Source organism: Platichthys flesus, chromosome 3 (assembly GCF_949316205.1).
Source record: "Platichthys flesus chromosome 3, fPlaFle2.1, whole genome shotgun sequence".
In the NCBI taxonomy this organism is placed as follows: domain Eukaryota; kingdom Metazoa; phylum Chordata; class Actinopteri; order Pleuronectiformes; family Pleuronectidae; genus Platichthys; species Platichthys flesus.
Window position 1 is genome coordinate 19,392,931 of NC_084947.1, and position 107,355 is coordinate 19,500,285.

At 40.8% G+C, this 107,355-nt stretch overlaps 1 protein-coding gene across 1 annotated transcript; it reads left to right on the forward strand.

The window, feature by feature from the left end:
- The first annotated feature begins 636 nt into the window (after positions 1–636).
- si:dkeyp-14d3.1 (transmembrane protein 132C) lies at positions 637–102,181 on the forward strand. Its single transcript, XM_062381144.1, has 9 exons — positions 637–685; positions 1,440–2,328; positions 42,060–42,206; positions 68,068–68,254; positions 84,053–84,196; positions 90,319–90,527; positions 94,819–95,092; positions 98,661–98,852; positions 100,167–102,181. Exons 1-9 carry the CDS (start codon positions 637–639, stop codon positions 101,334–101,336), a joined length of 3,261 nt encoding a protein of 1,086 aa, XP_062237128.1. The 3' UTR covers positions 101,337–102,181.
- The last annotated feature ends 5,174 nt before the right edge of the window (positions 102,182–107,355 follow it).

A 107,355-nucleotide genomic window follows, 5' to 3' on the forward strand; every position in this document is an offset into this window, starting at 1 on the left:
TATGATGAGCGGCCATACCTGTTGGAAAGTAAAACTGGTAATTTGCAGTATGAGGCCTGTTCAGACTAGCACCATGCATTGTTGAATATGGGTGTTTGTGCCATGATCAAAACAATTTGAATTGTAATTTACATCGCTTATTTTCTAGTAAAGAAATATTTTCCTCCCAAAACTCATTATATTTTCTTAAAAGAAACAAATGTTCTCAATTGTTAAGTGTTTCATAAACATCAGCAGACATAAAGGCACTCTACCTAACTGAAATAAAATTTGGCAAGGTAATTTTCAATGGGGAGTTGTTTAGTTGAAAGAATAGGATCTCTTTATGGATCTCACTAGGCATCCAATTCTAACTTTTAATTATTTTAGATTGTTGCTGCGGACACAGTTTAGTCATAAGTGAAAAGTTACTCAAGTTTGTCGAAAGTTGGATTCACAACAGGCCATTTTCATTGCATCTCAGTGGATATCAGTAATTTGATTAATGGCAGACTTTGTGACTTCACTACATCTTCAATACTCAAATACTTCTTCTTTAGCTGATATTCTGCTGACATGGGGAATAGTAAATAAATTCTTATAAACTTATTACAAACTAATAAAAGTTATTGATCAATTTCGATGGTAATTTTCCCGATGGGGCCCAGGGATATTTTGCTTAAAGTGTTGTTGAACAGGATGGGAAGTAACTTGAGTATAAGTGAATAGATGAACAGTTTTTATGTTTTGTTACTGCCATAATTATTCAAATTTGTTTTGGAAATTTGAGCCATAATGCATAGAGAGTAAAGCATTTATAATACAGCTACAGCTGCTGTTTATATATATAAAAAGATTTTTGGCAATGTTTCCTAAAATGTTGTGATCAAACCTTAATGACAAAAAGTGTAATTGAGAATTGACATTCTGGTGGTTTAACTGTAAACTTTAAACCATAAATAACTTTACATAAAAAAGAGAACTTGAATACAACCAAATGAAGAGGACAGCAAGAAAATTCACTACTTTAACTTATGCCGCACACCAAAAACCAAAAACTCTCAATTCACAATTATGCTTTACTTCAAAAAATGTATATATATTGATAAATTGTTTAGGTGTTGTAGCACTAATACAATCACTACTATGTGAGATCTCCATAGATTTTCAATGAGAGCACATATAGATATGCACTTTCACTGTTGTCCCAACCAACAGTGATGTCCATTGTCAACAACGGGTACAATAGAACAAGTCAAAGAACATATATGGCATGAAACACACTGTTATTTTTAGGTGGAACACAGTCCTATCAATATAGCAATGGTTAATCTTTAGTTTTTTGATGCTTCAAATGTCTGTCACTAACTAGCTGCCAGTTTTAACAACTGCTTCTCAAACCAACAACTTTACTCTGCTGAGCTTGTTCTGACACACCTCTTCTCCTGTGTCTCTTGCAGCAGCAGACTGTCGCGTCTTAGAGGGACTGCAGAGATATTCCTCCATCCCAACGTACCTGCCTGTCAACTACCAGCTGCTCAACGCTGACTTGGCCTTCTTCCTGAAGGAGGCCAATCAGGATTTCATGCGGAACTCTAGCCTGATGTCGCGGACTGAGCCTTTCTTCATCTACCAGGCTCGAAGTTTGCCCTCCCTGAATGCGAGCTATGGTCCTCTGTCTGTGGAGCAGCCCGTCCCTTTAGAGCTCCTTCAGAGCCCGGGGACTTTTCCCGCCTCCTCTTTCTTCACCTTCAACTGGAAGGTGCAGACTTTCCTCATGGATACCAGGATTCACCTGGCCAAGCCCAAAGTCCAGGTTCTGTTCTATATCGCAGGGCGGGATTGGGACGACTACAGTGCCATTGACAAGTTACCCTGCGTGCACATGTTTGCTTTCCACGAGACCCAGGAGGTGCACGGCACTTGCCAGCTGAAAGGGGAGATGGGGCTGTGTGTGGCTGAGCTAGAGCCACTGGCCAGCTGGTTCAGCCCTCCAAGTGTAGTGCCTGGACGCCAGAGGAACGTCGAAGTAAAAGAGGGCACTCCAGTGGAGCTCTACTACACGCTGCAGTCCACTGAGGCGGGAGAGTGCCACTCGGAGGAGTCCAGGAAGGACAGCTTCATCCGCTCCAGCCAGGAAGGGCTTTACGGCTCCTTCACGTCCACGCCTCTCAGGAGGATCGGCGGTGTGAAGCTCTACCAGAACCCCGCTCCTCCTCCTCTTGCCGAACAAAGGCTGGATAATAACTTCATGGTCATGGTTCCAGCTACACCCATGAGACAGAGGGAAACGGTCTCTGCTTTTATCAAGGTGTCGGCCTACTCTCCTGTGACAATCTTTACTCTCAGGTAAGAGTGCATTTGTTTTTCTTCTCCATAGAAGTGTCTGACTGCAAACTTTTTCTGTTAGTCTCATACTGTAGAATTATGCAGCAAGTCTCTATTTGCTTCTGCATGTTATTTTTTTCTTTATTTTTTTTCTCGAGGCTGAAATACTAAACTCTACTGTTCACTTAACGTGAACAGTATTTGCTGTACGTCTGCACCAAGTGCATTCCATCAAATCATTATTGATCTAGTGAGGTCCCCTGACAGCATAAATATGAATACAGGCTAATAAAAACACCACGGCAAGTATTGTTTTTATATTGGAAAATGGATTATTGTCATGATCACTTACATTCAGATAATTTAATAAGACCACAAGTGGTGAATCAAGTAACACAATTAAACACTTAATTACTCCTCATTCAGCTGCTCTTTGTCGTGCATGAGAATCTTCAAATTAATCTTTTCGTATCAAATAACTGTTCATCGACGTTCTAATCTTCAACCAAACCTCTAAAGCTACGAAGATCTTGACAGACAGTTGGGTAGCCCAGTCCGAGCTCTGGGCCCAAGTCAATCGCCTGCTTTGCGACGCCCCGGTAAGCAACCGTTTCCTCCTAGTGCAATAAAGAACGATCAGGGTTGTAGTGTGATTCAGTGAAGCTGTTGATAGGTTCTAATTACAGTGAACAGATGAGACAAAATGATTTAGATACATATCATGCAATTCAATGAGGGCATCATTAATTAAAATGGATGTCCATTAGTGTAATGACTGGAGCAGATCTTAATCACACAGTCTTAAAACATTTATAAACCTTCAGCTTGGCTGCAACAAGCGGTCCAGTCAGTTTGTCAACATGAAAACAAGCAATATGCTGACTGGAAGCGTTTCTGCTAAGGCTAGGCCAGAAGAACAGAAGCAATTTTAAAATAAACATATATTAATAAATACATATTAAGCCATTCAATGCTTATTTTGTTTTTCTAGCTATTTACTAATGAAGATACTTTTCGAAGGCTAACAAAAAGAAATATACACAGTGTGCGCTTTAGGCTTAAAATGAGAGTTTAGGTGTTTACAATAGCTGTGAAGTTTTAACAAACCAAACCAATTCTCTGTACGCGTCTCCCTCCCATGCTACATTTAATTACCAACTAGTTGTCCTGAGGTGATAAAGCACTACAAACTTTTTCTTTTCCCCTAAGTTGAGGAACTCTGAATGATTCCTTTCATCAGTCAAATGAACAGGCCGGGCTGTGCCACACAGCGCCTGTGGTGTTTTTATTGGCAGCGTATAGTGCATGGCAGGCGCAGGTTGGCCATCTGAGAGCCACAGATATGGAAAAGGCCTCTGTGTGGTCCTAGGTGATAAGGCTGTCCTTGTGCGCACATTTGTTAGGACGCTTAATCACCAGAGCGGGAAAAAAGACTTTGATCTCTATATTCACAACATCATTATCATCTGTGTACTACACACTTCTGTGTCAGCCATTGTTAGCTGTGCAGGGCGAGTGCAGGAAGAGCTTATGATCCTGTGCAATCTGTCAAACAGGCCTCCTGATACTTTTCAGTTTTACATGTTTATTAGATCCTGAGTTTTCTATTTTTCATGCAAAAAAGTCATCCTTCATATCCAATTTCTGCATGTTATGCCTCACTATGCATTAGAATGTGTAATCAACATCTACAGGCAACACAAGTCCTCAGTTATCTCCATATGCATGCAAAATTGTACATTTAAAAGATTATTGAAATGGCCACTGAGCCCATCAGTAAGCCTTTCCTTCTCTCTGGTTAATTTTTCACCTTTGTCTTGTCCATTATGCTGAAAGGCTCATACTGGGATAGTTGTAATGCAATTAAAGCCATTGTTACACATATTTAATAGCTGATCATACAGTGGACCCCCAGCATGGAGCGTATGTGCCTTTGCTGGAGTATTTCTGTCTTGACGTGCTACTTTTAATTTGATCGGCTCTGATTTGACCTGCTCTGTGTTAATAGGCTGTGTCACTCAGACACAGAAATGATTTGCTTATTTTTTCTGCAGTTTACTTTCCTCAGATTAAGAGGGATTTTCTGTGTGGAGCGTTTGATAAGCCGTGTGGAAACATGGTTTGGATGTGAATTATATGAGAAAATACTGTAACTACTGGTATAACTGTCTAAATGATTGTGTTTATTTTATTAACTTATACATAATAATAAATAATATATATTTTAGTATATTATTTTAAATGCATTATTTGTCTGAACTTCATTAAACCTTTGCCAAGATGAGGAACCTTTGTTAAGAATACAGTATGCTGGTGTAAGGTATTGTAGAATAGCATTGTGCAGAACAGCTCTCACCAGATATCTTATTCTAATATGATGATGTAGACCAGCTCTTATTTTAGCCTGCTGCAATCTTTCTAAACATTCACATTATCCTGTTACCTTATGTTGTCATTTCCTGCTGAATGAAAGTCCATTCGAGGAAGTTGGACAGTCTAATCAATGATTGTTGACATGTTTGTGAAAGTTGTGCAGCCATATGAGGCTTAGTTTATACCAGCATATGATAATAGCTTGCTTGTTCCCCATTGTAGAGAGAAAGAAGAGATATAATAAGGGATATAAAACATAACGACATGTTTTAAACCTGTTTAAATACATCCTCCTAAGGTTTGTTCTCCACAGCATCCTGTAGTGAGATAATGAGATTCTCAGCTCCATATATTTATATCATATCTTCAAAGTCTACACATTACTAACACCTGTTTTCATTATACTCTAAAATAACAACCGATGATGCAGTAGTAATAAAGAAAAATGTCTTTAAGTGGTTTAACAACCTGTGACTATTAATCCAAAGTGTTTGCCAGATCTTTAAGGAAGGATGTAATAATGATATTGACAAATATTAAAAATTGGAATTGGAATTTTATGAGCAACTGAATTGTGAAATGTAACCACTAGTGAGTATTTAATGTGGAAATGTAAATACCACTAAGTATGGCAGTGAAATATTTTATTAGCCTGTTTAATTTAGGTTACATTACCCTCTCAGTTTATAATTATAATGTTAGTGTCCCCATTTTATTGTGCGTGCGCTTGTGTTTGTGTGTGTGTGTGTGTGTGTGTGTATACATGTAATTATATCTTTGTGAGGACCAGTTAATTAGACTGCACAAAGTGAGGACATTTTGTCTGCTCCTTGCATTCCGACACACGGCCACTGGGGTGATTAAGGGTTGGGCTCGGTTTTTGGGTTCAATGTAGGGTTAGGTCAGGGGACGATACATTCAACACATGTTTATGAGTAAAAAAAGATGGATGGATGCTACTGGTGTTAGAATTAGGTTAAGGTTAGGTATGGTAAGATTGATTGGGTTTGGTGCCATTTTTTTTTATTTAATTGGGTGAAAAACAAAGTTGGTTAAAAGGGGATTATTTAAAGGTGCAGTGAGTAGAATTTAGTTACATCTAGATGTGAAGTGTCATGTTGCAGTAGAACACCCCTCAGCTCACCCTCCCCTTCCAAACATGAAAGAGAACTTGTGGTAACCTTCAGTTGTAATAAAACTCCAGTCTGGGCTACTGTAAAAAAAACATAGCGGTCCGTAGAGAGGACCTACTCCTGATGTAAATATAAAGTATTTAAATATAAAGGGCCCATTCTAAGATAAAGAAAACAACAATTTGTACAATTTAGATGAAACACACTCGTGAAAACATCACTAGGATTATATACAGACTGGACCTTTTAAGAAAAACTTGAAGTTTAACTACTAACTAACTACGAACTAACTAACCAAAAAACTACTACTAAAAGTACTAAGAAGAAGAAGTGTGTTGATATGTTTGTGTATGTGGCACAGAAGGTGAGGGAAAGATCATGGTTTTGTTTTACAAGAAAAAAAATGATTTAAAGCATACAGATAGATATGTATCTACCATTTAAATGAAACTGCACTTTTCTTTAACCTCAATTTGCTTTCATTAGCCTATACCTAATCACATGGGGGACTGAGGATTGTGAACCCAGCTGTCCTGTGTCAACGTCTTACATTTCCTCTTCCGAACAGTGCCATTGAACATAGCAGGCAGCATTTACATTCCCATCCACATGTATTTGTCAAAAGAAATTAGCGGCTGAAATTTGTAGTATTGTAGAAAGATGACAACTGAAAGATAAGTTTGACCTCAGCTGGTGAAGCCCTGTTTAACAAAGAAACTGTTATTGACGTGAGTGCTCGTCTATTAGCAAATTGTCAGAACTCTAAAGCTAATGTATTGCTATGCCATTACTATCAATGAACTTGATTACATTAAGATATTTCATGACACTTTCATCCTGCAGGCATGTCACTACCATGCAGGTGATATAAATCTAATGGCGACTGACTAAATATTTCATCTATAAATAATCATCCTAATATTATTTTTAGAATGTCGTGTCGGTGTCAAAGGACATCATGAGTGTATAAATGTTATGAACAAAGCTGGATTAGTCCAGATTAATTTATTGATTGCTGCGTATTCCTTTGCTGCATTCCTGCTTGGTGTGTCCCTGCTCTGTTGTGCTGGATGTGAAACAGTAGCTATCACATAATAGCCTGAGCTGTTTCATCACCAAGAAGAGGTCCTCCCTGTAATGTCTTCAAAGAATAAAGACATTTCTGCACAGGAGCACATTCTGCACAGTTGCAGGAGGGGGGGGGGGGGGCTGTCGAGAGAAGGAAGAGACACTGAAAAGGCACTTACGACTTTAAAACCATTACATTTAATATGCAAGTAAAGTATAAGCTGTAGTCATTATCATAATGTGTTTTCTGGTATCACTGCACGAGCATTCTAGATTTTTATATGTCATTGATAATTCATTATTATCCCTCCGTATTAGATGGTTCATATGCAAATCAAATGCAATGAAGGAAATGATTTAAAGCATGTTTTCCCCATGCGATTCCCAGTGGAAGTAAAACCCCAGAGCACAAATGGAAATTGCTCTATTTTCGATGTAGTTTTTTTTTTTGGTACAGTGCTGCCGTAAGAGTCTCTGTACAGGCAGGATCATTACATGGGCATTGTCCTCCCTGAATGTACTAAATAATCGTTTCAACAATAGATTAGTGATAGCAGACATTATCCATGGTGTGGTGCAGCTCTCACTTCTTTCTAAATTTACATGACTTTGCTGATAAAAAGTTCACTACCGGTTGTTGTGCAGTAACAGTAGAGCAGAAGTGACAGATTGGAGACCTGTTAGGGATTGTATGAAAATCGTTTGTAACCATTATAAAAGCAGGTCTCTCTGTGGTGTTATTAGAAGAGCACTTCTGTATTATTGTCAGACTCTCAATACACAGTAGCAAAACATGATCTAAATCAATACAGCAAGCAGCATTTTTCTCTATGTTTTTCTTTCTTTGTCAATATCTACCAACTATATTACCCACAGTACAAATCAACTTCTGACAGTCAGAAACTTGGGTGTGTTATGCTACTAGTGGCAAATGTAACCTGGAGCAGTAGAGGGGTCTGGATCAACATTTTTTTTACACCATCAGATTTTTTTCATTTTGTAACTTGTAGTCTTCAGACTTAACTGACAATGACTCATGTTACATCACTTGAGGCAGATTATCAGATTTCACAGAGCTCCCTCGAGAGCAACGAAAGCCTAATTTTATGCAATAGTTCTCTCTTTGACCTGTAAACAGACTGGTGTGTAAAATTTGCTCCCCTTCAACAATTTCTTTTAAACCTCCTGTTAACAGAGGGCACTTTTACATCTAACCTGGTTTGGTCTTGACCTTCAAGCTTTTCAGTTTGATACGAAGCACAACAACAGGTGTGAATGTGGTCCTAGAACCTAGTTTCGTAACAACAGATACAAATTTAGACCGATCTTGGACTGGATCAAACTGAACCATGTTTTTTTGGATAGTTAAGACTTTCTGACCAATGGACAGCAACAAACAATAAAGGAATATAAAGTTGAAGCGGTTGGCAGGATTTCTCTCAGTCTAATAATATAATGTAATAATCATTCCACGTTTGAACGATTATTACATTATATTGTTATCATTGTATAGGAGGATGTTTATGTGGTGTATTCAAAAATAATGTTGAGTACTGCACCTGAAGTTGGTGATGCAAATAGTAAGATGAAACAGAATTAACTAAATCATCTAGTTCATTAACTTTCTCCGTTACTGTTACCTGCTGATTTGGCAACATGTCGATTGTCAGATGCACGTCTGTACAAACCAATCAATATCAAGTGTAGATACAGACCTCGTAGGTGATGGTGACAGGACATAAATATGTCATGCATTGTTCTTTTAAACAACAAAGACTTGAACCTTGGTTTGGACCCTGGACTTTCAGATGTGAAAACGTACTAAAAGTGAAAATGGCAACATCTATCCCACAAATATATATATAAATAATAGATCAAAACATTGTTATTTTTGCAACATAATTAACAAAAAGATGCAAAGTTTAAATAATAAGACCCTTCTCTAAATCCTACCATATATACAGCTGAGCAAAACATTTCACACTGCTGCCATTATCATTAATTATATAACATAATGCCAAACTTATAGAAAATATTCAAAAATATGTAAAATATACACTATAAATTAACTAATGAATAGATAAATTAGACCTCACTTTAGTTCTGCTTTCTGTTATGATGCAGAATACGGTGTAGTAAAGTGTGCACCATTGCTAGTAAAGATTCTATGAACTAATAATTCTAAAGTTCTAAGTATGTCTTTAATCCAATCTGACTCATCTTACTATTGAAGCTAAATAAAACAACGACTCTGTGTGAAAAAAAAGAGGCAGATCTCATCTCCTTCAAAAATGTCAGACTATCCCCACCCATACAAAAAGAAAATTCAGAATAGAAACTTTTCATGCACACTTTAGTATATCAATATGAGATTAAGAATTAAATGTTATGTTTTTTGTGCAGTCAACACTTTGTTAAATTGGTATAAAGAGCTTGGACTGGGCCATGACTTAAAGCTCCTACAAGCTTTTCTGTGTTTGATCTCGCTCCTCTTGTCCTTTGCTTTGGCTTTAACAGCAGCTGAAATGACAAAGATTGGAACAAAATTGGTTGCAATGACACAAAATTCTGTGTTGTCATCAGTGTGGAGATAATAACTATTATTGCTTTCGTACCTTCAACTATTGGTTTCTTGTGTGTGAGTTTGTGTGGAAGCTGGGCTGGTGTGTGTATGTGTGTCTTTGTGTGTGTGTGCGTGTGTGTGTGTGTGCATGTGTGAGTGTGTCTGTGTGTGCGTGTGTGTGTGTGTGTGTGTTAGATGCTGAAGTGTGGCAGATGCAGGAGTTTTATGTGTTCTCTTAAATGTCTTTGTGTTACTTGGCCAGTCAGATAAACATTGCTGGTCCTGTGCGTGGAGTTTGTTCATTAAAGAGAACGTTCCACCAAACATTTGTTTGCTAACAGATTTTAATAAAAGTGTCAGCCCTGTGTATGCATTTGTGTGTCTTGAGTGTGTAAACAGAAGTGCATGTGTGCTGACACGTCTGAGCATCGTGCTATGCTCTCACTGTGAATACCAAAAGTACCATATGAGCAGGAGGCAGTGTTCACTGAATAAATTATCTACCATTACGCTTCATTATGTGTGCTGATGGACAACAGGGACTAATGTATCCAAGAGGCAATGACCTAAAATATCAGTGGAGAGGAATTCAAAATAGAGTCATTCTCTGCAAAAAGGTTATAACTCCTTCACAGTCTAAGTCTAAGAAAATGACATTTTTCCAGAGGGCCTATTTGAACTGCAACTAACAATTATTTTCATTACCGAATTAGGGCTGTGCAATAAAATAACACAAATAATTATAGTATTTTTCACTTGCAAAGTAAGAGCTTTGAATGTTCTTCCTTTTATTTATAAACAGGTTTCGCCATAGTGAGATTTTGAAATGATTTTTAAAACACAGTGGAGAAATAATGATTTATTTACATTCTTCCTGATAGTTATGGATATCGACTAATGAATACAAACAATGTTTTTGTCTCTATCGCTGAGCCTTATATTGAACATTTAGTCGATTTAGTTTACTTCAGGTACTTTTAATTTTTAAAAATGTAATACACTTTATTAAATTGCCCTTCCCCGCATTTACCATTTCGTAAATTCCTAGAGGAACAGGCTGATTCAAGCATCCCTCAACAAACCTACTCAATTTACTCAATAAAAACAAAAACAGTTTTGTATTATAATCAATACTCCTCGCTCGAGTGATTCAGTTGTTCACACATGCATACGTGACAATTCAGTCTGACATATAATTAAATGCAGCAAATGGCAAGTTCTGTCATCTGTAGGGATATTAGCTCCGCCGTCACTTTGTGTAAAGACTCACATGTACATAGACTCAGACCTACATGCTGGCACAGTTCTAAGTAATGTTGGCTGTGAACCTTACTTTCAACGCTAAGTTTGTAGCTGCAGACCAATAATGGCTTGAGACTTAAGTCCCAGTAAGACCAATAATTCATAGAAACAAGTGATTAACTGCTCTGCTTGAGAAATGGACCGGCCATAAATGTTATGCTGGCTTAAGCCAAGTGCGAGACCCCTCCTTGTCTTCGCGTAAGACCACAACATACAGATCAACTCAGTGCTAACACACTTATTTCTGAGTCATTATGGTACAATCTCATTTGAAAGCCATCATCTCCGGCTGTGAACCAGCAGAACCACTGGAATGTAAATATGAGATTATTGGCAGCCTTTGAAGCCGTTTTCTTAAAGCAGCTTCTCTCATTTGAAAGAAGGAAGAAAGAAGCACTCTAGATATAGCTGATCGAGACTAAACGTGTGCGAGACTGGCTTCAGGCCTTCATTAAATAAATCTTGTCAGTTGCCTTCTAGTCATTATAAATCATTTCTTTGTAGTTTCAGATTTAGTCTGTGACCGGTTTCATTGTGATGTAGCAACCTGCAGCCGATTGCTTGTGCATCTCTAAATCAAACAGTTACCCTTCCTGTAAAAGAGGCTATCAGTGTTAGCACAAGTGTGTGTGTGGAGTCCTTGTGGTTTCAATGATGCCCCTTCTTGAGAAGGAAAAATAAATCAATAATGAAAACCAGTAAACAGCACTTGTACAATTTGAAGAGCTATGTTGTTTTTATGTTGTAAAGAGTCTCACATTTTCATTTGGGCAGCAAGGCGTCAAAACATCAACTTGTGTTGAGCTTGCAGATTCAGAGTCGTCCCACCGTGTGTTCCATTTGTGTTAGCTCGTAGTTTATGTGTGTGTGTGTGTGTCGCTGAGGCCCTGTTAACAAACATTGCTGCCAAATCCTGGGTACACAGGGAGGTGGCAGTGCTGTAATAGAGCCAAGCAGAGCAGTGCACAGCTTCTCTATAGCCCTGTCGCTCCACACTGCTCCATGGGGGGGTCTTATCATCTGCCTCGAGTCTCTCTAGTTGTGCTCTCAGGGGAAATACAGTATTTTACACACAGGTATATCATTCATATAATCATTTATAAGACAACGACACAGGTAATGATATACTGTTGATCTACGCTTTACATAGAAGGCAGTTTTTTCTTCGAATTCTACAAGCAGAGTGAATGGCATTGTAATCGCTGTCTCAGTTTTGCGTGCATGATGGGATGTTTTTAGCAGACAACAATTCACGTGATCTTGTGTCGATGAGCATGAAATTTGTTAAGCAGGAGAGAAAAATTAATTTACAGACAAGAAAACAGAAAACAGTCGAAACGTTACTTTAGTTATTTCCCTAGAATAAAAATGTATTCTTTACCTTATTCTTTTTTCTGTTAATTTTTATATTTTTGCACTATTTATTGTATGTTGTTATCCTTTGTGAGTATTGTATAATAAAAATAGCCAAAAGTCAGCAGTAGGCATTACTAATGAATTACTAATGAATTAGAGCTGCTAGAGTCTTTTCTCGAGAATGTTTTAAATATTTAGTTATTTTGTCGATATGCTGTGAAACGACGTTAAGCGACGTTGTGTCCCTCACTCTGAGGTTTCCACTTGTTTCTCACTGTAGGATTAAGGGCAGAGGATGTGACGCCCTGTTAAGATCTAGGAGGTAAATTGGGATTTGTTAGTTCTTACAGTATGATTTATTGATTGATAGAAGTCCTGTGTGGGCTGAGTTTTAATGTTGTTGTGTTTCAAAATAGTATTGCCTCAGCTTTTATGTAATATATTCTGACCACCGTCTGTTATTCATTTTATGAAAATAATTGCTTAATTCAAGCAAACACAAATCTATTCCATGGTCAATAAATAAATGAACACATCTGCTAATATCTGCATAAGAATAATGTTATTAATGTATATATGCTCATGCTCACAATTCAAATCATAGACTCCACTTTGAACAAGAAAAGTGAACTATCCCTTGATTTCAGTAGCTGCTCCCAAGGTTTTCTTCGCTGCCAGTCATTCAGAATTGATTACAGACATTTTATCTTTTAGATTGATCGTCTGATTTGATTTGTAACCAGCCTGACCCTCTGTAACACATACGTTTAGCGCGCTAATTAAATGTTGGTGAATATTAACTTAACCGAACCTGACAGTCAAAATATCGGACTGGAAGGTTAATAGAGGCCATGCTCTCACCACTGCTGAATATATCGACAGGAACAGAGCCACACAGATCAAGATCTATCTCCTGCACTCTACATTATACATGCAGCAGTAATTATTTCTTTGTAGGATGACTGAATTAAATTACAGAAATTCATTCTCTGTTATTCAGCGCTAATTAATGAGTCAGCTTATTCAGTCCCCAGTCTTTTACTTACATTTTTCTTTTGCCCCTCACACTTTTATTCCCTTCTAAGCAAAAACACGATCAAAGCGTGTCTCTTAAAATTAATTACAGTCTCTAAGCTAGACCCTGTTATCTTGTAGCTTCATGTTTAATTTAGGGTCAGTATTTTGTGGATTCTTCCAGGCTTATAACAACAGTTGTCTATTATAAAGTTCTGATTTTAAATGTTGGTATAGAGAGGTCTTTTCAAATGAATTGCCAATTATTATCATAGATGATCATTTTAATAAAGAATAATAGTTCAGATTTTGCTTAATGCACGCATGCATTAAAGGACACAATCAGTGGAAAAGCAGATGTATGGCACAGAGACTAATTTGATTTTTTTTCTCTTTTTTTCCAATGTACTAAAACAACCATCCATCACCCTCATGTTGACTCTAGAAATACAGCATGACACACAGACTACACTAAACCTCCACTCTCTGGCTCAGTTTGATTATGTCGTCCATTAGACCTTGAATAGTCAGAAAGTACAGAGGTTTGATTTACTGCTGTTTCTTGGAGGGAACACAAAGGACTAAATTGAATGGTTTCGTTATTCGTTTTCATGGACTTTAATGTCCCTTTAAAACTCTGCAATTGGCACCGTAACTGATCGTACTATATCTTCCTCGATAGTTCTAGCCACTTGTTCGCTCACAGCAGCAGCTAATTATCTCGGTTTAGTTTCCCTTGCTGTTATGAGATGGATAAAAAAAAAAAAAAAAAAGTGTAGTTAGAAATGTGGAGACTTTACTACCATTCACATAAGGAGAGGCACAAACAAAAATACTATTTACCACATAAAACAAGAATCAAATTTTTTAAATGATTAGCAAGTCAATCTGGACGACATGAGAACATATATTTGTATCCAAATGCTTTTAACAATATTTTCTTTAGCCGGTTATTTAGATCCTTTTTCTTTATCAGGGAGTTGTTACCTTTGAAGCCAGGCTAGCTGCTTCTACTTGTTTCAACTCTATACAACATATACAAAGGGAGGACAAAAATGAAGTCTTGGCTGCAGTAAAGGTCATAAACCTAGTCCCTTTTGTGTTTATGAATGGGACATGGCCCAAACTAAAAAGTCAAAGAACATGTCATACACATTTTTCTCAAAGAGGCTTTCTCTATAGTTTGGTAGTTCCTATTACACTGATGTCTGTTGGACTTGTCATTTTTGGCATAAGTTGAGTTTTAATGAGTAATTTCATATTATAAAGAAGAGATGAAATATCATGACTGACAGCTGAGACTGGTTCCCTCGATCACTAATGCAGTGATCTGGTTCCAAATGCTCAATATTACAGTGTTTCTATCATGGATACTTTGGCTTAATATTTGGATAGTGGGGGAAGTGGAAATGTTTCGTCCATCTTTTTACATGGTCTGTGGTTTTAGTCCTTAGCTGCATACTTACTGTAAAGACATGAGAATGATATCGATCTTCTCCTGAACGTTCAACATGACAACGAGCAGGTGCAGTTCGTGTTGTTTAAGGACAGCCCCATGGCACTTAACTAATCATTTGTCAATAAGAATTTAACTGGTGAGGAACAGCTGCTTGTAAATGTTGTCCCTTTTAATAATCAAAGCAATAAATGTTGCACATTTGATTATTATCCCTCTGTTCGTGCACAATATGAAGTACATTTTACATTGTGTTGTCCTCTAGTCCAATCAGCCGAAACATAGCTGATGGCCCCCTGGCTTTGAAATGGAAGTCAGACACAGATCACGCACTCAACTGTGCAACTGACAATCCAAAGTTTCCAAAACTATACATCATGATCATACTTTAAGTCGCATGCTCAACACCAGACAGCCCTAAAGAGACAAACATTTCCAATTGCAGCTTGTACTTTACCTTTTCACGGCTCTTGTGCTATTTAAAATAGGGATTTGGCCTTTCAGGAGGAACAGTGTTGTGCGGTGTGTGAGAAGCCCAAGGACACATGCTCTGCTGGGACTAACGTAATCAGTGCCCTATTTCTCACCTGATTTTAAATTCAAAGAAAGAACTGGAAGTCCAGCCAAAAGGCAGAGAGGGACGCTTTACATTTGTTTTGCCTGACTTCCCTCACCGTGTTGATTATTCTATTACTGTGACAGTGCAGCCAGCATATTGCACTGTTTTGTTCACCATTTCGTTTTGTTGAACAATTTTCATGACTCATCTAGTTTTATCTCGCTCACACAGGAGCGGTGTGGAGTTCAGAGCTGCTGTGCCCTCGTTACTCTCTCGCTGTCCTCAGGTTGGATTTCTTTGGCCTACAAGTTGCCTTACCAATCTCAACACTTAACTCAGAAGCTCTGTCGTGATTCTGATGTCCTCTGAGCGAGACCCTGCTGGAGACCCCTTCAAATGTAGGATTTACCAGGTTCATCCCCAGCTTGTGTGTCAATTAGTGTGTAGGTGTCTGACAGTAAAACATGTACCTATAGCAACAGAGCTACAGCCGCCTGTGATCACACTCTGCAAGCGCAGTCCTGCTCCCCACCCACATCAAATCAATAGTGTCATGCAGAGCGCCATTATACCTCCATACAGTAGGCAGGTCCTCTCCCTCTCCCTGACCGACCATGCTGATACGTAGTGGTGGTAACAAGCATATACCTTGAATATATGACATTCATGTCCTAATATTTTCTACAGCATAGATGTACAGTATAGATATACAGTATATAAGCAGTCAATCCCTCAATCATGACCAGTGTTCTAAAGTGTTTAAACTGTCTGGTCCATTACAGCTCAACATTTAGGCCAGAGACATCAACTATTCCAATTTGAAAGTAGGACGGAGCAACAGAACAATATCAATTATGATCACATCATCATTTTTATGAATAGCAATATTACAAGGGTTCAGTATATTGACATTTGCATTTTAAAATGTTTTACAGAGTTTTAAAAAAATCAATTGTTTGTCTCTCTGGGAGGAAATAATACTGTTACTTTTATCCTATTAACTATAGATATTGACGGAGGTAATATTATTTTATCTTGATATAATTTTGGCTAAATAAGCTTTACTCGCTACTCATGCTTTCAAAAATCACCAGTAATGGAGGAATGTTTAGAAAAACCTTATGAAAAAGAAGTTATAAGACAAAGGGCTGGTCGATATGGCCAAAACCTTTATTAAGATGAAAATGTTCATCTCAGTCGATATTGATAAAAATCTGAGTTAGATGAATTATGCGTAATACATCCTCTCTATGCTTACACATCGCATTCGAATTATATTGATATAAGCGTTTACATTGCTGTTGTTATATTGGGATGATTATTTATATTGTTTTTATGTAGCCCTACTCCGAATCAAATATTACTATACAAGTAAAAGTTCTGCATTGAATGATACTATGGTAGTTTATAATAAGTATGTATTATTATCAGTACTATAAGTATGTGACATACAAAAAAGCCCCCTGGGTTTTGTATGTTAATCATTGTTACATTATTTTCACTAATTATCAGCATTATCATTAATGTTTGTGCATATGTTATTGTTTTAGTAATATGAGGTGGATAATGTTAGGCTGTTAAGCTTATCCTAACGTTTTTAAGGAAGGTTTATACACTAAAGTATGTTTCTGTCTCTCAACATAATAACAGTGGACTAAAAGGTGTGAGAGTGCGATGACTGTTGTGGTTCAGTAATACTTTGTGTTTACACTAGACAATGCCCTCCATGTCTCTGCTCTATCACAACATAATTTGAAGGATATCCCTGTTTGCCCTCGATCTTTTTAAAGCACAATCAGATTACAGCTGAGAAATAAGCTAAAGGAGACAGTGTCTTTGAGATGTCGGTGATTCTATTTATTTTTGTAATACATCTGTATCGGCTTTCCCTCGTATTAATATTAGCAGTTCTGTATAATCTGTATAAACGGTATAATGCGATGAGTTCTTGGCACTGAACTTTCCATGACCCAACAGGAGGCACTCAACCACCGATGTGTCGATAGTGTGGCAATGTATGTGGAGAGCTGCTCCTTGACCCTCAAACCAGATCAGCGATGGATTATTCAATATAATACGAGCAGATCAAAAGTCTTAGGTTTAGGCTGGGTAGTGATTTCAATTATTTGTTAACAGAATAATCGTTACACAGAGCTATAGGCATGGACTGGGGGGGTAAGAAAAAGCATTACGTGTCCACACACATTTGAAATGCTATTTCTGTAGTCGCAAAGAAAGAGGATGAGTCATTCTGCTAGTATAAGCACTGTTAAAAAAAAAAAAAATATGCCACCTGTATTCATGACATCAGCTACTAGGGGTTCTTCCTATCCATTGATTTATCCTATGACTCCTATCCTATTGTTGTTGGAACCACATGTTTATTATTGTGACACAAACGCTCAAGGTCTGAAGTGCCTGAGTAGGAGCATTTCAAGGGTATGTGTGGTCCCCAGGTAAATCGGAGAAACCAATCAATCAAACCAAAGTATTCCAACCTTGAAATAATTCTTTTATTTTTAAAAATAATAAACATAGTGCAGACTTTGCAGACACATGAATATAAAACATTGAGACGTTCTAGTCCTCAACCAAACCTTAAAAAATGACAAAGCTTTTGGCAGAAAGACAGAGGCACAGGGCCTCGTAAGAATGTTTCCATTGATTAGTGTCACCGGAGTCTCGTGTATATAGAAGATCATGGAATTCAAGGGGGTTAAGACAAAATAGTCATTGCTTTGGACGAGGCGCCCCATCAGCTAGCTGTCTTCCTGCTTTGCCTAGCCTGTCGCAATGCCCCTGCCTATATGATAGTTTAGGCTGAAGGATTAACTAGAATTAATTAGGTAATTCTTCTTCTTCATAATTATTAGTGAGTTTCAAAGTGTATGTTAAATTGTTACTATTGTGGAAAAGTCATCATTGACCATATTATTCTTTAAACAGAATTTGTTTTTGCAGGTGCATGATACCATCTGAACATCATGTACTGTAGTTGACTATTCTGAGGAGAAAGAAACTGACCTTTGTTAATAGTAACATCATTTTGCTTACATGTTCACAATGACTATGCTATATGCTTTTGTTTGCAGGTATATTATTAATTTGCAATATGTGTAAGTGCTCAGCACTTTAGTTTAGCATATTAGCATGTTAATTGCGAATAAAAAAACAGCATTAGATTTGAGCAAATTAGGTTTTGGGACGTGATGATGAAACGTCATTGGATTACCAGACACTCATCCTTAGAAGAACATGAATGTGTGCTCCACATTTCGTGGCAGCCCATCCAATATTCACTGGGTCCAAAGTTTTGGTTTGGACGATAGCAGTGGACCTTCTGGCGGATGAACAGAGCGACACTGACATCCCTGGAGCAAAATGATTCCACCTGCCCCATTATCAATGGAGGCAGAAAATGATTTCATCAACAAATGTACATTGTTCTTAATTTTTTCATTTAGGATTTACACATATGTATACATCTAGATTTAATTGATTGTACTCTCTCTCTCTCTCTCTCTCTCTCTCTCTCTCTGTCTGTTGGACTGTGTGTGTGTCAAATGTACAGTCATTTTACTCGTCTCTGTGTCTCTACGTTATGCTGCATTTTCCTTTTCGCACATTGTGAAAACGTCTATTTGGCTCTCAAACACAGCACTCTGGAAATCTCCATGCTGAAGCAACATGACGTGGCATGACAGGGCTGCTGCTGATAGAGCAAGCACAGTTGCACGACAAAGAAAGTCTATCGCCCTTTTCTTTTCTAACGAAACATAATGATGGAGTATAAGGCCACCAAAAAATCTGAGAGTACGATAATAAATCCTTAATTTTACAAATATAAGTGAATACTACTATATTAATTTAATAAAATCGTGATATCACCACAATAAAGTTGTCTCTGTCGAAATGAAGACTCTTGTGGAGGAGGACATGTTTGGTAGTGGTCGACTGTAAGATTATCGTTGGTTACATCTGTTCGATGTTCAAAGAGGTTTAGTTTTTCAAGAAAGGATGAAATTGGTATCACAGAATTATTCTCAAAAGCTCAGATTTAATTTCCATATGGCTGTAATACTCTTTCATAGTTTCAAATATGACAGAGTAAAGGGCCTAAAGATTTCATATATCTAGGCAAAAAATACTTAAAAGTGAAATAATAATTTTAAGCAGATTTCCACATTTTCTCAATCTGTTTGTATGAAGCTTTAACAAAGGGGGTGTATGGTACTATGTGAGTGTGTGTGCGAGTCTGAGTGTAAGATATATCCATTTCTCTTTTGTTAAGTACACTATTTTAATGACGTCTCCACATTCAGCCTGTCCCCGGAGGGAAATGGAGCAGAGCACCGCATTATCAAAATGCAAACTCCCTTCTTTACATTTCATTCTCTTGTTCCTGTACTAATCTTTGGAGGAAACTGTTATTAACCTGAGGAGACCCTGTTCTCGTAAAAGCAATATGGAGACAGAACGTGAAATGACTTAAAGATGAGATTTAATGCCAGGAAGTTGCAGTGGGGTAATGTAATGTCTGGCGTCCATCCGGGCTTCTTCTTTTTTCAATGGCCAATTTAATGGAGATATGGAAGCTCACTTTGATTGAAAAATATCTTGATAATGCTTTTATGTGCCCAGACTATAATTGGAATAACAATAACATCCTCGCACTCACCCTGACACCTCAGCATTTGACCACTCTAAATGCAAGGTGACATTTTACATGCACTTCCAGATGTTATTCATCCTTTGGCATTTCCAAAGGTCCAAACCTTTACTTGTTCATTTGGTGCCTTCGATGTCAATGTCTCAGTGTCCAACATGGGTTTTTCGGTGGCAGATGTCAGAGGTCTGAGCCTCGTTAGAGCTGCAGAAGGTGCTGATCAGCACCTATCATCAATTCTTAGCATGGCCTCTGTGATCTTTTCTGCCTGCCACCCCCTCCTCTATCCCCCTGAACTGATCAATGCACCTAGGGTTTACCCAAAAGGCGGCGGAATTACAGTTCCAGCGGTTCTGTGGTGAGACGCGCTGGCGCACAACAAGGACTGTTTGACAAGCCCATTGGCACCAAAGCAAAAGAAGTAAAACAGCTGACCCCCAAGTTTCTCACTGTCAGATAAAAAATTCAGAATTGCTCTTTTGCTCCGAACGTAAGCAGAGCAGGCTTCTTCTCTGCAGGATGTATCCACCGTAGACAGACACTGAGAACATGACAGCTCCTCCTGTAGCATTAGGCTACTATCTGACAGTGGGGAAGGCGAAGTGGAGCAAAGCGCTTCATCTGATGGGCTAAAGACTGAGAGAGATGAACCATGGTGGCCTTTCTCTCTGCTGTGATAGGAGACGGTCGGTCGGTCCAGCAGCGGGTAGGTTAGGGATTCATCATTGACCAGAAAATTCCAGCGAGTATGTGCGATCGGGGTGGCTGGCCCAGCGCTGGGCTAAATGGAAGACTAATGAGTAGTGGGAGCGAGCCTGACGGGCTCTGAGGAGCCCTGTTCTCTCTCCCTCCTCATGTCATCCATCACATTTCCAGCTGATACTGGGAGATAGCTGTCCCGCACTGGTGGGAGGATAAGGGGGGGGGCAGTAATAAAGGGATGGAGGAGAGGGCACCAGCTGGCTGAGGACAGGGACAGGGACGTGGCTTCTGTATGCCTTTAAGAGCAGTCAGTGTTCAGCAGCCGTTCTCAGCCACAGATTGAAGCAGAGCGGAGCGTGTCTGTCGGGGTCAGGATGATACCACGGGCTGCGCTCACACTAAAACTCTTAGGCAACATTCAAACAACACGTCCTGAGCTAATCAGTATTTTTCTTTGTTTCTTAATGATGTGCTCATGTCATTTTGCAACATGAAAACTGATGAAGGAGAATAAAATGACTGACGGACAAAGCCAAGAGTGAGGGTGGCATCATGATTAGCACTGAGGCTAATGTAAGTAGATTAGAGCATTCTGTCTCTATGTGACTCTGAAAGACATAATGGTTTTCATAAAACAGGGTGATGGTTCAGCTGTTTTTCCTCCAGCGTGGAGGCTTCACAGGAACCTTTTCGCATAATTATCAACATATATACACACACACACATATATACAAGCAACAGTCTCAGAGCGGCTTCAGTGTTTGTGATGAGAAAAACAGAAACTATTGTCAACAGAATGTTCTGAATAAATAAATGTTCTATACAAAAAAACTAAATTCCTATATTCCTGAGAAAAACATTTTAGAAGGGCAGTGTAATCCTTTTTAATATTTTGGGTTGGCTGGTATTCAAGTTTTATTTCATATGCAGTTAACCTTGGGTCAGCAGTTGAATGAAACGTTTTGGATCATCAGCTCAACAGTGCAATAGTTAAATAAAAATAAAAATGAATGCAAGGTAAAAAGAGCTACTATAAAAAAGCCAAAACACTGCAAAACTAAGACTATAAACATTCAAAGGTGCTAGAATTTTAACTGTATGGAGTGTGTGTGAATAGTTGCTGCCATGTGTATGTATAGTTATTGGAAATGAAAGCGGGTCTGTTCCCTTACAATTTCAGTTTGAGGACAGTTTTGTGTTCATTATGTAAAGAACTAGCAAAATATTTTCAGGTGTACAATTCGAGTTGCCCCAGCTTTCAACCTGCTCTTTTTTTTTTAGCCGTGACTGTATAAAAAGATGTGACTCATCGCCACTTCCTCCCACTATTAAAATTAAGTCAAAAAATTCCAGATGTGGACGCTAGCTTGGGCTGTTGAGATCATCTGGGGCTGTAGTCTGCACAGCAGTGATGAGGGAGTAGCGCTGCAGTATATAATAATATATAATATATATATATAAAATAAATGTACCTTTGTGGCTTCCAAATATGTCTAAACATTTTCACATTTAACAGTGAAAAAAACATTAAGAGACGACTGAAAAGAACTGAACTGAGCATTTTAATACTAGTTGCATCTTTGATACGTTAACTAGGCCACTCCGGGAGATCTTAAGGTCATACAAATTAAACAATTTAAGTAGGAAATCTGTATAAAATCATGATAAACAATATTTTACCATTTGTTGTGTAAGTGAAGGGTCTGTGAAAGAATATTCAGTGTAAAACGTACTTTCAACTTGAGTCACAAGCAAGAATAATTTAGATAGAATTAAACCTGAAGTTTAAAGTCTGTATTTTAATGGTTTTGCCGTTGCTTAAACTTGTATTAACTCTTCCAGGAACTTACGAGGGTACAGTTTGGTGGAGTACATGTGAATCCTCAAACATAAGTTTCCCTGGTGTGGTTTCTGTCACCCATCGGTTTTCACCAGAATAACTTCACATATTCTCCCCCTCACCCATTCCTGGTTTTCAGTGCATCATCCTGCGTGGAAGTGGCTCTTGACACTTTTGTGTACTGTGGCTGTTAAAATGCAAATTTCACAGGATTCAGCTTTCCTGTTCTGTCGGCAATTTACTGTGTGACGTCCCCATCTCCTTGCTGCTGAGCAGAGGATGCGGGTGTCAGCTATATCCATCCTGAGTCTTGGTAAAATGCCACAATATCCCGCTGCACAAACTGCAGCACTTCCCCTCATGCTGCAAAGCACGGAGACCAGCGTGGATACGAGCATCTCTGATGTTTAGGGCCTTAAAACATCTCTGATGTTTAAGGCCCTGACTTTGTTTGCACGTACGTCTTTTAAGCTGATGGCACCTCAGGGAAAAACCTTGAGTTGTGCTGTTTACTCGCTGCAGACAGATAGCAGGGATATCCTGTGCAAACATTTTTGGGGAGGTGATTTCATGGTTCATTTTACTGCAAGACTAAAAATCAAACAAAGCAAGCCTCTAAAAGGCAAAGGGATGGTGGTGTATTCATGTCCCATGGTTTTGTAATAACATGCAAGCATTATGCAGGGCACCTTGCCACCTTTCGATGTCATACAAAAAGGGCAGGTCACTATCCTGCAGCTATAGAGATTGTAATGTGGACCTTCTGCATTTATTAGACATGGGGCAAACCCTTTGAGTTGGCTCCCTGCAAATGTTCCTGCAACAGTCTCCTCTGTAGACGTACCTTTATCTGTTGTGTGCTGTTATTTACAGACATTGCCACTGTAGCCTGCCTATAGACTTCACTTTTTCCACTCTAAAGAGCTTTATCTCAGACTTTTCAGCAGCCACAACATTGGCACTTTGCAAACAAGTGCTATTAATTGTCACAGACTCATTAACTCACTGTGTGTACTGAGTAAACAGCCTTAGCTAAAGTGAAATGAAGCATACTGCAAATTATGTGCACCAAACAGTGAGTAAGAGGGTGTGTGTGTGTGTGTGTGTGTGTGTGTTTGTGTGTGTGTGTGTCTGTGAGCTTTTCTTGCGTATAGCTACAATGAATTGGCTCAAGGTTGCAGAACACCTGTCATCAAGTGAAAATGACAGGTGAATGATGCAGAGAAAAAGGTGATAATGAATAAAGAAAACAAAGGAACATAGAGAAGGAAATGGAAACCCAACACTTACTAAAACTCCTTTCCCTTTGCTTACCATTCCTTTCCTTTCCTTTATTTCCTTTCCCCTTTCCTCCTCGGCCGTTATTCAGGACACTTAGTTATCAGAGACATATTGCCATAAAATCATCCGTTTTTATTAACACACTCCTGTCAATGAAATAACTAGCCATGAAATAAGCATCAGTTAATGTGCATGTCCTTAATTCACATTGAACATGACAACCACTTATTATTAGATACTGCCGACTGCCATTAACAGGCATTAACAGCTCCTGTTACATACAGCGTGGCATGATACTGATGACTGGGGAAAAATGAATGACTATGTGAGAGGAGACATTATGGTGGGTTCAGCATGTAGCTGTCTGTAGTAAATATGTCTCAACCTATTTTCCAGACCACCTCCTAAAAGTGTTAATGAAGGTGTGAGTCTACAGGTACAAGTTGATATAAATCTGCAATTAGTACTTTTACAATGTGTTGTGGTTCTCTACTCAGCCACATCAGACTACTTCTTCAACACCGGCTCAGTGAAAGGACTGAACAATCCTAATGCTTTTCATTAGTAACCTAAAAGGGGCGGGCTGCCATAGTTTTTACTTGTCCATAGATTTATAATGATCCTATTTTTTCCTCTTAAAATCAAATATCGCTTACTTTGTGTTTTTGCTTTCGCTTCAGTTCTCCCTTTGCACCACAGGCATTGTAATCCTTTTTAATATTTTGTGTTGGCTGGTATTCAAGTTTTATTTCACATGCAGTTAACCTGGGGTCAATGGTTCAATGAATGGTGTTGGACAAGAATAAATTGTCAGCTCAGCAGGGCAATAGTTAAATTAAAATTTAAACTAAATCCTGCCATGTCAGTGGTCTCTGAAATCACCCATACATTTTTTACACTCCTCATCAGGCAGGAAGAAGTCATCACAGCACCGGTCGTTTCTGCATAGTTGCTGCCCCGAGCTACTGCCCTAGATTGAATCTAATTCTGTGGCACTTATAGCCCTTAAAAATATTACTAAAATGTAAACGAACACAGCATAAGTTATTTAATCTGTTGATGAAATCTCTTTTCTGGGCCTAGTGCAGGGGTGGGCAAACTTTTTGACTAGCGGGCCACAATGGGTTCTAAAATTTGACAGAGGGGCCGGGCCAGGACCAGATGGATGGAGTGTTTTTTTTTTTGTAAAATGTATGTAGCGAGATGGTAAACACTAAAATAATAGTAGCGTAATAAATGATTTTCAAAAACACACAAGTCTATTAAAAGTACAGTGTGTTGTTTTTTACTAAATAAAAAGCTTGGTAGCTAACATATTCCTCAGTGGCAAGCATGTCCACAGCTCAACAGTTGTTTACTCATATACTTCATAAAGATGGAGGACATACCAGCTCCCAAAAAAGAATCCAAGCATCTCGATTACCACCTGGTGGCCGACTCCAGTATAGTTCATAGATCCCGCCTGCTTCATGTTAGTGGATTGGACATGGACCAATTTAAGAATCAAATTACACATCAAATAAATGTTTCTCAAAGATGGGTTCTTTCATTTAAGTTAGTTCTAGTGATACTGATGTATGTTCAAGTGTTTGAACATTTTTCTGATAAGCAAAGGTAAGATCTAAATTAGATGATCAACCGCGGCTCCATCCCATGATTGTCGCTGTGGAGACTCCGGTTACAAATCAACAAGATGGCAGTGTTGGTGTCCAGCATATTGTGGTTTCATTTCTAGATGGTGGGTGTAAAGTGCGGGTTTATCATCCATGTCCATATGTACTACTCAGTACTTCTTGCTCGTTTAAGTAAGTGAAATTAAATTGTTTTGGGCTTTTTGCTGCATCTGGAAACAATGCTTATAAGAGCATAGAGAGTGACAGAGAGTGACACGAATTTTAGACATAAAACCAAAAGAGTTATTTCGTTTGACTTTATTTTGTAGCAGTGTTGGACCCTGCAGTTTGTAGATGTATGTCCTCTCTCTTCGGTACTTTTATGCAGTCTACTTATTATCTGTCGAGATGATTTGTCTGCTGTCGCACGGTCATTGTTTTCCTACCAAAAGGCCTCACAATAAGCCTCTAATCCTATTAAAGAGAAGCCTGTGCACCTTCCTGAAGAGTCATTGAGTCTCAAGCTGCTGCTGTTGGAGGAGAAAGTGGTCCACCTCTTTCATGGTGGAATTCTCTCTGTATGGAGCCTCGCTCTTTGATTCTGCCGGGCTTTTATGTAAAATGTCTGTGATTGTAAGAACTTGAAAGACGATGTTTCCTTTAAAGATATTCTGAAACGTGGAACCAGTGACTGCCTTTATCTCGGCTGTTTTTTTAAGTCTTGTGAAGTCATGCCTCTCCTACACATTGAGGGTTGATGCATGTCTGCAGAAGTGAAAATCATGCACAAGCAGGTGAACACACACAAGCTGCCACATTTCCTTTTCTTTTACGACGGCAGTGCAGTGTTTATGTGTTTGTCAGGGGGTGTTGTTAGCGCTAGGAACCTGAAGGACACTTGTCCCTGGTGGGATGGAAAAGAGCCTTGTGCTTTTTGAGCTGTGGAGCCGCTGCTCTGACAGGGATTCTATCAGCTGTTCTCCGCTCTGGCCACAGATCCAGGACAAGGACACATCTTCTGCTGCCCACTTCAATACAGTGTCACCTAGCCTTTCATGGACGGTGTCACCTGTCAATCAGAGCCCAGTAATGTATTGTTAAGTGCAGGGGCCAAGGGCACCACCGGCCATGGTGATAATTAACTGTGCAGAAGACCTTTGAGTCACGTAATATGGGTCAGCACACTCCCACTGTAAGTCTGGCATTAGATAATAAATATCTTCCACCAGGAGCAGCAGTGTGATTAAAATGACATATATGTTTGCAGGCAGCACTGAGGGGGAGTGGGGCAGTGCTCCATCACTTCTTATTAGGAAAAGGTCATCCTGTTGTGTAGGTAACAACCACAGTTTTGAAGTCAAATCTGAAAAATACCTGCAGAGTCAGGATCAAACACTGCAAAAACAACATTGGAAATGAGAATCGCAGTCTTCCACAAGCAGCTGACGTTACTGAGATTTTATCACATAATATATTATTGGTCTTAGTTTTATTGGAGCCTCAAACTAACTTTGCATCATTTTATGTATGCAGTAAACTGTATGTATAAGATAAAGAGGGTGAAATGGGGGTTCCTGATGTAGGCGTGCTGCTGTTAGTTCTGCTGTCACAGATATCCTCCTCAGTGAAGGAGGTGACAATCAAAGTCAGTTATTTAATTAATTTCCAGATCACTTAAGGCTAGTTGGTTTTTTCTATATGCTCCCTCACGTCTACAAATAGACCCACAACCACACTACTGCCTGGTGTCATTGTCATTACTTTGATAACTTAGTCAGGGTGCACAAACTAGCTTTTCAGAAAGTTAACTGAAATTTCCATATGCAATTCACATGATGAACGTTTTACCTCCATGACAACTAAGAAAGTATTCAGCGATGAAGAACACAAGATGTTATTAAAAGCATCAGAGGAGGGAATGAAATGGTTAATGGAATGTAAAAAATGTAAGTCCCATTATGATGAAATTTGCTATGCAATATCAAATAATAATAATAATAGAATATAAAATAAAATAACATAAATAATGTATTATTTTAGAATAATTTAGAATCGAATACAACACGCAAGGAACAAGTATAAATATAAATTAAATATTAAATTAAATTGCACAGACTACAGCTGCACTAATCATTTTCCATATGATTAAAAGCCGGGGTTTGCTCGTTATTACCCAGCTCTGCAGTCTGTTGAACTCATTGCTTTGGTTTTACTGTTGCAGTTTCATGGCTGTCCCCAACATCATTTTCAGCCTAGGCAAGTGTTTTTATACAAAAAGTCTGTTAAACCCACTGAACCAGAAAACTCAACGACAGACAAAGTTAGCAACAAGCTGTTGAGGATAATGCTTTAACTGTGCTTCAAGATTATATTGTTAAACTACTGTAAATTCTGAAATGAACTTACAAGCTTGATTATCACTTCTCACCATGTATTTCCTTTATTGTAAAGAGCTAAGGCAAATGAAGTTGTGTGACGCATCAATGAATAGCGATAAAGCTAGGGACACACCTGAGGCAGATGCGTTTTGAAGCCCCCCCACCTACTCTCTCTCTGTCTCTGTCTGTCTGCTTGTGTGCTTGTGTGTGTCTGTCTGTTTAGACACAACTGACAAATGTGTAGAATAAGTACAACAAATTTACAGTGGATAAGCAGATGGGGAAATGTCATCATGTGAAACTCCATGAGAACAGCAGGTAAATCTTGTATGGGATGCATATTTGATAGTTTATATCACATTTAATATATCTTTCATATCGTTTAAAATCGATTTTCAGTGTGTTTTCTGGCCCGATTCATTCGGAGCGAGCAAAAGAAATAGAACAGACGCCGAAACCATTGCTGCAGATCGCGAGCCGGGGACCAGCCAAATTGATTAACATGGGTGCGGAAAGGAAGCGGACAGTATTTCATGGCATTTCCGCCTCCGGTGCGTCCCTAGCCTCAGAGTCTTTGTTACTCATATACAATACACAAACCCTGCAGATGCCCATAATAAAACCATTGCAGCATTTCTAAAGTTTTGTGTTGATTTCCGTCACAGCAGTTAAGGTGTCAGTGCTGCCGAAAGAAAATCTTTGTTCGACTGCAATGCCTTCTCCTCTGTGTTGTATTAGGGCGTTAGTGGCTCTCTGTGGTTTTGCATGATTTGAAAAGTTGCGTGTTACATTAGCGTCCGGCGTCTCCTTCTAATCCCATTTGCCTTGTGGTTACAAACAAGGTGGCAGCACAGCCACTCTGCTGAAAGAACAGGGAATCCATGCTTTATACGAGGCGGCCCTAATTCAATTGACATTACTGGCTAGCTTTAATGGATTTTACCTGGGGAGCCTGCAAATGGAATATTGAAAGGCAAATCAAGTCCTTTAGAATTCCTGAGGAGAGAAGAGGTGCAATTTTCTCCCTGTGCTGGTAACGAAATGGTGACATACACAAGATGATCTATTTTTCCCGTTAGATTTGATTCATTTGAGTCGTCTTCGGTAAGTCACTGTCCCATGTCTGTGGTTCAGGCTTTTATCTCCCTCAGGCCATGTGATGTCCTTAACCACTGCTCTTCGCTCCTGGAACACACACTCTCCCACACACTCATATGCACCACACACACACCACTGCATCCTTTTGTAGTTGCGTAGTGCGACTCTGTTGTTGACTTTTCCTGAGAGGTGGAACTCTTTGCTGTGTCATCTCACCGAGCTCCTGAAGTTGTTATTGTTTTATCTCTCAGTGTGTTGATCTCGCTGCGAGGTGAGCGGCCGTCCTTCCTCTGCTCTCTCCTGTAAAGGTCAGCGAGCCTCGGATGAAGCTGTGTCGATCAGACGAGTGCCGCAGACTGACAGCTAATTTTCATCAAAGCAGCTGTGGGCGAGGTGGGCTGAGAGGCAGGGCGCCCGGGGGCCCTCTCAGCTCCCTGAGGATTCTGCACTATACTCATCAGCCTTACTGATTCACCGCGCGGTGGTATGGTCATGCTGCGGGAACGAAAAGTTAAAATGCACCTCTGGTTTTGCCAAAGCCAGACCTGTCTCCACCGCGCTGCGTCAGCCTGCGTGTAGCACTTTTGTTGTTTCCCTGCAGAGAAGTTTTCTTTTGAAAATGGTAAAACGTAGGAAGCGCGAGGGGAGGACGATGCTGTGGCCAATGGCAGGAGGTATCCACCCGGAGCCTTGTCTGATCGGCACATGCCAGTCACTTTGTTTCTCTCTATCCATTTTTTGCGCTTTTTCCTCTCCTCTCTCCTACTTTCCTCTTTCTTTTTCTCCTCTTTCCTCCTCTCCTCTACTCGTCCTTTCTCTTCATTCTCTTCTTCTCCTCGTTCTCCTCATTCTTTCTCTTCTTCCTCTCCTCTCCTCTCCTCTCCTCATTCCTTCTCTTCTTTCTCTTCCTCTCCTCTCCTCATTCTTTCTCTCCTCCCTCCTCTCCTCCTCTTCTCTCCTTTCTAAACAGGGTTTGCATTGATTTTTTTTCTCTTCCACCAATTAAAAGCAATTTTGTGAGCATTAGAGTAAACCATGCCGGTATTTTACTTTAGCTGCTTGTTCATTACCTCATTGTTTGTGTGTGTGTGTGAGTGTGTGAGTGTCTGTGCATGATGTGTGTGTGTATCTTTGTGTGTGTGCATGTGTGTGTTTGTTGGTGTGTGTGTGTGTGTGTTTGTCTCCGTGTGAACTAACTCCTGGGTGGCTCTTTTATGCTTATTTCCCTCTGTGAATGTGTCTGTGCTTGCATGAGTTTGGTGTGTGTGTGTGTGTGTGTGTGTGTGTGTGTGTGTGTGTGTGCCTGCCTTACCATTTATGTTTAGCTATACATAGCGGATGAGAGCTGGTGTGTATCTGAGCTTACCCACATGTACAGGGCATTAGTACTCTGTTTGGGGCTAAATCCTCACGTTGTTGAAGCGGTGTCAGTTGCCTCTGCCACGACACGAGGCTTATCTTATACCAACTCCCGTATCCTCTTGGGAAGGGGGGACATGAGGGTGGGGCAGGGGATGAGGGGACATGTAAAAGAATGCTGGAAGCTACTGGCTGGTGTAAATAACCCTCGGCTCTGGGGGAAGGTTAAGAAGCCAATGCCATGATGAATACTAAGTGTTATCCCTGAAGGACTCGGTGCCTGTACTTCCCAACCTGACAGAGCCCCGTGCCTCTTGTGCCAGTCATCACATCCATGCGATGGTGCACGCGCATCTCTGTTTGTCAGCGACTGTGGCCACCATCCACCCTGTTGATGGAAACTGCTGCGTTATTAATGCATTTTGAGCATAGGAATGTTTTTTAACTGTCACTTGAGGCAGAAACCAGTGACTGTAATAGCATATTTTTTTCAAATGTTTTCAAGTCACCACTCAGTTATCTGCTCACTTCCAGTATGGAACTTTCAAGCAGTCTTTGAAAGCTGACAAATTACATAATCTGTCATAACATTTCAATGTGTGAATATAGAATAAATAATAACACCTCTATATTTTCATCACAGTTCATTTGTGCCCAGTTTATAGAGCAGTGTGCAACAAGTAGGTGTACATGGAAAGGGTTGGGTATTACATGTGTAATTTGAAATTGAACATTTAAATTTTAACATTGTAGAGTATAGTAAACTTTAATGTATAAATATGAAGATGGGCAAAACTCATTATTTTATTTTAGAAACACTAAATAACACTGTCAGTGCTTAATACAAAATACTCCAGCTCCAAACATCAATTGTCTCCCCACCACCTGGGTCAGCGACGCCAACACTGCCGTCTGATGCCTTGATATGGGTTTGAAAAGTCAAACATGGAGCATCCTTCTGCTTTCAAATATATCTGTGCATTGTCAAGTGCTTCATTTAGTTTGTCTTGTTTCCCCTTTCACACAGAACTGCTGTCAAACATGTATATCTGACGTTTGAGGTAGCTGTTAGCAAAATGAAGGCTAACGTCCTGCGCTGCCAAAATTCATGTCGAGGATGTGGTGCCATTAAAGTTGAGTGTAATGCTAATTGGTGATGTTTATGTTGCCTGTAAGCCAGGCAACTATTTCATTACGGAGCTCCACCGGAATCTGTGTTGTGATTCTGGTTGGGGCAGTGTAGGAATCGTACCCTGATGGGCACCATTTTTGGGCCGCGCAACCGTATACATGAATATGTGCATATAAAGTATGTATGTAAATTATGTCTGTTTTTAAACCACTTCTTTTCTATGTCTTTTCTATACAGGTATAAATTTAAATATACCTTTTATAGACCTGACACGGAGACGGTAGTCCCCTTTTGCATGACCTCTGTACAGGTGCTTTTGTCAATTTCAATCAACATGTAAAAACTTGGCTCTTTGCAAAATCAGCAGTGGCAACTTCAAGATTTAGACTTTGTAACTTTCAATTTAGACCAACATAACAAACTAGAGTGTGTAAGCAGCAGAGCCACAGCCTTCGACTTAACTTCCCATTTACTAACTATTTCCTCTAGGCACACAATTCTGTATTCCCCTACCATTTTCTCAAAACTGGAAATGAAATGAAAATGAGCAAAAATAGGGGAAAAGAAAGGAAAACAAGTGTTCGGGTAAATCTCTCCTGCCAAAGGCAATGTTGTGACATTATCTCTTCGTCACAGCTTAACAGAGGCTTGCTCCCACGAGTGCGTGTTCCTGTGTTTGTTCGAGAGCTTGTGTGTATACATGCGCAAGCCATACATGCATGCGTACATGTGCATTTGTCAGTGTGTGTTTGTGTTTGTTTTCTGACACATTTTCCTGCACCTGTGCTTGTTTGACTTTTCAGAGCGTTTGCTGTTGTACTCAAAATGAAAGGCATAGTCTTTACCTTGACACACACATGTGCGCTCAACCGTAGCTTAGCCTGCGGCTGTCTGCCCCATGCAGGAAAAAAGTGGAAATACACACTTTCCAGCAGCCTTTGTCGAACCGCACAACCTGCTGCCTCTGAACAAGCCCCTCTCAATTGCACTTTAACATCCTCCAACAAGGGATGATCCTGCAATCCACAGACTCTAGGCTCCTTTTCACAAACCCTCAAACTAACTGGTTAATTCATTTAGTGACACATTCTGGAACTTCCTGGATTCAATTTTAAGATTGGTTTGATTAAACACTCTCATATCTGATGAAGGTGGATAGGAAAAGCGGTGCAAAAGTAATGCAAGTCTTAAAATATCATAGAAGGCTCACATCCGACAATTATCGACTGTTTTTCCCCCACTCGCTGTGCTCTGGAACGTCGTGAAAATCCAATTAGGTGGACACATTCTGTGAGAACCACCAACATGATAGCAATCATATGAATTCTTCATATGGGGTTTCCTATGCTCCCCTGTTGTTGATCGCACGGGGTCCACACAAAAGATAGAATAATTGGCAAACAAATTTCCCTACAAAATGCGTCTCCCCTCTTTTATGGCCACTCAGCATAACAATGGGTACTGCTGTAATCTCCACTGTGTGATTCCGAAATGAAAAGCTGCGGAAATATGTCTCCTGGCATGTGGAGAAAATGACTGCTACTGTGACTAGAGCATGTTTTCAGCACTCAGGGGCTCCCCCATTGACACATGAGCAGCAGGCACATAATTGTCTGATAAGTGCTTTGCTTTAGAAGATTATTACAATTGGTAATCCAGTACTAATATTCGCAGGTAACCACACAGGGAATCGTCATTACTTTTTTATCGTTATGTTGACATTATGTAGTTTTAAAACGAGGGAACGAATGAATAATTCACAATAAGAGAATCGGCTGATCTGAGGCCGATAGAGTGAAGATAATATGCTTCCTATATCTTGCTGACAGCCAGCAGAAAGGGAAGGTCTGTTTGAGCCTCAGTATTCATAAAGGGACTTAAAGGTGTTGTGTTGGGGTTTAGATTAGAATCACTCTAGCTGTCATCCAATTGACATTTTAATTGCTTCATATCACTGATTCCTTTTGAGTCTACAGTAACCCATAGTATTGAAGCATCTGTTTTCCTTATCGGAGGAATGATGGAGATGAGCTGCCTGGCAGATGGATTTAATAAACTGCAGAGTACAGTCACGCTCTGTGGCTGCGAAAACTCAGGTTCCCTCCTAACCCTCCTTTCTCCTTTTCTGTCTGACTGTCTTTCCATTTGCTTCAACTCCTACCTACCTGACCCACAGCGTGTCTTCATGTTCTTTTCCCTCTCTTTTTGAAAAGGAAATAAAAGAAAAAAAGACCAAGAGTCAGCAGCATCTCTGTGGAGAAGTACTTCTCCATCCAGATTTCTCTTTGTGCCAGTTTATCAGGTCTATATTTGACAGGGTAGGTGAAAGCTTTGTCCTTCAGGTGGCAACTAGGGTCAGGTGGATTAATTACCCTACAGGCATCATGGGAAGCTATACCAAATTGCATGTAAATCTATTCAATGGTTGTTGCGATTAGAGATAGAACCATTATTTGTTATCACAATTATAGTGACTAAAATGATCATCGCTATAAAGGAATGCTTCATTTGTTTGAATTATAAATAGATATAAGTGGAGGAGAGACAGGTTCACAAATGCAAAATATCGGCATTTGTAAAACGCATTAGCAACCGCCCCAACGGCTAACTTTGGTTGATGCTAGATAATATCAACCATATATATCAACCTAATTAAATATTGAAAAGTTACAACTAACATCAGTATTTTTATAACGTGAAACTGATTACTGTTTCAGCCTTAGTTGTGATATTGTACGAGTGGAGTACAGATAACCCAAAATCGCCATCTTTCTGCTGCACTCACAGCATTGACATATGTACATTTTTGGTGAGCATGCCCTCCACTTGCTAACGAAGAATGCCAATGTGCCCTGCTAGTAGTAAAATCCACTACCAGATGAACACTCACCAGGTTTTGCAACTGACTCTTCTTCTTCTTTTGCCACAAGAGGATTTGATTGGCTTGTCCCTGCAACTGAGTATTTGATTAAACATGGTTTGGTTCCCACATGAAAAGTTAAGGTCTTCTTCTGCTGTGTGCAGCGCGGGCAACGCAACGTCACCACAATGAAATTCAACAACACATGAAGCCAAGCAATTGAGTGAGCATTGATTTGGTTGAAGCCTCCAGTATATCAGATTATATCTGCATTGTTTATATCACAAGGATGCAGGAACACACAACCCCTAAATGCTCTAACATAGAGTGGGAATGACATTGAGGTAAACACATCAATTACATCACAATCAATTACATATGAGATAATGAATCCCTGTGTACACTCTCAGATACACAAACACAAAAAATAGGAGGACTTATAATTTCTGAGACTTAAAAAACAAGTTTTTCTTGTGTTTTTGTATATTGCAGACATTTGACTGCTGAAATATATCGCTTCGGGGTTGCAGTGTAGGCGTATGGCCTGATTTATTTTGTGTGTGTTGGTTTGTGTGTGTGTGTGTGTTTCTGTGTGTGTTCCGTCGTCGGCTCTTACTGCAGTAAGGCTATGCGTAGCAGCAGACTAGTAGATGAGTGGAGTTCTTTACACCGTTCTATTAGACGTCATCTACAAACCGTACCAGTGCTCTGTCCTCCCGCTGTCTCTTTGCCGTACCCCCACACAGCTACTCCTCTCTTTTCCCTCTTCCCCACTGAGCTGTTACGTCCTCGCACACTGTTTAAATGCGGGATGGCACAATAAAACAGGGAGCCCTTCCTGAGGGAGCTGCTGATTGTTGATGAATATGGTTCTCAGAGGGGTCTGTGGATAGAAATGGTCAGAATAGGTCACCAACCACAGGCCACAGAGGCAACTGGATTGCAGGTCTAGTCACAGGACACAGACCACTGGCTGGGGACTCCCATTATCGTCCAGCCTAACGCTTATTGGATTTCCCCTAGAAATGTTTTTCTTTCACTGCCCCGCTGAGAAGTAGCTCTCCTACTTATGTCATCACTATTTATTAAGGGAGCCCCTGAGGAGTCTAAGCGTACAGTCAGGACCGAGCGTGGATTGGTGGTCGAGGGTGAGCAGGGACGTAGAGTCTGAATTTAAAAAAAGTGAGATAGAATAGGCTATAGCTGCTGAATGTTTTTTTTTTACTTTGTATCCAAGAAAGGGTCATGATGACTTGAAATGGCGTAAGAGTCAGGAATGGACCATGCTGTGTGATCTGAATGCCTCTGCACCACCGTCACCCACCTCTCTTTGTTCTGCTCAGTTTGGCTCAGATTTAGCTACAGTATGAACTTGTCAGGTTCTCTCATGACTGCTGACAATTTTTAGGTTGTGTAAGTTTAGCCTGTCAGCTAAATGCTGCTGCCCTTTCCTTCTTGTCTGCTTCCTGTAGCCGTTTATTTCCCCTCTAGTTTCATATAATACTTGATATTCAGAACATTCCGCCCGATGGCAGTGGCTTCACAGGAAAACTGTTAACAGCGAGATGAGCCCAGGTGCATTGATATATGATGTTACCTACTCTTTCATTTTCGTAGGGAGTGTCAACTTGTCAAACTTTAAGGAGGGATCGACACAGTTTACCCTGGAATCCATTCTTTATGTCCAGAGTGGTACAGATAAGCTTCATCACATGCAAGATGAAGAAAAATATATGTAGGGGAAAAACAAGCTGATTTTGATGAAAGGTTGCATCAATCAGAATTATAATGCAGAACCAATTTAATTATTCAGCCATCAATATAATTTAAGATACAGTATAACAACACTAATGGAAATGTGAGATCACAGAGGAGTGCCTATAATGCATACATTTACTTTGGCCAATAATTGACCTGAGTTCAAGTAGAACAAGCAAAGAATAAGATACAGAAGTTGACTCAAAGTGAGTAAAAGAAAACAAAAGCAACGAATTTATAAATCAAACACATTAAACTCAAAAAACCGATAGCTGTACATAAGCCATTGTCCGACATGAAAATATCTTGACATAATTTAAATGTCAAGTTTTTGAAAGGATATTCAGGAGGGCTTTTGAAGATTCCTCACTTTGCGATGTCATGGGTGAATGAGTGAGGGTTAGTGACCGTGAGAGTTCAGTCACACATTTCAGTGTAGCAATGCTGTCTTCGATTCGGTCAGGGTTGGAGTTGGGCTCCCTTCTCTCTTCACTTCATCTTGAAGGATAATCCATTCTGCTGCATGTAGCTCCATGTAGGTTGAGAGAAGGTTCTGGAGGTCAAGGCAGGGCAGCACACTATGTGGGCCCCATGCTGCTACAGGGGCCTGTGTGCCGTCAACCCACAGCCTTCCAGGGCATGTGGCAGTTTGCCTGTCATACCCTCTGCCTCCTCATAAGGTGGTTTGATTTTTTCTTAGATACCAGATATAATTTTATAACTGGTCAAGAGAATTCATCCGGAAGGAAAGGGGTGGATGGAGGTGGTTGAGGCACAAATGTGTGTCCCAAGTGTTGTTTACAGAGATTTCCTATGCATATAAAGATACAGCTTAAGAGTGAAATTACTAAAACATACATTGATATAGATTCAAACAGCATAAAGGAAGAGTGAACCTTTGTATTATCAAGGGCTATTTCAGTTTTCATAATATCCTTCAAATACATAAATATCACATTTCGTAAAGGCATCTGATGTCAGATGGTAGTAAGGATGATGCTACTTACAGCTGGTTTTCTAGGTTTGCTTCAGCCAGTCTTCACTGAGTCTTTGCAAGAGTCAGTTTTACTCACCACGGCAGTACGTTGTCCCAAACAGTAGAGTGAGGGTTTTTATACTTAGCTTATGGCTGAGTAAATTCCGTTTGTTCGTTGTCAGGCACATCAGCTGACACTTCAAATATGTTCAGTTCCTTTTGTTCACTTTTCTTGTCCTGAAACCTGAAGCCAAATTTCTGACAAAGTTTTGCAAAACACCAGCATTTTCAAATGTCAGAGCAGGCTTTTGTTCTTTGAGAGTAGAAATGCACAGTTTTACAGCTTTCCAGTTGCACATTTCACAGTAGGGATGGCTTTCAAAGACAATGATGTCTCCCTCATATACAAAACCTTCTACTAAAAAGGTTAGTTTGTTTGTGTTATGACTGAAAATAATTGGAAATGCATTGTGGTGTCCTCCTGTGTTTTTTTGTAGTATGTTGTGCCATATTAGGAATCCTCTCTGCAATGGTTCTTTGAGACATACTAAGTCTAGGACACTCAAATTCTCCTTCTGATTAGAGCCATTAGTTCAGAATAACTTCCCTGCACAACCTTCTTTTTTGAGCAGCTGAGGTGTAGAGCGGTCATCCTCCAACCCGAAGGTCGACAGTTCGATCCCCAGTCTTCCCCATCTGCATGCCGAAGTGTCCTATGGCAAGATGCTAAACCCTGAATTACCCCTCATAGAACAAAAAAAGTGCTGCTAATAGATGCACTGTATGAATGTGTGTGTGAATGGGTGGTCATCAAGAGTAGAAAAGCGCTATATAAATACAAAACCATTTACCATTACCTTCTCTGTCACAATGTGGTTTTGTGGGAGCTCAAACTTTGCTGTTAACTGTATCCAAAAGTATTTCCCCTCACAGCTCCTCCAGTTTAGCTGCATGTTCCCTGCTGCAATAGTGCTGGAGATAGTTGTTTTCATTCCTGTGACCAAGTCCCTAAACTTGGGACACTGCGTTGTTTTTTACTTCAACAAGAAAATAAATTGATTGTTCATTTTTCTTAAAGAGTGACATTCCGCTTCTACTTTTCTTTTCTTGAAGGTTGCCATGATGCATGTCAGTGCTGACTCATAACAGCTACAGTAAGTTGGTGCTCGCCCTGGACAGGCATATGGCTTGAGGAACCACGCTGGATGACATGCTTGTCCACTATTTCATATTATTTTCATTTTCAAAGAAAAAACGTTATTACTGTTGTCTCAATTTCTGAGTTTTTTGTATTTATGAATGCCTCAAACACTCTCACAGGCAGCATAGAGCCCAGAGGACGGCCATCTTCCACGTTGGGTATAAACATACAGCTACCTGAGTTGTGTGTTGTACAGAGCATAAGACTTGGACAGTATATTATTTATTTTTGTATTAGCTCTGCTAGTGGCCTGACTCTAGTTATGTCTGACAATTGGTCCACCACTATGGTCCAGACTGAAACTATAAATTCTGTGCTGACATTGGTGCTTGTCAGATGATGACTCCAACAGACTTGTGATGTAATAATCTTCCCTCTAGCACCATCATCCGATGAGCATTTTTTATCTGTACTGATATATCTTGCATGATGAAACTTGTAATGCAATCAGCACGTAAATGTTTTTAATTGTACGATCAAATATATCAACATAAACTGGATGAATTCACTGAACACTGATGTATAAGGTTTGTTGTGAGACGTGAAAACTATTGGATAGATTGCCATCATATTTGGTAGAAAACCCACAAACGATCAAATGTAAAAACATACTTACCACCACCATCATCAGAATAAATGTTCTACTTGCTGGCAAACCTATAAAAACAATCACGTCAATATTAAGTTAAATGTGTCATGACTGGAATTTAATAAATACACTGCTCAATATTGGTTTTGATAAATTTGAGGATTGCTTACTTGGTCATGTTTTTTAGAAGTGCCCTAGTTGAAGGCTTATATCCCCCAGCAGAGCTTAACACGTGAATCTGATAGCCGCTAGCCCTTGATCCTATTTAACCTGCAGGAGTCTTCTCCGTTGGGTGGTTGCAATGCCGAACTGACCATTAAGTTAATAAAATACTCTTCAACCATTCTCCAGCAACAGCTCAGTGAGCTTGGATATGGTCTGTTGAGTAATGACTGGCTCCCCTGTGAGACTTAACTGTGTTTAAAACATTCTGAAGCCTCACTGGAAACCTCTGATAGACATCCTGACCACTGAAGTGTAAAGAAACCAGATACAAGACCCTTCTGCTCCCGTCTGGACATGAGGAGGCCTCTGTCGGAGCTTTTTCTGTTACAGTTGTACACTCGCTGCCAGTAAGATCCTCCTCAGCACTTCCTTTCACTCCGGCTTAAACAGTAGATCTTCCATCCTTGGGTTGACATTGTAAGCTTTTTTTTGTGATGTTCTGTGTATTACAGGATTTGCAATGGGTAAAGATGAAGTGTTGTAATTAAATATTTTCCTCCACATTTCTCATATACAGTACATAGGTTGAGGTGATTTCCTGCTGCACCAATATGTTTAAGTTTTCCAACTGGTGCTGTCGGGCAAAGGATGATAAATGGGACCAATAATACAGGCTTCAAGACATGACTGTAGACTGGTGTTTATAACGTACATAATATGTAATATCTTGTGTCGGCTTTATTGATCCTAGTGTTTTGTGGAAAATCTGAGTGTTTAACTGTGCTCTAAAACTCTGCGTGGCCAGTCATTTAAAGAATTTTGAATAAAATGACCATGACAATGATATTATGCTAAAAAACAACAAAGCAAACAATAAAACGTTAGTATTTTTTTTATTTAATTTTTTTTGCAGTTTTTGGCTGTAATATAAATAGTTTATGTAATATAAAACCTAACAAGTACCAGGTTTCAAACAATTATACAGCTGTTATACATAGGTCAAGTACTCCCCATGTAAAATTGCCAGCGCTCCCTTTTCGCATATAGTCTGTGTTTGTATAACTGTAGCCAATCCTTCCTATTTAAGTTTTTATCATCATCTTCCTTTGCAGAATTTGAATTGACATCTTGACAAGAAGAGACAGAAAACAAGGAAGCCTAGGAGAAAAGATGTTATAATTTCAGTAAACCTATAACCTTCTGACTATCCCCGGCGTGAACACATTACTCTTTCAACTGGGAAAGAAAGAGAAAGATCCAGAGTCACTGCTGAGAGATGACGATCTCATTCAGTAACCCAATATTTCTTTGTGTTATTAGGCAGAACACTTGACCTTTCATCTCAGGTCTCCCATGCTTTGAAAGATGGCAAGCTTGGATTGGTCAGGGTGTGATGTTAAGTGCGCCAGGTCTTACAGCCAGGTCAAAGAACTTGGCTGCCTGGACTGACACAGATCTAATCTAAGAAGACAAAACCACTGTGTCATTTGAGACCAAATGTGATGTTCTGGAAAATCTGTAAATATCTTTAGGCCTTTACTCATTACACACAACACAGGGGACAGCAGAGGGAACACAAAATATGATTATTAGACAACCACATACATACATATTGAGCACACACACACACACACACATTTATCCAGAATGACCCTTCTGTGCTGTTTTTATCTTCATTCTTATGGAGACGGGAAGCAGAGCATCTGTCACATTACCCATTTTCATTTCGTATATAACCCCCTTCAAAACATGATAAGACACCACATCAAAGAAAGAGACTTGACTGCAGGGCAGATACAGTCATTGGCATACAGACAGGCAATCACATAGTGCATGTTAAAGTGCAGCAACAGATTCAAGATGAAAGCAAAGTCCTATCTTTTGGTCTCATCTGCCAACCTTGTATGGATTGGATTAGATAGAAAAAGTGATTGGACCTTCTCTTATAATTTATTTTTCTCGTCAATCCTCGGACTTCTCTGTCACCTAGATGGAATCACACAGGCCTTTGAGCATATTATACAATGGAACATTAGTCTATGTCTATTTTTATGTCAACACAGCGTGCAAAGTGGTGCCATGCACGGCACTAGTGCTGGTTTTAGTCTGACGCAGTTGTCATTTTTGGTGGTTGCACTTAGTGGTTGCACTTGTGGGCCCTCAGAGGTGGGTTAGTATTAAAATGACGTTTGCTAAAACACATTGTTAGCACTTTGCTAGCATAAGGGAATGGAAAGCAATTACGTGTTTGACCCACATAATTCTGGACTGAGGTCTGTGGGACAGTATTTCCCTCAAGGGACAATGTCAAGACAGTGATATAAGCATCTATAACTTTGTGCACGATAAATGTACACTTTCGTTTTTCAACTTCAGAAAACAGTTTCCTGCTAAATCTGCCCTCATACCAGCGATTAGTCAAAGATGCAATCACACCTCGGCCCTCTAATTGGTTTACTTTTAATTTACACTCAAAACACAAACATGATTAATTAAGAGACAAGTAAAAATACACTCTTCTTGTCCTGAGATGTGTGCTTTCGACCAGGTGCTTAGTTCTTTAAATGGACCCTGTTCATAATTTGATCTCTCCTCTCCTTATAGTGCAAATGCTTTGCAACATGGATAACCTTTAAGGGAGATTTTCATTTCCAGATCTAGTTTTCCTGTGGACAAATTCCTCCTTTGTACACCCCTGAGCCAAGGACATTGACGTGGTCCTTTTTTCAGCAGTCAAGGAACCTTTTCATAATTCCCTTTTGGAGCCTGCGAGAGAGTGCTACTTAGAGAGGTAAATTAGAGAGAGGAGGGACAAAATGGTATCAGCACTTTCCCCTCAGATGGCAGGAAAAAGAGAAGTTGTTTGTTGATCTGTTCATTCTTATGCGTAAAATTTAGAATTAACCTGAATGAGACTGCAGAGAAGATGGAAAGCAGCACCGATCAGACAGCTTACGATACACTCAAATGGCAGGTGCTGTATGTGATGTGGTTACTTGATGAACTGCTGCAGCTCACTGATAACACGCATGTTTGAAGCTGCCAGTTGTTTTCCTGACAAACACAGTGTGATCAAACCAAAAGAACAGCTGTGACATCTTTTGAAGACGACACAGTGCAGCGAACCATCTGGATAATGTAATTCCAGGCAGAGTGACGGGAATGAAAATCATTGTCTTTTTGGATTCAGCTGCTGTGCACGGATCAGTTGGATGTATCCGATGATTCACTGAAATAGGTATATTTGTGGGGACAGAGGAGAATCCCTCTGCCTCATACGTTCATAAACTCATCTTTTGTGTCTCTGCAGAGTCAAGTTGAAAGAAGGGGTGACGTTTCTCGGCGCTCGACCCAGCAACCCGACTCAGTGGATAGTCAGCCAGGATGTGAGGAGTGAAGGCCACCGAGTTGTGACTCTGCACTGCCGCAGGAAGGAGTCTGGCTACGATCAGCAAAGGTAAGCAGACATACATCAATTTAAAGTAACACATCCAGGAATTATTAAACTACCTTATTAACCTTTCCTTAATTAAGTTATGAAACACAGAATGTGTGTCCAGCGTATTACTTTCATTCAGTTGCATATATTTTCACATTGGCAAACACCCTAAACCCCTAACTCTAACACTAACCCTTCATGCAGTGTTAATCTAAGCCCATTATTCAGTTTAAATTTCTGCCCTTTTTAGTCTCAAAAAAGCTAAAATTCTCAGCAGGTGACCTGGTCCACAATACACTCATTATGTCTATTGTATGTATATAAAATGTCAAAAGTTCTAGCTTTAATATCTCTATGTGCATTATCTCAGCTCAACATTGGCATGTATATTTGTATGTTACATAAAGTCTCCCACAGGCCACTATCATCACATTTGTTTTTTACCGTGCATTTTTAAAATGCCTTTAAGAATATTTTGAAAAATATAATGCCATCAGAAACTAGACTTTACAGCACACATAAAAAATGACTAAAATGAGGGTTAGGGGTAGAGAGATATAATCTAACTTTAGAGTTTTGCAACGTCATCCCCCCCTCGTTTTAGAAAGTGCTATTGCTGATCATTCACATTCTGTAAGAGACACAGGAGCACTGACACCTGCAGTCTGAATGGGTTTCTAACTGATGTTTCCTTTGGTGAAATGACACACTGGACTTGACATAAAGGCCATGGGAAATGTCTGCTGAGACATGGGGAGGGGAAAGTTAATAGACTATTGCAATATCCTCTTCTCTGTATGTCTCTCCCTCCCTCTCCTTGTTTATATATATAATATGTATATATCTATAATGTATCCTCCCTCTTCCCTTGCGCTGTCTTTTTTTATTTGCATACTTATTTTCTCAGCTGCCATAGCTGGCACAGCCTCAGAGTTGTTGTGGTCATATCCAATCTGCATTCACGTCCTTAAACTAATCTGGCAGATAGCAAAGTGATTGCCAGCACTGGGAGAAAGGTTGCTGTGTTAATTAACTGCTGATTGAAGGCTTTTGTGTGTTTTAATGGTTTTTCCCTCTCGGATCAGGAAACAGTTTTAATACATCTAACTTTCTAGTGACAGGTGTAATTTTATGGATTAGAGGCAGATTTGGGACAGGAGAAAGCTCCACTTATTTGCTCTTTAGCTTTCGTTCCACTTAACGAACTCTCAACCACTCCCTTAAGAAAACAGGATACTCGACATGGCAACTGCAACTTTATAATCAAAGTTGTGCTGTTTTTTTTAAGTGTAGAGCAGTCCATGAAATGTGCAATTTAAATATGTTGGTCCAGTGATTTGTTGAGACATGCCGCTATTAGTGAATCACAGCGAGGAATGTGCAGCACATGAAACGAAGATAGCTGTGCCTCCCTTTGAATGTCACACTCTGCTTATAAAGAGTTCCATATAGTCATTTGCTGTGTGATACCGCAGTGCTGCATTCAGACCTGCCGGTTACTGATGGTTGTAATCAGACCTCAGTGGCATCTTTTTTAACCCGTTTTAATATTTTATTCCTCAGAACATATAGTACAACTTTACTTTATAAGCAGCCATTTGCAATCATGAGCTGCCTTTGGAAGTCAGAGTCTCCTCCTCACTGGAACTCATAGAATAACTTCTGACATCTCAATCTTATTAATAGAAAGGTTTCGGCTGACGGCAAATACACAGGGATGCAAAATGCGCAGAAGTTTGCATCTTCCTCATCCACGACCTTGTATCATTTATAATAACATAAAGGCCAGAAAAAGCTGTCAGTTTGTGATCATGACTAATGGCTTATGATGAGCTATAAGTGTGAGCTGGAAATATTTTTTTCAACCAGCATTTGCTTCTTTACCATTCATATGATTTAAAATGCTTAATTTTAGAGCTGGTATATATATATATCATTATATATATATAATTTTTGTAAGCAGCATGAATCATGAAAACCATTTAACTTCTCTCTGCCAGGTGGTTTCAACAATTAAGCAAATTATCTCTGGAATACATTGAGCACGAACATTTTGTGGAATACATTTTATGTTTTAAAATCTCACAACAAACCTGACTATGTGAGGCCAGGGTTGTCCGATTAGAATTTGTCGACATTAGCTTTTCAATGGGTTTAATATCAAAAGCATGTGCAGGGTTTTGAGCGGAGCTGCAGCATCTTGACCGAAAGAAAAAGGAGCTTGAAGCAGTGAGTCGCTCGCTCCTCCTTCCCTCCAGAGCCTCTCTCCTCTTTTTATGCAGGTATTACTCTCTCTGCTCTGCCTCATGACCCCAGACACACACTTACACACCTACACACTCATATACACAGTCTTGTGTTCATTCCCTGTTACTGTTGTAGAATCTTGTTTTATTGATTTTTTTTTTTTAAGTGAAGCAACCAGAGACAAGAGTGAGCATATTTAGTCTAATCCTTGCTGTTTGGGCCATGTACGATGGACTGCTCCTTAATTCCCACAGCTGTCAAAGTCACTTCACAGAGAAGACCAAAGACGCCCAATGATGGCTGTATATTACACAATGCTCCAATTTTTCTTTCGTCTCATCCTCCCTGCTCCCAGTCATTTCAATGAGGCTCTTTTAGAAAGGGATTAGACACAGCTATCTCATCTGTTGAGCTGTCATTCAGCCTCCTTTCCTCTCTCTGCTGCGTCCTACACTATAGGAGGTTGATGAGGTGTTTGTATGCTGTAGGTCAACAAATGCGGCGCAGGTTTGCATCAGAATTTTTGTTTATTAAGCAAAAGAAAGGGATTTTCTATTTATCCATTTATATTTATGAGGGACTGCAGGACTTAGCCTCCATTCTCAAGAGCCCTTCTCCTTTAAAAAATGCAATGTATTTGAACAGTGACCATCAAAATGTGTTGCTGATTTGTAATTGCATATAAATCATGTGCACATATCTGTGTAATAGAGTTCTTCTCCATGGCCTCACTGATAACTGTTCACTTCAAGTCCTCATAAAGAGGTGCTCATTAACTTGAGAGTTGAAAGATAGACATTGTTCAGGAAAGCATTGATGTTTTAAATACAGTAAGTGTATTACTTTATTTCAGCCCACTCAAAATCAAACATTCATATCAAATCATTTGACCTTGAAACTCCTCGACTTTACATGTGCATGTGGGACACGTGCACCCCCGCTATCACTATAGATTGAATAAATTCTCAAAACACAATATAACCTCCTTGGCAGAGGAAAACATAAGAAATTTGAAATTTATAACAAAACTTTTGCAACAGAGAAATAGACTTTAGAGCTTAGACCCCCCAGACGCCTGTTGTGGTGTTGAGGAATGCAGCATGAAGTTGGTCTATCTCATGAATGTTTCAATCAAATGTTTCTGATTGGACGGTTTGAAGGGTGATGACACCAGTATCCAGAGCTGAGGTGGTGTAAAGCTGGAGGTGGGTCACTCAGTGATCTTGGTATAATGAAGAGCTGCATGACTGAAGGAAAATAGAACATGTTACATTTTACCAGCTTACAGGTGATTGGCTCAGGGCGAGCGAGTAAGGTTGTGATTGGAGGAAAAGAGAGAATAAGCTGGTGGAGACCTGAGAAAGTAGAAATTGTGATGTGAAATTACCTACAACCAGTATTTAACAAGTTTTGCAACTTTCATTTTTCCCAAGCACAATATGGGGTCACACTAATCCAAATATAACAAAGTTAAAATCTGTCACATGGATATGAAAAGTAAAGGTTAAATCTTAAAAATATTTCCCTAAACAATTGAAGAATAGTGTATAGATAGACACTCTTATCAGATGCAATGCTCATCCTCTCCTCTCATTGTGTATGTGTCATCAGTACCCGTTCTTTTGATTGTAGCATTGTCAGCTTTTCGTCTTGACACACACACACACACACACACACACACACACACACACACACACACACACACGGATCCATGGTTGTCAGCTATAATATAGATGGATCAGTTCACTGGACTGTGAATTGTGAAATTGACTTAAGTGTCATTGAATAATGTCTGCGGTGCTGCTAATTGAAGCCTTTGTGTCTGTGCCATGGTGGGAGCCCCTGGGCCACTGCAGGCATGAGAGCCCAGCGTCGCTGATGGGTCAGGTGTACTCCATGAGCAGGTTCAGATAGTCACTCTGAGCTGCTTTCTCTGGCCAGCTGAGCCACTCCTTTGTTCCCATTCACAGCTGATGCTCCAACCACACCCGACTCACCATGAAAACCCATTTGGAAAAAAAATAAACCTGACACTGCTATTTTGCACTTGCCCTCTGTGGCCGCTTCCTGCTATTTAACTTTCAATTTGAAATTGAATCTGTTATAAAATACAACATACATGTGTCGACAGTATTCCTCATCCAATACAAATGTTATCATATGACAAGTTCTCTTCAAGGGGCATGACATATTTTTGATTTAGTTTCCTGACCGCGCACACTTTTCCTTCCCCTGACTGGCGGCTTCCAGCCTAATAAAGGCAATACTGAGGTGACAGTTTTTCATCAAGGCCTGCCACAGTGTTAAGACAGGTTGGGCTTCTGACAGAAAATAACAGAGCTGAATTTCCCCTGAAGAAAACGCCACCAAACAGCTGATGTCACTTCTTTGCAGCTCAATAAAAGGAAACCTAAGCATGCTATGATGAGTTAAAAAGTGTCCATGGTTTTGTTTTGAGAGCCCAGAGGGCTTCAAATCATTGACTAGATAGCAATGACTACTGTGTAAAGCACTTGTTGATATATATCTCCTCCTGTAGAGGCTGGAATTAGTATGACTATTTAAAGTCATATTGTGTGCTTGTTATTAGATTAAAGTGATTGATGGACAAGCTGAAACTGTTAGCACACTTGACTAACTATTGTACAAGCTTCAGCAGCATAATAAGCTAGCCCAACTTTCAAAGGAAGGGGCCTTAATTAACAGTATTCTAATGTGAGTTTATGATAAAGATGGACGGCATGGCTGCTCCCCAAAAGTGAAGCCAAAGTGTCTTAATTGCCTCCTGGTGGAGAGTTTGCGGTAAGTTTGGAACGCGTGTATTGACAGGACCTTGCTACGATAGTTCCACCCCGATTGGTACTGCGCAGACTCTGACTTCAAATTAACAAGATGGTGGAGATCATATTATTATTGTGTCTTCATTTCTACAGTCTATGGGGTTTATGGGTTACATTTACAATATAGCTGTTCAGGACTGGTGCATATTAGCATAGCTCCACTTTCTCTATTTATTTATATTTGTCTTTGTGCTATGTTAGATTTCCATTGATGCCACTACAGTATAAAAAAGAAAAATGAGTCCCACAAAATTGCTCTGCGGAGTATATACGTTGGCTGAAGTGCACTTTGTTAGATTGAAAAGTTCACTTTGTCACAATTAAAAGCGAGCCCTTTCAAAACAAAAGCAGTCCTGCTTCCTCAGCATGTCATAAGCCATAAGTGAAGGCCTCAGTAAAAGTGCTATGCCTGGGTCTTGGTAGTTCATTAAGACTGTCTGGGTGCAGATGGATCTCCCCTGTGAGCCACAACTTCATTAATCCCCCACACCACACCCAGCAGATGGACAGCAGGCAGTCCACTCAATACAGTCACCCCACAAGTCGGCAGTCGAAATGAACGCATAGGTGTGTGTGTGTGTGTGTGTATGTGTGTGTGTGTTTGTATGTGTGTGTTTGTGTGTGAGTGCGGGGGGGGGGGTATCAGCCTCATTGTGGCCTCTTTTACTGCTTTTTGCATGTTTTACATTTATTACATTCATTAACAGCTGTTTTATCTAAAGGAAACATAGTGAGTTGACACCTTCACCTACTTTATGCTGAGTTCACACTACACCAGATTTTCCTTTGTCATCCATAGCAGAGTCAAATCACTGATCACTGAGAGTAAACTCTTTAAAGACAGGATTTGTAGGGGCTCCCTGACACATTGCAGACTCTAGTTTAAGTAGCAGGCTAAGTTTGAGTATGAGCCAAAGTGAAAAATTGTGTTTAGTTATATATCTCTAGTCAAATATTATAAAATTGGTCCTGAATTGTGAAAAGGTTATTGCATTGTTAATGGCAAAGTTGAGAACCATAAGCATCATTCGCTTTTTCTTTACGACTGCGATGTGGGTAGCGTTTCGCCTGATGTATCATTCAGTGATCAGGATGACACAGAAGAGCTGGAGGATTATTCAGACTCACTTTGTCTCTTCTTGTGCGTGTTTTCGTAATCAAACATAGCCCATGTTTTGTGGCCAGATTTTTGAAAGGTCGTGTAGTGTGTGACCCCCTGTCGCCACTCAGTTGTGTAGCACAAACTCACAACGTCTGCACGACTCCATCACCGACACCATGTCAATAGCATCAACTGCAGCCGGATCTGACATCTTTGAAAGTTGCGCTCTTGGCAAACATTACTTCCCACGAGCAGATTTCAACACTTTTTTTCCTTCTTTTCTATCACTTCCCTACTTTTACTGGAATTAACATGCTAACAAGTTAGCCCTGTCCTGGCTCACCCGTTTCATCCCTTTCATATAGTGAGTCACTGAAGTGTCAAGTCTGCCCTGCAGGAGCAGCGCTGCTCAGATAACCTCAGACAACCTCTTCTCTTGTTACCACAACGATGTCTGAAACAGCTGTCTCCTCCAACCACCATCAAGAAACCACATTCAGCAGCAGAGCAAACTTACATATAGCACCTTTAATGTAATGGATTTCAGAGTACATTAATTTATCTATAAAAATCTGCTTTAAATTCCTTTAAAGCAGATCTGTAAATTCCATCAGTGTGAATGGTTCACAACCCAGAGGGAGGGAAATCATAGAGCTGTGTAATAACGGGTGAGATTTGGCAGCGACCTCTCAATGTATCTCAATTTCAAAGTGTAGAGAACCTTTAAGAACATAATTATTTACAGTAGGTGACATTTACTGCAAAAGCAAAGTGAAACACAGGACCCATGGTACGTATTTTAGTCCTGAAATACATAAACCATCTTCATACAGTCATGGTTCCTTCATTCTTTCTGTGTGCTTCTGTGTGGATTGCTTCACCTGTGACAGTCTGATGGCAATACGAATGACAGGGTGGCTTTTAAGATAAAATATTTAAAAACAAATTTCATCTCATTCACTACAGTACATGAACAGGTCTGTGCTAATTATTCTTTTGTGTGGTGCAGTCACATTGAGAATATGCCCTGAGAGTGAAATGTGGGCATTAATGCTATATAATGCTGCATAAATCAAGGATAAAATGAAATGGCCCAATTACATTAGGGGCAAACAGGAATATTAACTTGACAGTCTTAACGCTAACACCCTTAATAATGAATCAGCCCTGTTCTAAGTGGATTCCACCACTGTTTACCACTGTAAACACTCTTCCTGAAGCTACATTGGCAGTATTTTCATTGCACGTCCCCGCTGACCTATTTTCTCGCTTATCTCTTAATAAGAAAAAAATGACATGTGATCAGTGGTGTTGTGTGACAGCCCAGACATGTCATAGCTTTTACTCCTGATGGTCTCTCTTCTTTGTGTCAAGAGGGAGTGAACACAAGAAGCGTGATTAGGTGCTATAATCTCAGGAAGATGAGAAAGGAACATCCAAATTGCATTTAATGGAATAAATGTGGCCCAGGTTTCCTTTATCAGGGCCGCTGCAGAGATGTGGCATATTCTGTGCCTCCCCTTGACGGCCAGCTGATTACAGCAGTCGGCACAGATTACGTCTGACTGTTCAGGCTGCTCCTCTGTTACATCAGGGTTACCAAGTTGCCATGGTAACCCTTGTCAAAGTTTAATATGACATGACATAGTCTCTTCCTAAATTCCTTGTCAGTAATAAAGGCAGATGTGAAGTTACATGAAGGGCTCAGAGCCCCTCCTGTCACGCCAAGACGGATCCCTTGTGTGTCAGAATTTGTTTGTGGCCGGCTCCATGTTTTAGGTAGTTCATGTGCAGAGAGGAGACAGATTGTGGTTTGCATGTGTTCCAGTTAAGGTTTATGAGTGAATATCCTGCTCTAAGAGGTTAATCCCTGAGAGGATTAGATTGTGGCCACCAGTGTTTTCGAGGGCTGCATTATCAGAGTATTTTTAAGATATTATATATTTATATATATATATATTCAGGGAAATAGTAGTTTTTCATATTTTTTTTATCCAAAAGAATTTTATATCATTTTAAAATCTCTACCCTGTGGAGCTTTAGCAAGAACAGGATGTTTCGTGTTGTTATTTGAACCTCTCGTCTGATTGGCTGTTATCAGAGTGACACACAGCCAAGCCAGCCACAGGAAACTGATTTTAGCTGATTGATTACAATACCAATAGCCGGTCAGTACTGTAGAGAACTAAAGTAGACAGTAAATTATAAATGCAGAAGGCCCTGCAGGGGAATATTGGCTTCCTGATATCCAATGACTGGTACATTCTTTCGTCTGTGACTTGTCATGTAAGTGGTAGAATGACCAAGTGGTGTTTGTGTTGATAATAAAGTTTACAATCAGAAAAACGTATGCAGTGGGTCCGGGTCTGGGGTAAAGGCCGAGGGCAGCAACAGACACTGTTGGAACAATCTAACTACCTCTGATTGGCTGTAGCCACCTTGTACGTGTACTTAGCATTTTTCATCCTTTTATGCAGCCATCATGTGCCGTTAAACAGAAACTGACACTTTTGATTATGGCCTGACAATAATATTCTTATCATTTTTTCCATACTGGGTGTTGAGGGATTTTGGTCCTCAGTAAATTATCTGAACTGGGATAAATAGTAGGGAAAAGATAGAAAAAAACATTATTAATCGTATTCGCTCTAATTTTTACAAAGTACTCCATCTTCAAAAACCACAAATTCATATGTAGTAATGTAAGTACTTACTTGTTGACTATTGTTACAGCTTTGAAATAGTTATCTGTAAGTACTGTTTTAACCTTGATTTAGTTTTTGGATCCTTGTGACCTTTAAAACTGGTGGTATGATACAAATTTCCTATTTATCACCATATATGTCATTTTATCATAAACAAATAAGGAGCTGACAACATTCAGTTTATAATCACGTTTACCTGATGTCTTTGTAAAAATTCACGCTTGAGAAATAGTATTAAGTCAGTCCTCACTCGCAAATAAATTAAAATAACTCTCACTTTATGTATGTGTAATTTCATCTGAGCAGCAGCCTCGTACCTCCTCGTGACATTTAAATATAATTAGAGGGAGAGATCTCCCTTGTTATGGTGTCCAGGTTTTGGACTGTAAATAAAGTGTCATCTGTTTTGTGCAAATGCACCAATTATTCTGTGTACTGCTTCCCTTACCTGCATGTAGATGATTTAATTGATTGATTGACCTTCAACTTAGGCTGTGATTTGAAAACTGTTGCCTAAATGTAAGATATTTTATCCTTTTGGTCTTTTGACATTAAATCAATACAAATCATTTCTTAGGTTGTTTTTTTTTTTAAGAGGCATATTTAACAAATTTTTGAGTTGTGTTCAAACTGGATGGAGGAGATCAACTCCTCTGTTTGTTTAATAAATTGTATTTTTCTTAGGATCAAAGGCCACAACTATGTCCTGCCTGGATGGATTTCCCTTATAAATAAACCTATCACCATCCCCACTGCAGTAATTCCGTCATGTTTTCATAGCAGTTAGTCACAGATTTGGTGAAATAGAGCCGTTGTTGTATCTGATTTGCTGCTGTGCTCACTGCAGGTAGCACTCAGCCAGGGAGCCGAGGTGTTTCCAGATGTAAACATACACAATTGTCTCCAGGCGTTCTCAAAAACATACTGCTTGTTTCTAATTACATCTTTGTCTATTGAATAGGAAGCAGTGTATTTACTCTCATTCAGCTCTGCGCCCCTGTTGAACAGCAACCATGAGCCATGAGAATAAGTTCAGATCTATTTTTATTATCATTTGAATTACCTCTCAGAATAGAGACAGGAAACTTTGGCTCCAATTAACCTCAGTTTAACTTGGCCTTCAAGATGATTGGCTTTTATACCAAAGACTTTTCCATTTAAAGAAACGCCTGGTCTGGCGCCAACGCTGTCTCATGTCGCTAACCTGAACAGGAGAAATATTTAAATGAGCCTATTAAAAGAGACCCTTGGCAGTTGAGTTAGGTATAAAAGCAACATTTGGGAGAAAGAATGGGGGTGGGAGGGGGAGGTGTGCATGAAGAGATGAATGGATGTTGAAGGAGTCGGTACATGGAACACAAACGGGCAGCTCTGCTTCCAGTCACAAGGAGATTCAGTCAACCAACAGACAAACCGAAAGGGTACGAGTCACATCCTCTCGTCTGCACTCCGCCGCCTATGTGCGCTAACACTGACAAGCAATCTTTTGCTGTCTTCTGGTATCATTCCAGGCCTAACTGGTTGAAAGCAGAACTATGTCCAGCTAATAACATGCCGGGGAATGTAGGGTTCCACCGCAGGCGGCGTTAAGCAGGACTTACCAGCTCTGACATGTAATCAGGCGGCGTGCACATCTCAGTGGGCCACGTGGGTATCAGCAGCTGGACCCCTAAGGGCCACAAAGCAGTGAGACCAGCGCGCTTGTTCATGCCTCCAGATGAGATGCCACATTCTGTGCACGTCACCTCATCCACCTTGGACCCACGCACGCAAACTTGAGCGATTTCAAGATCCAACCTCAGGTGATGCTGAAGCATCGGTAGGCGTCCTTGGCTGGTGGAGGTCGATCTGAAAAGACACTGAGCAGGTCCTCAGATAAATCGATGACTCGACTACCTTCATTGCCTTTTGTTAGAATATGGAATTGCCGTCATTAGAAGACCTTGATGCAAAGCTGCATGTTTCGGAAGCCACAGTAGCATCTCGGTCATGTCACGCGAGCGGCTCATGCTGACACTTTCCGTCAGTCTGCGATCCGTGTGCTTTCCTCAGCCTCTGGATCAACGCTACGTCTCTGAATGACTGTGCTGAATATGTAAATGGAGGGCAATTAAAGCTCTCTTTCTTTAATCAGTCTCTAGATTTCACGAGCGAGTGCTTCCAATTATGGATCAATGTCTCATTTCTGCACACGGACCCCTGGGTGTGTGCAGGGAGTTTTTCCCGTAACAAAATGCTTAATAATTTCTCCTCTGCCAAAACAGCCGCACACATCCCACTCCCTAACTGCTGATCAATGGGAAGCACTCCTGCTGATATGTGCACCGTAGGATTTTTTAGAATTGACATAATCGGACACCAGCTAATATACACTTTGATTTATGGAGGAGTCTGTCTGACTTTATTCTGTTGACGTCTGTCTGGTGGATGTGATGTTTCGGGGAAATATGGGATGATAGCGTGATATTGCTCTGGCAGTAATTTAGCCCTGAGCTCATCAAGTGAATAAGAGAGGACTAAATTCTGCTTAATACCTAAGTGCACTCCTGACTTGGAGCCCGGTGCATCCTGGGAGGAGGTGATGATCTAGCACTTTGAGACTGTAAAACGCGACTCCTGTGTTTTAAAAACGCTCTTTATGGTCCGTGGGTTTGGTTCCAAGAGCCTGTGATAGCTGCTCAGGGGTTTTATAAATCCAAAATGTTAACTAATCTTACTGTTAATTGGCTTTTGACCGTCAGTGTTTTCACATACGCATGTACTCTGGGAATTTAAAGGCGTTTGCAGAAAGCAAAAGGCATTTTTCCAAATCTTAAATTTCTTCTTATTTCTGTGTTTTTGCTGTGAATGAATATTCACATCCCTATTTCATAATCGGAAGTTTGAAAATTGAGCCTGTGGGAGAACCTCTCGTCAAACGGCACTGATGTCTCACACAAGCTCAATAATGGAAAACACAACTACAAAAGCCACATCACAACTGCAACTGAAGCAAACAGTGTTGACCACGAAACAAGCAACTGAGTTGTTCTGGTTTTCACAAACGACAGCTCCCATGAAGAGAATAAGTAGCATCTCACCTTCGTTGTGGTTACGTTTCCATTGTGTGGCTTTTGGCTTTATGTTGTGGCTTTTGCTATCGTGTTGTGGCTCATTGTCGTTGTATGAAACTATACACACTGTGTGTGTGTGTCATATGCATCTTTTGCCTCTCTGTATTAAAGTGGATTTCTTTGGACTTCAAAGAATGTATATGCCTCCGTCAGTATGTCTCACCTCTCCGATCCGAGGGACGCTGCATTAAGGTACAAGGTGAACATGCCCACACTGTCTCCTCATCTCTTCCTCACCAGCACCGTAATTATCATAAACAAAGTGGGATGTGCACGAACATATTTGTGTCTACGTGCATCAGTTTTTTATGTGACTGTGCATGTTTGTCGTCTTGCATCTTTAGCTCTTTTGCATCATATTTTAAAAGCTCTGTGATTTAGGTGCATCAGGTTAAATAGACCTCATGTGGTTGCATTTGTTATAGGAAGCCGGCACAGGTGTCTGACAACCCTGCTGCTACTGCAAATTCAAAATGTTGCCCTCTTGTCCTTACCTAGCACCGACCTGTTTGCAAAACACATGCTGTTAATATTGAGCTGGTCTATTGCCCGACTCTTTCAACCCTACCCTGCACACACTACAAGCTGCTGGTGGTGGGGGTGTGTGGGTGAAGTCGAGTTACAATAAACTACCATTGATCTGTTGGTCCGGGCCCCTCTGGTCAATGACTCTTGTGTGTTCTCCAGGTTCTGTTGCCATGCCAACGGCCGCAGAGCTGAAAGGACGCAGGTTTTTTGTTTTTCGGTCTTGAGGGAGTTTTGCGGGGAGGACAGGCCCCACCAGTGTCACAGCACATGCAGGTGCAAAGTCGGGCACGGCTGGTCACACCCGCAGATCAACCTTGGAGGGCATCTACAGTGGTTGGGGAGTTTATCTGCACACAGGTTTGCATCACTGCCCCAGGGCTCAGTGTCTGCTGCCCCCTAGTGCGTGAGTGGATGGCCAGCAGCGCCACTGGCCATGTTTTCCATCCTTGAGATGAGTGGTTTGATGTGGGGAAAATTGAGTGTAACTGTCAGGACAAGTGGCAATTTATTATATCGTAATTTGCCATTTAGATCGCTCTCCCATATGAATGGGACTGATGTAATGTGCAACTGACTGGGAGGTGATGTCTGCAAAAAGGTCTGAGGTCACTGGTGACGATAAGAGCCGTCATCAGGGATCCATTACACCACGGCCCTACTTCAGCTGATGGACTCTAACGACGTGGCACTGCAGTAGAAAGCATTTAGTTTTGATTAGACTATTGTTGGCGTGGTGCATTTAATTAACTCCAAGATGAGATTTTGTTGTCTGGGAATTGATATGCTGCTGTTTTAGCCCAGGCTAACACGCTGACTGGGGCCTTGTTCCCTCAAGGCAATCTGTAGCAAGTTAAGAAACAAATGATATAATTGAATATTCCCCCCCAGACGCGCTTATTCCTTTTACTCCCAGCGTCCTCCCCCTTCCTTATACCCCCCAGACAAATTGACTTTTAACTAGACTCACTGTCTGCAGATACTGTATTGTGGCTCTGCTTCTTTGCCCCACATTACTGCACTGATAAAATATATGTGTGTGTGAGCTACTGCCTTTCAGTGTCTGTGTCGATGTTGACCATCCTGACTACTAAACATTTTTATTTAAAGTGCTAAATCATGTTTCGAGTAACAAAAAGCAAATATCAATGATAAAAACTCCACAGTGAGCAAATTGACACCAAAGATGGCAGTGAGAACGAACACTCCCCTTTCTCAGGTTCATGTGACAGTTTTCATGGCTTAGGGGGGAGCGTAGAAGAGAGAGGGAGAAAGAGAGAGAGAGAGAGAGAGAGAGAGAGAGAGAGAGAGCGCTGTGTGCGGGAGTTGAATATATTAGTTGATGAAAGCTGCAGAGCGCTGTTCAGCTAATCGGAAATGCGATCCCCTTATTGGGTTTGATACACACAAGCCAGAAGCCCTCGGTTTACGCCGATGCTTCATTATAATCGTATAATTAATAGTCCTCAGCCCTTTTCTTTGTGTGCATGTTAGAAAGAGCAGAGAAGAATAAATGATTAAATTAAAAGGGATCTGATGCTTTTTCAAAGTGGGTTTCAATATCAGTACTGTAGGTTATTTGAAATGGAGAAGAAGGTAAATGGAAATTACATTCATACAATTAATCCCTGGCAATTTGAAGAACAAAGGAGTTTGCTGTAGAACACCGCTCTGAACGCACTGGTCTGTATTATAGCGTTATTATTACTTTTTAAATAATTTTTTAGGAACTTTTAAGAATCTTGAGGAAGATGATAAATGTGTGACAAGAATCCCAGACATGAACTTTGAACATTGGGGTCAGTGATGTCCCACTGTGCATTGGACCTGATTATTTTTTTTAAAGTAAACAATAATAAATATATACAAAACTTCTTGTGAAACATAGACATTTTTTTTTAATGATCAGAAGTATTGTATGTGAAAATCAATTACAGTTCATTATAAGTAAGGAAACTTTTTCTGCAATATATACTTAAAGTGGCTACAAATGGCCGACATGAGTGTTAATACTTGACATATTATTCTGTTGGATTATTATTGTTGATGATACAAATTATTCATTAATCTGTAAGAAGCAATATACAAGTGTAGCTGGTCAAGGAAACTAAATGTAAATACTACTACTCTACTGTTGATTACATTGATCTACAACAGAACATCAGGTTTTAAAACTGAACTGAGAAGTAAATATATATATTTCACTTTCTTTACATGGTGAGATAGAGCTTCAGGTATTTGCTCTTTGATGTAGAATCTTAATCTGTAAAGTAACCAGTAACAAAGTATGTATGTGGAGAGGTAGTGTAAATGGAAACGGTCTGTACAATACAAAATGAACACAGTCAAAGTACCTGTGTCCCCGACTGAACTGTCAGCAGTTGAGTTGCATTATGGGTACCAGGTTTAGATTAAGAGGTTAAATTTTACATATTTCATATTATTTTGATCTGTCCGTCATCACTCTGTTAATGTAGGCGTGCAATGTTAAACTGGTGAACGGTTTCATCAGTGAGGACGGAGGGTGTAAGCATATTTTCTATTTATTTACTTTAACTACCATGAGTAAAAAAAAAAGGAATGTCTGAGTAGATGGATGGATGGATGGATGGATAGAAGAAAAAACACTTATCACAGATACAATACAAATAACAACAAAGAACTCGAAATTATATAATAGTAAAGTCCTGTATTATCGCACACTGAGGTTGAACAGTTTGTAGATACAGATCTAAAAACAACCCTTTGTTTATAAAACACATTCGATGATTTGTGATCTTGTCAAGCTTCACTGCACCTTGTACAAAGTGCGCTCTACATGCTTGTTATTCCCAGGCAGTGTGGAATGTACTGATTTATTCTTGCTGTTGTAAATTTTAAAAGACTCTAAACAGAATCTATGTTTTTGTCATCACACTTCAATATCTCCGACATAACTGTTAAACAGAGGCCGTCTTTTAACAACCCGTCATATATATTTCTGTTTTTCTTCTGCCAGTTTAGAGGTGTGTAAATAAATGTCCGCTGACGCACCGTAAATCAGACGTATCGGTTTAGGGCCTCAGAGGAAATGATAGTAGCGGGAGGGGGTCCTCCGGCGTGCTTGATTGTATCACCGGTCCACGACATGTTTGAAAGAGAGAGATCCTGTACATTGATCCACATAAACATGTGCATGCGTATCCAACATGGATCCTTACATTCAGAGGCAGCTCAATGTTGACGTTTAACCTAATGTAAAACAAATGGCGTTGTTCTGAATGTCTCATGGCAGGATAATACTGGGCCGCTGGTGGCTGTGGGGGCTGTCAGCAGCACACGCTCTGTATCCAGGGATCTTTATAGCATACGTCCAGGAGAAGAAGGAGAGAGCGCTCACAGGCTGCAGGAGCGTAGTGTTGCTGTCAGGTTCAAATAAATAGGTGCCTTGAATTTGATGTTTTTTGTCTTTTCATTAACTGAATGTGAAGGTGAAATTTCCTGATGACACTTTTACTACCAAAGCGTTTGAAGTGGGTTTGAAGCTTTAAATGTGGCTCCTGATTTTTTAGAAAACCACCTCACTGTAAGGCCGTCTGGTTATATACTATTTAAATGTTTTTGTACGTGGAGCACAATCTGTCAAACTGAATCATATGTGCACGTATTCAATCTAAATTAATACACCTACAGAAGTGTTATGCCTTTTAAACCCCTTATGCCTGTGTCCACTTTACTTTTCTATTAGATTATCTTGAACTGTCTGTGTTCTCATGGGATATCGCTCCCTCCTATCTTGCTCTCACTCTTGTGCCCACTGCGCACGATATGTCTCCGCATAACCATGAACCTCCGGAGCCACAGAGGCGTCTGCACCTCGCTGACATTTATCACTATTATTCTCCTTCCTGTCTTCCATTTATTTGACAGTGTTTCAGGGGGAGTGTGCACCTTTTTTCTCCCTCTGTCACTATCTCTCTTTGCATTCTGGACATGGCTGAATTGAAAAGGTCTGCTGGGTATAGGCGTCTGAGGGTCCTTTTCCTCCCACGCTCACTCACAACTCTGCAATGGGAGTATAAAAATACTAATGCACTGACCAGACTTTGCTTTGTGCTCAACTTTTCTTCTGCCTCACTTGGAGGTATGTGATTCGTTCAATGGATTCTCTTCCTTCCACCCACAAAATCTTTTATGAAATTAGCGTAATAATACATATTATTATTATTATTATTATTATTATTATTCATATTATATTAAGTATCCATGGAAACTCTGGTCCGAATGCGATGTTTCCCCCCTTTACGTTTCAGATTGATGCTGTTCATTTTTCTGTAGTCCACGTTGACATTTGGGCTTTTGATTGCGTCCATGACTCCAGTACATTACAGGCTCGGAGTGATTTTCTGTGATTGCGGAGTGCTGTGAAAATGTGACTTTAAGGACTCTGCTTTCTGGTCAGGACTCCCTCAGCAGAGAGATGATGCTTCGTGCTGCGCCCATCGTCGTCCTTTCTCAGAAATCAGACCTGAAAAGAGGCTCTGACCTCGGGGGGGGGGGGGGCTTGTTGGAGGCAGCCTGGGGTAATTTACCTCTAATGGGCTCCCCTCAGGCTACGAAATGAAATTCACCCACAGTTTAAAGGAATCCATCATGGAGTTCTCAAAGCATTCATTCTGATAGGCCAGACTGTTTGTCTGTCGGTCTTGATAACATTAACTCATCCTATTCATGGAGCTGTCCATCATTACCTGTTTACGGGACAAAACAGCTATCACTTTATTCAGGGTCACAGTAAAGGGTTACTGTGACCCTGAATAAAGTGATAGCTGTTTTGTCCCGTAAACACTGAGGACACTGAGGTCAAAAACAGGAATTATGTTCATTGGCAGTGTGGATACAATTTTTAAATGTAAGACTGAAGATTCCCGGCTTCCTCCCTGTAAGTTGCAATAGTTTTGTCAAAACATGTAAAAGAATAATAGCAGCAGAAGACCAGTAAGCCATGTATATTTAGTAACGCTGCCTGAGAACAGACACTCAGCATCTTATTTGGAACGTGGAACTCCTGAATACACAGTCAGGTAGAACTGAAACAGTTCCTCAAAGACTGAATCTGTCAATTGATTAAAAAACAACATAATTTTCATTATGATCAATTAATCATTAAAGTCAGTTTTATGCAAAAGAAAACAAACATTTGTTTCCAGCTTCTCAAATGTGAGGATTGCTTTTTTCCATCGTTTTAGAGTGAACTGAACTGTCCCCACCTGGAATAGAAGGAAACTGTATGACATTTTTCTATACTATTGGACATTTCTCCATGTTTTGTGAACAAAGAATTGTTTGAGCAAGTAGTCACCAGATTAATTTAAATGGAAAATATATTTACAATTTTTAAATAGTGCAAATATTGTGTTGTGTTCCTTAAAGAGAAGGGCTTGCCACATGACTACATCAGAACTTACAGTTAATTTGTGATTTCTAACAACTTGTTGACATAAATGCTGAACAAGAAATGCATTCACGAACTGTATTGTGCCCATGGCAAACTAAGTAGATGAGAAAGACTTTCAGAATCAATTGTAAATGTATGCATGTGTGTGTGTGTATGTGTGTATTTGTGTGTGCTTCATTGTGCTGACTGGTTTATTGCTGTTCCAGGTGACGGAGCATGAGAACAGCAGAGTTTCAGGGTGCTGTTTTCAAGCACCACTGAAGCCACAAATTTGATTATTTTTTTCCCTCCAGAAGTAGTTGAGGCCCCCCTCTCTATCTTTCTCTCTCTCTCTCACACACACTCTACACACACACCGCCGCCACCTCCTCAGAGTTGGACGCCCTCTCCTCTGGTTCCACCAGTCTGCATTATGCATCTGCCATTCTGTTTCCATTCAACATCTCTTGTTACGGTGATCTAGCAGAGTTACGTGCTGCTCTGCTGAGGTTTGTTATGGCCCCTTTGTGGTACGTACTCTACATTTCACTCTAGTATCTTATACATAAAACATATACAGAGAAAAAAAGAACGAGGCCTGAGCTGCAAATGTTCTGCCAGGCATCATTTTGTCGTTCTAATGCTAAAGTGACACCAGGGGAAACCCAGTCATACTTGATCTACAAGTTTAAAAATAAAGAAAAGGTCCTGAGAAATGTCTCAGCTAAATTTTATTTATCCCCCGGTCTCTAACTCTCCCTCTCTTATTCTCTAAACCCCATTGAGTAAGACTGTGGACAGATTCTATCACATCAGGGGGAGAATAAACAAAGAGTCATAATGACACACTGAGTTTGATAATGGAACAATAGAAGCTCTTTCAATTAAAGTGCCTTCTCTAGAGAAATCTGCTTCAAAAGACTTTCCTTCAGTAACTTTGTCCTTCACTGTCTGTTTATCCATTTTGACATTTAAATCCAACTTGCTTTAACCTTCTTGCAGTCAGAATTCAATAGCTCTCTAACATCCTCCAATCAAAGTAATGCATGCTGCAAAGAGCCATAGAGTGTTTAATTAGTGAAGACAGAAGTTTAACAAAAGGTTGAAATAAGTAGTTCTTTATACTATAACCTGTTTTTTCAGGCTTGTTTTAAATTAGCTAAATTTATCTGAAACCATTAGTTGGAAAAAATTGCAGTAATGTATATAACTATAAGTGCTACTATTTGGATAATTTATTAATAACTTCGGCCAAACAAAAAAAGCATAATGTAAAACAAGCGAAAATGCCAACATATTTTTGCTTTTCATTGTTGTGTAATTTTAGATTTATGTAACTGTTTTAATGTCTAAAACAATACAACGATACTCCTACTCGTCTTTTCCCCAAAGTTAGATAAGAAAATATACATCACGCTCATATGTTTCTTTCAAATTGAATGTTTATCTGAGCTTAGCAGCTCTTCAGGCTGAAACCAAACCCACCCACCTACCTCTACTGCTCACTAGATAACACCTTATATTTAGTTGGCCTGTTCAAAGTGTCACTTGTCTTATTAAAGGGGACATATTATGCCCATTTCACCACAGTTGATATGGTTCCTTGGGGTCTTAATGAAATGTCTGTAACATTTTTTGGTAAAAATACCCCAAGGATCATTTAAAACAGCACCTTTTTACTCTGTCTAAAGCAGACCTCCTCAGATCAAGCTGTTTTGAGGGCCCCGCCCCCCTCTCACCCCGCCCCCATCTTACCCCACCCCTTTTCACCCCTCTCATCCCTCCACCTTCTCAACCCTCCCCCCTATCATGGAGGTGTAGGACATGTGTTTGAATGTGTTCTCACTACAGAATGCATTCAACATCTATAGGGCAGATTATGGGCCTTTATGTCCAAGAGGAATAGAGCAGTAAGTTTTTTTTTTTTTTATGCATGAGATATCAGTCATTTCTGCAATAAAATTATGACTGAGGAATAAAATACATAAATTACTCTTCTCTGTGTATTACTTTACTAACTGCTCATCTTACACGTGTCAATTGTTGACATGTTACATATCAAACATTAAAAGCACACAACTGCTTCTATAAACTTTTATTGTCAGAAAGATTGCCACAGAGCTTTTTAAACATACCAAGTATAATGAAAACATTGATTACAAAAATACAATTTGTGCCATCAGTAGCCATACTGTAAACAAAGGAACACTTTATATTTGTGTATCACCTTTTATTCTCTAAATACAACATGTAAACTTTGCTCAGCCGTTACAGGTATTTGGCGTACAGAAGCTTTGTGAGCTGGTGTTGAGGCACTCTGGGCCGGAGAATCAGGGTGGTCCTGCCCTCCTGCGTGGTGCTCCAGATACGCAGAGTGTTCCCTGATGCTCAGGGAAGTTATGCAGGGTTCAGACCTGCCCTTGATTGAAACTCGACACATAGCTGGCTATAACTTCCTGCTTGTCAGGTTTCTCATACTTGGCAGAGAGATCCTCACGTTTTGAGATCTTCAGCACCTCATTCACATATGGGGCCGGGTCCTGAAAAACCTCGTGAAAGATGAGGTCCAACAGGTTATCCACGTTATCTGTAATACAAATTGGGGGAAAAAGTTGGACATTTTGCACTTTTTGTATTTATTACTTTCTTTTTATAATTATTTTATTCTATTTATCGTGAAGACGATAAATAAATGGTCTTTAAATCGTGAAGACCATTTAGAGACAGCAGTTAATTGATGTTATTTATGTTTCACATACTGTTGTATGTTTGGATTTTAAATAAAGCCTGTGAGAATCACGGAAGGTTGCATCTGCTTTCACCGGCTTTGCTGTGCACTCGCCCTTCTTATATATTACATCTGTCCCCCGCCGACACACAGGACACAGCTCCAGGAGGCAGTTTTCATAGACAATATATGTGGGTGTCTTATGAACAGGGTTGGAAGATTCCATTCTACTAGAAAGACAAAGATTTCACCAAAAGGCTGCAACAGCTAAAAAAGTGTAGGATGGTAATCTATCTGATTATTGAAATGTTTAGATTAAATATTGAGTCACTCACGTCACATCTGCTGACTCACTCAAGACTGTGATCGAGTCATCAGGATCATAGGTAGCATCCTGTGGCTCTCCGAAGTCCATACTTGGGTTGTCCTGTCCCTCTTCCAAGCGAGGTCTCTTACAGCTGAGGTCCCAACACCGACATCAGTGCAGCACAGTTTTCTGTGTGCCTATGATAAAACAGACATTCAGTATCCATGGAGTCACAACAAATGAGATGCTGTTACAACGTTCACACGGAGACACAATCAATGACATGACGATGTAACTGAGGGTAAACAAACCTGTACTTTTGTAGTGAGGTTGGCGCCCCGTGGCAGCTGCTGACGGCCGGCGCCCCGTGGCAGCTACTCACGGCCGGCGCCCTTAGCTAACTTCCCGCTACAGCAGCTACTAGGCACACGCGAGCGGAGGGGGGGAAAGCGCGTGGAGAGCACAACACTCATGAACCTGCCGTGCGAACACCGTTCACCTTGGACTCCGACGCCGTCTTCTCGTTAAGACTCGCCAGCCGTCCTCATTAATTGTTCAATAACGTTATTAATAATCGAACATGAAAACTCCTGTAAAGTCTCTACCTATCCCCCACCACTACATACTAGCCCCCCCGTCCCTCACACACAGCACAACATGGTAACGGCACTAGCCTCCACACAAAATGTCTTAAAGAAGCAAATACCATAATTATTTAAAAAAAATACTTACATTTCCCTCGTCTTCAGTATTGCCATGGAAAGATGGCACCGACCCCTCTTTCAATAACAACCTTTTAGAGAATCCAGCGTTATATTGGCCCAGGTTGATAAAACAGTCCGATTTTTGGGACGGTAGACATGCCAGATACACAAACTAATGTGTAGAAGCACTACAAAAGTGGAATTTTCATAATATGTCCCCTTTAAAGTTTTACAGGGATTGCTCTTGGCTGTGAACCATTAAAAGCTGTTTTTCCCTGTTTGTATTTGCCAGGTAAATATAAACAGGGAGTTTTATCTTCTTCTATGACTCTGATCAGTGCATTTCTAAGATTATTGACTTATTCCTTTAATGGCTAAAATAATGGATGCTGTTATCATGATCGATAGACATGTGACCAAACTCTTTTGACGATGGAGAGCTGGGTTACAAACAAGCTTTATAGCAAAAGTGGGGAATCTTTTTCGGCCATTTCAGTTTTTATAACATCCTCCGCAGGCCATACTAGAATATTAGAACCATACGTTACATCACAGTAACTGCTCTGACGGCTGGATCGGCTTTTTTTGATGGTGCGTCTGATGCCAGATGGTAGTGATGAGAATAATGATGATGATGTTGATGATGCTCGTGCTCGTGCTCGTGCTCGTGCTCGTGCTCGTGCTCGTGCTCGTGCTCGTGCTCGTGCTTGTGCTTGTGCTCGTGCTCTTGCTCATGCTCATGCTCATCCTCGCAGTTGGTTTCAGCCAAAACAAGTTGTTAAAAGTTTCCCCTTTCCTATTGGCATAAATGGCTTGCAAAAACAAGCTCAAAGTTGGCAGTGTTCTCATTATTTAATTTTCCAGGAGCATTTGGCCTTGTACCTCATCCAGTTTACCTGCATGTTTCAGCCATGATGATACTGGAGATAAATTTTTCATTACTGTGACTGTCTCCCGTGCAAGAAGGGAACAAACTTCACACAACTTGTCGATTGACAAGGTGTTGTGTTGACAGTGCTAACCACTTAGTATCACAACGTTAGTTTACAATTTGATGTTTAATGTGGCCCAGAAGCTAGAGGCTCCCAACCCTTGACTTTATACTATATGTCTTGTAATTTTTAGATACTTAAGTAGACAATGTTGTTGGTGGGAGAGATCACCGAGAGATCAGATTGTGGTGTGAAGCTTCTCACAGAGATTTGTGTATAATTTGTATCCTACAGATCTGCTGTTGTCACTGTGATTTATGAGCATCCTGGATGGGGCTACACAGCGTCCTCTCAGCCACCTCTGTGCCATTCTCAGTGAGTCGGCTGTCGAGCTGCTGTCTCGGGCAGCATCTTGTCAAGTGTGATTTGCTCTCCAGTCCGGTCTCTTGAGCCAGAGGGCCAGCTGCTCCAAACTTCAGGGCCTGTTATCCACCGAGCCCCTCTCTCCGTTGCCTTTGGCCGCCCCCTGGTCGTCTGTCTGGCCTCAGATTTAGTCAAACCGCAGCGAGTTTACAGATAATTATCAGGCGACGGCCAGTTGGGTGGCACACATCCACAGGCCCTTTGTTGCTAATTGAATTAGGCCCGAGCTGGAACCAACGGAGAAATGAACTGTTTCCCCCAGCGAGCTGTGTGATTAGCGGACGTGGAGACGGGAGGTCGGCTCAGGACGGCGTGCTGGTGGTGTACATGGTGTCTGACTCGAGGCCTGCATCACATTCATCCGGACACGTACGTTTCTGTCGGGTTCCATCTTCTCACCTGTCAATGTAGAGCAGAAGATCAGAGCGTCTCTGAGAGGTTTAAATATCTTTATCGTGCGCTCCATTTGCTTTACAACTTATTGACCTGCTCGACATACAGTCAGCAGTATCCTCAGTTTTTCTTAAAGTCATCCTTTAGCTAAACTACAGTTAGACAAAGAGCTATCATTCATATTTTACATTCACTCCTCTGGAAAGGTGTCATCTTATTGAAGAAGAAGAATGGCCCGGGTGAGGTGATGGTGTGCATTCCTCTAGATGTCATCGTTCTTGTCCTTGATCTAATCATTGCACCATTCTGAGATCCTATTCCCCTTTTCCTTCACTCGTCCTCGTTTTTATAGCTGTCATCTTTTCAGCTCCTCTTTTTAAAGATGGGTAAAAATGCAAACTTAGTGCATGTCTGAATGCTAAAGTGAAGCAAAGAGGGTTATTTATATCGCCTCACTGTACATGCTGATAACCTCAATATTTTGTTGCCACCCTCCTTGTGCAGAGAAAATTTGAAAACCTCATAAAATTCATAGCATTCACAGCTGCTATTTACATCTGACAACGGGATTGTGAGTGAGTGGGGAAATAATTTACATCTATGAAGGGAGAGAGATAAAAGCTAATTACAGACAAGTTAACGTGCAGGTGTTGAGTGTTGCTCGTGTACGTGGGTGGTGTGTGTGCAGCACAATCAAACCTTTGTGCTGCACAGTTACTTCCATTCTTTTGCCCGCGTGTCTGATGCCGTTTGTCTGCAGCAGAAATTGTGCCTGTGCTGCAGAAACTAGGCCATTTAGGCTGAAGCCTGACATGAGTCCTGTGTGATGCTCAATGACTGCGGAGCACTCAGAGGTTTATTTCTGGAGACTCGGTGCATCATCTGCTAGCACCGCTTGCCCGGCGAAGCTCGTGGCTTCACTGGTCTGCAAGTGGAGATTAGCATCTGTCTTTTTCCCACAGCATTGTGGGGATAGTTATGCAAGTCCACGATGTCGCATTACGCCTCTGACGGCTCCGAACAAGTTGTTTGCTTGTCAAATTAATTATTTATGCTCACCTCTGTTGGATGTGAAAATTGGGTTGTTGTGCTCTGCAAAGCAACAAATCCTTCAATCGCACAGAATTAAATTGAATAATAACAGATTGATGTCAGACCTATGTGAATATGAGAGCAGTGGATAAGACACATTCTATTATTTATAGTTTTACTGTTTTTAGTCCCATATTAATAATTAAGGGTGTTATACATTTGCGTTGCTGTGTTGTATCACGTTTGTATTATGTCTCTTTATGGCAACGTTTGATTTGCTTGATATTACAATCAGCTTTTCTTTTTTTGTGTGTTTTATGCCCCCTCCTCTCCTAACAAAAGACCATGTGGATTTATTCATCTCTCCTCTTCTCGGTCTCTCTCCTCTTCACCATGCTCAAATTACAATACCGTCTTTTGTGTCGGTGTGGGCCACAGAGACCATGCACGAAATGTATTGGTCCCCGAGTCCCGCCATTTGACACGCAAGACATGGCTAACAGATTTTATGCCATTTCCCATTTCTTCCAGCTCCTGTGCAAAGCTGACCTTTCCTGCCTCCAGGCTATATTTAAACCCTGAGCACCAGAGACTTATGGCGCCATGGGAAATTTTATTATCAGTGCTCTCCATTTGTCTGACTTAATTCCAGCGTGCTGTATATTTACACTCAACCGGGGCAAACAAGGGCGCCGGTGACAAACCCGACCATCAACATCTTAGCGGGGGTGACACCTGGTGATGCATTCCTTTGAACCGTGCTGAGGAACAGAGATTTTGGTTACTATTTACAGTGCACATCCCCTGCAGAAAGGAATACGAGGAATATAGAGAAAGAGTATGATATTATTCCATCAAGTGGAGGGTTGACCAAAGAGTCAAGCACAGAGGGACTTGACATTTTGAAGAATCTCAGTTGGTAAAATGTCATAGATTTCAGCCACAGACGCATTGATCAGCCTTTACCGCTTGTCGTCATAACAGCGGAGAGTGGGTTAAATGGACTACATTAACACGCACAAACACCCACACACACACACAAACACACGCACACACACAAACACACACACACACATATACTCCATTGCACTTCTGGTACTTCTATTTTAGCAAGGTCACTCATGGCCAGCATGCATCCCTCTTCCCTTCCACTAACCTTAACATCACAAACTAATTTCATCCCAGATCTAAATTCTAACCCTTGAAGTCTCAAGTATTAACCCTCATGCAGTTCATTTAAAGTGTTCAGAAAGTAAAGACTGCCCAAAATGTCCTCAGTTTCCTAAAATGTCCCCACTCTTTGACTCAAAATGATCCTAACGAGTGAATTTGTACAAATACACAGACACAACACACACACGCACTCACATCTATCCGTTCACTGACACTTTTTTTTACCCGCACTCTGGCAGGTCTGAGATGGGAGTTCAGCGGGTGCTCCAGGTGGACCTGAAAATGGAAAGCTTCCCGGAGCCGCTGGGCAGCCGATGGATGGCGTGGCAGGTGGAGTACCCGGCTAGTCGCGCCACCACTCAAGAGGTGGAGACGGAGATCCGACTGGCGCAGGAGGACCTGGCAGGCATCGTGCCCCTGGCCATGGTGAGTGATGCCACTTCAAGCTCGGTGCAACACCCAAATTGCCGGCAAACGCACTCATCACACTGAATGTGAAATGTGCGTATTTATGATATAGAAGGCCATGTCCTATTAATTCTAAAGCGTGAATCCCTGTTGGTAAATGTTTGCTTTCAGCACACAGATTAAATGCTTTGCATCTGAAAAGGCTGAGAGCTGCTGCACTTGTAAGCATGAATGATGGGGGCCTGAAGCAGAGCGATGAACATATACATTATCAGGTCACTTGTTCTGTGTGGATGACATTGAAGTATTTCAGCACATAACATGGATAGAAAGCAGGATATTTGATTTTACATCATAGTAAAAGTAACTTACCTGACATTGAAGAGCTTTTGATGAGAAAACATTTATATTGATAAAATGTTACCATGGCCACAAGCAAGGTCACACAGTCAGCTGCTGCAAAATAAATAAAACACTCAAACCAAATATGAATAGTTCCTAATTAGCTGGAACAAATTACTGCATATTCATTACATCAGTAATAATGAAATCACACAATACCTTTATAAACAGTTATTCAGTAGAATCGATCATTTATGCTTCACGTGAACTTTGTTGAAAATACTAAAGTACATTTTGTATGAAATTAAATTACATATAATTCTATTGGTTGCAATTTTTAACAGAGCCCATTGTAGTAGTGGTACATGTACTTAAGTATTGAACCTGAATCCTTCCTCCATTACTGGTGCTTTGATAGAGCAGGCAGAGCTGTAATGTCTGTGCCCGCAGAGTGTATTTAGGAGCAGGGCAGGAGGAGAGCGTCTGTAGCTCCCAGCATGCCTCAGATGGCGTCTGGAGGGTGGCTCTGGCCTGAGGGTGAGCCTGGAGCTGTGTCTCCCTCGGTGAGGCAGAGTTACTCAGTTGTGTAGATATACAAAAACTTCCCCTATAGCTTCACAGAGAGAGCCATTCACACTTCTCCGCAGCTTTGCTCAGTGACCTGTGAATCACTGCTTCTGATTTCCATCGAGAGAGAAAAAGCAACATCAACGTTATTGATGAAAGAAAAATATGTGCTGTCACATCAGCAGCTAAATACTGCAACAAAGGTTGCATACATTTCTATTTTGGTGCTCCTGATCTGCGCAGTACAGACCTGACTGTTGTTTCAATATTATTCTCTAAGTATTGCCTGTAGCTGTGCAGATGATAGATGCCTGTGGGTGGCTCTTCCTGAATACAGAGGGATGCGGCGCGAACTCACCCACTGATCCATTCTCAGGATAATTAAAGCTATGTGTCCAATGCTGCCGTGTAATTTTAGTTCTCTCCCTCACATCTTTTTCATGTCACTGATGTATCCTCAGCCTTTGCTTGAGGAACATATAGTTAGCTCCCAAACCTTCCACTGGCAAAAGACTGCAAAGATGATTTGCATGATTATCTCGTAAAGGCTCAGCTCACAAAAGTGATTCAACCGAAGAATTGGTAAGAGCCTGCTCATTGAGGAACACATTCTAAAGAAAATGTTCATCATAAATTCTGATTGAAATTCATTTGGCTTCTGTACATATATAAATTCCATTATTGTTTTTGCAAAACAAATCTGTAAATGAGTGGACCCTCTCCAAAGTCTAGCATGCAATCATCAATCATTTCCAAAAGTGTCGGCTTTTTCTCTCTGATTATTTCGCTCATTTTACATTGAAGAGGGATTTTTTACGGCTCGCCATAAATCATGTGAATTTTTCAAATTGACAAAAATCCATCTCACTTAGCCTGATATTACAATGATTTGCTAAACTTGGCTAAATCTATTAGGGACAGGACAATTTAGGCAGAGGCCTCACAGGAGATAAAGATGAATGTGTACTAAATAGATGATGGTGCGCACATGTGTGTGTGTGCGCATGTTTGTGCGTGTTTGTGTGTAGCCCACTGAACTTGTGACAGTTTTGTTGGGACCAAAAATTCTGAACCTCGGCGCTAGTGTCCATGTTCAGGAGAGTATCACAGGACTTTCCCTTTCATAAAAAGTACTGGGGGGGGGCCCTGTAGTGAGCCGAACCCCTTTCAGACATTCACTGGATCCTCCATATCTTCTCTGGAGGAGGGGCATGAATGCAAATGTGAGAGTGAGGCGCTCCGCAGTTTCTACAGACTTTATCCGCCTGACTTCAAAGCATATAGTCCATGGAAATCCAGGCGAAGTCAGTGTGTGTATCAAGCAGTAGATCCCCTGCTGTGTTCACCATGAGCGCGGGGGGGGGGGTTGATTACGCGTCTAATGCACGACAGACACTAAAATGAAAAAAACTTAAAAGAAAACAAATATCTCCCGGTGGAAAAAGCAGTGACATGCACATGGAAGACGTCAAGAAAGTTTGTGGATATAAGAGCTGAAGACGGTGTCAGGGTGCTGTAAGCGTGATCAAATATATTGACAGATCAGTGTAAACCTTTAATACTATACTAATATTTAGAATCATCATTACACACAAGAGCTCCTTAATTCCAGCCACCCTGTGCTACTTAACACACAGATACTTATACATGCAGACACATTCTGAACTCATTACCTCTGTCTTTCTCCCTCAGTCCCCTTTTCTCTCCCTCGCTCTGACACACACACACAGACACACACACACACACACACTCACAAACATGCGCACACAAGGCTTATGCAAACTGCGTGCACCAATATGAAAGAAGCACACAAGCGAGAAAGAGGAAGGCTGAATTAGATTACTTGAGATCATTGTGGCATGAAAAGGCCCACAGATAAGTTCCTCTCCCTCCCCTTTGCAACAATCCCCTCCGATAGAAAAGAGGAAGTAAGGTAATGTCGGAGAAGTGCTGTCAACCCACCTTAAACACACAGACACAGCAGCCACTCTCCGCCCAAAGGAAAACCCACTCAGTGATTCCATTAGAAAACTGGTCGCTGTGCACAGAAGTCAAGTCACTTAGTCGTGACTGAGCGGTGAAGACGCAGCTACAGCAGACACATGAAGCTGTGGGTGGACAGAATATATGACAGTCACATGACCAGTATCAAAGAGGTTCACCAATGGGATGATAAAGGGATGGTAAGCCTAGGGAAGGACTTCATGAACCAAATATTGAATTACTTTGTTGACGTGCTCATTATGCAGACCTATCGAATCCAAGATGTCTGCCTACAGCAGACCAGATGCAGTTTCATATTTTTTTTACATTTCAGCTACAGACTGATGTTTCCTGAAAACATCAACTATAGTTTCTCTCCACAACTCTTGGTCAAGCGTGTGTAAAGGTGGGATTTCTGGGCTTCATTTCTGGATAGTGGGAGGAAGAATTTACACAGTCTATAGTCCTTTCTAGGAATTTTTGACCATCCACACACATTACATCGGCAGAATATCATTATGAGAATAGAGCCTCTCTGTATATAGAATACAGTCTCATTCCACAGATGCCCAAAGTATAGTTATAGATAAAGGCCACCTAGCACATTGTAGTGTCTACAGTCAGGAACGTTCATATCTAACTCAGATGTCCCAGACAGAAAGGCACCAACTCCAACTTATTTGACCCAATTAGAGGGAGACAAATGGGGAAGCTGTGGGAGACCCATCTTGAGACTTGGGATTTACAATTGCTGATGTTACTCTGTCAGCGTTTGCATGTTGTTCCACTTTCTGGTCTCCTTGATCCATCACGTCTGCATTAAATTCTTCAGCATAAGTCATCAGCTGAGTTGTCCTTTGACCAGCTTCAAAGAAACATCCCAAACACGTATGTCCATATGGTCACATTCCTGTGAATGTGGTTCAAATGTTCGCTTGGAGTCAAGGATGAACTAGATTATATAATGGCAGCTCAAAATCACTGGGACTTGATAATTGTAATGTGTAAACTAAAGAATTAATATGATAATTTTGCCAAGATACACTCAATCATTTACATGAGGCTGGACAAAAATGGATTAAAACAGTAACTTGAATGGTTGGCACAGGAATACAACTGCCAGCTGTTAATTCTCTTTTTTTCTTTTAATTCAGATAATTTTATTCTTCAGAATCTGTAGATTAACAGTAGATTTTGTGCTGTTTCCTTTTCGGAGGAGAACCTGCAGAGAACCTCTGTTCTCAGGCTGACTGAAAGCTCCACCAGTAATGTAGGGCAGACATTTTTAAGCCTGTGAGGCAAAACCCTGGGAAAATTAATTGAAAAACCACTCTGCTGCTCATTAAGCTTTCTTTCTTTTTTTCTTCCTGAGCACACAGTTATAATTAATCTTTACTCAGATTAGCGTATCAGGCTTTTAATGAAGATCCTATTGAGCTTATCTCATCTGGATTTTAGCCGCTGGAGAGTTTGAGGACAGAGGAATTTCAGGAAGGATAATTTTTTACACTGGACTTTGTTCAGAACATCAAGAAGATTAATATCGACTATTGCTTCAGGAAGCTTTGAAAGAAATATGATCGTCTACAGCTGCCTCTGTAGTGTATCTGCACATAAAATTGAACAGAAAGCCTTTCCCCATATATTTGTTGCCATTGTTGTAGTTATTGTATTTTTTTTTTGCAACAGTGGCGCATTATTATGATTAGTGATGTTGACAATAAATCAAGGTTACAGATGAAAGAAAGAGGGAAAAGAAGTGTGGGGAGAGGAGAAGTGGAGTAACAGACTCTGAGGGGTTTTCAGAGAACGCATGGAGGGAGAAACACGAGGGGAGATTCTCCAATCTTTTTTAATCAAGTTGAGAGGGGAGACTTCACAGAGCACGCTGAAGGCATCTGTTGACACAACAGCTCTGTGGTTTTGTTCTAGAAAAACCTTTCATCTGTAATTACCACTAATTAGTCTAAGAAGCTAAACTGTATTTTGTCATAATGGAATTGTGCTATAATCGTGTTTTGACCAGAAATAATCTCATAAACTGAATGAGGATCTGTTGCTGACCACGTCTCTAAAGGTTGTGATGTAATAAAGCTAATTAGTATAGTAATGGGAAGCTTATCTAGGGATTGATCACGTTAATGGCCAATTACTCCAATGGTTCCTCAGACTTGTTCCCTGCACATTTATGCCGCGTTCTGAATTACCGTGCCGTCGCTGGGATTGATTATTATGAAAAGGTCTTTTTATTGCGTTCCCCAGTCAAGTGCTGGAAAATCTGCCATGGGGCACACCTCTGGGAAAGCAGCTACATCGGTTTCAAAGACGACTTGTCCTTTTTTTCTCCGCTCCCTTTGAAGAGGACTCCTCCTGCGTGTTGTCACAGACCCACCTGTGCTGGGAGGACTCAGAGCGCCGCTCACCACTTTGTCACCGGTTTCAAACCGTGAAGCCACAGTTCTGCAAATGCAGCAATTATTTCAAAAGCCCCCAAAAAATCAAACAACCTCTAAAAAGTTTTATTAGTTATGAGCCAGGAAAATACCTCAGAATGCTTTCTGTCAACTGTAAAGGTTCCTGCTTGTCTTCTCCTCACCTGCTTTTCCAGAGCTTTTCTCCTTCCCCACCTCCTATACTTGCTCCAGACAAACATACATTAATTTTACTAACAATCTAGACTAATGTCACCCCCGCCTCCTTCTGTTGGCATCCTCTGTCTCACACATCACAGTGTGAAAGAGCTTTGTGTTTTTTGGGTCATCTTGAGATTGATCTTAAAGGCAATAATTGGATGCCTGCGCCGATTCCCCTGCACAGCAGGAGGCTGGTCCATTATCTTTTACCATTGTGAAGTAATATGCTCCTGTCCGGGCTGCCCTCATCATCATTACCCATGCTGTGGATGCCCGGTGATGGAGAGGGAGCAGGAGGACAGGGCATACATCATATCTGGATTCATCGGTCTTCCTGTCCCAGCCGAGACACCAAACTGTGCTCTGTCAGAGGAGCTGCGCGGCCGCAGAGATGAGGAGAAATGAAAGCAGCCGTTTGTATTCACATACCGCTCCAATGTATCGTTAAACAATACATCATCACCCCAGCTTTCTCTGGCCACTTCTGCTCTCACATGATAAAGTCATCTATCAACATCCCCCAATGAATGTTTCATTTTTACTCCTTTCAATTCCATTCCCTCTGTTGCAGTGCACATCTCCTCTGCCAGGCAAGTGAAATCTGAAGAACCATTAATCAGACACATTGTTAGACATACAGACATAAGCCCTCGTATGCCAGCTAATCCTGCAGTATTGTACAAGCTGTTTACCGGAAGAGCAGAGTGTACCTGATTTCCATTGTTCCATAATCTCAGTCACTTGTCTTTAGTCTCTGTTGCATGCCCCTGCTGTTTAAGACAAACAGGATAACAATAGCATCTTTCTTTCTCCACAAAGCATGAGTCATACGGTTTACAATAAGGGGCTGATGGATGGACCCCAAGCGAGTAATCCATTAGCATCCACCACAGCTTAGAGGCTGATGATGAAGTGGGAGCACTAATTGAGGCTGCTGCAGTATGCACATGTGGCATATACATGTAATGCTAATTAGGACAATAGACTGTGACGAATGCCCGGCTAATCCAGAACATGACTGGAGTCCTTCACGCTGCACAACTTCCTCGTCCATTAGCTCCTTAGACATCACAGGACGTAAAAAAATTTGGCACGAACTGACCGTTTTGCTCTGACTTCACATGTACAGTAGTGAGGGAGTGAGTGGGGGGGATTACTGTACCTTTTCATGGCACTGCTTCACAGTGTGAGTTACTCTCAAAAGAACGGATCCACAGATATGATGGCCAAATCTGCCAGTGTAACTCAGGTAGAGGATTTTATGTTCTGAAATCCTTTTCAAATTGAAAGGTTAAAAGTGAGCGTGGTGTGTTTGTTCATTTTTAAAGCACACACACACACATCCTCTTTTGTTTTTGTGGCTTCTTTGAAGCTCACTCATTACAGTGACATCAGAAAATACCTGTCTCCATTAAGAAAGCTCATCTTTGCAAAATGCTTCTGCAAGCTCCTCCAGCGGTCAGGTCAACCGACTTGTTTACTGTGCCGTCGCAATCCCCTGACGATGACCCGCGATTCATTCTCTGATTCATGTTAAGGTTTATTTTGCTTTGACTAGAGAAAATTATTAAGACCTGTTCCCTGCGGAACCAATTATATTCAAGTTTCTCTAACGGTATGCAGTGAACCTTCCTCCCCGATGCTGTAGCCCTCTCAGTTCTCCTAACCCTGTCGGGAATGGTGGATAAAAGTTTGTACAGCATGGCAAAAGAAATGCAGGGCTGAAGTGAAGGGCAGATCCAGACTGACGGATCAATCTCAGAGTGACAGTGTCTGCACATGTCCATATCTCACATCTCCTCCATAATTGTTCCCACATCCCACTCCACATTCTGCCTCACTTCTATTCATTCTGACTTTCATCCCGGCCTGCTGAGGTTTGTGTATTTTTTTTGTTGTAATGGACTCTACAGTAGAGATGACCTTTGTGTCTGCTGAGAGAGGTCTGTGTCCAGAGGGCAGCTAAGCTGAGCTAAGCCAAGCTAAGCTGGCAGTATGGATCTCGATCAGAGACGGGTGAAGAAATCAGACAAAGATCAGGAGGTCATCCCCCTACAGGCATGGTTGGCTGTTGGTGAAGAACTCTTCATCGATCGTCTGACTGTGATAGATATCAGGCTGAAATTGAGCAGATTGGCGCGAACAGGGTTATTTCCCTGCGTCCTGGCCTCAGGGCACTGGCTCTATGGGCAAACAGCAGGGGTGGGAAAAAGGCATTGCTGCAGCAGCACCGCTCAGAGCACCCGCCAGCTAACTCCCCCGAGTCCCCGCCGCCCTCTCACTCATGTCATGGTGAGCAGAGAGTTGCTTCTGTCCCTGGTGTCCGACCTTGATTCATCGAGAGCCGAGTCTGACTGTTGTCGTAATCCACTAGGGGACTCTCGCTCCTCCCTCCTGACCCGTTGATCTTAATGTATTACAGGTATGGTATTCATGAGGATTGCAGGCGATTCGTTCTATAAACTTAAAATACAGTGCTTCCACGTCCGGCCATGTTTTATTCAAAAGCTCCTTCCCACCACACAAGGTGCATTTTGGGGCCACTGGGCTCCAGAGCGTGGCTCCGTCCTTCCTGCACCAACCCTCAATAATAATTCCTCTTTTGAGAGTCGACTTTGAAAGCACAGACACTATTAAGCTCTCTCTAAATGTAATTTATATCACAGACAGGTGGGTTCAGACAAGATGCCTTAAACATGCCTGGGAGCAGACTTACACTGTTTCCTTCTATAGCTAAAACAATGCTGCTTGATATGATTTCAGATTCCTAATGCAATTAATATGTGTTGGGGAATCTGTCCTGTCAGCAACGTGTCATTGTGACATCTCCCTGCTGTCAGTTTACCCATAAATCATCTGCACTCATAAATAATGTACAGTTGAGAGCTAGTCAATGTGACTGAGAAAATCAATACTCTCCATAAACTGTTGTCTGAATCCTTTTTAAATAACCGAGCAAACAGCTCAACTTAAAAAGTGGGAGTTTTTGAATACGTCATTGACCGCCCTTCTTTTGAAGTCTGTGAGTGAGGGAAGAAATGCGACATCAATGTTCCTACCACTGAGTCTATTGACTTCAGGAATTTCTGTTTATTTTTACACCAGTTGCTGCTGGAATCGTCTGGAGGTTTCAGTGCAAACCGTTTTGTCTTTTGACGTTTTCTTTCTGCTCCGCACAGTCACAATGGTTTTATCCTCAAAAGTCAAGTTCAGGACATGTAGAAGGAAGATGCTTCTTTTACTCGTGAGTCAGGGACACTTGAGGGAAGTGGTCGTACAGTTAGATTTATATATATATATGATATTTGAGAGATGTCAAACAATTCAAGCAGCGACAAGGAATGTGATGGTGAGCCCACCCCTGAGAGACGTATTTCAACATCTTAGAAAATATTTGTATTTGCTTTATTGATAGAAATAAGGAAAAAAGATTACTCGAGTAAATGAGAAGTTAGCGTTATGACTGGAAGAAGAAGGGAACATCCACCCTGGCTGGTAAGTTGTGCTCTTACAGGGGATTATGGACTGTCTCCAGCCACACCGACTTACTGTCACTGTTTCTTTGCTTGTCAGACAAGACACTGCTTCCAGCCAAGAAGCAGTCCAGCAAACAACTGTCCATTAAGTGTCTGTTTTATATTTAGATATAATATTTATATTGATAATAAAAAACAATAATAAAAATGTTTTATGTGGAGATGCTTGTATGCAGATTTTGTTTTTATATCTGGAAAAAGGCATTTTAACTTTAATGGTATGGTAGGATTATATTTACCATACAGACAGAGTGGTATCAATCACTCTCTTTCCTGAAATATTGCCATCGTAAATGCATAAATATAAAATATAAGTCACACCAAAAATACTGTAAGATATAAATGCCTTTCTGCCATGTGGACTGTGTAATTAGTACATTTATTTATTTACTATGACATTTACTTTTTTTTTTAAATAAATTGGACTTTTAGCTCAACAAAATTGCAATCAATAGAACTGTATCGTATTGTCACCTGCTTGAATATAATTGGGCAAAGCTTGTCAACTGGAAGCCAAGTAGCAGATAAATTTGAAGCATGAAAAAGCAGTAAATCATGTTTCTCAATCCACTTCTGTCCAAAGATGCTCTGGTCCTGGTAACGTTGAAGATGAAGCAGATTTTGATCTGTTCGGGGCGTGGCCACGTCTTGCCTCTGTCCTTTAGTCAAATAGAAGCTTGTAATAAATCTTGTTCCATTAAATTGAGTGAATATGTGGTTTGCATTCATGACCTCTTTATCTCTGTCTGTTTATGTGATATTTAATTGGTTTCATATTCAGCAGAACAGGAGGCAGAGGGTGTCACCTTAGATTGGAGGAAACAATATTTCTACCGTTTAAATATTGTATTGCCGTTGGCTGAATTGTTTGCAACTGAAATCCACGTGAAGCAGGGAAAGTCCAACTGATTGTTTTCTACAAACAATAGTTTGTAGTTTAGAAGTTGCACACTCAAATATGCACATATCTATCTTTAATCAGCCCAAATATCCAGCCACTTCACATATCATCACTTCTGTGTGTTTGACCTACTATACTCTGACAGGGAATTAAGTGCCCTTTCTATAGTGTCTTTTAATTACGAAGGAAGTACCTATTGAAGTGGCCCTAGATGTGGCTGCTAATAACAAGCCACCAGTTCACTGTGTCCCTGTGATCCTCAACATGATATCTCATTACCTCTCCTATTAAACCGACCTTTTCTCGAGCAGATCCACTATCAAAGCAGCCATCAAGTTCATCTCCTCCCAACCGGCGGTAATGAGCAGATCAGATCTCTGACCGGCGTGCACCTGAGAGTGCTGCTGAAACGCAGTTAAAGGTTTTTTTTGGAGGCAGCGAGCGATGACTGCAGAGTGGAGATGGGTCACTTCTATCCCGTCAGCCAGGAAGAAACAAGGTAAAGGGAGAAGGAGAGGAGCTGGTGGATTCTTGGAGGGGCGAGTGTGGTTAGGGAAGAGAAGCGAGCAGGAGAGGGACCCTCATTAAAAGGCAGTGTGTTGGCTTCGCGACAATCCCACCACTTCAATGTGCTGTCATGCAGTGATGTATCGCTCTGCATGGTGCTACCAAGGCCTTTATTCCCAATCTCCTCCGTGTTTCTTGATTCTAGCCAATTAAACGCCAACTGGAATTGAGGGGAGGAAGTGGCACATGGAGCAATGCATATTGTGGGGAGAGGAGCTGAAGTAAGGACATGTCTCTTTTAGTCTGCTTAATAGCTTCAGGACACTGAGACTGAGTGGCGTTTAATGTCTGCAGCGTATTATTTGCAATCCCCCTACTCAAATCTCAGTGTCCTCACTCATGCACATACCTTGTCACCAAGGCATACAAATGTTTATCAGAACGGTCAGAACAAAATTAATATTTCATTTACTATAGGTTATTTGACTGTTGCCATATTACATGGTATTGTTTTTAATGCTTTTGCTCTTGAAATGACATGTAAGATCATCAAGAGCGCTTGACCAAGTGCTTGACCTGTTCATTTGTAGCTGTGGCTGAGATGGTGGGTGTCAGAATGTGGATGCGTCAGTGTGGCGTTGAGGCATCACCAGGACAGGCGGCCTCGCTACTTCTCATGCTGCCCATGTCACTCAGGCTGACACCATAAATCTCACTTATTTTCAGATCCAGCCGAGACACAGGCAGAAATTACGGCCCAGAACACATTACCAGCCACAGCAGTGGGCTGAATGCTAACAGAGAGATCCTTGATAAAGCAGACAGGCAGTTCTCCCACAGATTATTGAACAAAAAGACTCCTATTTGTGAGACTTGAGGGAGCAGACTGGTTTTTGAGTAAAGCACAAACACCCGGGTCAACTGTTGAGAATCAAATAAAATACAAAGCAGGATGCGTGATTTTGTGAAACGATATCACTGTCTTGTGTCTTCTGCCGTTGAACCTTCCCATGTTAAGACATATACATTAAAGATGTATTCATCATATTATCATATTGTCTTATATTGGTGAGGAAAGAGTGGTAAAATGCAGGACACAAGTCAGTGGGGAGGCACAGAGGGAGTAGTTATGAAAATGCTTCGTTAAACCCTTACTTTAAATGCAGGCTCTTTTAAAATGTGCTATATGTAATACCTACAGACAGTACACTCCACTCTGATTGGTTTGTTTTGGCAGTTTCCAGCTTCTCTAGCTTCTTTTACATTTACCCCACTTAGACTAATAACTGGGAAAAGTGAGTAACTGGTTCATTGGGTGTCCAAAAGCCCCTAAGCTTTCTCACAAGCTGGGCCGAGACTGAGTGATGTCGTTGATTGCATTACAGAATGACTGAAGATTGCAGGTCGATGGTCAAAGGGTTGGCTGTTTCTCAAGAGGGAACGCAGGTCATCCACTGACCAGAAGGTTGTCGGTTTAATCCTTGGGCGAGATACTGAACACCAAATTGCCCCTGATGGCTGTGCTGCACATGGATGCTCTGTAGGAATGTGTGTGTGAATGGGTTAATCGCTAAACTGTAGTTTAAAGAACTTTGAATGGTCATCAAGACTCGAAAAGCATTATAGACCATTTACAGACCATTTACCTTTACATACTGTGAGCAGCATACATTTCTTCATGAAGTTAATTCATAATTTTTATGAGAAAATAAGTTGTAATATTACAATAATAAAGAGTTCGAGGCCACGTGTCACATATCAACAGATGAACCTGTCGGCTGCATTAAAAGGTTATACTATAGTGTAGGTTTCACAAATCATCTTTTGATCCTTAAGCACAACATAATCATAAGCATCACAACTTTGAAGAGATTGTGTGAAAAGCTGTTTATTCTGAAGAAAGAGCCACTCTTTTGTTCGGGAGGAAATGTTTGGTGTTGTTCGACTGTAAAGTTACTGTTGGTTACATATGTGTGATATCGTAAGGGATTTTGAAACAATGAGATTGATAGTTAATCAAGATTTTGGATTATCCAGGAGTGGACCTCCAGTGTGTCACGTGCACGCTAACAAAAGTATGTGGACACGTGTCTGAGTGAACTGATCCTCGATGTTTCACACCTGAACTATGAAGATCACCTGAGTTGGGCGTGAACAGTGTAACCCCCGACCTCAACCTTCAACCTTGACCCTGACTACAACCTCGGCCTTGACTCATCCATCATGAAAGTTCTTGCAAAGTAAACATTTGGTGAAATCAGGAATATGATACATAGTTTGACTGCTTCATCAATATTAAACCAATTATTTTTAAGGACTCCTTGTTACCCTGGTGATAACTCATATCTCTACAACACAAAAAGGGGAAAAAATAAAAGATAGCAGCAAACACTGTAAAGAACCACATGATCTTCAGATGTATCAATTAACTTGAGTAATGTTTTAATCAAGCCATAATTATAATTGCTGCTTAATTCCTTACAAGAAAATATGATGTAATAGTATGATGACTTTTTGCCAGATACTTCTTATAGTATGATATCTTTTTCTCAACTACGACTTATTATCATAATATTACAACTTTGTTGTTAAATCTCTGAATAGTTTTTCTTCAGGACACTGCTAATACTCTGCCGGAGATGAGGGCAATGCAGACGCAGAACGAGAGCTAAATCATTTTCTGGGAAATTCCCCTTTAATACATCTCACATCTAGAATAAGAAACACATTAATCTCTGACCATAATAAAAGCATTCATTGTGTAATAGACATTTCCCCAATTCCAAAGGCCCATATTTCAATATGTCTTCATTCATACCAGTGTAATCTGACCATGTAGCAGTGTTGATGTGCTCCACTGGTGTCCATTTTGTGTTTAATTGTGCTATCTATGTCAGAGTGAGTGAACCATTGATGCATCACTCTGGGCTCCTGCTGTGTCTTATTACCAGCAGGCCCTGCTCTCTGCCGCTCTCAGCCTGCTGGGTCATCTCCAGCTGCTGTAATCTAACATTAGCCTCTGCTTTCACCGGGTCCCAACCATTTACCCCATCATATATTATAGATGACCCCCCTGGAAATGGAGGAATCCTGGTTAATTTACAGCAACCCTCGGTTTCAAGGGGAATTGAATCAAAGTCGGCGACACAGGGAGTGTGGGGTTTATATTGCTTTATAACACTGTCAGAGTCTATAAAATTGTAATGAAAATTCATTTGAAGATTAAGTGGCTTTTTTGTGATACATTGGTATTTCCTGGCTCAACTAAAAATCATTTAGCTCCCAAGCTGAATGGTCTCGGTAAATGATGCTTACAAACGAACAGGCTCCTTTCAACCAAGCTTAATCCTGCTTTTTCTTTTTTCCAAAGACTCCGATCCTCCAGCTCACAAACGTGAGGCGAGTCTTTAGAAAGCGAGTTCACAGAGCAGTGAACAAGTCCCCTCTACTTTCCTGGTGACTGTGGAATACACATGATTGTGATGACATTGAGTCAGACTCGGTCCTATCTGCGCCTGTCAGTTTTAGTAATGTTATTCAAAATGAATGTGACATTTTATTCAACAGACAACACTCCAGAGTAAAACGAAAGAAATAAAGAATAATGGTTGCTACCTCAATAGAATAATACTGACAGGTCTTATGTGCTGGTTAAGCCTAAATACTGAGGAAAAAAAGATAGGGTGTCTTGAGGTTCCTGCCCATTGAAATTAGGGAAATCAGTGCGGGGCTTTTGTGCAAGACCATCTGAATCACAGAATGAAAACAGCTTACTATGAGAGACTTGTATCATTTTGGACAATTAGCTAAAGCCATTTCAGTTCAATAGTAAGAAGGGTTTTGTTCATCACAAAGTATTCAATGGACACATTAACCTCAGTTGTTCACTTTGGTGTCCAGGGTTCTAGGGCAATCTATGTAATTTCTTTGGGCTCAATAGGCAGAAGAGACAATCCGATGTGCACGGCTGACCAGACAGCAGAAGTTCCCTCAAACTTATCTTAACTGGCCCCAATTATCTTCTTAGACAATATTGGTGTCTGCGAGGGTGTGTGTGTATAAAAGGTTAAGATTTCTGTTCAGAGTAACGAAGCTCTGCCATTTAATTTAAAGAACCAGGGCTATCTAAGGTCAGCGACTGAGAGTATTTCCACTAAAGTCTACGGGCAAATTACGGCACTTTTGCTTTTTACACAGTTGCTCAGATATTTTCTTAATCATCGTTAGACCTCAGTTAAAAGTTCATGTTAGTTTTGTTCATATTTATTTTTCATTTTTAGTTTAGTGACTAGATCCTTGTCTCGTCAAAATACATTATAAACCTGTAAGTCTTATTTGAGTCATTTTATCATCCAGACCAATAATGAGCTTTCTAATTCAACTACAGCAATTTCATCCAACTGCTACAACATTTGCAAATAAAAAATTATTAAACTCATTAAAAGCAAAAGAAACCTTGCTTACAAACAAACCAAAATAAACTAAACAAAACCTCTTTGGTGGACGGGGATATTTCCAGTTTTTGAAGATAGATCCTTTATCCAGTTAAGATCTTGGTGCTGCCCCCTGCTATGGATTCACACCTACGTCCACAAAATCAAAGTAGTAGCAGTTTTACTTCTGCCAACTTTTTTTTTTACTTCTGCCAACACAAAAATACACAACCAAATACCGAAGCACCCGAATAAATGCCCGCAATAATAATGATGAGAAGTTGACTTACAAAGTCATGTCGCATTGAACAACATGTGTGTTTGTCGCTTTTTCATGTCCCCTGGAATCACTTATATTGTCGTTTGTGTTACAATTTGCTGCATGTTTCTTTGATTTGTTGAATATTTGCAATAATTGCAACACATGCACCATATACATAACATAGTCCCGTACAAAATAATAGAAAAATTATATTTTCTTACATTCACTATTTTGTGTATTTGCAAGTGCTTTTTAAGTTTCTGTGTGTAAGCTCCTTTAGACACAGATAAACCGCTGAACCTTTAAAAACTGAGCTCTTTCCTGTAGATCAACTCTACGATGCAAACTTCTAGTTCAAACTTGGTTCTAGTCGTCCACTGCACTTGGAGATTTTAAATGAAAGACATTGATTTTAAGCTGCTGAGCTCACCAGCTCCCATTATTCACTAATTGAGCAGTAATTGTGCAAAGCCTCTTGAGGTCATTTTCAATACCACTTGTTACTCACACATTTTCTATTAGCTCTGAGCTGGTGATTACTGATTGTCTGTTAGTGGTTGGATTAGACACTTAGCAGCTCTTTGACCAGTGCTGTGCTTTATCTCTCTCTCTCTTTCTCTCTCTCTCCCTCCCTCTGTCTCCATGTCTCTAGGACTCTGAAATCTTGAACACTGCCGTGCTGACTGGGAAGACGGTGGCTGTCCCGGTGAAGGTGGTGACCATCGGGATAGACGCCTCAGTTACTGACGTCTCCGATGCAGTCAAGTGTCGCTCGACAGATGAAGATGTGGTGAAGGTCAGTAAGACGAGATGTTCACAGAGAAACTACCCTCTTTATCCCTTTGGGTGTTTGCACATGTTTTCTATTCATTTATTTTCATATATATTCAGAGTTTTACATCAGCAGCAGGAACATTGTGTGACACGGTGAAGACGTGCAGATATAGTTTATATGTATGTAAGGATTGGCATATTGTTACATTGATATACAAAACCGCTGGGTCGCAGTGCAAGGAACCATATTGTGTATATATATATGGTACATTAATGTTCATAATATAATCAATTAATTAATATTGGGTTAATTTATTAGTTGAATACAATACAATGTTAACAATAATGCTAATGCATATTAGTTCAAATGCAAAACGTATTATTTCTGCAATTTTCAAACGGCAATACTACTACAACACATTTTTAATGATGGACAGCACTTTGCAGGTATTGCGGAGCTGTACAGATGTTGCATTAAAGTTTTTGTGAATGTTAAATTTATGTTTATGTTATGTGAATCATGAGAAGGTTTTCCATGTTCAGTGTATCTATATAAATCCTGGAGGAAGGAAACAAACACCAGCAAACAACATGAAAGTGTGTGTTTGATATGCTGCTCAACCTTTTTTTTAATTTTAATGGCCTGTTTCAAACCTGAGGCTCAAAGCACAACAAAGTAAAAAAGTCCCGTAGTGTTTTCACATTGAGCCCTGGTATCAGTGGCTTTACTCTCCAAAACAAAAAGTTGCTCTTCACCACAATCGGAGGTCCTTAAATATCTATAGAAACACTTGATGGAAAACCAGAGAAAAGAAATTACATATTTCTGTGGCCTTTTTCCCAAACTGAGATGTGGCTCACTATCTCGAAACAGCACCCTGCTGTGCCAGGGGCGCCCTCCAATCATGTTTCCTTTCTGAACCTTTCAGGTTCACACAGGATAACAGGATGCAGCAAATCAAACTCAAAGTAATGTACACTTAAGTGTGATAATGAAGCCAAATCAAAAACTAAAGAAGAGGAACAGATTTTTCCACATCAATCGACCTAATCATGTCTGATGCAAATTTGGTCGGGCAAATTTGGTCGGGCATGTGTAGGTATGACTAAAGCTCTGACTTCATATGTTTGCATGCACCTTTAGCTTTTTCTGGTCTTTTTGGCAGTTGATAGCAGGGTTTGCTGTGTTGGATGTGTGGAATATTAAAGCATGTGTAGGAGGACAGCAGAACCTCATGGACAATCGTTCTGCAGCTTCACGTGTAGTGGCAAAACAATAAGGACATTTTAAGTGTCTATAAAGGGGCCATGATTTACACAGTGGGGCAGATTATATTTCAAACATCTCTGCTCAATTCCTGAATAAGTAATGGGAAGATTTAAGTCATTCCTTGTTTACTGTTAGCTCCATACATCATTGAATATATTTGAAAATCATTTCTCGTTCAAATAAATTGTGTTCTTCAAAACAGCCTAGAAAATAAAATATTGTCACGTTTATTGTTGGTTTTGTTGGTAGGTTACTAGTTACAGAGGCACTTCAGGGGCCAATAGGTTCACATGGGGCAAGTGGCCCCCTCCCTTGGATCTGCTCTATGTTACAGAATCTTTCACTTGGATATATGATCAACTTTAGGGTTCCCAGTTCACCCAATGCTCAGTGCTGCTTCCAACAGCTTCAGATAGCTGTGTTATCAGCTCGGAAAAAGTTATTTTACCTAATGTAGAACTCCAAACAATAGACAATACAAGCAAGTAACAAGTTAAACAGCAAGTCTTAGTAGCAAAAGAGAAATATGTCTCTCAAAAACTGAGTTCAATAGAGATGGAATACTTGACTTCTTATTTCCATGATATATATATACATATTTATGTGAATTTGCGGAGAGTGTAAATATGCAGATGTGAAGGTAAAATATATTAAGATATATAATCCATCAGGCACAAATAATGTGACTTTAACATGAGCTTTAAATGTATTGGGCAATTTTCTGTTAGGGCTTTTAATATTGAGAAGGTCCAAACATTCTATAACTATCCGTGCTTCCATAGGCTGGCATCAAACAACAGCATGTAGATCGAAAAACTGTATTTCAGTTTCTCACACAGGAAACAACATTTAAACCAGAGACACAAACGCAGGCCACCATTGTGTATTCATGGGTTTTCCTGAGTGTTAGTAATGAGCTGTAGTTACTCAAGGTCATGCTACGAGTGGGCTCTTACAAGCCCTGCTATCAAAAACTAAGGCTATTAGAATATGTACAGACATTCCCAGTGCGTTGAAGTGAGCACTGTAGCTTATGCAGAGGAGTCTGAGATGCTTAATCGCTTCTGTCAAGCCAACGCTTGTGTACAAGCCAGAGACAGGCTCGGCCCACCTTCTTGCTCCCTACTCCCATTGCTCATATCTGCTTTGGATGTTATCTGTCTGGCGAGTTGTTAATTTCCTTGGCTAGATCCAGCGACAGCCATATGTCTGCCATAAGTACTCTCCCGTTAGCTGCCTAATGTGTCTGATTAATGTGCCGGCGGATCCTTTTTGACGTTTATGATACTATGTGTATCAGAATGCCGGGCCGCACATCCTGCCGGTTATGAGGGGTTAAAAGGGAGTTGCTGATTGAGTGGGACGTGTCTTTACATGTTAAATTATTGATTTGGAGCTATGTTAGCCAATAATTCAACACAGCGGGAAGTTGTAAGCACATCAGTGTAATGTGTTTTGATGGCTGGATGTCAGCTGCCATGTTTCCCATAATTGTTTCTGCTGAGATTGTTTGGGAATAGATTGAAGAAATGCCAGCAGGCAGTTAATTCCCCTGGCATGGGACAAACTGTAGCAGAGCTGTATGTTAATAAATCCCTCAGGCATTAAGACTTTCTTTCTTCCGCAAATAAAGGTAAAGTAACGATGGAGAGAAAAAATAGGAAAGGAAAAACAGATTTGTTCATCCATACTTACTGATAAGTCATGTCACAGTCGGTCAGCGAAACTCACATGGAGCCCAGGTGTTATATACAAACCTAATGCCCGTGTCAGACAAGTTGTCGAGCCCCGACTTGTGAGAGAAGTCTGAGATGAAGGGCCTGTCAAAGGCACTTCAGTCTCGCCAGACTGAGTGTAGTGAGAGGGAAAGAGACGAACAATGAGGGCTGATAAGGAGCAGGCACTCCTCTGACATCTTTATCAGTTCAAACACACTCTAACACTGGGAGCCCTGATGGAGCCCAATCGGCCTCGTGACTGACTGTAGCCAGGGGAGCGCCGCCGCCCTTGTAGAAATGTTCAAAAGCTTCATTAGGCAAATCTGTCAATCCTTGTTACGTCTCCAGTGTCATAGTAGCAGCAGTGCGTGAGCAAGCCGCTGCTATGACTGCTCTCTTTTCATTGACCGTAATACCACAGAGCAAATATCCATTGATCCTGTGTGTGGGGATAATGCAGGACATGTGCAGTCCTGGGGTTCTGATGGTTGGCTGTAGCCTTGAAGGATGCCCTGCAGCAGGATTTTATCTTTCACACAGGGGTTTACAGAGATTCTTGCCTCTGGTTCAGGACAGTGTACAAACACAAAGTCCACTGCTCTTGTTACTTTGATGTTGGGTGGAATTTAAAAATGGCACCTTGTGTTACTTTGAACTTGAAAGCTGCTTTTTACTCCACTTCATTTATTTGACATGTATTACCTCCACCAAGAAGGTTATGTTTCTTCTCTGGTTTGTTTGTCTATTAGTTAGCATCATTACACAAAAGCGATTGGATGGAATACCATGAAACTGAGTGTAAGGAAGCAGTATGGGTTGGAAAGACCCCACTACATTTTCGGAGCAGATCCTAATAAAAGGTTGGTTCACATTGTCTTCAGTATTTCCCACAGAGTGAATTTAGTCTTTGGCGATAGTGGAGTTCCTCTCACACACAACAGATTCTGAGGTACACAGACTACTAGTGACAAATTCTCGCTGATAGAGAAATGCATGGCATGCAACCTACAGGTACACGCACAACTGTAGAGGAGTCTATGAGGTCTTACTACCTGCATGGATAGTAACAACTTTATGGATGTTAGAGAGCCAGCATGTGGCAAATGACACTGCAAATAACTCAGCTCACAGCTCTACAATGCAGCAACAGAGTAATACACCAAGCTATAGATCTGTTATGTTTTTTTGTTGATTATATCATTTTTGCAGGACAATTTAGAATATGATGGTCCGCCACAGTTTAAATAATGAATGGCAAACATTGCTTTGACATGGGGAGATAGGGCAATAGCCTTGGTGGAGATATATTGTATCTTAGATTCACTTTCAAACTACCCTGAAATGTTAAATACTGAGGAAGTCCCAAACCTTCATTTGGCTTGTGCCTCTGCACAAAAGTGTCTATTTGGTGCCACTTGTCACATGTCAGATCAATGCGTTATTAGAAGTTCTGAAATGTCCTTCCTAATACTCAAGTAAAGTGCCTGAGTCTTTTTCTGCCACTTGTTACAAAAAGATTCAGTAAGGGTTAGTTAATTATCTTTAAGGGGGGGCTAGGGATAGGCAACTAAAACCTTAATCCGTGATTAGAACCATATTATTTTACTTAAAAATTGCAGCTTTCAAATAATTTGAATGGAACACTTACTTGGAATACGAAACTCATTCCCCCTCCTCGGCACAAACGCACATTCTTGCACCATATAATTGTGGTGAGTGGGTGCAATCTCTTGTTAGAAGTGCATAATGGAATGATACTCATTGGTTTAAAACCCTGGAATCAGGTCCTCTCCAATATTCAACGATGGAATCTTTGAATTTGTCAAGATTTCTTTGCTGTGCTTGTTCTTCAGGTTATGGAAGCTGTAGGTTATGAGGAATAAACATTGTTTGGCCGTGTTTCAGTTCAGTGAGTGGGACTACACATTGGAGCGCCGGTCAAGCGATTGATAGGCTTTGTTTTCTGTACATGAAAACCTCTTAACCGCTCAGGCTTGGAGCTCAACAGAATTTATTACCACTTGTGGGTGCAGAGGCTGCTGTGTTACTTTAATGGTTAAAGAAAGATTGTTGACAGAGGAGATAATATGGAGAATCTGTCATGTCTGCTTTGATGATGGCTTTCTCACAGGTTCTCACAATCTCCACTAGTCCATTCCCCCCCACACACACAGACGTGCAGTGCCGGGTATGATGCCATTTCAGGGAAATAGGCAAATCTCTGCTTTCATTTATTCAAACCCACCAAATTTATTTTATCACAGAAACGCTCCTGCCGGCCTCACCCTAGAGGGAGCTCACATAAAGATGTAGAATCTGTCTCGCACAAAGTTTTCTTCCTGGTCACAGAGGATATGCTGCCGCAACTTCATGATGAATGGTTGTTTAGATTTTATCTCGCTGTTGAGAAAGAAAACAAAATTGGATGAGAAAAGGTATACGTTTCCCCAGACTGTATAGTACCATTTGGATTTCCATGGTAGTCTGCAATATGTTGGAAACAGGAATGACAAAATTTACAGAAATAAATTGTGTGTTTGTGTGTGTGTGTTAAATACTCCTCATGGCTTATAGTTGCATGTCCACATCATACGAAGTTTAAAGAGGATTCTGGACGTTGGTCAGAATTTCACAAGTGTTCAAAGAGGAAGAAGCATAGGGGGCTTCAAAGAGAGCGACAAGGAGTTGCCTTTCAATAACACAAAATTGGCCCACTCACTCTCTTCCTAAAGCAATTAATGAAACAGATGGCTTTGAGTTCGGTCGTTTTATCCAGAGACAACTGCTCTCATCTTGCTAGTTTCCATCTGTTGGCTCTTCTCTTCGCCTGTAGGCTGAACTATAATAGAAGAGCAGACCACGACCTGTTTTCCCTCCGTTTCAAAGATGTCCTCGCTGCCCTCCTCCCTCCTTCCTCAAGTGTGGAGCAGATATAGAAGCTTTCATCTTGTTCAAAGTAGTTACAGGAATGCAGCATCAGTCGAGAGCTCAGGAGTGTTAAGGCTTATAATCAACTTGGAGGAGGCCTGGTCCTGCAGTGTGCACCGTACAGCATATTGCACTGTCCAATTGACTGTGTAGTCATCTAGCATAACCGTCAGAGGAGCTCAACTTACACTGCCTCTCACTTAATCCCTCCCCTCTCCTCCCACGCAGGTGTCAGACAGGTGTGACTACGTCTTCGTAAATGGCAAGGAGATGAAGGGCAAGGTGAAGATGACGGTGAACTTCACCTACGGATACCTGAGTGCACAGCTGGAGCTCGACGTGTGGCTCCCTCGGCTCCCCCTCCAGATCGAGGTGTCTGACACGGAGCTCAGCCAGATCAAGGGGTGGAGGGTGCCCATCGTGGCCCCCGGTCAGAGGTACAGCACTGCATGTGACTGTCACTAACAGGGCTGGGTGACAGTGGGTTCTGCTTCCTTATTCAACAAAGGTCTTTAATCTATTTAAATATATCCCAAAAGTATAAAATCATTTTCATATGGTTAATTTTACTTCTGCCAAGGAGGTTACCTCACCATCTTTGTTTGTTTGTTTGTAAGTATGATTACGCGCAACCAATGTCCATGTAATTTTCAGGGGGCAGATCCAGGATTTCTTTTCACGGTTTTTTAACATTGTGTGATAGCACATTTTTCAACATTTTCTTTTATTTCTCAGAAACATAAATCGGAAAAACTCTGGTGCAGATCCAAAACCCTTAAAAAGATGTGGTTTCAAAAGAGGAATGTAAGGCCTTGATATTCATAAAAGCGTTGGTTCTGACCCCTGATCCGGATCCGCTCCAAACTTTAAGGGGTTCGTTCCTGACCCATACATACGTTTTGTGGTTATCAGTCCAGTAGTTTTTGCTTAATCAAACAAACAAACAGACATGAGTGAAAACATATAGGTAATAAACTAAAAGATTAATGGGAGGAGTGCAATTCAGCTTTTTTTGCGTCATCCGCTGCGAAATTGCAATTCCCGTTCATTTTACATGTATCCAATAAAGCAGCTGCAACTTTTATTTTGAGTAGATACAAGTTATTTTTTTAACCTATGAAAATATTGTGCTTCTAGATTTTCATGTTGTCATCATGTTAATGTCAATGAGTCCACTGTCCACCGTTGGAGGGTTAGAGAGGTTAACAAACAGAATTTATTCCAGGTGATGTGTCTGATTTCAAGCCTCAGATCAGATACTGTGGAGACGTGAGACGGAACAACGCTCCATCTGTCTCCTCCTGATTTCGCTCCTGCCTGGCAGTTCTTGGCAGATAACAAAATGGCTGACCTGTGCAATACGGATTGTCATTAGGACTGGCTTCAGGTGGCCTGCCATTGCCCTTCTTAATCGTCAGTAGGACAGAACATTATTAGAGCTGTCTGGAGGTCAGTCCTATTCCCCTGGGGCCTCATCACTAGCAGCACCTCTGCCAACGCCGCTGTGCAGTGCTACTCTGCAACTGTTGAAATCCATCAAATGATGGAGCAGCTATCAGACTACCTGCAGTAATTACTTCTGGAAAAAAATAAGTTGAGGTTGGACTTGCAGTCATCCCACGCACCAGTGTGGCCACTCTAATTATCCCTGCCCCCCTCCCTGCCCATTTTGAGTGACAGAGGTACAGCATTCGACTATTGCCATGGCTTGTCGAGGATGTTGCTTTCCCCCGCTGTGCGCTGGTATGCCTTTATCTGCTGGGACAGCCAAGTTGTTTTGTCAGTTTGGACGTCAGTATGGCTCCCCTCTTCCCTCGCCTAAGTCCTGTCGAATCAGGGACAAGATGAGGCTTCGCTAACAGCAAACCGTAGTGTAGGCGGAGCACTCGGCCATGCACCACTCATTTAACACACCTTCAAGATATGTGTACATTCCTTTTTCATGCCTTTGGTTAATCATGCTTTCAAAATCCCCTCGCTGTTAACTTTTACTACTCGATTGTGATGTGTGTTTACCACGTATACTGAGTGTTGTCTTTCTACTGTTAAACAAACAGCTGTTCTCAAATTCCCTACAAGACACAAACATTAAATACCCACTAATGTCAGACAGAGCTGCTTTATATAGAGGCAGCGTTGCCTATTTCTGTCCAAATTACCTTTGTGATGTTACTGCAGCAGAAAATAAAATGCAGCATCACGCCAAAAACAAATACAGCGTACGATCCAGGGGACACATCAAAAATAAGGATGACACAGACACACAGACACACACACACACACCAATTAATATGCAGCATCTCGTCTGAAGTCAGAGCTGGGCCTGAAAGTGAATGAAGCGGGAAAAAAGGTGCTTCATGTTGCAGATTGTTCTCCATGCTGAGTCTGATTTGTTTATTAAATTAACCTCAGATTAGATTTAGAGATGGCTGCACAAGCCCTGGCATATATATCAGGTTTATACCGGAGCTGAAATGGTTGGACCTCACTGTCAGCTTGGATCCATCACCTCTGTCTAATACCTGCATGTATGAATGTCCTCATAAGTATGCTGTTTAAATACTGATGAAGTCAGTATGTCAGTACTTAAACTTTTAGCATCAGGGACATTAATAAAACAAATTCAGTTTAAGCTCAGAATACTCACATTATGATTCTAAAAGCAACGGAGAGAGATAGGGAACAGGGACTTCTGAAAAGAGAACAGAGATTTAAAAGAGCTGTAAATGTTTGATCACAAATTCAATATTCACATGAGTCACTCTCTCGGTGAAGACAACGTATGTGAACAAGATATATACAGCTGCGAGTTCATTCTGCCATCCAACCATTTGCTTTAGCGCTTCCTCTCTGGATGTCGAGGGCAGACTTGAGCCAGTCCAGGCGGACATTTGGTAAACCTATTCACACTAACATTCACACCTATGGGCAATATAGAGTCACTAATCAGCTGAGGTACCTTTGTTGGATGAAGCCAATATACTCAGAGGATTGATAAATTGATGCCGTTTCTTACTTCTGTGTAGAAAAATTACATAAAAGTCATGATTGGAGAAGGCAGCACTATTGACCATACATAGAATGTATTAATCTCAGACATAGCTGATCTGTTGTTATAAATATTATATTATAGTGAAATAAAACTACACAAAAAATAAATTTAAGGGACAAAGAGCAGCTCTTCAAACTGATCAGAACACATCCATCCAGGTCTTGTGTCGTGGTAACACCAGTGGTCATTCGACTTAAGTCTGATCAGTCAGTAAATGGTGATGTCACACTGCTCTGTGCACCAATCAGGATTTAACGTTTGAATGAAACAAACTACACCCACACAGTCCTAATAGAACAGATTACCTTAACTTTACTGCTTCTGTGTTTTATTTGAACTTGTTGTCTCCTCGATCATGAATATTCCATGCTGTAGATACATGCTTTGATGTGAAGGTTTCAGGGGAAGAGCAAGTAAAGGAAAGAAAGTGAAACAGTGTCAGTAAAACAACATAGAGTAATTAGTACTGGGAATAAGTGTCAGTCTGTTGCATGTGAAATTGACCAGCAAAGGTTTAAAACTCCACAGCTCTGCTCCTCACGGTACTGGTTGCTTCTCTTTGGAGCGCGCTGCCAACATCTTACTCCCACAGCTTCACGACGAGTCAGGTTTCTCAGGGGATTCCATCAGAAAGGGACAAGTCCAGCGGATAATCGCAGGAAAAAACATTTAAGAGATACATTTATTTCCTTCTCCCCATTTATCATTATCACAACCTTTGCTTGTGTGTGTTTGTGTTAGAGACGGAGGAACAAATGACGATGATTAGACAAAGTGCCAGCTCTTTATGTTCATACTACAGTGTATGATTAGGGGTTTTGTTGACAAAGCACTTTTTCTGTTTGCAAGTATCCCAGCGAGACTGAAGAACTGCAACAGTGCGTCTTCTCCCGGATCAAGCATTCAAACACTTTCTCAACAGCTCTGTCATTTTTATAGAGCTGTTTGTTGAAGCAAAATTAAAAAAAAAGAACAGTTACGGACTAAATCTAATGACTTTGCAGCTGTAACCATTTAAACCTAGTTTGTCATTCTCCAAGCAGTTTTACTGGTGAGAAAGAGCTGAGTCTCTGTTGGCTGATTTGTTGCCTTCAGTAATAAAATTAGATTTGCTAGCAGCAGAGCGATCACGGAAGCTATTAAGTAAAGCAGTAGGAAGTGTGTGCACACTCGCAGTCCAGACCCGATGCTTATTGATGGTGAAGGAGAGTCGCTGAAGGAGGAAAATGGTTAGCCATATGCTGGACTGTTCATTACTGGATCCTTGTCAGGTAAACATCCCTGTATAAGTTGCTCTGCTGAGTGAGAGTCCATCTGGCAGAGGTCGGTTTAAGTGGGGACGCTGCTAAAAATACAACAAACTGCACATCAATGCAGAATTAACAGAAAACCAAAGTACAGCTGAGGCTGAAGGGAAAGTCACTAGTGCTGCAGGACTTGGGTGATAAGTATTTAGATGGAGCGTCAGGGAACAACTAGAGTAACTACAGCTCAGCCCGAGGAGAAAATCAATGCATGTATGAAATTTCATGGTAATTGTTGTCAAGACATTTCTTCTCATTAATGTACATACTGACTTTTATTGGCAATTTATCAAACCACTAAGTAGTTGAGATATTTCAGTCTAGACCAACCACCAGAGTTTATGAGGGTCGTCTTTTTCTTTTTACTGTCAGGTCCACACGTGACAGCGACGACGAGGACGATGAAGACAAACGTGGACGAAGCTGCACTCTGCAGTACCAGCACGCCATGGTTCGAGTCCTCACCCATTTTGTAGCGGAGTCAGCAGAGCCCAGAGGCCAGGCGAGCTTCATGCTGGGCACCGATTGGCAGGTGGACATAACTGAGCTGGTGTGGGACTTCCTGAAGGTAGAGGACCCGCAGATTGCAAAGCTGCTGGACAGAAGGATACTCATGGGACTCGACGTGGGGATGACCACAATCCAGGTAGATCATGAATCCACCTTAAACAATTCAGTGACATCTTGTTTTGAAGTTGCACGTTGCAGCTGAATACCCCTCACATCAACCTCCCCTTCCAAATATGAAAGATAACCTGTGGTAACCTTCAGTTGTCATAAACACTCAAAAGGTGTAGTGGTGTAGTTTATTCAGTGTGGGTTACTGTTAAAAAAAAAAGATGGCTGCCTCCGTAGAGAGGACCCACTCCCGATGCACTATTTGAATATAAAGGGTCCATTCTAGTGTTTGTACATTTTATATAAAACACTAGGGGATTATTTTGTAATCAATTTCTGCCGATAAATACCTTTCACCTAAAACTTACACACTGGACCTTTAAATGTTAACAATTGGTGTTGTACCACTGCTAGGGGAGGTGTTTGATGTTTTTGCCTTTATCTATTGTTCTGGTTGTTGGATTGTCAAAGTTATTACACAAAAGGTACTCAACGAATTTCCATGAAACTCGGGGGAATGAAAGGACATCGGCCAAGAAAGAAACCATTAGATTGGGAGGCGAATCCAGAAAAGGCGGCGAATACTGTATTTAAATATTTTGACATTTTCATAAATAATTGATGGATCTTGATTGAAAAAGTCACGCATACTTAAGTAACTGATGCAGTTTTATTGTATTTAAGAAAACCGTTGAGCCTTGCTGGAGGTATGTGCTCTACCAAGTGCAATTCTAGAATTTTTCCCATTTATTTTTGGTCATCATTTCAGTAGCAACTTTGAGTTCTGAGACTCTACTCATCAAGGATATTGCTGGCATCAGTCAGATAAGCCAACTGCAACTGAATAATTGTAAAGGTTTGGAACAAACTCCCAGACTAGTCGTACTAATAAAGGAAAAAAATTAGCTGTAAAATCATTACTCTGGCTGTGTACACATCCAAAGTACACCACAGAGACTGAATATCTATTTCAAGTCTGACATGTTTTTAGTTCCAATAATATTGTCCCTATTGCAGTTTATTACATTTGCATTTGTTAGGGACCATTTTCATCTTTCTGGACTTCTGTAATTTGGCCATGAGCCAAGCTCTCAGCAGCTACTTTAAAAACTAGAAATATACATACATTTTAAAATCAGTTGATATTAATAATTATCACTATAAAAGTTAAATTATTGTTTCTTGTTTTAAACTTTTCTTTATGAGTCCTCGAACAATGTATAAGCATTATTATATATATATTGAGATTTTGATATTGTTGAAATAAACATGAACTACTGACTAACTCAGTGGTGTTTTCTAAATAAGCAGGCCTAAATAATAAGGCCACTCCTGCTAGAGGCAATGTTGATACAGAATTTGAGGAGCACTATTAATTATAACGTTCCACTTGTGCCACAGTATAAGGGATACTTAAAAAGGGGAGTAATCCAAAACATTCAATGAAAAAGCACACGAGCCGTCTGGGATAAAATCGCTATAGTTTTTAAAGTACTTAACATTATTGCTTTAGGTTGTGTTTGTATGCTTTAGGTTGTGTTTGTATGTATTGTATGTTGTCATTTCTGTTCCATAATAATATTAATAATATTATAGTAAGTGGGCCAAAATTTATATCAAGATAAAATTGTTGAGATCAGTTGATATCTCTAATTAGCCCAATAAATGTCTTATAAATGTTATAAATGTCTATTATTATATTTAAACTACCATTTTTGCTTCTGAGGTTGTGGGTTTAAACTCTTCTTAATGAGCAGAGCATGAAAAATACATAAAAAACAGCAAAACATTTTAATCCGAGACATATAAAGTATGTGTTGTATATCCTCACTGTGTTGCACAATGCATTAGTATTATATCACTTCATTTTAATCCATTGTCATACCACGATTATATTGCATTAATTATTGACATTATATTATTACGCAGCCCTAATAGTGAGTATCACTGGAGCATTTCACATTTTTAAATTTGCCTGTTTTTTTTTTTCCTTGGTTTTCTAAAAGCTCAACACTTGGCTGAATTGACCAAATGAGAAGTCAGCGTAACAGTTTGTGATGAACATGAAAAAAAGTCTTTAAAAAACCCTGTCATATTTACGCTGGAGGATCAGTGCCTGCTTCTTATCTCATCATGTCAACGTTATTCCTCAGGTTTGTCCCAAAATATGATGACACACAATGTAAATTGCACTGCAGCGCGCGGTGGAGGCTGCTAATGCTCTTGGCAAAGGTCTGTGTCAGTAATGACAGAATGTAATGAGGTCATTATTTGAATGTTTTGAAAGTAATACGGTCATTATTTTAGTTTAAAATATCACCCACGTTTGAATTATCTGAATTATGAAACCACCACGAAGCAGAGCTATTTTATTAATATTCTTAATTCAACCTCACTCTAATACATTCTTATGTCGACACAGATATACAGTGTGTTCCAATTTTATACTGCAGGGGCGTGAGCATATTGTTTATTCCAGGGACGAAACCAGATGCCGATGTCATGGCTGCAGTTTGACTAGAATCTCCTTTTGTCAGGAGCAGACAGGTGCTTACTGGTGTGTCACAGGCTTCGCTGCGGGCTCTCAGCAGTGAGCGCCTCCTCGCTCTCAGTGCTCTGGGTTGTCAGGCTCTTCAGGCTAACTGGATGAATATCAGTGTCCTAATGACATCTGTGTGAGTGGGATCTGCTTCCTGCTGCCAGGGACTCGTCTGTTTGTCTGCCTGCAGATGTGTCGTCACCTCTGCAAAAAAAAAAAATCACAGAGGAAGCACCAAACTGGAAAAACATTTGCGAGCGCAAAAGGTCGGAGAGGCGCGCTGCGTGCCGCGCAGACTGATGATTGCAGAAGATGATTACATGCAGAGAAAGCCACGCATCCCTCTGGTGGTGCTCATCGTAAACACAGTTAGCTAGTTAGTTCCTGCTTCAGTTTCAGGGTTAAAGTGTTCCTCTCCTCTATATATCCAACATTAATCAAAGGGAATGGATTCTTACCTACAGGAAGTATGAGGCAGCACAGTGCAGTTGTTGTTTGATCCACATAGCCTGAATAAAGTATCGTTTTGCATATTGTGAGGGGGCTGGTGAGTTTCTTATGTTAGATGAATCACTTGCAGAGACACTTTCTTAAATCGCCTATAACCCGCCGGTAATCCGCTTTTTTCATCTCGCTGATGTCCTCGCTGCTCAGTGCTCATTGATGCGGTATTTTTACTTACCCCCTTTTCAGGAATCTCCTGTCAATCAAGCAGCGTGACCACTGCTGATTCATTTCTGCTCGGATTTTCTGTTGATGAAGTTTCTATAGGTAGTTCTCTGTTTCTATGCTCAGCTGCGGTTGCTTTCACTGCTGATTTCTCCGGGGACAGACCTTCCCAACCCTGGGTGTTTAAAGCAGCATATGAATAAGCTTTCCTGAGCACTGCAGTAATTGATCATATACTAGACAGTCACAGGTTACAGCTGTCAATGATGTATTTGAGAGAAATACTGTGGAAGGAAATCCAAATTCTGCAGCTTTTCCTTTTAAGATTCCTTTTTAATGTTTGAATCTTCCCCGCATTGCCTCACTGTCTTTCTTTTCCACCTGCTAGGTATTGTCTCCTCTGTCAGACTCAATCCTGGCAGAGAAGACTGTGACGGTGGTGGACGATAAAGTCACCATCACAGAGCTGGGGGTCCAGCTGGTGACGGGGCTCTCCATGAGCCTGCAGCTCAGTCCAGGAAGCAACAGAGCCATCCTGGCCACCACAAACACACAGGAGGTTCTGCAGAGCCCCAAGCAGGTCGGTACAAGAGACCTCACGTCAATTTTGAAACAAAAAATAAGTATGATTGGGTATTGCTTGATGGTTCAGGTCTCTCTTAGCTACCAAAGCTAAATATGAAGACCTCAGTTTCAAAAATCGTCTGATCTAATGCGATGAAAGAAAATAAGAAAACATTATTTTCCTATAACCATTATAACCTGGTTTGTTTTACACCTCTCTATGGTTTGATAGCCATTTGATGAAAGAAACAATTCCATTTTATATATCAGCTGAAAACCAAAACGTGGCATTCTGCAGCCTTGATTACAGTGCAGAGACAAAAAGTAATTCTTCCAGATTCCCTTTCACACTATCAGGGTCCATGAATGAACAATTTTATAATCAAAGAACGCCGTGAGTATGCGTGTGCTCATGTACACGTGTCTTTTTGTTTGTTCCACACCATCCCTAACCCTCTTAACGCAGAGGCTTGAAAAGCCAGAGCGTGAGAGGGAGCGTTTCCCCAGGCAACTAATAGTAACAGAAGCTTAATGACGGAGCATGCAAAGGCAACACAAAACAGAGAAAATATGACTTGGAGACCGAACTTAGCCGCTCTGTCACGTTCTCATTCGCCCCGGCTACTCTCATTGTGGCCTCTTTGATCTGCCCATCAAGCTCCCTTACCACTGTTCCTTTTTTACATTCCTCTTCTCCCGCTTCCTCCAAGAAAGGAAGGATGGGGTGAGCACGGTTATCTGACCTATCTCCATATGCAGATGAAGAGAAGGCAGCACTGCACTTGAAGTCCTCTGGTGGCAGTTATTAGGGGGCATGGGGGATTTGTCCTTAAGCAACTTTAAGAAATTAAATATGAGAAAGGCGTGTGATGCCGACTGTACAGCAAATCCTCATCCCCACGAACAACATTTAACGTCGTTGTCTGATCTTCTGCACGTATCTCTGAATCTGTTTCCTTCTTATCGTAGACAGAGCAGCAGCTGAGATGGCAGAACCACCCCTCTTAGTCAGTTTGTATTCGACTTACAAATGCAGACTTACAACAGAAATGTCCATACATAGTGAACTGTATGTCCCAATGTTGCAATGACAAAAAGGAAGAGGGAATGGAAATAATCAGTGCTTCATTTTTACAAATTCAAAACACTGTGGAGAGAAAATACAAACCAATGTACCTGAGGAACATCTGCTTGATGCTGTAACCACCAAACAAAGAAGCAGTGCAAATTCAGAGCCAGTGCTTGAGATGTTATCTTTGTGTCAGAGACCATTTATTTTCTATTTTTCTCTTATAATACCGTATTGTATTTTGTGTGTGTGTGTCCATAGGAGGCCCTAATCAGTGCCTGGCTCCAGTTCAGCGACGGCTCACTGGCTCCTCTCGACCTGTACAATTCAGAATTTTTTGTCCTTACAGCCACCTCTCTCGACGAGGAGGTGGTAACAGTGCACCAGGACCCCACATGGAAGTGGCCAGTAATAGTGACTGAGGCAGAGGGCCAAGGCCTTCTGGTCAGAGTGGAAATGACTGTGTGTGAAGTTTGCCAGAAGTTCAAGCGCCGCAGCATCCTGGCAGCGGGGAACTGTAACATCAGGGTGAAGTTTGGTCACAGTGGCAGCTCGAGGGCAGGAAACAGCGACTATGGCCCAGATGGAGACGATATGGACAACAGAGGCAGGCTCTCCCCCTCCCAGGACCGGACCGGACTTAACACCCACTACTACGGCAGCTCCATCTCCGACATGGAGGACGGGGGGTTGAGGAAAGCCACCACCACTAGAAGCTTGATAATTCGCCGCCCCAATGGCGATAAACTATCAGATGATGGTAGCCAGGACATACCAATTGACTTTGCTGACTTCCCTGCGCAAGTGGACCTGCCCCGTGGCCGCAACATGGACGATGACCTCATTCAGACTGCTCGCGGACTGACAGACCTCGAAATTGGAATGTATGCCCTGCTGGGTGTCTTCTGTCTCGCAATCTTGGTCTTTCTCATCAATTGTATCTCCTATACCCTGAAATACCGTCACAAGGAGCTATCCATTGAGGGACAGGAAAACATGAACCATGCCCACGATTGGGTGTGGTTGGGGAATGAGGCGGAGCTGCTAGAGAGCCAAATCAGCCTGTCGCCACAACAGGGGGAGCAGACTTCCATGATGGACTTGAGCAGTGGCCTCGAGGAAGGCAGCCACTTGCTGAATGGAGGCTCTGCCCAGAAGAGTGTGCAGGGCCAAGTGCACCGGACAGCAGACACAAGCTGCATAGTCAAGGACAGCAAAGGAGACTCACCCACCACCAAGAGGAAGCGTGTCAAGTTCAGCACGTTCACCACCATTCCCTCGGACAGTAGCTACCCCACTGTTAACACACTGACAGGAAGCCACTGCCAGGACATTAAGTGGGTGTGCCAGGACGTGGAGCTGGGAGACTCCAAGGAGTTGCGCAATTACATGGAAAGGTTAAATGACAGTGCTTTAAAAGAGGTGGCATAATGTACTATGTGCACTTGTGACAAACTCACCCTTATGCCTTTCAGAGGAAAGTGGTCTGGACAGAAACTGGACCCCTAAACAAGTGAAAGAGGAAGAAAACAACTTCAGAATCACCCCAAACTGCCAAAGGGTCATCACCTTCAAGAGGACTGTCTTGATTCCACAAGTGACTGAGGGTGAATCACTAAAGAAAAATTCTGTTTGTCATAGAATGAGGACATGAGGTGATTCTGTTCTTTCCATTTGTTGATCAGATGATTACCTTTTTATCATTGTTTTGTTACAACAGGGTTTAGGTAGAAGTCAGTAACGGTAACGGTGCCAGGACTTATCTGCAGTAACTATGACCTGTGATATTCAGACATGTAGATTTTAAAAAGAGCAGTGACATAACTAGATAGATGTTCTGAATGTGTGTGTGTGTGCACATTACATGGTTTTGGAAGTTTTGTAACATTTTTGAATATTAATTTCATACGCCAGATCCTTATTCTGTGGACGGGTTTTGGAAAGGCCAAAGCAAGCCAAGTGAAACGTGTGCATGTTGTTGAGGAAAAAGAAAAGGCACAACTTTCCAGGTCATTCTCATACTCCTTAACACGTCAGAAGACCTGTCATGTATATACCAAACAGTCTCCAAAGCATTGTATCGTTGCTCTGTATATTGTATTTTCATAACATTTAAGGAATACACAATAATGTCAAGAGCCTGTATCATTCTTTTATTGATCGTAAAGCTATTCTTGTCTCGTGTCTCGAGGTTAGCTGAGAAGTGTGGGTCACTAAAGAAAGGCCAATTAAACATTCACCTTTGTATCTTGTATCTAAGTATTTTATGAGCAATTTACCCACATGCCCCAACACAATATGTTATTGCTTTTCATGCTTGCCAGTGGAGGGAGGCAGTGGTCATTAATATTCTCATCTCATCCATTAGAACAACTAAAATGACAGCCAGCGTATGATGGGGCTTTTAAATAAATGGCTGAACAACATGGTAATGTGCCATTTCCTACTGCCACCACCCCCCAGTTTAAAGTTTTGTGAGCTTTGAAGGAAATGCCAATTAATGTCTCGTTAACCTCTGTCCCGGAGCCTGGAGGAGAAGCTTAATGATGGACAAGCGGGGATGTAATGTGCTCTCCATCTCTCGGGGATCGTGCAGATACAAAGAGAGATAATTACGGACAAGGTGGAAAATGTTTTCGTTTTTGGGAATGGATAATTTATTATTCAGATAATTGCACAAACAATAATCATCTCTCTCTCTCTGTCTCTCTGTCTCTCTCTCTCTCTCTCTGAAAACTTCCTAAACAAAAGGCAGTCGGCTGAAAAATTACATTTTGCTCAGTGAATGTTATTATCACAGTGGTGGTGGATGATTACGTTTTTTTTTCTTTTTGTTCTATTATTTTCCATCAAGCAGAGAAATATTCACAGTATGTAAACTGCCGCTGTAGTTTGACAGTGTTGGTAGTACTACCTCAAGTGTAATTACAAATTAAGATTAGATCAACTCAGTTCTGTCAACAGTGAGCAGTGAAGGGAGCTCCTCCAGAAAGTTTAGTGGGTTTTACACTTTAATTTAATTAGTTCAAGTATGTTGACAGATTCTCTCTTTCTACTTCTAGGGTTCTGCTTCAGGTTTGCTGCTTGCTGAGCCAGAAATACATATTAAAATTACAAACAAAATACAAGTAGAGTTCAGATAGAGAGATAACAAGCCAGGTGTTAAGGGTAGGGTTGGTCAGTTGTATGGGAAAGACTTCTGATTGTATTTGTTGAAATTTTGGATTTGGAGTCTTCACAAGCTGAAGCAGAGACAATATTTAGAAGTTAGTGATCGAGTCATGTGAAAATGGCAGAACAAGTGCAGCCAAACTTCTCAGTTCCACTACAGACAATGGCTTCCACTGCAAAACAAAGCAAGAAAAGAAGTTTCGAAAGGCTAGAACCATTGGATGATGTGCTTGGCTCAGGAGTGTACTCTGAGTCAGAGCCAACAAATCTCTCATTATGGAAACATGCAAAAAACTTACATTGGTCCAATGTAAACCTCACGTTTGTCAATTTGCAGGAAAATAATGAGTTGATGTTTAAGCGTTGCCAGTTAACAAACATTGCAAGAGGCAGTTCCTGGTGGCTAGCCAGGGATAAGTTATGACATCAAAAGTAATTTTCAATAAAGAATTCCCCTTGCTAACATGCTACTACTAATGACGTGCGTACTAATAATAGCCATCTTTATTGTTTAGGTTCATTATGATAATGTTAGGTGTTTTCTTACAGCTGATTCAGACATGATAATGTCAATGGAGCTCCTTGAGTCAGCTTCCAGCAGTTGTGTGCACGTTCAGGTGTTTCGGGGGTGTCATTTTGTCGTAAGGTTTCGTTTGAGGTTTCACCTCAATTGTGTATATGAAGCTTCAGCTAGCAGATGCTTATCTTAGCATAAAGAATGTAATCAACCAAATCTGCCTGTCATCACCTATTAAATTCAACAATGAATAGTTAAACTGCATAAAATCCAGGAAGACCTCAGCTCAGGAAATATGGATGCACACATACAGATGAGGAAGCCTCACTCCCCTTGGTCTCTGCGTCTTCTCTGTTCTAATATGTTTCTACTTTCCTTTCCGTGGAGCGACCGGCCGTCTCCTGTGTGATTTCCTTCTCCTTCATCAGAGGCTGCAGGCAGTTGAAGTGGGTCTGTGCAGTGTGTGCTGGGACTAGGGCGGCTGTGTTCAGCCTTTGGACTGTGAAGGACGAGGGGAGCCGGTGCAGCCTGGTCTGGGAGGGATTTAACTGTCAGCCACAAGGGGCATGATTGATGGAGGGTCCTGTGTAATTAAAACACCACTGTGACTCTCTGTCTGTGACCATCGTCGGTGGCTTCAGCCTCCTCAGGTAGGAACAGCGGCGCATCCCATTAAAGATCTACCATCTCCACCCCCTCGGGCCCTAGTTTTAGACGTGTTCATGCCTGCTGGGATGTTGCACCGCAGATATAAGGATTGTATTTCCTTCAATTTGTGGAACGAGGTAACCGTAGTTTGTCGGCTACAAGTCTTACCTTCCCTGAAAGGAAAAGAAAAAACCCTCCCCAGGCCGCCATCTTAAATGGATTTTTAATTAAATTGATGATGTGAGACCAACAAACTCTCACCAATGGTTGGCTGGGCTCCCTGTGGTCCTAGTGTGCCAGATCTGTATTTGCAATTTCCAAATGATTATTTGCTGCTTGATTTATGTTGCTTCCTTTGAATTCACTCTGAAATCAGTTCACAGTAGCTTTACAGCAACTAATCATGCACAACACGCTGCTGCAGAGGAACGAAAGGGCAGTGGACAAGGTCAGCTTGACTTTCTGGTTCTGACCGTTTCTACAGACGGAGCTGTGGAGCACCAAAGGCAAAACCCTTGTGCAAAATCTACGGTATGTCTTGTAAACACAATCTCCCACCTGCCCAGGACACAAATGCACACGCAAACGCACACATACACACACACACTCATAAACACACAGTTATTTGTCTTCCTATCATTGGGTCTCTACCTACATAAATGTCTTACCTTACAAGATAAGACTGCTTTTAGTATATGATTATTGACTATAAATCCCATGAAAACATTCAAATATAAAATGTACATATCAATTTCTTAGCTTAGATCTACCTACCTTGTCAGTGGAAGCACTAAGGTGCTAATTGAAGGTGGAGGAGGAATGTTGCAGATTCAAAAGTTAACAGCAGAGACGTGATTGGCTGATTGAGACTGTAACGATTGGATAACTGAAAACACACACAGTTAACTAAATAGAAAAGGTGGAGAGAGATTTTTAAATAAACAAGTTAATTTTACCTATCCCTATTATAACGCCTGGGACTGTTAACTTTGAGTAGACCATGGTGTGTCCCTATAATACCAGTGGGTACTTTGGCTTGATTCCTACAAGCTGATATAAACACAAACTCACACACACCAGCATAAAGAGATGCACTGCAAAAAACATCAGCGATGACTCATAAACTGAAAAGTATTAAACAAATACAATCGCAAAGTCCCTCTGCAAACGTGAGGTGAGTGCCCAACCATGTCATTTAGATAAATCGGCTCAGGAGGACAAGCAGACACAGGGGAGCATTGATCAGCCACGGCTCTCAGGCAGGTCAGGGCATTTTTCTATCTGCTGGAAAACAATAGAAGGTCAGAGGGCAACCACGATACACCTGGCACGAATAGTCCTGCTCACTGTGGCCGAGGAAGATTTATCTTGATACCTGTACAGTTATCTGGGAGTCAAGCCCCATTCTGAACAAATAAGATGCTCTAAACCACGGGGCCTGCACATAATAACCAAGGTTGATGCCATAAATCCGGATAGATGTACACTGTTAAAGCATTTTACGGTTGCTTATTTCACAGATCATCTGTCTGAGTGAACAGCCTTAACCTGCCGCTGTGCCCACAGCCCCGCAGAACACAGTATTTCAAATGACAAGCCAGCACATTTTCTGGAACAAGAGATCGTGAGAGGCCCGACATGTGTTTTCCTTTCCATAGCTCATATCCTCAGAGAGACTTCATTGGTGTAGCATGTTAGTATTAGATCAACCCTGAGTTAAAAAACTTGTCTCTTGTCCAAATGCCGTCCTGTGTGTTGCAGAACAAGCTCCAGGAGGGCGTGCAACAAAGACAGCTTAGATAATTAGGTCTATGTAAATGCCGGTGATTAGTATGTAGAGATGGTCGATTTGTCTGCATGGCCATTCTCTAAAACATTGTATCTGCATTAGCTTATCTTAATTAACATGTGATGATACCTCCTAATCCTACAATTACTGGAGCAACATCTTAGGGAGCGTCTCCCTGTGTCTCATTACACAGGTAAGACTGTAATACAATTAACAGCAGCTTAACATTCTGTGGATTATGTTTGACTGCCACATGCCCACAAAAAGAAATTGAGATTGGACGGGGAGGAGACTAAATTGTTTGACATGGATGATGGATTAATGGTCTTTCTCAAGGACATGCACACAACTTCATTTTTTGTTAATTCTAAGCTAATAAATATTTAAAGAATGTAAATGTAATTAATTTCAGTAAATGCCAATGTCACTGATTAAAAATGCAACTTAATTTTGTATTATTTATTGTTTGTTGGCTGTCAGGCCTGCTACTTTGCTAAAATGCAATCAAAGTCAAGTATTTAGCCTTGCAGCTACAGCCTCTGACCAGCAGATTTTCTGCAACCCCCTCAGGACCTTCCACTGCCTGTGTGGTGTTACTGAGGCACATCTTGATCTGAGCTAAATGCATTCCAATCCCTTTTAGACCCTATGATGGCAGTAGAGAAGATAAAAGATCACCAAAGTCATTAGGAAACCATGATAACCAACAACTGACTGGACCACAGCCCCACTCCATCCAAATAGGGGCGGATGCAGCGGTGGGGCCATGGGGCACCGAGTCATTGGACCCTGAAGTGCCCCTTTCCTGCCAGTAGTCTTATTTTTTCATATAACATTTTTTAGCAAATGTCTTGTTAGTTACTTACTAACAAGACAAAGAATAAATATGACAATTTGTTAAATTCTATTTCTTTCAATGATGTGTGGCTTTGCTCAAAGCTGTAGAGGCAACAGTAATGACTGAATCAGGAATTGCATAGATAGATTGACATATGTTGGACATTAAATTGCGCCTCCGTGTAAATTGTGTGTGGCCCCCCGATTTAGAAAAATTTGAGATTTGCCAATGCACCCAATTGATGCGTTACAGGATAGTCAAACTTCACCTCTAATGATGCTGGAGGAAACGTAGTTGGATGATTCATAGAAATCATAAATCATGATGGTAAAACAATTGGTGGAAATCTATCCAGCAGATGTTTTAGTCTAAACCAATGAGATGGCCAACAGACCAACTCCTAACACCTAATGCCTATGAGAAAGGGGTGATTTTGTTTCAAAGTATATTCTATCAAATTGAAACCTCTTTACACTTCAGAGGTCAT

Bases quoted from the DNA above. Each gene is read 5' to 3' on its own strand.
- si:dkeyp-14d3.1 (XM_062381144.1), top strand. From the start codon at position 637: ATGGGGCCCAGGGATATTTTGCTTAAAGTGTTGTTGAACAGGATGGGA. The intron at 95,093-98,660 runs GTAGATCATGAA...TCCACCTGCTAG, and splicing joins TGGGGATGACCACAATCCAG to GTATTGTCTCCTCTGTCAGA. The intron at 98,853-100,166 runs GTCGGTACAAGA...GTGTGTCCATAG, and splicing joins TTCTGCAGAGCCCCAAGCAG to GAGGCCCTAATCAGTGCCTG.